We start from the raw sequence: 144,179 nt of genomic DNA, 5'->3' as shown, positions 1-144,179 counted from the left end.
CTACGTGGCGGCGGCGTTACCAATATAAGAACCTAAACTGCCTACTTACATAGCCCCCATGCTCCCCATAGAAAAATTTTACAATTTGTTTTGTGCACTGGGCAATACATATTTGTTAAAATTTTTCATAATCGTAATTACAATAACAAAGAAATCAAATGCACACACTTATTGATACAATGTTGGTCAAAAGCTAAAATTTTCTCACAGTCCATAAAGATAGTCCTGATCATCCATCATAATAGTAATTACAGTTTTTTTTTTTACAAAGTCTCATTAGTAAAAGAAATTGCACACAGAAGTAGTGGATTTCCATGCAGTCTTGAAGAAGTAGTGTTGTCCTTCCAACGGAAAGACAGTGCTGACTCTTGATATGCAGATAGGTAATGGGCCACAACAGAGCAAACCCACCGCAGAGTCAGTCGACGTTTTGAAGAATATTGGTAGGTAGGTCATCACAGAGTAGACCCACTGTAGTCCTGGTAGAGATTGTAGTATTGGTGGGCCACCAGAGGTGCAGACCCACTGCAGTCCTTGTGGAAATAATGGTATTGGTGCGTCATCAAAGGTGTAGACCCACTGTAGTCCTGGTAGAGATGGCCAGCAGCCATCTGCTGCGACTGTTCAGGTGCACAATCACCATCGAAGAGTCTTGCAGAGAAGATAGCAAGTCCATAAACCACCACTTGTGCACGCACAAAGTTTTTGGAATTGTCCTTACAACCAGCAATGCTGTTATCCAGTCCCTTGCTGAATTAGTAACACACGTGCAAACACTAACAGTCCCTGCTTCTCACATATTGTCCACAACCAACAGAAACGTGTGCAGTGAAATGTAACTTACAAGTTACTTAATTTGATGAACTGGTGTCAATTACAATTTTATAACATAAGAATACAATTACAAAGGTACAAAATACATCATTAAAGAACATAACAATACAGATAACATTTATAGTACAGGCTTTACAAAACAATAGAAATAAACATATACATCACTGTTACAGGAATTATAAGTACCTACATAAAAGATCAGAATAACTTTTGAAACATCAACTTCACACATGAGCATTAAAACAAAACAGAATAAATAATGTCTAAACATCTTTACAAAGTAAATAACGTATTATTAATGCAAATTATATTTTAGGATAACAGTATTCCTCATCATAGTGAATGTAGCTGAGTATTAGAAAAATTCTACAACATAAATCGTATCAGATAAACACACAAAGACAGGATGAACACAAATACACAAGAGTACACAAGCATATAGCGGAATAATACAAAAGGAAAGGACAGGGCTTGTTTAACTGCAGTATTTTGCAAACAAAACTTTCTTTACTTCTTGGCAATCTCCCTTCATTCATCATTATTCCCAAAAAGTCCTATCTATACCTGCTTTCTGTATTCTATTCATATTTCTTTCAAAATAATTATTTCTCAGTGTACAATACTCATTTTGGCCCAAATCTTTTTCATATAACTTCTCAATGCATTCTTTCCGTATTGTCCATAGTCAGTTTCTTATATAGACTACCCCCTCTTAAGCTAACTTAAATCTACTGAGCTCAGATGCTAAACTAAGGGATGAGGCAATGCAGCAACACAAAAAAATTAACACAAACATCAATGACAAAAAATTGAAATTGGCAAAGCAATTGCAATATTACAACTAATATAAGGCACTGTGCAGCAAACAAGAAAAATAAATCCATAGTAAAACTGGCTTAACAGCATAATACAAAGTCTAATTCTGTAACATTATGCCTGGCAAACAGCAGCAGCAACTGCAAGAACTTATATCTAAACATGACAAAGCCCAAGCAGAAAAAATATTACAGTAAAAATGGCCATGTTTAATACCTATGTCACATCTTAACACTAGCGGAATGCTTCACGAGAACTTACGCTAGCAGATAAGTTACCAAATCGTAAAAAAATTATTTATGCAATTCCTGTGAAGGGAAATGTCTATTTATGTGCCCTCGTTTTCTTGGAAGTAGATCATAAATTTATAATTAACTGGATCTGTAGGCATAAAATAACTATATTAGTACATCTATTAAATTTTATTTTAACCAATGCTGCAGTGCAGCTAGAAACTAGATATTAAACAAAATGAGTAAATAAATACATAAAGCAAGCCATATGGCATTTCTCTCAACTAGCAAGACAATAGCTATGAAATGTTTCTCATCGTTTCATTAGGCATTTTAGTAAATATCATAAATTAAGAGCTCCACAGTATAATCATATGTTTTCAAGTTTGAGCGTGTCGTATTTGCGATGCTTTCTACAAAGGAATGTCAATAGCGAGGATAATGGGCTCTTTTTTTTTTCTCCACTTAATGGCTTTCTTTTGTCAGACGACTATCCCTCAGCTGGGCGCCCAAAACTCATTATGTCAAGGTCACTTACCTTTCTTACCGAAATATTTACGACAGCAGTTTCCACTACAGTGACAGTTTCATATAAAAATTTCACAGGTCGAGAGTTTGCGTTGCAAATCTGTAGAAACAAAATCCTATAAATATAACAGTGTCCAAAAAAGTTTCGCCGGCATTGTGATACATTCACGCATTTACACACATTTCATAACTCTTAAAGTATGATTCTTGGTTTCCAACAACCTTTTTCACAAACCAGAGTCCCTAACCACTACTCATTATTCCTTACCTTACTACACATATATATATATTCGTCGACACGTCAATCTTGCGACGACACTTCAATATTTCATCATAATAAATACATAGCATAATCAAATTCCTCATATAGCATCAGCTTATTGATCATAAACATACCTCAACAGCATAATACACATCGTCGTTGTAATAATACCATAACACCTCAGTCAACTCTCAAAATCGTCGTAACTTCCTCCAATAATTTCAAAACCTAAAAAAATTCTCTGCTCGTGTCAAAAGTGTCATCTGGCTCAAACGTACTTTAAAAATCGTGATCCCATACCAAATATATCATTCAAAGCTCTCATAATATCACAATGGGTCCGAAAAAATATGAACAGTTCACAAAGTACAGACAAAATACAATTTCGTAAGTGTGAAGTAATCCAACTCTGTAATTGCATAAACATGTGTCACTGACGTATTAAAAAAGTTTGTCTCTCTCAGTTAAATGATCAGATAGCTATGTAATTTGTGTTAGAGAAATATGGTACTGATGTGTAAAGTTGTATAAGCAAATACCATATTAGCTAGGGCTCCTTGTGCTTGCCAAACACATAATACACAAAGTAAGCGTGTACCCCCCTGAGGATGAATGTAATTATACCCTCAGGTGTTACAGATTACAGCAATGGAATGAAATGTATCACAGAAATATCTTTAAAAATAAATGTTTTAAGTACAAAATTAATCACTCAAATACGTGTACTGTAGCGCTAAACTGGGCGTCTTGTTGTAAGATAATCTCTGTGGAAGTGTCGTATTTATCGTCCTCCAAAAGCTAAGTACTGCAGAAGTCAATGTACTTACCTCATGATAAACAAAAGTGAAATGCTTTGCGTATGGATATCTTAGTTATTACGCTTATTGCCATGGTGATGAAAGTACTGTGTTGTAACGTATTGTTGTGCTACGGAAAAGGCAGTCTCATTGTAGCTATACCACAAAAGTTACTACTAAAACATGTTTTACTTTCCAGAAGAATTCAGAAAAACTGTGCAGATATAAAACACATACACCCGAAAAGCAACATTGTATATTGTCACTCATTAGTAGCGTCATGATAAAATCGTGTAGCTGTCACATAAACTAACCACTGTGTCATCTGGTATCTCACTGAAAGTACTTTAAATCCAGAATGTATTTTCAAGTAAACCAAAATGTTGCATTAAAATTTCATTAGCAGTACTGGCAAATGTTCTAAGTATGTGAGCCTTATAATCGTTACGTAATCGTGCAACTAACGAGCAAGAATGCACACACACAATAACACTGTGTCGTCTGTTCACTATAATAATGCTTTCGTAATTTCTGTTTAAATAAGTTCTCTTGGTTCTTGATTGGATATTAAACTTCAAACATTGTTGCATGGTAACAGATCCTAAGTCTGACAAAGCCTACTACAAATGTGAAGTGAAAAGTTTTATGGCAAAGACAAAGTTAAAAAGCAGATTATCTTTCAATAAACGGTTTTACATGTGAAATGTGGTGCAATCCTTTACTCTTCCTAGTATGCAGAGTTTCAACTTTAACGCAATTATTATGTGGTATACGTCAGTAAAGGATACTGGAATTTTTCTCAAGGTTAGCGTCTATGTTACTTTTCCCTGAGCCAGCGGGCGCACGTGGCTGCCTGCGGTGCGAGTCATTGTCTGTTTCTTTGTTGGCGTGCGTCGTTACTCGGATTAGGAGACCTAACTTCTATAAATTCACCTTGCCCAGAGGGCCCAGCCCTGTTTAAATCCCGCCAGTTCTGACGAAATTCAGGTATGTCGTTATGTCGGTAGTTGACATAGTTTCTTGTTTGTCGGTCATGTGGTGGAGAATTTCTCCCGGAATCGTAACTGCGTGGTGGACCGTTGTGTCTGAAGTTATTCTGTCTCCCTTGATAATAATTATTTTGGTTCCCATATTGTCTGTTTCTATGGTTGTCTCTGTCACATTCATTACTATGGAAAAGCGATCTTTCTCTGTAACTATTATTCTGCCGACGGTTGTCATACGGATGGTGTCTGTTTCGGTCACGATTTGTGTTGTGAGAATAGCCTTGTCGCATCCAGTTATTATTTCTGTCATCTCGAAATTTGACGGATATGACCTGTAATGGTTGTGCTCCTGTTTTCGCGTTCCGCGATTGTCAGTGTCAATTTCCAGTTCTTGAAAGAGCCTCTGAAAAGCTTCAATGTCGTCTTTGCAACGTCCTGCCAAAATAATATGTCTCAAATGTTCAGGCAGTTTGATTAAAAAAAATGCGGATGAGTTCTGAGGGACTGTATGGGTTTGACAGGTACTGATTCTTGTGCAACGTGTCTTCAAAATATTTCACAAGACTGGAAAATTCAGATTGTTCGAAATGTTTCATCATTATGATGCTATGTTTTACTCGGTCTTGGGTAGCTTGAGACCAATATGCTGAGAGGAACGCATGATAAAATTCTCCTTCACTGTGGCAATCGTGAATGACCGATCGCATTCTTACAGCTGGTTCATTCTCCAAGTAGCCACACACAAATTCTAACCTGTGCTCCAGTGACCAGTTGGGAGGAAAACAATGAGAGAATTGATGAAGCCATGCTTGTGGATGAATGTCGTTGCCAGAATTCTTAAATGTTTTGAATTTACGTGTAGTATTGAACAGCTTATAGTCAAAATCATCATGTCGGCGAGTCACATGTCGGTCATTGTTACGTCGTGTCAGCGGTTCCATCTCAAAATTCGGTGCACATTGCCAATTTCTTTCATAACTTCCGAAATGCCCTGTGTTATTATTTTGTGGCTGTTCCGTATTTCTATGTCCCTCTTCCCGTATTGGGGCGCGAGTGTCCTCTGAAATACGTAATTCTTGTATTACCTGTGTCAGCTGATCTTGTACTTCCCGGATTTCTCTTTTGTACTGTGTATTGATTTGATTTTGATTTTGTTTGAATTTTCTAATTTGTTCGCACTCTTCTGTGTCATTAAAGACTACCGGTTTTGTGTCATTCAGATTATCATCTACCTTCATAGATAAATTATTTAGCTGATCCGAAAGTTCAACTACTTTCTCTGATAATGAACTAATTTCCTCCATGTGTCTTTCTGAACCAAGTTTCAGAGTGTCCATTTGTGTTGAAATCGCATCTCTGTGTCCTTTAAGTTTTCTTGAGTTTTTACAAGTTGCGTAACCGAATTGGTAGATGCAACTGAGTCAATTTTAGCTTGCAAGGTGTCGTGATTTTCATGAACAATAGTTTGCAGTTCTTTTATGGCTGCTTCGTGATTCTGTAATGCATTTTCATGACGCGAAAAAATAGGTTGAAAATGCTCACTAATTTGTGTTTTTATGTCATTACAGACTTTTTGACATTTCGATTCAATGTTATGTAACTCAGTAGTTAAATCTTCACGTGTTTGTTCAAGTTTATGTTCCACTGAGTCTAACTTTTGAAGCTTTTGTTCCATTGTGTCTTCGGACGCTGATAACCTCGCTGTTGTGCGCCCTAAAACACCAATCATCATCATCATCATCCATTGTGTCTAACTGTTGCTGTGTTTGTCTCTGATTTAGTTCCATTGTGTCTAACGTTTGAAGCTTTTGCTGTGTTTGTCTCTGATTTTGTTCCATTTGTTGCAATAGCTGTAATAATAATGCATTAGTGTCTGGAATCTGTTCCTCTACGCTTTTCGGCAGTGCATTTGCACCGGCAACATTCACATTTTGACAAGCAGAAAATGTGTCTTGACTTATTTGAGAAAACGGTGAGGACGCAAAACCTGAATCTACAGTATTTGTAAAATTGTGTCCTGTCATTTCGGATTCCTGAGGCGAGCTGTTGCCGAGCGATCGATCGATAATGCTCCCCTGTTCACTAATTGTTTCACTGCCTACGCCATTGTTTGCCGCCCGCTCCATTTCCCTATGCACAATTACCAAATTACTATGTTGAACATTAGTTAATTCATTACACGGTGGCGCTAACACACTGCTTTCGTCTTCACTGTCATTTCTCAGTTTACTTTGGAGCCTAGTATTACGTTTTTCACACGCAATTATTGTCACAATATTTCACACGACATCACAGAAAAGCACAATTTGAAGAGCAAAATAAGAAAACACATTAACATAGCACTGAAAATGATATCTAGTTAATTGCAAGCGCAGCTGCGAAATACTTGGTGCAAATTTACATACGTGCCACACCTGTTTTACTGTACAAGAATGAAAGACTGCAACTACAAAGGAGATTCTCTCTACAATTACGCGCTAGCAATAAACAAAATCTACACTAATTACACAAACTACAACAAAAAATCAGAAGATTCCAGTGAGGTATCCTCGTCTAAGGGTCGACATATGAAACGTCCCCTTTGAACATTTATAGATGACTGTGCTTAAACTGACACACAATATTTTTTTAGCGCAACGCAGTCTGACTTTCAGAAATCCCTACAAAGGAATGGCCCTGACTAACATTAACCTGTACCTTTCACAAATCACTTACCTCACAAAAATCTTCGTTAGTCAAGCTACTGCAATACAGCGAGCGCCACTACTGCCAGCTAAATAAAAGATTAAAACTACAGAAGGCACTAACTACTGATAGGCATAGTTAGCAATTGAAAGATGTTAATAGAGAACAAACAATACCTTAACAGTCATAATATATATAGTAGTTCATGACATCCAGTGCTACAAATTTCAAAACTCCGCCATCTCTCTCCCCACATCCACCACTGCTGGCGGCTCACCTCCAACTGCGCAACGCTACGCGCTGTTCACGTCCAGCTGCCCAACACTACAATGGCAGACAACAATGCAAACTAGCCACAGACTGCACACAGCACAGCCAGTGATTTTCATACAGAGAGCGCTACGTGGCGGCGGCGTTACCAATATAAGAACCTAAACAGCCTACTTACAACTGGAATATTTAGTTAATATGAAGACCACCCACCGAAGCAACTCGACGACTACAATTAAGTCGGCCTGTGTAATTTGTAACCAACTCGACGGAACTTGTCCTCCCAACCTCGAGGAAATCCCCGTCACCATGGCCAGAAGATTTTCATTGTACCGGTTAAACTCGCAATAGCGGCTGGCCACGCTCCCTCGCCATGCCGACTTGGCCTCTAGCCGTGCTGCATACACACACAGTCCCAGGTCCCTCCACCTCACACCACGGATACCCGCACACTAGCCACCAGCAGAGAGCGCTCACCGCAATTAAAATCCCTCGCCGCCAAAGATGTGAAGACGACAAATAAGCATCGAAGTCGACTCAAAGATGAAAAGCCAATCGATGGAAACTGGCGCCAGCAATTTACCAGCTCAGAGTTGTTAGTTTGTTTATCTAGCGGAGTAGGCAGGATTCCTAGACACAGGCAGTCAGACTACTTCATGGGCTGCCTATCTAAGTCTCAGTGAATTTGAAGTTACTGACAAACAACACAGCGATGAAGATGCACACACCCAGTCACATGTAAATAGGTTTGTCGTGATGGTGATCTTACTATTTTTCCGTATTCTGTTCGATAACAGGGACTCGGGTCTCCTCAAAGTTGTCGGCCAACTATGGAAATAAAGAGCCGGGTGTTTCAAATACCAACCAAGCGCTATCTCCAACCTCGCACGAGGACTAATAACAGTGCAGGGAGGCCCCTAATCACAGCATGTTCTCCGATTGTTTTGTCGGTAATCCTTGGAAGTGGCGTATCGACTTTCGAGAAGAAAGAGTACGAAACGAGTTTGGAGGAGATTTGGAGATAAGTGTGAGAAACTTGTTGCGTGTCCAATACTTCATTCTGGTGTGTTAGCATTTTCTGCTCGCAGAGGTGTACACTATAAATCTGATCCTTCTCCTTCAGGCACCTTCACACGCCGTATTTAATGTGGTCCATATCCTGCAGCAGTTTTGAGGAATGTGCAGGAGCCATCTGACGAACTGAACATACCGCTGCGATCCTCTGTCATGTATCCCACGGAATATACTTCGTATGGTTGATCTACAACATGTCCCTCACGGACCATCAGCAAACACCGATGATACTTTGTGCACTCCCATAAAAGCGGCGTGGGGTAGATTGCTCAGGAACATACACCAACTGATCAAAACTATCCGGACACAGGTTAGGGGACATTACTATGGGGCTTTATGATGCTTTGAACTCTACTGTGGATATTTTCAGTGAAGTGTCTCAATGTCTGTGCATTAGTGGTACGCCACTCTTTTACTCGAGAGCCAAAACTAGAGAATGTAGTGATGTACTAACTCATCCCAAAGACGTTCAGTTTGGTTCAGGTCGGGACACCGGGCAAGTCAGTCCATTTCAGAATCTTATTGTCTACAGACCATAGATTCTGTTTTATGAGAGTGTTTACTGTCGTGATGATGCTATCATTCATCGTCTCCGAACTGTTTCTTTGCTGTAAGTTGTACTCGACCTTGTAAAATACGTCCATATTATTCCACATTTACAGATTTAGCGTTTCTTAAGTACAATAGGGAACCACATCCTAATCACGAACCACGTACCATAAAACAATCTCCTCCGTACTGCACTGTTGCCAATATACGTCATTGCAGATAACGCTCTCTAGGCAGTCGGCAAGCCTAAACCCTTTCATCGGATAGCGTTATTCAACACTCCAGATAACTCGTTCCCGGTAGTTTACTGCCCAGTGGCTTCGCTCTTTACATCACCTCAAGCGTTCCTTTGCGCTGAGTACCGAAATGGTGGAATGTGTCGGAGCCGCTCTGCCATTGCACTCAATTCTCTTTAATTGCAAGTGCACAGTCATTGCGCTAGCTGGATTGCTGGTAGAATTTTGGAATTCACCAATCACTCGTTCGTCTGATGTCATGCGACTTTCACAACCTTCCTCAGCACTGCTCGGCGCTCCCTGCCCGCCAGTACATGAGGTGTTGCGTGGTATTGTTTTAGCTGTGCTTGTTTCTTCACATTTTCACTTCAGAATCACATTAAAAACTTAAACAGCTTTAGGAGGTACTATATCGTTGTAAGCTGAAGAAGTGAGTTAAAATTTGTGTTGAAGACGGTATTTCACTTGGGTAGTTCGTGCAGCTATGTTGACCATACTGTTGCGGTGGTGTAATGGTCAACATATCTTCCTAGTACGCAAGAAGACCAGTTTCGAGTCCCGGCTGTGGAACGAATTTTAATTCACTTCCCCAGCTTCCAACATTAGATAAATTCGAGACTTAAATGTCTCAGGGAAAATTTAATTTAAGATCTATACGATCACATGTAGTACAGCACTTCCCCATTACGTCCAATGCTCGGGTGCTATTTCAATGTCGGAGAGCCCCGGTAATAGTGACAATATAAGGGGAGATGTGACTCGGAGTTTGTGTTGTGGAGGGTATTTGACTTGGGTAGTTCATCCATCTATGGTGACCATCATGCTGCGCTGGTGTAATGGTCAGCATAACTGCTTAGTAAGTAAGATGACCCGGCACGAGCACAAATTTTAATTCACTGCTTCAGCTTCCAACGTTATCGTAGATAAATTAGAGACTTAAATGTCTCAGGGAAAATTTAATTTAAGAGCTATAGAAGGGTTGAATTGTCCGTAATGGATTTGTCACTCAGGCAACATCCAGTGAACAGTCCATATTCGAAGTTACTGAGCTCTCTTTAACGACCCATTACTCTCTTACTGCTTCTTTATTGAACACAATATTCCCCGCCTTTATCATGGCCTGCCTGTCCCTAGTGATCGCTAGCGGACAGTTCCAGATACTTTTTATATCTGCTCACATATTTATAAGTATGTCTACTCACGGTTGAGTCCATGCCACGATGTTTGCGCCCTGTGATTGTACCACGTGGCTTTCGGGACATACTGAATTCTGACAGGTCATATGCATATCTGTAATGCTGATCATTCTTGCGTGTCTTGTCACTTACCCGTGGTTAAAACATCAAAGAAAAGTTAGTTCTGAAATGGAAGTGTGGGGTTGTAGAGTTACGTAAAAAATTATATGGAAGCCAAAGCTTGGCAGTAGCAAGCAGATTCATATGTATGTTGGGTGCAGTAGCTAAACATAAATTAAAAGATTTGCGCAAGAAATATTAACGTAGTTGCATCAACCTAGTGTACGGACTAATGACTATAGCGTAGTGTGTAGCACGCGGACGATGGAAGATTCGCTGTCACGTATATATGACACGACTTCATACGTTTACTTGTGAAGGCGACAATTTGTAACCTTCAGCCATGAATGTCTGAATTCATTTACAAATTTTGATACGAACACCAAGAGAAACCATAGGGAGACAGTAAATTGTGTTTAAAAATCTAATAATAGGGCTGCAGCTTGAGTTTCAGATAAATAGGCGGCGAAGCAAACAGTCATTGCTCAAATATGTAGTCGCAAACAGCTCACGAAAGCAATGAAAGGAGGTAGACACATTAAAGTCGGTATCAAATTGATTACTGCCGCCAGCATCTGTGCTTGCAATTCATAAAACTGTTTAAAGCTGTTGGCTTAATCCGTGACGCTGGTGGTAAGTGCTGATGATGAATCGGTCACTGATAGTTCCCATATACTGCTCAGCCGGTCTCCGCAGATTGAAATATTCTGTAGTATGTTTGCTAACAGATACTGTTACGGTCGACAGAACTTATTATTAACGCCACCAGATTTTATGTCTTCTATACTTACACCATCTTCTTTAATATCGTGGCAAGTTTGTTCTACTCTTAGACGAATTAGGGTGTGTTTAGATAATGTTTATTTCTCTTGAATCTCCCTTCATTCAGAGTACTACATTCCTCTTCATTCAAAAAGACTTATGTTGTAAATCGTTTCCTATTTTAATCCTCACGTTTCCTATTTTAATCTTCGGATGATTTTTTTCCGTTATTTCCATATGCTTCTGTAAATAAGAAGTACTGCAACTGATTTCTTGAGAACTGATTCCTTGAGAACTGCTGAAAGAGAAATATTTTGTACCATCTCGAAAATGCGTTGACAGTATTAAACGATAAGGAAACCTTCATCAAATACAAGACACATGATTATAAATGTTATCTTTATGAAAGAAAGTACATGAATTAATACAAATGGGTACCAGACGTACACTTTTTAAAGAATTAGTTTGAAAGAACGATATTCATAAAGGGAAAAAGGTTGTTGAAGATCATGAAAACCTTACATATTGCGTCTGCAGAAGTCTGAAGTCTCCAGGACGGTTCGCAGGCAAGAATTTGTTAGTAATTACTGCAACGATGGAGAATGCAGCGCGTGACACTAGTGCGCACGTCCTCACATTAAATGCGCAGCGTCTGTCCTATGCTATGTCGCTGAACTTAACATCAGACAGTATCGTCACTGCAGCCAGGCGCACCAAAACTGAAAATCTAAGGCCTTTCGTGCGGCGGTGGATGCCAGCGCGAAGTAACGGCGGCTTTTCTCGGACCTGAAATCCTCTTTCCACCGTTAGCCAAGACGTAAACTTCCGTCCTACCCTTTGCCCACATAACTTCTGTAAGGCTCTCTAGGAAGGCGACTGACCAGTAGCTTTTGAAGCATTCCTTGAGTGAGCAAGGGGATCAAACATTGGCTTCTTCTGCTGAATTCTGCAGCCTTATTCCGTCTCCGCTGTTGGATGGAAGCCCAGTTCTCCCCAATGACAACCAGTGTGCGATTTTCAGGGGGGGATGGGGGGTTTCCCCCCTTCTGCGTTAGACCATCCCCTCCTCTGGTTTTAGTTTATGCATCCCAACCTGGGATGTTTATTTCCCAAGCACTGGAGTAAAACTTTAGATATAATTTAAATTTGTGAAGCCGAATACTGAAAGTTTTAAATTCAGTCTTATTATTAATACTATTAATATGTTTGCTTATTAATTTTGAAAAAGTGTTATGCAGTAGTTCAGCATTTCAATACATTTAGAACCAAATGACAAGACGACGCACGCCACATTTCCGTAGCATGCCACAGTGTTGCAAGACGTCGCCCCAGCGTAAACGAGGATTTAGAGCCAGGTCTGTATTGTATGGTGGATGATATGTGTTGGGTACGAAACTAAAACCTGAAATCAGATCCAAACGTCGTGGAAAACTGTGAAGAGGTGTCATCCTGCAGCAAGATAACGCTCGCCCACATTCTGCCCGACGCAATAAAGGAGTTGAGATTAGAAGTGCTGGAACATCCACTATACAGTCCAGGCCTGGCTCCAAGCGATTTTCGCATGTTTGGACCCTTAACGGAAGCACTACAGGGAAGAAGATTTGAAAGTGATGAAGACGTCAGTTCTGCGGTGCAAAATAGTTTACAGATGCAACCTAAAAACGTATTTTCTGATGAAATAGAAAAACTCGTAAAACGTCGGGAAAACTGCATTGAAGTCCAGGGAGGTTACGTAGAAAAATAACGCATTTTTCAGTTTTCTATCATCAGAATAAGTACAGCTTTTCACAAATGTGCCCTTACTTTTTGAATTCCCCTCGTATACTTGTATGTAGATGATTTTGTAAATAAACTTTACCTATAATGTACTTTTAAAGATATAACAAGGGATGGTTTTTGTGATAGTGCATACGCGTGAATAGTGAGTTTCGGCATTAACATCTATTTATAAATAACTGTTTAGCCATGGGTAACGCCACGGTCCAAGCAAGTAACATATATAATTATACTAACCCCCTAAGACATCCCCCCCCCCCCCCCCCCCCCCACTGGTAAAAGCACAAATCGCACACTGATGACAACTCCTCGACTCTGTACGGACACTGGCATGGTGCGAAGTTCCTTTCCCTGTGCTAGTTAAATTGAGGGCAGGCTTCACCGATAATCTGAGAAAAGTACTGTAGGCTTCGTACCCGCCTCTGTACCAGAACTCGCTAACGCACGTCTGTGGCGTGGCACTCAATTCTAAGGCAGACGATTCGACTCCCAGTGGCGGAAGAAAGTTTCACCTCCAGTATTTCATTTGCAGAATGAGGAGAGATCCTCGTGTAAAGTCCTTAACCACTGTATCTCACGCCAAAGACCAAAATTAAATTCGAAACATCTCCACAGTGTCTCCTGGAGTGAGGACAAGTGACATTATGGATGGTGATCCGTCCGTCGGGTGGCAACGTTAAGCTAGCCACCCACTTAGCTTTAGAGAGACGTAGGCTTTGTATAAGTATCAGGTTTCATCCTCCACTTCTCTCATCACCACACTAGACTCGCGTCTGTCACAGTCACCTGTACTCAACACACACATAAACTTTACAACTCTCACATCGCGAGGGTCTAACAATACCACCACTTGCAAAGTAGGTTATAAATCAGATTAATAATGTTGCTCACGCACCATATGTTCGCTTTATCGGGCAACAACAAAGTTATTGACTGTGGATGGTATCTTCAGAACGGAAACAATAAAGTCACTGTAAAAAAGACATTAATTTTGGCACTCATCTTGTATGATTCCCACGTAAATTTCATCGAAGTTGTTATGGCTCATCTTGTTGATTCTAGGGTGATTCCACTTTGACTGCTAGAAGGTCCAGATCTGTATTTTAGCAATATTTGAAGACCCAAAAAATGCGTTTTCAGGAAATTCTTAATGATCAAAGAATCCCAGATCAGAGCAATGGTATGGTTGAAATAATTTTTGACTTGGTGTTCATGATCCACATTTTTATTAAACTTCTTGTAAATTCACATATACTACTTCTTAATCGTCACATCATCAAGAAAACAGTTTTGTATCAATCTTCATATATTTAATTTTCACTTTAACCAAACACAAGACTTGACTGTTCTTTTACAAAGCGAAATAACAACTTAACTTCTGAAAAGTGAAACAAAGACTGCTCTGTGCGCATTCGCGCCAAAACGGTTACAAGTAAGTCAAAGATTATGACAGTCTCACAGAAATGAATACACACAAGAACCATATCACAGTAATATATCGATACATCGGAGTATCTATACATTAATAAAACCAAATGTGAATATTGTCACAAAAATATGTCTGTTACTTCCCAGAAAAGTAGTAAGATATTACTGGTATCGAGAAGTGGGGTTGGAGTGCCGTAATGGTCATGTAAAGAACCATTACTAGGGAAAGTGGCCGTTTTATGCAGAACGAGAAAACACTTTTGTATTAGACGTGTTAACCTACCTGTCGCGGTCTCCCAGCCAACGATACCAAGTAAATATTTTTTGTTGAAGCATTTTTGGTGATAGTTTGATAGCTTGACACTCTTGAAGATGGCCTATCGCAACATCCTTTGAGTCATTGCCACCATACGTGTTTTGTTAAAGTTTCATCGGCAAATATAAAAGAAATTTTTCCACACTCATTGTGAAAGCGTTTTATTGTGTGTCTCTCTGATATAACAGCTCTTTTTGACAGGTCATACAGACAAAAAATGATTACAATTTCAGAAACAATGGATGACTTATTCAAGGGGAAGAGCTTCAAAAATTGAGCAACTCAGTAACGCGTTGGTCCAGGCCTCGCCCTTATTGCAGTTATTTGGCTTGTCATAGACTGACAATCTTGCTGGATGTCCTCCTTAGGGATGTCGTGCCAAATTGTGTCCAATTGGTGCGTTAGGTGGACAAAATCCCGAACTGGTTGGAGGATCCTGTTCCAAATACTTCAGACGTTCTCAGTTGAGTAGAGACCTGACCACCTTGCAGCGAAGATAGGGTTTGTCATGCACGAAGCCAAGCAGTAGAAACTCCCGCCGTATGCGGGCGGACATAACCTTGCTGAAAGCTCGTGGTGGCTTGACATGGACAACAAAACGGAGCCTAGAATATCGTTGACGTACCGCTGCGCTGTAAGGATTCCGCGTACGACAACCAAAGGGGAAATGAAATGATACCCTAGACCATCACTAATGGTTGTCAGGCCGTACGGAGGGTGACAGGTTGGTATATCGCAGTACGGTGTCTCCAGACACGTCTTCGCTGGACATCGGGGCTCAGTTCGAAGGGTGACTCATCATTGAAAACAATTCTGACTATTCTCCTGCATTCAGTGAGATTCCAGACCCCAGTGACCAGCGAAAACGCATCTGGAGACACCATAGACGGTAGTGTTCGCGTCGCGAACTTCGGTGCAGAAGGATCCGGGTTCGATTCCTGACACCTCCTTGGACTTTCCTGAAGTAAGTAGATATGGATCGGGGTTCACTCGGCCTCGTTAAGCCCAGTGAGGGTTTGCTTGAATTAAGAAGTTGCGGCATTATCTGGATTCAACTACAGGCAATAATGGCTGGAGGGATAGGTGGAATGCTGATCATATGTCTCACGATTGCCGGCCAGGGTGGCCGAGCGGTTCTAGGCGCTACAGTCTGGAACCGCGCGACCGCTACGGTCGCAGGTTCGAATCCTGCCTGGGGCATGGATGTGTGTGACGTCCTTAGGTTATTTAGGTTTAAGTAGTTCTAAGTTCTAGGGGACTGATGACCTCAGCAGTTAAGTCCCATAGCGCTCAGAGCCACTTTGTCTCACGATTATCGATCGCTCCTCGTACTGCCGTGTAGGCAGCAGTTGGCCAGCGGCCAGTCGGAATCCGTGAGTGGTGTAGTGTGGTGGGTCTCGTCATGTCCTGTAATACCTTCAAAGCAGACCATACGGATACTATCAGTTCTCGCTGAGCCGCTATCGAGAGAAAATTCCATTTTTCCATTTCACTCGAACTCCGTATGTGGCTCTAAGGTGATGCAGAAATAGGCGGCGCTACACCCCCTCAAAGAAAGTTGTGTGTCCTTGTTACGAAGTCCTCGAGACTTATCAAACCTCCGTTACTCCACTCAAACGTCCCACAAACCGTCTAACTTCGAACCAGATACCACCACTATAGCTCTTTCACATCCTAGTACCAACTAGCGACACTAACACGCCCATATACCTGTTGCCATTCAATCAGTGCGTGCACTCGCCAAAAGCAGGACCAATGAGCTAACAACAGTCAAGTTAGCAGCGTAACAATTTCAACGACTGCTCTCACCGATTTCAAATCCATGTGGCAGTGTTGCAGACACCACTTCAACAGCTATAAAAGTTGACCAATTCAAACAAAATTTTAATCTGTTTTTAAGATGTTTGTGTTACAGAGGTTTTGGGAAAACGTTCAGCTAAGTTGTTGTGCTAACTGCCTCCAACTCTCATCCCACCCTCACTATTGTACATTAAAGGGCCAAAGAAACTGGTACACCTGCCTACTATCATGTAGGGTCCCGGCAAGCACGCAGAAGTGCCACAACACGGCGTGACATAGACTGGACTAATGTCTGAAGTCGTGCTTGAGGGAAGTGACACGATGATTCCTGCAGGCTATCCATAAACCCGTAAGAGTACGAGGGAGTGGAGATACGTTCTGCACAGCACATTGCAAGGGAAGTTTGGTGGCCAGCGGAAGTATTTAAAATCAGAACTATGTTCCTGGAGCAACTATGTAGCAATTCTGGATGTGTGGAGTGTCGCATTGCCTCGTTGCAATTGCCCAAGTCCATCGGAATGCGCAATGGTCATGAATGGCTGCAGGTGATCAGACAGGGTTCTTACGTACCTGTCATCTGTCAGAGTCGTATCAAGAAGTATCAGGCGCCCATGCTCAAATTGCGCACGCCCCACACCATTACAGATACTCCATGACCTTGTACAGTCTCCTGCTGACATGCAGGGTCCATGGATTCATAAGGTTGTCTTCATATCCGTACACGTCCATCTGTTCAATACAATTTGGAACGAGACTCGTCCAACCAGGCAATAAGTTTCCACTCATCAAAAGTCCAATGGTGCTGTTGATGGGCAAAGGCGCGGCGTAAAGCTTCGTGCCGTTCAGTCATCAGGCTACACGAGTGGGCCTTCTTCCCCGGAAGCCCATATCGATGATGTTTCGTTGAATGGTTCGCACGCTGACACTTGTTGATGGCCCAGCATGGAAATATGCAGCAATTTTCGGAAGGGTTGCGCTGCTGTCGCGTTCGACGGTTCTGTTCACTCGTCATTGGTCCCGTTATCGCAGGATCTTTTTTCGGCCACACTGATGTCGTTGTTTTTTTATGTCTTACCCGATTCCTGACATTCACGGTACATTCGTGAAATGTTCGTGCGGGGAAATCCCCACTTCATCCCTACCTCAGATGCTGTGTCCCATCGCTCGTGCGCCGACTGTAACACCACGTTCAAGCTCACTTAAATATTGTTAACCTGCCATTGTAACAGGAGTAACCGATCTAACAACTGCGCCATACACTTGTTGTCTTATATAGGCGTTTCCGACCGCATCGCCGTATTCTGCCTGTTTATATTTCTCTGTATTTGAAGACGCATGCCTATACCAATTTCTTTGGCGCTTCAGTGTATTTTGGATGATGGAATTAGCAGTGATACCCTTCAACGCTGAACTGCAGTGGTATTATATGTATGAAACAAATGGTACATTTACAAAGTGGTCAACTCTGTGGAACGTTGCAGTCGTGCAGTTTTAAGAGCGCCTGCTGCTGTGGCATAGCAGTTCTAGGCCCTTCAGTCCAGAACCGCGTTGCTGCTACAGTCGCAGGTTCGAATCCTGCCTCGGGCATGAATGTGTGTGATGTCCTTAGGTTAGTTAGGTTTAAGTAGTTCTAAGTCTAGGGGACTGATGGCATCAGATGTTAAGTCTCGTAGTGCTTAGAGCGATTTTTGAAGTTTTAAGAGCAACCGCACAATGAAATGAATAAATAAGGTGTAACGCGCACCGAGGATCCAGTTGACCTGTTCTGTTTCTCAAACCGACGCTGGACGCTTTGTCTGTTCTACCTGGCTGATAAGAGCAGGTAGTCCAATACTTCACGCGGAAAATAGTTGCCTTCACGACGTAACGATAACAGCCGTAAGCGGTGACAATTTTTCTCGGGTCTGACACAGTTAGAAAGGGTGCCACAGATAAGACTGCCAGGAGACACGTGCCCCGTGTAAACTGGGCTGCCAGTAGTCACAACTTTCTCACGTCAAGTACAGCTCGGCCGTGGCCAGGAGTCGGATTCACGCGAAACTCCGCTATCAGCTGTGACGATGCAGCGGAAAAGTCCGCACTGCCCGTCATGTTGCGAATACGTCATGCGGCTGATAAGATCCTGTCTGCTCCACGAGGTTTGTAGTCGGAACTTAACCCTCTACGTCATTTTTAACGTGGGTAGCGGAAATAGTACGTATAAACTGATGGAACCATACCATTTACAAATTTTGTCTTCATGTAAGTTGGTACTTAATTTTTTTTTATTATGTAAAAATGACGTAACCTAGTTGCTGATAGCAATTCCCCATCAATTTGTGACGCACTGTAGCTTATAATATACATGGAAACCATGTTTATGAAAGTGTGGCTAAATATTAGCAATTACATCTACATCTACATTTATACTCCGCAAGCCACCCAACGGTGTGTGGCGGAGGGCACTTTACGTGCCACTGTCATTATCTCCCTTTCCTGTTCCAGTCGCGTATGGTTCGCCGGAAGAACGACTGTCTGAAAGCCTCTGTGCGCGCTCTAATCTCTCTAATTTTACATTCGTGATCTCCTCGGGAGGTATAAGTAGGGGGAAGCAATATATTCGATACCTCATCCAGAAACGCACCCTCTCGAAACCTGGCGAGCAAGCTACACCGCGATGCAGAGCGCCTCTCTTGCAGAGTCTGCCACTTCAGTTTGTTAAACATGTCCGTAACGCTATCACGGTTACCAAATAACCCTGTGACGAAACGCGCCGCTCTTCTTTGGATCTTCTCTATCTCCTCCGTCAACCCGATCTGGTACGGATCCCACACTGATGAGCAATACTCAAGTATAGGTCGAACGAGTGTTTTGTAAGCCACCTCCTTTGTTGAAGGACTGCATTTTCTAAGGACTCTCCCAACGAATCTCAACCTGGTACCCGCCTTACCAACAATTAATTTTATATGATCATTCCACTTCAAATCGTTCCGTACGCATACTCCCAGATATTTTACAGAAGTAACTGCTACCAGTGTTTGTTCCGCTATCATATAATCATACAATAAAGGGTCCTTCTTTCTATGTATTCGTAATACTTTACATTTCTCTATGTTAAGAGTCAGTTGCCACTCCCTGCACCAAGTGCCTATCCGCTGTAGATCTTCTTGCATTTCGCTACAATGTTCTAATGCTGCAACTTATCTGTATACTACAGCATCATCCGCGAAAAGCCACGTGGAACTTCCGACACTATCTACTAGGTCATTTATATATATTGTGAAAAGCAATGGTCCCATAACACTCCCCTGTAGCACGCCAGAGGTTACTTTAACGTCTGTTGACGTCTCTCCATTGAGAACAACATGCTGTGTTCTGTTTGCTAAAAACTCTTCAATCCAGCCACACAGCTGGTTTGATATTCCGTAGGCTCTTACTTTATCAGGCGACAGTGCGGAACTGTATCGAACGCCTTCCGGAAGTCAAGGAAAATAGCATCTACCTAGGATCCTGTATCTAATATTTTCTCGGTCTCATGAACAAATAAAGCGAGTTGGGTTTCACACGATCGCTGTTTCCGGAATCCATGTTGATTCCTACATAGTAGATTCTGAGTTTCCAAAAACGACATGATACTCGAGCAAAAAACATGTTCTAAAATTCTACAACAGATCGACGTCAGAGATATGGGTCTATAGTTTTGCGCATCTGCTCGACGACCCTTTATGAAGACTGGAACTACCTGTGCTCTTTTCCAATCATTTGGAACCTTCCGTTCCTCTAGAGACTTGCGGTACACGGCACTAACGTTTTTTCTAGTTGAGTTTTAACGTTCCGTAAAATGTCTAGTATGTTGGTAACGTCGTGTTGCTTCTTTCTTAACATAATAAATAACCGCATTAGTGGTCTACAACTTCTACGCTTCATGTCTGCTCAAGTGAAAATGGAAAGAGGCAACAAAAGAAGTACAGAAAGGCGAAAGACAAATTCTCCTTCGGAACTCCAAAGTTGCTCCTCGCGAACTTTTCAGCGGTCCAAGTTTTTCTACCTTAGAAGTCTCCATGAAGACAGAACAAACAAGACCTAATTTCTCTCTCTCTCTCTCTCTCTCTCTCTCTCTCTTTCTTTCTCTTTCCTGCGCATAGCAAACTGAAAAGCTTCCACTATACGCTTGAAAATTTCGGCAAGGAAATTTTCCAAGTTAAACAGTTATCACATCAGACATTTTAAGACGTAAATCTTCGGAAATTTTCTCATGTGCCATGTCGGTCACGGACTTTCTATTACAGAAATTAATTAAAAATTTTTGAAATAATTATAATAACAAACAGAATAAAATGAATAAATTGTAAACATTATTTCATGTCCGACTAAAAAATAAGGACGGCAAAGGCAGAAGATATGCGATGCCAATGAAAATATCAGAGAATAGAATAAATTTTTTCACGTTAACAAGGCATTATTTTATAATTCCCCGCTTCCGCAAGTAGAGGTTCAATCTCTCGGATTTTTGTGCGTCTAAAACCTCAGAGAATTATACCTTAAGATTTCCAACACGATACTATAGTTTCCAGAGTAATGTTTGAAAATTAAAACAGAAAGTTTTAGTAGCTGGTGTCTTTGTGCTAATGAAAGAATATACAACAGGTTAATGCCTTAGATTCACGATTTTTATCTCGTGTGCGACCCAATTTTGTCGGATAGTGTCCATAGTTACGCTACATCAATGCTTAAGGATTGTATATTTTTGTGAAACCTCTCGATGCACTGCAGAGCAAAAACTATTATTGTATAATAGAAACTTAGTTGTTACCAGACCATTACGGAAGGAAAAAGCAACAGTATCACACCAGTATAAAAGGTAATCTACTTCTTGACACGTTGAAGCAGCAACTCTTACCATATAAGTAGAAATTAAGTCACAAATAAGGATAAAAAAATTGCCTGTTTTTCGTTTGTTCCACAGACAGTTTGGAGCTGTTTTAATTTGCACTAAAATTAGAAGTCAATTTAATGTCTTTGATAGTAATGATCAAGGCGAAACATCAGTGGTAGACGTGCCCAAGGCTGTCTTAACCTCTCTGTTTTTCTTTAGATGTCCTACATCAACAGGGAAGACACCTATTCGTAAACAGATATTGTTTCAGTGATAGTTTATCACAGACAAAAAAATCCAACGTAACAAACGATGAGCAAACACCATGTTTTCCTGGCCATACTCATGGAAAAAATGCACTCGCACCTGTTCTGCCACCATAATAACCAAGATTTAACACGAAATAATAAGACATAAAAGGTTTCTAAGTAGAGTACCGCGACATAATGTACAAAACTATACTGGAGAAACCCGCGTTTCGGCCATAGTTACAGTGGCCTGCTCCTGGGTCTGTATCTGTAGATGTTGGTTTCCCCAGTATAGCTTTTTTACATTATGACGCAGTACGACATCTAGAAAACTTTTATGTCTACGCAGTTATGTGAAAATATTTCATTGGGATTTATATCATACTTCTTTATTAGTTTGCTGGAAAGTTTGAAGAGAAAGATTTCCTGCGAATATTACTTATTTGAGGAGTAAGAGTTCAATGGATAATCATCATCATCATCCTTCATCTGACATACACTACTCCAAGTATAACTTCTGTACGCTTTTCCATGCATTGCAGACCTCAACCATATGCTGCATGTTTTCTAATGCGATCTATCCAACCTTAATTATGTCTTCGTGTCTATATTTGCCAGTTTCTTTGAACCAAGTTAAAAACTTCCCATGTCTATCGATCAGCCATCTGGATATGTAGCCTACCGAGCTGTACTTCATTTTATTACAGCCATATTTACGTCTTTCACTCAGTTCTGTTCCCTAAGCCTTTTTTTTGCTTTAGTGTGGTTTCTAGCAATTCCGCCCAAAGTTTTCCACTGCGCGCTCAACAACCCTCAGTTGTTTAATAAGTTCTGTAGTATGATTCTATGTCTCTTTCCGATAAGTGGAAGCTCCTAATACATACTTTTTGTACTCATTCAGTTTGAATCATTATTGAAACGCTCTCATTACTAGTGATTCCATTCGCCACAATTTACACTTCGGAGCAAGGCTTAGGGGAGGCAATGGCAGATACCTAACTAAATAACAAATAAAATAGATTATTGAAAATAAGAAGAACAAATCACCTCATTATTTCTGGGTTTGGTAATAAAACGCTCAAGAATACGTAAGAATTGTTTGTTTAAATCTTAACTAAGTATGATTCATCACTAGTCACTTTAAAATCTCGAGTGTTAATATTTTTTTGACCGAAAATGTAATTAAGTACCATTCTTTGTTTGGGTATTGGGTGATATCTGATCTTTTTCAGGGGTAATCTCAGACAGTTCGCGAACCACTAATCTATGGACCTGTGGTTCAGATGGCATCAGCAATCCATGCCTAAGGTCTCGACTTCAGCGACGTAAGCATTGATTTAGTCCCAAAAGAAGAAAGAGAACTAGGGGGATGTTACGTGCTGATAACATCGTGGCCATAATGCAATCCACATCGTCCCATCCACAATTCTCGAAATGTTTCACCACAAACTTTTCACATTTCCAATTGTGTGTGGAGTCACTGTTCTGACGATCATCACATATGTGGGCGCCTGTATGCAGCCAGTGAGAACGCGTATTAAGTGTCTGAATGCCTGGCAACACTGATGTTCCGATGGCACTCTTTGCAGAGAGAAATGGCCCCGAGGATGAAGTTACTCATCAGTACCCACTATACATAATTGTCGTGTTACCAAACATCATGTGGATGATTTAACATCATATTCCAGGGACACGTCTGTTGACTGTGCCTTAAACATACACCGTCAGAGAAAACAACATTTCCCAGAAGTTGTTTGTTTCTTTTAATGTAGCTGAACAAATCACTTACTAATTCGTACTGCTTTAATCATATAATGTACTTCTCCAGTCCGTTATATTCTCTGCCTGCTCATTACGAAATACACTCCCTAATAAAAGGGGAACTCAGAGGATTTCAATGTGGACCAAGCATTGTATTCCAATTGAGTAACAAATCCATCAGGGATATTATAATCTTTCAAAGCTGCACATGTCGACCGTTGGTGATAAGACTGTGAAGTGAAAACATGAAGGAACAACGACTTTAAGCCAGGTCCAGACAGAGCGCATATACTGAAGGAGAGGGCCCATCGAACATTGCAGAGGGTGGCTGTAGACTTTCGTATGAGTTCAGTGGAAGGAATCAGTCGTAAGTTCCAGAGTGCTTCCAGCAATCCAGCTAGCACAATGTGCGTAGGGATTTAAAAAGAATGGGCACAATGTTCGAACAGCTCCATGTAAACTACGGATTTCAGAAAGTGCTAAGCAATACTTGTGGTGGTGCGAAGAACGACGCCATTGGACAGTGGATGACTGGAAATGAAGTGAGTTATCAGCACGAAAATGTCCGTTGTCATAAAGCAGAATATATGAGGCTATGGTCTGTGGGCAATAACATTCCCACAATGGACTGGCCTGTCTTGAGTCGCATCGTGAAGCTAAGGAACATCTTTGCGATGAGATAAACCGGAATCTCGCTCCAGACACCATTGTTCAACAACCTTGCCTTTTGAGGAACAATGGGCTGCCATTCCTCCACGGACATTGACACCTCACTGAAAGTGTTGTCAGCAGAATTTAAGCCGTCATAAATCCCTTGATGCCTCATAACATGTCCTACCAACCGACCCCTTCTTCTAGTCAAGTTGTGCCACAAGCTCCTCTTCTCCCCAATTCTATTCAATACCTCCTCATTAGTTATGTGATCTACCCATCTAATCTTCAGCATTCTTCTATAGCACCACATTTCGAAAGCTTCTATTCTCTTCTTGTCTAAGCTATTTATCGTCCACGTTTCACTTCCATACATGGCTACACTCCATACAAATACTTTCAGAAACGACTTCCTGACATTTAAAACTATACTCGATGTTAATAAATTTCTCTTCTTCAGAAACGCTTTCCTTGCCATTGCCAGTCTACATTTTATTTCCTCTCTACTTCGACCATCATCAGTTATTTTGCTCCCCAAATAGCAAAATTTCTTTATTACTTTACGTGTCTCATTTTCCAGTTAACATTGTCAAAAGCTTTCTCTAAGTCTACAAATGCTAGAAACGTAGGTTTGCCTTTTCTTAATCTTTCTTCTAAGATAAGTCTTAATGTCAGTATTGCCTCACGTGTTCCAACATTTCTACGGAATCCAAACTGATCTTCCCCGAGGTCGGCTTCTACCAGTTTTTCCATTCGTCTGTAAAGAATTCGCGTTAGTATTTTGCAGCTGTGACTTATTAAACTGATAGTTCGGTAATTTTCACATCTGTCAACACCTGCTTTCTTTGGGATTGGAATTATTATATTCTTCTTGAAGTCTGAGGGTATTTCGCCTGTCTCATACATCGTGCTCACCAGATGGTAGAGTTTTGTCATGACTGGCTCTCCCGAGGCCATCAGTAGTTCAAATGGAATGTTGTCTACTCCCGGGGCCTTGTTTCGACTCAGATCTTTCAGTGCTCTGTCAAACTCTTCACGCAGTATCTTATCTCCCATTTCGTCTTCATCTACATCCTCTTCCATTTCCATAATATTGTCCTCAAGTACATCGCCCTTGTATAAACCCTCTATATACTCCTTCCACCTTTCTGCCGTCCCTTCTTTGCTTAGAACTGGGTTGCCATCTGAGCTCTTGATATTCATACAAGTGGTTCTCTTATCTCCAAAGGTCTCTCTAATTTTCCTGTAGGCAGTATCTATCTTACCCCTAGTGAGACAAGCCTCTACATCCTTACATTTGTCCTCTAGCCACCACTGCTTAGCCATTTTGCACTTCCTGTCGATATCATTTTTGAGACGTCTGTATTCCTTTTTGCCTGCTTCATTTACTGCATTTTTTATTTTCTCCTTTCATCAATTAAATTCAATATTTCTTCTGTTACCCAAGGATTTCTATTAGCCCTCGTCTTTTTACCTACTTGATCCTCTGCTGCCTTCACTACTTCATCCCTCAGAGCTACCCATTCTTCTTCTACTGTATTTCTTTCCCCCATTCCTGTCAATTGTTCCCTTATGCTCTCCCTGAAACTCTCTACAACCTCTGGTTCTTTCAGTTTATCCAGGTCCCATCTCCTTAAATTCCCACCTTTTTGCAGTTTCTTCAGTTTCAGTCTGCAGTTCATAAGCAATAGATTGTGGTCAGAATCCACATCTGCCCCAGGAAATGTCTTACAATTTAAAACCTGGTTCCTAAATCTCTGTCTTACCATTATATAATCTATCTGATACCTACTAGTATCTCCAGGATTCTTCCAGGTATACAACCTTCTTTTATGATTCTTGAACCAAGTGTTGGCTATGATTAAGTTATGCTCTGTGCAAAATTCTACAAGGTGGCTTCCTCTTTCATTCCTTCCCCCCAATCCATATTCACCTACTATGTTTCCTTCTCTCCCTTTTCCTACTGACGAATTCCAGTCACCCATGACTATTAAATTTTCGTCTCCCTTCACTACCTGAATAATTTCTTTTATCTCGTCATACATTTCATCTATTTCTTCATCCTCTGCAGAGGTAGTTGGCATATAAACTTGTACTACTGTAGTAGGCATGGGCTTTGTGTCTATCTTGGCCACAATAATGCGTTCACTATGCTGTTTGTAGTAGCTAACCCGCACTCCTATTTTTTTATTCATTATTAAACCTACTCCTGCATTACCCCTATTTGATTTTGTATTTATAACCCTGTAATCACCTGACCAAAAGTCTTGTTCCTCCTGCCACCGAACTTCACTAATTCCCACTATATCTAACTTCAACCTGTCCATTTCCCTTTTTAAATTTCTAACCTACCTGCCCGATTAAGGGATCTGACATTCCACGCTCCGATCCGTAGAACGCCAGTTTTCTTTCTCCTGATAACGACGTCCTCCTGAGTAGTCCCCGCCCGGAGATCCGAATGGGGGACTATTTTACGTCCGGAATATTTTACCCAAGAGGACGCCATCATCATTTAATCATACAGTAGAGCTGCATGTCCTCGGGAAAAATTACGGCTGTAGTTTCCCCTTGCTTTCAGCCGTTCGCAGTACCAGCACAGCAAGGCCGTTTTGGTTAATGTTACAAGGCCAGATCAGTCAATCATCCAGACTGTTGCCCCTGCAACTACTGAAAAGGCTGCTGCCCCTCTTCAGGAACCACATGTTTGTCTGGCCTCTCAACATATACCCCTCCGTTGTGGTTGCACCTACGGTACGGCCATCTGTAACGCTGAGGCACGCAAGCCTCCCCACCAGCGGCAAGGTCCATGGTTCATGGGCTAGTTGGCATATAAACTTGTATTACTGTAGTAGGCGTGGGCTTCGTGTCTATCTTGGCCACAATAATGCGTTCACTATGCTGTTTGTAGTAGCTTACCCGCACTCCTATTTTTTTATTTATTATTAAACCTACTCCTGCATTACCGCTATTTGATTTTGTATTTACAACCCTTTATTCACCTGACCAGAAGTCTTGTTCCTCCTGCCACCGAACTTCACTAATTCCCACTATATCTAACTTTAACCTATCCATTTCCCTTTTTAAATTTTCTAACCTACCTGCCCGATTAAGGGATCTGACATTCCACGCTCCGATCCGTAGAACGCCAGTTTTCTTTCTCCTGATAAAAAAGTCCTCTTGAGTAGTCCCCGCCCGGAGATGCGAATGGGGGACTATTTTACGTCCGGAATATTTTACCCAAGAGGACGCCATCATCATTTAATCGTACAGTAAAGCTGCATGCCCTCGGGAAAAATTACGGCTGTAGTTTCCCCTTGCTTTCAGCCGTTCGCAGTACCAGAACAGCAAGGCCATTTTGGTTCTAATGGTATTGTGTAGTAAACCTTCTCCTGCAATTTAGTACACGTCCTCAGACTCTATAATCACCTTGAGTTGCGCCAGTAACATTTCGACCTCTAGTGCTGGTTTTTGATGAGGAACAGAGATGGTCAAAGAGTACGCAAAAAATCGTATGTGATACCACTACCGTTCTGAGACGGTTAGGAACAGACGTCTCTTGTGGTACTAAATGTTTGGAAAATTACACTGATAAAGAGAAGTGATGCATCGCAGTTGCAACAGCCAGTTTTTAATAAGGACGAGAAGTGATTTCACGCACTTGTATGTTCAGACAATGCGGAGAAAGCTGCGGTATGTGGGGTTATGGTCAAATAGTGCCAATCATGATCTGATATTGTGCGTCCAAGCTGTGGCAGGTGACTGGTCCTTTGTTCATTGATGATGATATGACGTCCTGAGAGTAAAAAATTCAATTACTGCTCAAGGAGAGATACACAAAACTTCAAAAAACATGTGTAGAACCTTAAAGTACCAGTTCCTTGATCTTCAACAACACGTTTTATTTATTCGCAAATTGGTCTTCGGCTTCTTTGGCCAGCATCACTGCTACAACAGCATGTAACGTGAGCTGGGTTAGGTAGTTATATAAGAGCTACAGAAGTTATTTAATTTTGTGAAGATCATGTAAAATACAGATTTCAGACCAAAGAAAATTATTGTTGGGTATCTACGTCTCTCGTAAATGGATAAATTAGTTGTAACAGTGTAGTAAAAGGAAAAAAAAGAGTTCGTTCATGTACGACTATTCTTGCATACTGTGTCATATGATACGCGATTTCTATTATTCCTATTGCTATTTCTATTATTTGTATTCATCTTTTACACGCCATTCACTGTACGAAAAATGTCTCGTTGTATAAGGTAGTCCTGGTTTTTTTAATTTGGAAATGGTCGACAGTCTTGAGTCTGCATTTGTACTAGCGGTCCCCAGATCCCCTCTTGTTCGTGCAACGTAACTCCCGCTGTTCTGCCTGATCTGTAATTATTTTTCCATTGCACTTACCGATGATCGTATACACGTCACATCGTGCTAAATGTGTGCGAATGGTTTTAGTGCTTAATAATAATGTAGTTTTATCGTTGTTTTAATAATATGCAGGTCTTTACTTCCGTATTCTTCCATTCCTGCAAAATTTGCTTCCCTGTTATCAACATGGGACACTGACCATCACATTTCTATTGCTACAGGTTAGTGCCTGTAGGTGAACGTACGGACGGGTGAAATTTTTCGTATTTTCGTTTTGTATATAACGTTATAAGTCACGTTAGGATACAGCCACTGAGGAAGACGTCAGTATCCCAAATGTAGCAGTGCCCCTTACGTTAAAATATCGGATTCTTGCAATAATGTTAAAATTCCCCGAATCCAAATATGTATTTTATTATATCATTAACAAGGGTGGAATGGTATTTAACAGGGAAGATAGTATCAAATGACCGACACGAAGTGCCTTTTATGGCATAATCTACTTGCAACCACCTAATTTTTCTTTCCCTCGTTAGTGAGTGCCATTACTATGAATTTGAGAGAACTGGATAATTACAACAGTAAAATCGATCTCAGATTAACAATTTATTTTTGTGCGTAATGTATATTTAACGTCAGGTTAGAATTTACAGTGTCGTAACTCCTGCATTACCTATTGTTTTTGCCTCTCACTACCCGTTTTACCTGCTGTTCCTGCAGTCAATTGTCATCTCATTATGACGTCACACTCCAAAAATCTCTTGCAAAGTACATAAAAATTCGTACAGAAAATCAAAATATTATTTTCTTTATTGTTGTTGTTACGATATTCCGCCGTGAACCTGTCAAGAATTTCATTAATACTTCGGAGTCCAAGGGCGTTCCAGGATGGACACACCGGGATATTACAGTAGTCCGAAAGGTTCGCGTGAAAATCCAAAGCAGTCCTCCCCTTCCGTCACCAAAAAATACAATTGAATCCTAGTCTGCAAAAAATATGAACATTGTATTTTAGAATTTACGAAACTGTTGCTTAAGGGACATGAACTTTACAATAATTGCCTAATAAATAAAACTTTGCAATAGAAAGGTGTCTGCCATTCACGACGCATTCAAAATCAACTTCGAGGCAGTTTTAGGCAAGCGAAGAGTCGTAATCGTTTAACCGAACCGACAAACGTCAGTTTTGTGGTCACTACGGATCGTTATCTCGACGCTGCTCTGCGAAACGGTTGTGCGGAACCCGTCTGCAAGAGATTGTGAGTGACGTGGAAAAAAAGGTGACATTTGTTTGTATTCTTGCAATAACTGGGAAATTGCTTCAGTGGACATTGACTAGAGTAGGGTGATGGAGGACACACGTTTAAGAGCCCTGGAGGGTACGTCTTTTATGTACATTGTCAACATGTTAGAAGATGTGGTCAAGTGTACATCGTATACCACTATCGTCGACCTTCATTCACTAATATTACACGGGAAGCTTACGTATAAAGTCGAATCCCTTTTGTGGTAATTTCGTGGGGTGTATACGGGAAGATGTACTAGGCTGTTCCGCTTCCCTTTGAATGTACGCTCTCGGAAATTTAGCTGCAAGCCGCTCCATGAGGCATGACGCCTCTCCTGTCACTGCGATTGATGGAGTGCATCCGTGCAGATCTCACGCTGACTAAACAAACCCATGACGTAATGGTCGATCTCTCTCTCTCTCTCTCTCTCTCTCTCTCTCTCTGGGCCATAAACGCGGCGACACTGACACCATGACAGGTTCCACAGCTTTGGCATATAGTAAGAACTACGTCCGCAAACTATGATGGCCACAATCAAAATATTAAATACTTGACACTTAAAGTAATAAACAGAAGAGTAAAATGGTTTTTAGTTCGTCTGGGAGACTGAATGCCATACTCAGAAGTAAATTCCTAATGAATCTTAAAAGAAAGGTCTACAACTAGTGCATACTCCGTGTAATAACTTATGGAAATGAAACACTGACGTAAAATGTGTGAACGGTACAATAGTTGAAGGATACCCAACGAGCAATAGACAGATGTGCGCTGGTCATAATAAGGAAGGTACACAAAACAAAAAAATTGATAAGACAGAAATTGAGGGCATGATAGTGACTGTTAGGAAACCAAAATTGAGGTGGGCCAGCTATATAACGAAAGGCAGTGATGGGAAATGGACTACAGAGATACTGTCTCGGATTCCTCGTGATAGAAAGAGAAGACACCATGTTGGAAGATGAACTGACAGTTTGAACAGAGTAGCAGGACAAAGACAAGTGCGTAAAACCCAAGATCGCAATGTATGGATATGTCTGAAGGAGACCTATATCCAGGTGTGTTGTGGTGGTGGTGATGATGACGATGATGATGATGATGATTTCATATCTTAAAGAAGAATAAAAAGACCATCTATGGTAGTATGACACATCGAAAGAATGACTGGTTCAATTAACAAAAAAGGCTGCGGTTTTTTAAAACAGTTTATTATTGGTAATGTTCAACATCACTAAAGTCTGTCCAACATTTGTTCCGTGGAAAGACTCAGCGATTGCTTCAAAACACAATATTTGTAACAGAGGTAGCTGGCTGTTTGCGATGATTCAACAAGCCTTCACTACGGACGCGAACCGCGCACAGTATTGCTGCAGGTAAACTACTCGAGACTGCAGCACTCCACACAACAGGTATCGGCTGGGAGCAGCAGTTCTGGGAAGGCGCTCCTACCTGTTGACGTCACGGATATTCTGTGCTGCACTTACTCCGCCTTCCCACTGCACTGCTGAACCAATATACCGTTTGTAACTTCAGGCTTCTGTCGCCTTAATCTTAACCATCTGTAACATACCGTGCGCGAGTCCTATAAGGCAAGTGGCAAGCTGTTTCGGATGGGTGTCGGGTGAAAACAGTGGCCCTCTACAGTTATGCGACCACTCGTGTGACCTCATACGAAATTAGTCAATAGTAATAAAAAGTATCCGGACACCTTACTGAAAATGACTTACAAGTTCGTGGCGCTCTCCATCGGTAATGCTAGAATTAAATATGGTGTTGGCCCACCCTTAGCCTTGATGACAGCTTCCACTCTTCCAGGCATACGTTCAGTCAGATGCTGGAAGGTTTCTTGGGGAACGTCAGCCCATTCTTCAGGGAGTACTGCACGAGGGGAGAGATCGATGTCGGTCGGCGAGGCCTGGCACGAAGTCGGCGTTCCAAAACATTCCAAAGGTGTCCAACAGGATTCAGGTCAGGAATCTGTGCAGGCCAGTCGATTGCAGGGATGTTATTGTCGTGTAACCACTCCACCACAGGGCATGTATTATGAATAGATGCTCGGTCGTGTTGAAAGATGCAATCGCCCCTCCCGAAATGTTTTTCAACAGTGGGAAACAAGAAGGTGCTTAAAACATCAATGTAGGCCTGTGCTGTAATAGTAGCACTCAAAACAACAAGGGGTGCAAGCCCCCTCCATGAAAAACACGACCATACCACAACACCACCGCCTCCGAATTATTCTGTTTGCGCTACACACGCTGGCAAATGATGTTCACTGGGCATTCGCCATAGCCATACTCTGCCATCGGATCGCCACATTCTGTACCGTGATTCGTCACTTCACACAACGTTTTTTCACTGTTCAATTTTCTTACACAAAGCGAGGCGTCGTTTGGCATTTACCGGCGTGATGTGTGGCTTGTGAGCAGCCGCTCGACCATGAAATCCAAGTTTTCTCACCTCCCGCCTAACTGTCATTGTATCTGCAGTCCGTCCTGATGCAGTTTGGACTTCCTGTGTGATGGTCTGGATAGATCTTTGCCTATTCCACATTACGACTATCTTCAACTGTTGGCGGTCTCTTTCAGACAACAGACTAGGTCGTTTGTGCTGTACGTATCCCTTCACGTTTCCACTTCACTATCACATCGGAAACAGTGGACCTAGGGATGTTCAGGAGTGTGGAAATCTCGCCTACAGGCGGATGACACAAGTGACACCCAATCACCTGACCACTTTCGAAGTCCGTGAGTTAGGGGAAGCGCCCCACTTTGCTCTCTCACGATGTCTAATGACTAGCGAGATCGCTGATATGGAGTACCTGGCAGTAGGTGTCACCACAATGCACCTAATATGAAAAACGTATGTTTTTGGGGTGTCCGGATTCTTTGGTCACATAGTGTAAGATAATTTAATGTCCACGTATGCAACAAAAGTAACAGAAGCGTAAAAGGGTACTGTGGGTTGGAAGAAGCAGAAAACCGTACAGCTAGAACATCGACTAATATTGCCTAACTGGGAACAAGCAAGTCCAGGATAACGAAGCCTTTTATATTAGTTTGAAACTGACGTCGTTTCCCTCGCAGATTTACAGTTGTATCTTCAAAATAAATCTAGTAGAAATGAGCTGTAACCCAGAAGAATATGTTCGCCTATTTTAGCGTTTTCCATGACTTTTCTTGACTCTTTGGTGCAACGAGACACGAGTTTTGAACACTGGTGTGTTTTGCCAGCAGAAGGCAGTTCTGTTTCCCAGTCAAAGCTAAAAACATAGTGTCGGTTTTGTAAAACAGTTCCCGTTCAAGTTCATGGGAAGAGGGAGGGAGGGGGGGGGAAGGAGGAGAAAAATAATTTCATTCTTTGGGAAGTATGGTTAAAATATTCCGTACTGTATCTTACACACTGCATTAACGTTCATAATATTAAAAACATAATGTGTCGGCATATTTGTGGGGCATACCATTTACTCATTTACAATTTTTTGTGATGAGTAAAGCAACCAGTCTTCACAAATATGAGTCCACAGAATCCGGCTACCTTCTGAACATTTCAGCCCCTATAATTACGAGGGCGTGCTGAAAAGTACTCTCTCCTAATTTTTTATGTGAAAGCTCTTAAAATTTTTTAAATAAAACAATCGTTATTAACATTCTATACTTTTATTCTTCATAGCTACATATATACAAACCTATGCCGCTAGAGGGCTCCGAATTGTAGCGTGAAACATGGAGGAGCGTAGCGTAATTATGTAGGTGCGTAAGAAACAACGTGCTGTAATCGAGTTTCGAAGTCAGAGTTCGTCCGCACATGGAGCCCCCCCCCCCCCCTCCTTCAGCATGACAATGCTAGATCACACACGAGAGCTGCGACATCTGCAACAATTTGACTCCTTTGGTTCCCAGTCATCGATCGTCCTGACGTGCCCCCATCCTATTTGCGTATTTTTCCACAACTTAAAATAACATCTTTGAGGTCTCAGGTTTGGTTCAGATGGCTCTGAGCACTATGGGACTCAACTTCTGAGGCCATCAGTCCCCTAGAACTTAAAACTACTTAAACCTAACTAACCTAAGGACATCACACACACCCATGCCCGAAGCAGGATTCGAACCTGCGACCGTAGCGGTCGCGCAGTTCCAGACTGTAGCGCCTAGAACCGCTCGGCCACCCCGGCCGGCGGTCGCAGCTTTGATAGTGAAGAAGCCGAACAAGAATACGTGAGGTTGTAGCTCTGTCTACAAAGTCAAACATTCTACAATGATCATATCAACAAACAGGTCTCTCGCTGTGAGAAAATTGATCGTCGCCAGGGTTACTATGTTGAGAAGTAAATGTGTGTATAGGAAGAATAATGATGTAGAATTGTTATACTAGAAAAACCTGAAGAGTTTTCGAGTAAAAACGTGGAAAGCATTACTTTCCAAGACGCTGTATTGTAATAGAACTAGATAATGAAGCCCAGTCTTTGAAATAGTTTCGTCCTTAACGAAACTGAACCGTCGTTGTGCCTGCTGCTCACACGTAGGTAAACGTTTCGTTTTTTTAATTAATCACTATGGTTTTGAATTGAAAGTTACAGAAGAATATTTTTCACGGAACACAGGAAATGTATTCTCAATAGGCGGTAAAAAGGTTCATTCGTAGTAGTATGTATTCCGTAGTTTCAGTGAGAGATTTAGTTAAAAGATTCTCCTTTCATATGAGAAATTGAAATGTACGGGAAGTTTGATGTAGGAGCATAATATGCTCATCTGTCCACTATCACTGAACAATTCGCCATATTGTTTGAATTTATACAAATGTGACAACTTTTACAGATTCCCTTTTTCTATTCGGCCCCGTTGTACCTGTACGCTCCTAGAGATAAATTTACAAATGACCGAAGAAACTAAACTGCATTAGTTCCTTGGATGAGGTCACAGGTTCAGAATTGAGGAAGGATGGGGAAGATATTGCTCGAAAGCATCATAGTTAAGCTTTTACGTCTCTTTTCAATCTACTATACAGTTATGGCTTAGACTAACGCCTCGAATTTTTCTCCTCTCCGTTAATGGTTATTTAAGATCCACCTAGTTACTTCACTGAAGAGCTAAAGGGTGACAGAACACGGAAGGTCCCATTCTGGTAAACGAAAACTCCAATAAGCTGGCGTCAGGTGCTTTCTATATACTGACCAGGTAGTCTCGATATCTTACAAACTACATTGTCAGAGTTGTTACTGGCTGTATAGCAGCTGTTCAAGACATGATTCGTTGTAGCATTTTCAGGGGTTCTACCCTAAACTGGATCTATAAATTTGTTGCCCAGTTCGGTTAAGTCCCATAATTATGCTGTCATCATAATTATGCTGTCTACTTATCTAACCTTTAGCTTTCTTATGTAGCACCGTATTTCTAAAGCTTCTGCTCTGTTCTGAACTGTCTGTTGTCCGCGTTTCGCTTCCATACAAAGCTACATTCCAGGCCAATTACTTCAGAAAAGACTTCCTAACGCTTAAATTTATATTCGATGATAGATCCCTCTTTTTAAGAAATTATTTTTTATAGTCAATCAACATTTTATATTATCTCTTCTTTGGCCACAGTCACTTATTTTTCTGGCCAAATAGCGAAACTCACCTACTATGTTTACTGTCTTCATTCCCACAACATCGCCTGATATAATTCCTCCTCATCACATTACCTTTGTTTTATTTTTGTTAATGTTCATCGCACAATCTTTTTTCAAGACGATATTCATTCCATTCTACCGAGTCCTTTGCCGTCCCCTACAGAATTAAAATGTCACTGGCAAAACCAAGAATTTTTATTTCTTCTCCTAAACTTTAATTTCCTTTCCAAATTTTCTCTGATGTAATTTACTAGCTGCTGAATGTGTAGATTGAACAACACCTGGAGTAGTCTACAATCCTGTCTGACTCCCTTCTCACCAGTGGTTCCCTTTCTTGTCCTTCGACTCATATAACTGGAGCCTTGTTTCTGTATAAATAGTAAATAAAATTCAAAGAATGTATTCCAGTCAACATTGTCAAAAATTTTCATTCATTCTACAAATGCTGTAAACATAGGTCTGCCTCCTAACATACGTTGTAGCATTATTATTGCCTCCAGTGTTCTTACATTTGTCCAAAACCCAGACTGATATTTCCTAAGGTCAGCTTCTACTAATTTCTTCAATCACCTGTAAGTAATTCGTGTTAATAATTTGCAACTGTGCCTTATTAAACTGATTGTTGGGTAATATTCACACCTGTCATAACCTCCTTTCATTGTAGCTGTAATTGCTGCATGCTTCTTAAAGTCTGGGAGTACACTCCTGGAAATTGAAATAATAACACCGTGAATTCATTGTCCCAGGAAGGGGAAACTTTATTGACACATTCCTGGGGTCAGATACATCACATGATCACACTGACAGAACCACAGGCACATAGACACAGGCAACAGAGCATGCACAATGTCGGCACTAGTACAGTGTATATCCACCTTTCGCAGCAATGCAGGCTGCTATTCTCCCATGGAGACGATCGTAGAGATGCTGGATGTAGTCCTGTGGAACGGCTTGCCATGCCATTTCCACCTGGCGCCTCAGTTGGACCAGCGTTCGTGCTGGACGTGCAGACCGCGTGAGACGACGCTTCATCCAGTCCCAAACATGCTCAATGGGGAACAGATCCGGAGATCTTGCTGGCCAGGGTAGTTGACTTACACCTTCTAGAGCACGTTGGGTGGCACGGGATACATGCGGACGTGCATTGTCCTGTTGGAACAGCAAGTTCCCTTGCCGGTCTAGGAATGGTAGAACGATGGGTTCGATGACGGTTTGGATGTACCGTGCACTATTCAGTGTCCCCTCGACGATCACCAGTGGTGTACGGCCAGTGTAGGAGATCGCTCCCCACACCATGATGCCGGGTGTTGGCCCTGTGTGCCTCGGTCGTATGCAGTCCTGATTGTGGCGCTCACCTGCACGGCGCCAAACACGCATACGACCATCATTGGCGCCAAGGCAGAAGCGACTCTCATCGCTGAAGACGACACGTCTCCATTCGTCCCTCCATTCACGCCTGTCGCGACACCAGTGGAGGCGGGCTGCACGATGTTGAGGCGTGAGCGGAAGACGGCCTAACGGTGTGCTTCATGGAGACGGTTGCGAATGGTCCTCGCCGATACCCCAGGAGCAACAGTGTCCCTAATTTGCGGGGAAGTGGCGGTGCGGTCCCCTACGGCACTGCGTAGGATCCTACGGTCTTGGCGTGCATCCGTGCATCGCTGCGGTCTGGTCCCAGGTCGACGGGCACGTGCACCTTCCGCCGACCACTGGCGACCACTGGCGACAACATCGATGTACTGTGGAGACCTCACGCCCCACGTGTTGAGCAATTCGGCGGTACGTCCACCCGGCCTCCCGCATGCCCACTATACGCCCTCGCTCAAAGTCCGTCAACTGCACATACGGTTCACGTCCACGCTGTCGCGGCATGCTACCAGTGTTAAAGACTGCGATGGAGCTCCGTATGCCACGGCAAACTGGCTGACACTGACGGCGGCGGTGCACATAATGCTGCGCAGCTAGCGCCATTCGACGGCCAACACCGCGGTTCCTGGTGTGTCCGCTGTGCCGTGCGTGTGATCATTGCTTGTACAGCCCTCTCGCAGTGTCCGGAGCAAGTATGGTGGGTCTGACACACCGGTGTCAATGTGTTCTTTTTTCCATTTCCAGGAGTGTATTTTGCATGTCTCATAAACCTTTTAGTTTGGTAAACAACTTAGAAACCTAAACCAGCGGGTTTCAGGGCCAAAAGTTGCAAGAAAACAGTCTATCGTGGAGAAAAAGAAGAATAAACTCGAGCATATCTGGATCATATTGAACTGAAGTACATCTGGCAGACTTAAACAGGCGGGACTGACTATACCTTACTTATACAGGATGAGTACTTGGTACAACCAGTATACAGGTCCCATCTGAAGAAATGTATAATACTGGCATAGAAATATATTTGGACACCATCCACCGGCATAAATCCTGAACCTACTGCTTCTCTGATCATTCCATATTAATTACTTTTCCATAGTTATTTTATACACGTTTCACAGTAATTAGAACCGTATCGGAGTTCTGCAATTAAGGACACTGATCTTTCACCAACTGCGACATAATCGCGTGTACAAACAGTGATCCAATACTGTAAAATGCTTTTTTATTCCAGTCTATGATCACAAATTAATTCTTTAGACGATGACCGGTTTGAGTCTGTAATGGCCATTCTCAGATCTTTTTTACACCATGTCCTAAAGTGATACGGCCATAATGGCATCATCAAAACATTATGGCCGTGTAAACATCACACAACTCCCCTGACACAAAAATCCAAAGGCTTTCACATATCTTCCCGTAAGATAATGATGATCATCTGCTTTCACTACAGGGGCACTTTGGTCGTCGAGTTCCTATAGCGTGGAACCATAATCGTTGAGCAGCGCTATGAAGTCAATTTTGCAGAAACTGTGAAAAGCTAGAAACCCGAAACGGCCGGGAATGCTGTCGGATGGAATCATTCTGTTGCACGATAACGTCCGCACTCACACAGTCGATCGGACTAAGGCTACGCTTCAGCTTACAGCCCGGATTTTCATAGTGTGATTTTCATTTCTCTGACGACCTGAAGGAGGTCATGCATGGATGTCGTTTTCAGTTGGACGAGGAAGTCCAACACTGGATGCGGTTGTGGATCCGTCAGCAGCCGACCGCATTCTGCGAAACATGAGTTGATAGTCTCGTCTGCCATGGGGGTAAATGTCTTAAAAGGGTGGGATGAGTACTTTTTAATGAAACCGTTCAATGGTCCCGTTGTGGCGTGTGGTCTGGTTTCCTTTGATTGCCCTCTAAATATATGAAGCGGCGACTAAAGCAATACGTAATTCTTCCAGCTTTTCGGAACAGTATAGGTTTCTTCGTCGCAACGATTTACAGGAGCTTCCTTCTAATTTTAAGACAACCTAGATGGTTTCCTTGCGAAATGTGATTACGTGCGCTACCTTTGTTTGAAAGAAAAAGATTTAAAGCAGTTGTGGCGTCCGTGCTTGAGTATACTTCCACGAAATTGTTCAGAGTTTGCAGAAATTTATTTATTCGTATCGACGCAGCCCTGCTAATCAGCGAGGTAATTGTCGGTTCGAATCCTGGTGGGAGAAGAAAGTTTCGCCAGCAATATGAAGAAGGAAAGAGAAGTAGAAAAGTGATGTAAAGTTCTTCATTGCAGAACTTTGACACAACGTATTTTGTTAATATACAAACTGTATCGTAGTGTCGTATGGAGTGAATACAAGAATTGTTAATATTTTACGCTTTTTAGGTGAATGTATTATTTCCAAGTTTCCTCGTCTTGCAGCCGTATTAACGTCGTCATTTTTTCTCCACGATGTACTTCCCTGCTTCGCCAGATGTGGAGCGCAGATTTCATTGCTCGATGTTGGATTAAAAAGAAACTGTGACCGGGAGACGCTGCGCCACCTCATAGTTATTGTTTCCTGGCGTCGTCAAAGAAGGAAACAGCCTCACAAAAAATTTAAGAGCACTAAAAAGACTGTATGGAACCTTAAAACATCTTATAACTGGGGGGAGAAATGTAATATAACCAGCCCAGACTCTTTAAAGAGTCGCACTCGCACGTGTGTTGGTTTTATTAGTTTAAGGTTATTTACCCGCAGACTGGTAAATGCGTCAAAACCAAAAGTGGTACAGCTAAAACGTGATGATCCCTTCATATCGTCATATCCTTTATTGTATGATTATAAGATAGCGGAACAAACACTGGAAGCAGTTACTTCTGTAAAATATCTGGGAGTATGCGTGCGGAACGATTTGAAGTGGAATGATCATATAAAATTAATTGTTGGCAAGGCGGGTGCCAGTTTGAGATTCATTGGGTGAGTCCTTAGAAAATGTAGTCCATCAACAAAGGAGGTGGCTTACAAAACACTCGTTCGACCTATACTTGAGTATTGCTCATCAGTGTGGGATGCGTACAAGGTCTGGTTGACAGAGGAGATGGAGAAGATCCAAAGAAGAGCCGCGCGTTTCGTCACAGGGTTAGTTGGTAAGCGTGATAGCGTTACGGAGATGTTTAGCAAACTCGAGTGGCAGACTCTGCAAGAGAGGCGCTGTGCATCGCGGTGTAGCTTGCTGTCCAGGTTTCGAGAGGGTGCGTTTCTGGATGAGGTATCGAATATATTGCTTCCCCTACTTATACCTCCCGAGGAGATCACGAATGTAAAATTAGAGAGATTCGAGCGCGCACGGAGGCTTTCCGACAGTCGTTCTTCCCGCGAACCATACGCGACTGGAACAGGAAAGAGAGGTAATGACAGTGGCACGTTAAGTGCCCTCCGCCACACACCGTTGGGTGGCTTGCGGAGTATAAATGTAGATGTAGATTTGTAAGACGTTTCTGGAAAATGGTGCGTACTGTCAAACCGGTTACTGTAGGTTTCATCAAACTGTGTCGCGAACAGAGTTAGTAGTACAGCAGAAATGAATTAAAACATCGTGCCTAGTGCTGAATTCTACTACATGAACAACGAAAACTTAATAAGTGATAAACTTACGTTATCTTCTAGGATGTGTCAGCGAGAAAAGTTTCGAAAAGATTTGAAATTATTTCTCGGTAACCGCTAAGTCCTCTCATCATCAGATACTGGAACAATATAGTCTGAATAATTTGCCCTCTGTGAGTTAACGCTACCTCAAGAAATATACATAATTTTTAACTTTAATATTTCAACATTGCGTTAAATCGTTAGCGTAAGATTATGTCACCTAATGATAAGATTATTATAGTGTTTTAAATTTGATCAATAGTCTTACGGCATACTGAAAATCAAAATTTTGTGGCCACTGGAAGCCTGAGATAGGCAACCTGGAACTGGGACTAGGTGATCGTTTGAGCTGTTGAAGAATAGAAATACCCCTCATCATAAAACGCCTCCGTATGCTCTTATTTATGTATGTATTTAAGTAAATATGTAGGAGTCAAAAAGCGAGGAACAAATTCTGTGCTCAACAACTAGCCAAAACAATTAGAGAACTCGTCGAAAGGTGGAAGGCAAATGTCAGCATTAACAGAACTGTAAAGCCAGAACTTGGGAAATATGTGACTGTCAGTCACCATCAACGGAAAGAATCACTGATGAATTCGTCAGCTCTACAAGCAAACCAGCTAGCACAACGACTATGCGTAGACAGTAAAAGAAATGGGGTAAAGTGGTCGACCAGTTCCACATAAGCCACATATTTCTGTAGCTAGTGCTAAACAACGCTTGATGTAGGTTAAAGAGCGCTGCCACTGAAGAGTGGATGACTGGAAACGAGTGACGAATCACGCTGCACCCTGTGGCAGTCCAATGGAACGGTTTGGGTTTGGCGAATGCCCGGAGACCATTACCTATCATCATGTGTAGTGCCAACAGTGATGTGCGGAGGAGGTGTTTTTACGGTATGGGGTCATTTTTCGTGGTTACATTGTGGCCCTTTAATTGTTCTTCAGGAAATGTTAAATGCGGAAAGTATATGAACACATTTTGCTGCATGGACTACTGCGTACAGCAGAGGAACAGCTGGGAGACTACCGTATCGGCAGGAAAATGCACCCTCAGCGTTTGTGAGGCAACTGTTTGTAGAAATCGTCAATCCTGAAATGGACTTGCCTGCCGAGATTCCCGACCTGAACACCTTTGGGTTGAGTGACAACATTGGCTTCGTTCCAGACCTTGAATGCTTTCGGCACTGGGGACGGATGGGCTGCTATTCCTCCACAGGAATCCAGACAGCTCATCGAAAGTGTCTCCAGCCGAGTTCAAGCCATCACAAAGGCGACAAGTGGACACACCCTATGTTAATGTCAACTCTAAGTATCTGGATAGTTTTGATGAGATACTGTATGTCGCTGGGCAATACTCCCTTTAGACTGTATGTTCAACATAAGACTAAATGTTAGTGAAGGCATCTGTGAAAAGTAGCGGCATAGGTGCACCGCAAGTGTCGGGAAAGTCATCGACTTCGTTGAGTATACCGATAAACAAATACACTTTTTGTATAACTAGGTTTTCATATCTTTGCCTGGGGGAATCCCAAAATCAAGCTTGTGATCACTTCCAGAATATTCTTAATTAGCATGCTCTCTGCCTACTCCCATCTCACTTGAAGAGACTCCGCTTGGTGTCCATAAAGCTCGCTATCATTTCAAAACATCATAACTTCAAAACTATTGGAGACAGAGAATCGTGGTTTGCTGTAAAACGTTTAACAGCTCTCAAAATTCTCTTTTCCTTTGTCTTTTATTGCGTTTTGACTTGGAATGCACAAACACGTGATGAGATCAGGAGGGTCAATGTATCATCTGCTGTGCAGAACCCAGGTCTGTGACTACGGTACGCCGGCCGGAGTAGCCGAGCCGTTCTAGGCGCTACATTCTGGAGCCGCCCGACTGCTACGGTCGCAGGTTCGAATCCTGCCTCGGCCATGGATGTTTGTGATGTCCTTAGGTTAGGTTTAAGTAGTTCTAAGTTCTAGGGGACTGATGACCTCAGAAGTTAAGTCCCATAACGCTCAGAGCCATTTGAACCATTTTTTGTGACAACGGTACTGCGTAATTATCGATGCTAATATTGGAGGGTACCACGGGAAAAACAAGTATGATGAGTTGGTTCAGAAACTTCAAACAGGCCGTGTCAAAGGCCTTCCTGGAAGTGGTTGGTTGGGTGGTTCATTGGTTGATTTGAGGGAGGGGGCGAAGCAGCGTGGTCATCGATCCCATTAGAGGAGGGAAGGACGGGGGAGGAAATCGGCCGTGCCCTTTCAAAGGAACCATCCCGGAATTTGCCTGAAGCGATTTAGGGAAATCAAGGAAAATCTAAATCAGGATGGCCGGACGCGGATTTGAACCGTCGTCCTCCAGAACGCGAGTCCAGTGTGCTAACCACTGCACCACCTCGCTCGATCCCTCGAAGTGGACGTTCTCCTGCGTCTCAAGCAATTGTTGACGGAGTGAAAGCTGCATCTGAACGCAGCATCTTTCAGCGTGATGGTGCACCGCCGCGTCAGAGTTTGAACGTGCAGGGTATGTTGAGTGGCATATTCCCTGACAGGTAGATGGGTCGTGATGTGCCCGATGTCTCGCCGTTACGGTTCTTTTTGTGAGGTTTCGTCAAGGATAGCGTGAACACAACACCAGCAAATCACGTTGCTACAATTCGTGCCTAAATCAGTGAAACAGTGTTAACTGTTGGTGTTGTAATGCTGACCTGGGCATGGGCAGAACTGGAATAGCACCTTGATGTTCTACGAGCGACGAGCAGGGCACATACTGAAATTCTGGCGTAACAAGGAAAAACTAAGAGTTGCTAAACGTGTTAAACAAAACGTGATGCTCGATCTCTAACATTTTGCAAGTTACGATTTTCTGAAATGATTGCGGAACTTTCTAGACACCCTGTACAATGCGTCCGATCTCAAACAGCCCGCTTTACCCTTAACAGTAGAGAATGAAAAGTATGTAAAGGATCACTTGTAAATATACGCAGAAACAAATGCCGAAACCGGAAATCGTTTCCCAAATAAAACTTTTAGATCGTTTGTGCTGTTGGTTAGGTGAAAGGGATGAATGAATCCGTGAGGCAAGCGTTAAATCGTTAAGTTTAGTAACTTTCGCTTGTCCCTACACCTCATCGCTGGTAGCGCAACATTCCGTCAATAACGACACTAGAAGCGGAGATCAGATGGTATAGGGAAGCAGGTGGAATCGATCGTTAGCACAGAGCTGAAATACCGGCATTTGCTTCAGCAATTCATAGAAACGACAGTGAATCTCAACCCAGTGTTCTAAACATTGTGCCATCAAGATATTTATCTTAATAGGATTATACAGTTATTTATTTGTAAATCTTGGAACACAGTGCAAGCCTTTCTTGTTGATAACACTTAGGTGACTTGTGTTTCAGATGTCAAGATCTCATGTAGGTCACTTCTACTTCGCTGATGCGTGCATGCATGGTATAGTGAGCATCGTGCTTTTTGTTCTGGTTGTTGTTGTCGTCATGGTGATGGTGATGCTAATGATGATAGAGGAGAGCATACTCCTATCCAATAGTACCAAGAGGAGCACCGTCCTTGACGATTTTATACAACCACCCTCTCCACAATTACGATGATCCCTGCCCTCAGTACATGAGGTCTTGCTGGTCTCCGTTGAGATCTGTTTCTTTCTTCTCGTTTCCACTGCACAATTACATAAACAATAGGCCACCTGTTCAGCATTAGAAGGGTTGGTATGTCACTACTGGGTTTATTACTAAAGTAGTTTCTAGTGACTAGTCCACATTAGAGGTAACTGAACATTCGTGACCGACCCAGTGTTCTGTTAATGCGTCTCTGCTGACAATACAAAACGCCCCACATCCTTTTATACTCCCGTGACATCTTGTGATTGATTCCACGTAACTTAGAGCTGTCTTGATATTTCTGATCCGATAGTCTACCTACACTGATGATTATTAGCAAGTGATCGCATTTACTCTATGTACAGTTAAAAATACACATCCCTCCCACATAATCCCTGTTGGCTTCCCTCTTCCCTACTGCGTGTTCGCCTGGCGTTTGCTGGAAAAAATAAACAACAATTTGATCTATACCTGTTAGAACTGAAATAGAAGCCGCGCACATTCTGTCACGGTCCGCGCGGCTCCCCCATCGGAGGTTCGAGTCCTCCCTCAGGCATAGGTGTTTAAGTTCGGTTAAGTAGTGTGTAAGCTTGGGGACTGATGACCTTTGCAGCATGTCCAAATGTCCCATAGTATCGTACCACAAAATCCAAAAACAGAAATAGACGGCTCTACAACTCTCCCATTTGACGTACAGAATGAAAAATATTAAAATGACAAAATCGGATATAAGAGTTTTTGACTAAGAGTACGTGAGTTCGAGTAGATAACAGAACTGTGAAGATCCTTCGTCTTCTTATATCACAGGAGATGGACCATTTCAGGTCAGTACAAATCACCTATCCATGAACTCCACATTTTAGGAAGCTCCGGTACCTGAATATAGAAGATGTACGGTTATTGTGTACGATAATCCTTTCACTCGGCATTCACCAAAGAGTTTCCTCATAACCACAGCAAGGAAGTATTTAATGAGCAGAACATTATCATGTTATTTACGTTTAAAAAATAGCATATGATTACTGCAGTTTTTACATTACTTCTGTTACTGAAATGTAATAGTAACCTATTATCCATTATCACCTACTTCCAAACAGCAGCATCTCATTTACATACAGTAAAAAAATTAATCAGGTGTTCACCAGAATGTACCAACTTCAGGCTTTTTGATTGCGAAAGAATCCACCAATTCGAAATTTTCGGCCGTAATACAGCACGTGGCAATGAATATTTGACATTCTTCACTGTGGAATGAATCCTGGGTGATACGAGTAATTGCGAGTTTCCACAGCGGAAACCTGGGCGGCGCGGCGGTTCAACGGCTCGCGCGACTCGTAATAGCGTTTACTTCAGCATACAAGATGACGTCGCTCGGCTTTTGTAAGCGGGCAGGCGCTCATTTGCACTGGAAGTAAATATTGGGATAACTGTTAGAACAACACGTGCAAGGAACCAAGTGCGCAGGTGTAATAACGTGGCGGTGTCCTGGCAAATCGAGAACTCTAATACACAACTCGTTTCTTGAGGAAAATGCTCGTGGTTTATTTCCAAAGACCACAACAAGATAAAATATTCTAAGGGACAAAAAGTTCGTTACTGAGTTACATAGTTACTACCTACAGCGTTACAGGAGGTATTGCACTAACCGACTACGTCACCATGACGCTTGAAGCGTCCGTCATCAACTATACAGTGTGTGTGACATCTTCAACGTCGACGTGATATTGTCTAATAACCGCAGAGAATTTATGGGTATGCCGTTCCAGATAGTTCATGTTGTTATTCAAAGTAATGTCTTGTCGAAAACGAACCCACCAGTGCAGTAAGGTAAGCGACTAAAGAGGCCAATGCAGTTCTTCTCAGCAACACGTGCATTGTAATGTCGTATTTACTCGCCGATACCAGGCAGTGACTTTCAATTAAAATGCCCTCCCTGTACAGGAATTACATGTCTGTGTATGTATGAGTACAGGCTATAATGCACGAACGACGACAAATAGAAGTTTGGGTCTGGCCGTGAATAGTGCACGGACAGCCAAAGCTGCTAAGGCTGCCACTCGCTTAAAGCGGGAAATCCATGTTCGAGCCACGGTCCGGCACAAATTTTCGTTGTCGTCATTCCTGTATGCAGATGATGGGTGTTCGCATTCGCAATTGCGGATACATTTCATGTAAAATAAAATACGTTGGTTGACCAGTGAACAAATGGATCACTAGGGCAGCCAATCTGGTGATGATCATGGATTACCGAATGCAAGGAGGGTGCCGTTATTAGCGACAATTCTACAGTGGGAGATAAGAAACAGCTCAAATGTGACTGCTGAAATACATTTATAATATCTCGTGGAAATGTCATAGTCGTTGACCAAAATGTACATTTCAAATGTCCGTGCAGTAGTGGTTATGTAAAGAAACCAGATCTCTGTCCGGAAGTGGAAATTAGCCCGCTTCGCTCCTGCACTTCATACAAACGGTGGGATACAAGAAGTATTCGTATAAAACACAACATATGGACAGACTTACAAGATGTTGGCAATATGCGGAGCAATAGTACACATCCAAAGTGTTATGAGTTGCATGTAACTCACATTCGTCACTCATAGGTCTGTGTCTACGGCTGGCTTGACGACAATCATCACAGTCAAATAATAGTGTTGAAACTGGTTCACACACACACACACACACACACACACACACGCGAGATACAGCAGCGCAGGAACTGTTACAACGGCTACTATACGATTTTAAAATGCTTCTGATATAGGCGCGCTGCGTCACATCAGTTTCTGCCGGCCGATGTGACCGAGCGGTTCTAGGCGCTTCAGACTGGAATCGCGCGACCGCTACGGTCGCAGGTTCCAATTCTGCCTCGGACATGGATGTGTTTGATGTCCTTAGGTTAGTTAGGTTTAACTAGTTCTAAGTTCTAGGGGACTGATGACCTCTGATGTTAAATCCCATAGTGCTCAGAGCTCTTTGAACCACATCAGTTTTCACGAGAACAACTATTCACCAATGACAAGTCGCCCTACTCGCCTCAGTAACGCTGCATGCTTCACACGCCACCCTGTACTTGCTGTGCCGCACTGTTCATTGCTTGCTGCCCTGCTCCTGTACGCTCTACATTGTTAACACGAATGACGATGTATAGTGTGTGGTGTCACCGCCAGACACCACACTTGCTAGGTGGTAGCTTTAAATCGGCCGCGGTCCATTAGTACACGTCGGACCCGCGTGTCGCCACTGTCAGTAATTGCAGACCGAGCGCCACCACACGGCAGGTCTAGAGAGACGTACTAGCACTCGCCCCAGTTGTACTACGACTTTGCTAGCGACTACACTGACGAAGCCTTTCTCTCATTTGCCGAGAGACAGTTAGAATAGCCTTCAGCTAAGTCCATGGCTACGACCTAGCAAGGCGCCATTAACCATGTCTAGAGAGAGTCTCACTTGTATCATCAAGAATGCTGTATACAAATGATGGAGTAAAGTTAAGTATAACCGCAGCTACGTACTTTTCTTTATAGCATTCAATACGTATCCTGTTCCAGACCTCACGCCAGTCGGCGTGAGTTGACGCGTGCCCTTTCGGTTTCCTCGCCTTGTGTCTAGACTGTCTTGTCTAGACACAACATAGTGTCTGTGTGTTACATACAGAAACACGTTTTTTTCGAGTTACCTGCAGAGAATTTAACTTTCTTCACGACAAATGTATCATCGTTGTACGTTGCGGAACGGATGCGTGGCATCACATTTTGAGAACTCTTCACACATGATGTATAGAACATAGATCAGAAGAAACATTGTGTCTTTCTTTAAACCTATCCCCATAGAACCAATGAAGTTTGCCTCATACGTTCAGAAACAGCCAAGGTACGAAATGTCAGAGTAGTACTAAACAAACTACAGAGAAAGCTCCTGGGACAGAGAATAGACGATGATTACGAGCCGGCCGCGGTGGTCTCGCGGTTAAGGCGCTCAGTCCGGAACCGCGCGACTGCTACGGTCGCAGGTTCGAATCCTGCCTCGGGCATGGATGTGAGTGGTGTCCTTAGGTTAGTTAGGTTTCAGTAGTTCTAAGTTCTAGGGGACTGATGACCTCAGAAGTTAAGTCCCATAGTGCTCAGAGCCATTTTTTTGAACTAGATGAAAAACGACATGAACTTTGACAACACTTCCTAAAGCAGCTTGATTTTCAAAATGTTTCCTGCACAACTGAAAAAACTGAGAGACAAATCCTGACTACTCAGTTACTAATTGAAATATTACCTTGTGACGCACACTCCTCTAATTCGGTACAGGAGTTCCTCGCAGTAGCTGAAAAATTTGTCTGTCACGTTTTATTTACTCGTATATTCTCTTTTAAGTTTTTGGTGTTTCATTAATTCTTTTGTTCATAAATAGCCTAATTAGTGTTCTATAAACTATGTACTGACTCGTCCCTTGACTAAATTGATGTGGCTCGCATGGTCCCACGGAACCTGATAGAAGGATTAATAAGTAAAGAAAATAAATAAATAAATAAAAGGGATCATAATTAAAAACAAATTATTCCAATGTCAGTTCTTAAAAGCTTAGCATAAAATAAATATTCGACAATGAAGAGAGTATATCTGAAAATGTGGTTGGCGAATCACTGCACAGACATGGATGCGCCAGTCGCTCTACAGGACACTAAAATCTCCAGCCTAAGACCTTAGAAAGGAGTCCGGATAAAGTACAAAATTTTAAAACCTTCGCAATACTCGTCTCATTCTGAGGGTATTAAAATGTGGCTTATTTGAGAGGAGAGGGCCCATCTATATAAAACTAATAGAGTTAATTATGTAGAAATAAAAATCTTGTCTCTGAGCGTTTGTACATGTGTCGGACCTAAGCGGAGTTTCTTTGTGCTACCGATGCACACAGTTCGACCTTTTCAGCCACGCCAGGCTAAACGTAGAAAATCAACTAGTGTGCTTGACAGTTTTGCTTCGCGTAGCGTGTTCACAAAAATGAGGAGATACCGAAACTGCGCCATGACGGATACGTCGTGTGCTTGTCGTTTGACTAATGGGGGGATGCGCCCCTGCTCGAATGGGTAAAACCGAATAAAACTGATTTCAAAGGACCGCGATGTGTGTGTTCTACCGTCCATCGAGGCCACTTATTTAAAAAAACGTTACGTCTTTGAAAAACAATGCTAGAAAGGTAATGAAGTTAAAGAGTGCAGGAGTAGAAGTTGCTAAACAACAGTACCATCTAACAGAGAATGATAACCCTAAGACTGAAAACGTATTGAAAGAGGTGGTGTTTGGCAAAAGGCTAAACGTATACTACAAATAAAATACAGGGAAAGTCAGGGGGACAGATACTGTACATGCACTGAGGGGCGATAGTACTGGCGATTCATATGGACATATGCTCTATTCCGAATGGCTTCCGAAATAGGACACGTTTAATGTGCATTGTCATTTACTTTCTGTGCTATTCAGCGTATTATCATTTTTTAAAAAGTACCAAGGTAGTGTAGGGGAATTAGAGGCAAAAAATCTGATGTAGGAGACGTGTGGTCGATGAAGTCGAGAAACAAACTCAAATTTCCCTTCAAAAGCCTTCCTGAGGTACAGCGCAAGTGCGTGGCAGGAGATTTTCAATATTCTATCTCTCTCTTTACGAGAATTATTAGTCGTAGAGGATAAATGAATAGGCTCTCTATGGTAGAAAATGTAATGTAGTTTGTTTTGGAAATGCAGCATGTACTTTCTATGGCTGCGGTTTTCGAGTTGTTCAAGAAAAACGTACAAAGGTGTCATCAAATTTTTTCTATTTCAAAAACAATTCGGGACAGGACAAATGTCCATATGGTGCTTTTTGTTCAGAATCGCCAACACTGTCACCCGTCAAAGCATGTACCTTCGCTCCTGACTCACCCTGTATAAAAACACATGCAGTACTTACAGAGAAATATTCTCCAAAATACAAGTTGCTGTGTTGTTGTTCGTCCTTCCATTATTCCTCATTAGAGTGCAAATATGAAGTTTCAGTGAAGTAATTAAAACACAGTAGAGTGGAACAGTGGTCACCGAGAAACATCATACTACATCATTTCGATTCAGCAGCGTTACAGTAGCCCTATACTAAGAAAAAAGCACAGTGATTACATTACCCATATCTTTACCACGAGAGGTTCCATACCGTTGTGTTTTTATCACTTCATTGAAACGGGACATTTGCATTTGCACATGCATGTCGTGTATTCAAGTATTCAAAAATGTTAACATGCATAAGAAAACCAGTGTACTGTGTGAGAACTGTCTTTCACAATCTAATTTAACAATCCATAAGATCTGTACAATTGATGGTAGCACCCGCAAGCAATTGTTATTCAAATGTTATGATATCTATCGAACTGGGGTGTATATGTGTAATACGTACACAGGGAGCCGCCGTGAACAAACAACGATCACAATATGTTGATAGGCAGCTGTAGGTGGGGTTTCAGGACTCTAAATGCACAGCGTTTTGTGACTGAAGACAAATGTGTCTCCTTCAAAGATTAGCAAAAAGCTTTACCCAAAGCATTTGATGTATACTACCTGACAAAAAAGAGCGATGCACCCACAGTGGGAGGACGACACGAAATGAAACTTCTTGGGTTCGGAGGATTGTGATGTTCCTTCAGTGGTTACAAACTCGAGTCACATGTACAAAAACCTTGACAGTATGAGCCCACTTATCAGTATGGCGTTGCAGCTCTCTGGCCTGGGTGGTAATCAACACGTTGTGTCGTTTCCTGAGGCAAACTGACCGACAACTGTTGTCCTTGATAACCTGAATATTGACACTCGAACGAGTTGACGCCCGAGCTCATCCCACATATGTTGGAAGGGGGCAGATCTGGAGCTCTTGCCGGCCAGGCAGACAGTTCATAGATACAGTGCCATCTGGTGGACGAGCATTGTCCTGTTGAAAAATGGCAGGTCGATGCAGTCGATCGAGAGGTAACACTTCAGCAGGATGCAGAAAGCACTTGACGTCCAGTTTAGCCGTCAGTGTTCCCTCAATCACTACCAGCCACATCCTGAAGCCTTACCTGATGGCTCCTGGCCAAATGGAGGAACACAATGAAGCCCGTTTCGAACTAAGGTGCCGGTAACGACGTCTCACGCGAATACATGTAATTTCCGTGTCCTCAGAGATTACTCAGCATCTGACGCTGTCCGCGCCCGTAATATACCCTGCCAGACCTGGTAACAACACTAAACACGAACAACAGTAATGTATTCTGATTTCCGTTCTACTGCCACAGAGAATTGCAACCCTTTATCATATATGTATTTCCGCTGGTGGCATGTACGAAGTTGCGCCGACATTAAACCACGTCTTCTGGATGCTTCATTTTTTCTCAAGCTATGGACGTACAAGCCAAGGTGTTGCACAACCATCAATACCTCGGTTCTCCTTAGTTCTGAGCTAGGCTAAGTACTTGATAGAGCGTTTTACTCACGCACTACTTTGTAACACGGGCAGCGACAGCCGTTCCATTTCATGGCGAACTGAACTTTAATAAATAAATAAAAGCTGTTAATTGATGCTTTGTTCACACGACCGATGCTACCGTATGACTGAAAAACGTAAACTTCGTTCACATGCCCTGGTGGGTCCATCGTAACAACCGACGGCCATGTCATCCTCTGACAGTGGTGTCATTGGATGCGGTTGGAGGGGTGTAAGGGCGGCACACAGATCTCCCGGCCGTTGCGTTTTCGTGACTTGGAGCCGTTACTTCTCTGTCAAGTAGTTTCTCCGTTGGCCTTAAGAGGTTGAGTGTACCCCGTTCAGTCCTCCGAAAAAGAAAAATTCTCCGGCAACACCGGGTATAGCACCCAGGTCCTCCGCATAACTCTAGATATTCACGCTGGCAGTGCAGCTACGAAGAGGATCCTACCGTACGAATGCGCGAGTGCAGTTGCTACAGAATATGTCCGAGCTGATATTTTTTAGGCTACGTTCGTAGTTTTAAATATTCTAACCATATTATTTACGAAATACTTTTAGTAAGGATGCTAATGACGTTGGCGCTGAGTTTGCTAATGGTACAACCATACCTTACCCCACCTTAAATTTGATTGGTACTTAATAGCAATACAGTACTTCCATCACCAGTCAGTAACAGAATCGTAGATGGCTTTTGCGTGCAGGGCTGTTTTGCCGTTGCCAGCCAGCAACGGCCGGGCCACAGAGCGTAACCAACCAATTTTGTCCGAACCGTTCCGGCAATTTAACACCGTCTCGCTTCGGATTCGAGGCTGCGACGCATGTTCACAGGCACTGCAGAGCTGCTTTTAGAACTGTAAACAATATGTAATTCTTCGTGGTATTGATGGACGCTGAGCAGGACAGGCATCGCGTAAAGATAGCTCTCCTCCTGGGACAATTATTTAGTCTTACGAAGAAAAATCACCGACTTGACGTAGTGTTTTACGGAGAAAAATCTCAAGTACAGCACTTCATCCCACGCCATAATTTTCGTCGTAATTCTCACACTATGAAGTTACGCTCTTCCTAGGGCGCGTTGTCACTCTCTCCACCCCACTGCAGCCGCTTACAAGCCCGTGCGCGAGGTACTGTACAGTGGAGCGAGTAAGAGGTTTATGAAGCATAGTTTTTGCATTGATAACATGCTTTGTTTGTTGTGTCAAAGCGCGCTGTTTCTAACCTGTAGCTAGTGCCAGAGATCCCTTTGCTTTGAACATTTTTATGCAGCTATCCACAAACGCACTGTAAATTAATGAAACGAATTAGTGTGTCTTTAAAGAAGTAGAGTAGCGCTATTTCATTATCAGCATGGCTGTTATGTGCTATTTGCTATGAATATTAAAGCTGACAGTGAAGAGAAGTATATTTTCAGGAACTGGGCTATTAGACATCATTGGCATGATTAAATCGTAAACGAAAATCATTAACTTCATTTCATAATAATTCTTCAGCTCCTTAAGTTTATTCATTCGGATTTGGAGGCATGTATATACACTACTGCCCATTAAAATTGCTACACCACGAAGATGACGTGCTACAGACGCGAAATTTAACCGACTGTAAGAAGATGCTGTCTTATGCAAACGATTAGCTTTTCAGAGCATTCACACAAGGTTGGCGCCGGTGGCAACACCTACAACGTGTTGACATGAGGAAAGTTTCCAACCGATTTCTTATACACAAGCAGCAAGCAGTTGTCCGGCTTTGCCTGGTGAAACGTTGTTGTGATGCCTCGTATAAGGAGGAGAAATGGGTACCATCACGTTTCCGACTTTGATAAAGGTCGGATCGTAGCCTATCGCAATTGCGGTTTATCGTATCACGACATTGCTGCTCGCGTTGGTCGAGATCCAATGACTGTTAGCATAATATGGAATCGGTGGGTTCAAGAGGGTAATACGGAACGCCGTGCTGGATCCCAACGGCCTCGTATCACTAGCAGTCGAGATGACAGGCATCTTATCCGCATGGCTGTAACGGATCGTGCAGCCTCGTCTCGATCCCTGAGTCAACAGATGGGGACGTTTGCAAGACGACAACCATCTGCACGAACAGTTCGACGACGTTTGCAGCAGCATGGACTATCAGCTCGGAGACCATGGCTGCGGCTATCATTGACGCTGCATCACAGACAGGAGCGCCTGCGATGGTGTACTCAACGACGAAGCTGGGTGCACGAATGGCAAAACGTCATTTTTTTTTGGATGAATCCAGGTTCTGTTTACAGCATCATGATGGTCGCATCCGTGTTTGGCGACATCGCGATGAACGCACATTGGAAGCGTGTATTCAACTTCGCCATACTGGTGTATCACCCGGCGTAATGGTATGGGGTGCCATTGGTTACACGTCTCGGTCACCTCTTGTTCGCGTTGACGGCACTTTGAACAGTGGAAGTTACATTTCAGCTGTGTTACGACCCGTGGCTCTACCCTTCATTCGATCCCCGCGAAAACCTACATTTCAGCAGGATAATGCAAGACCGCATGTTGCAGATCCTGTACGGGCCTTTCTGGATACAGAAAATGTTCGACTGCTGCCCTGGTCAGCGCAATCTCCAGATCTCTCACCAATTGAAAACATCTAGTCAATGGTGGCAGTGCAACTGGCTCGTCACAATACGCCAGTCACTACTCTTGATGAACTGTGGTATCGTGTTGAAGCTGCATGGGCGGCTGTACCTGTACACGCAATCCAAGCTCCGTTTGACTCAATTACCAGGCGTATCAAGGCCGTTATTACGGTCAGAGGTGGTTGTTCTGGGTACTGATTTCTTAGGGTCTATGCACCCAAATTGCGTGAAATGTAATCACATGTCAGTTCTAGTATAATATGTTTGTCCAATGGATACCCTTTTATCATCTGCATTTCTCCTTGGTGCAGCAATTTTAATGGCCAGTAGAGTAGCTGCAGAATATCAATATGAGAATATCGTTAAAATGAAACGAAATGTCGTCTGGCGAGGGTCTCCTGGTTGGAACACCGGTAGCCTGGTGGAAGTCTCTTAATTTGGCACAAATTCGGCGATTTGCGTACCGATGACGACGATATGATGATGAGGATGACACAACCCCTAGTCTCCGAGCGGAGAAAATACTCAGTCCCAGACGGGAATTGAACCCTGGTCCCGCTAATGGCATTCTGCCGCACTGACCACTCAGCTGTGGAGGCGGACATATTTGACGTATATTTCTGTGATGATGATACGTGTTTATGCAACTTACTATTATTCGCGTAAAATCACACTTGGTCACGAACGAGATTTCAAAACACCTTCCCTGTCCTCTTCCCTCACCTTCATCATTCTGCGAATAGTATAGGTATGGTTGTCAGTCGGCTATACAGTACATCACGATCGGGCTTTAGGCGCCTGAAATGGGGTGGAGAGAGTGACAAACGAACGATACGCGCGAAAGTTCAAAAGTTGTACTTTCAGATGATCTAACTTCGTACTATCAGAATAATGGCTGAAATTTTCCCGTGTGATCGGTTGCTAGGGCGGATATCCTGCAAGTGATTGCTCTCACTAAAATACGAGTGTTACTTTTTTCAACCTTCGAGTGATCGTGAAATTAAAACCACTTTGAAAATCCGACGTAGGTTTTGCGCAGATGAGTTCTGCAGTACTTCTAGTACGCTCGTCGACAGCGTCACGTGACACTTTTCAGTTCTGAGCGCACAGTGAACACATAAAGATGCTTGGGGTCTCCTGCCAAGTGAGAAGTGACTGCTGAGAGGTTCCGCCAGATTTCACGCAGCCAACATATCCTGTCTCGCGGTTTCTTCTTAATGACAATGCTGGGCTGCGCATTGGAGGGGCAACAACGACGCTCATGCAGGGTTTTCGGTGGAAAGTGTGTTGATCACCATCATACATCCCGGATTTGGCTCCCTCTGATTTTTATGTCTTCGCATTCACATGAGCCGCTGGCTATGAGGATGGAACTTTGGCACAGACAGCGAGCTGCAGATCTGCGTAGGGATTTGGCGGAAAGCACAGCTGGCTTAATTCTATAACGAGGGTACTGGAAGGATGGTACAACGCTACGATAAATGTACACACCTGGAAATGGAAAAAAGAACACATTGACACCGGTGTGTCAGACCCACCATACGTGCTCCGGACACTGCGAGAGGGCTGTACAAGCATATTCACACGCACGGCACAGCGGACACACCAGGAACCGCGGTGTTGGCCGTCGAATGGCGCTAGCTGCGCAGCATTTGTGCACCGCCGCCGTCAGTGTCAGCCAGTTTGCCGTGGCATACGGAGCTCCATCGCAGTCTTTAACACTGGTAGCATGCCGCGACAGCGTGGACGTGAACCGTATGTGCAGTTGACGGACTTTGAGCGAGGGCGTATAGTGGGCATGCCGGAGGCCGGGTGGACGTACCGCCGAATTGCTCAACACGTGGGGCGTGAGGTCTCCACAGTACATCGATGTTGTCGCTAGTGGTCGGCGGAAGGTGCACGTGCCCGTCGACCTGGGACCGGACCGCAGCGACGCACGGATGCACGCCAAGACCGTAGGATCCTACGCAGTGCCGTAGGGGACCGCACCGCCACTTCCCAGCAAATTAGGGACACTGTTGCTCCTGGGGTATCGGCGAGGACCATTCGCAACCGTCTCCATGAAGCTGGGCTACGGTCCTGCACACCGTTAGGCCGTATTCCGCTCACGCCCCAACATCGTGCAGCCCGCCTCCAGTGGTGTCGCGACAGGCGTGAATGGAGGGGCGAATGGAGACGTGTCGTCTTCAGCGATGAGAGTCGCTTCTGCCTTGGTGCCAATGATGGTCGTATGCGTGTTTGGCGCCGTGCAGGTGAGCGCCACAATCAGGACTGCATACGACCGAGGCACACAGGGCCAACACCCGGCATCATGGTGTGGGGAGCGATCTCCTACACTGGCCGTACACCACTGGTCATCGTCGAGGGGACACTGAATAGTGCACGGTACATCCAAACCGTCATCGAACCCATCGTTCTACCATTCCTAGACCGGCAAGGGAACTTGCTGTTCCAACAGGACAATGCACGTCCGAATGTATCCCGTGCCACCCAACATGCTCTAGAAGGTGTAAGTCAACTACCCTGGCCAGCAAGATCTCCGGATCTGTCCCCCATTGAGCATGTTTGGGACTGGATGAAGCGTCGTCTCACGCGGTCTGCACGTCCAGCACGAACGCTGGTCCAACTGAGGCGCCAGGTGGAAATGGCATGGCAAGCCGTTCCACAGGACTACATCCAGCATCTCTACGATCGTCTCCATGGGAGAATAGCAGCCTGCATTGCTGCGAAAGGTGGATATACACTGTACTAGTGCCGACATTGTGCATGCTCTGTTGCCTGTGTCTATGTGCCTGTGGTTCTGTCAGTGTGATCATGTGATGTATCCGACCCCAGGAATGTGTCAATAAAGTTTCCCCTTCCTGGGACAATGAATTCACTGTGTTCTTATTTCAATTTCCAGGAGTGTATAAGTCGGAGGGGCGACTATGTAGAGAAGTGGTTTGGCTGGACGCTGATGTAGCTACATGTGTAAGAAGACTGTTTAGGTTTTTATGTTGGTAACGCCACGTAGCGCTCTGTATGAAAATCACTGACTATGCTGTGTGCAGTCTGTGGCTGGTTGGACTCATTGTTGGAATATTCGCTATTGTAGTGTTGGATAATTGGATGTGAACAGCGCTTAGCGAGGTGAAGTTGGAGGTGAGCGTCCAGCAGTGGTAGATGTGGAGAGAGAGGTACCAGAGTTTTGAGAAAGGACGATCTGGACGTGTGTCCGCCAGAAAAAGGAAATTTGTAAAGATGGATGTCATGAATTGATAGATATACATATGATGACTTTTGAACACTATTAAGGTAAATACATTGTTTGTTCTCTATCAAAACCTTTCATTTCCTAACTATGCCTATCAGTAGTTCGTGCCTTAAGTAGTTAGAATATTTTATTTAGCTGGCAGTATTGGCGGTCGCTGTATTGTAGTAGTTCGATTAACCAAGATTTTTGTGAGCTAAGTGATTCATGAAAGGTATGGGTTATTGTTAGTCACGGCCATTCTTTTGTGGGGATTATTGAAAGTCAGATTGCGTTGCGCTAAAAATATTGTGTGTCAGTTTAGTGATGATCATAATAAGTAAAGAGAGAAATGTCTGAGCACGTTCAGTTCTGCTCAGCTGTTTGAAAATCAAATAACGTAAGAGGTTTATCAGCACAGTAATACATAATTTTCCAGAGGGGACGTTTCACATATTCCAACTAAACATTTTTATTTTCGCTGTGCTTTCCATTTCTCGACCTATGGGAGGGCGAAAGAAAAGCCCTCTTATGGGGTTAAGTTGATGACGTTTTCTTGTTAGGAAGGGATAATACTTACCTGAGCAGAAATCATGATAGAGAAAATTGTAACCTGCCGCGAAACGCATCACGGTCACTGCATCTTTCCTCCATTACATCAGTGAAACATTCAACTGGATGATATACGTACAATCTAGTCATTTCAGTTTTCTGGTCGGAATCCCGTCCTGCCATCAGATTCGTCAGTTATCGTTAGGGAGGACCGTCGGGTGCGCTGTGTGTGCGAATTGTGTAAACTTCGTTCTACATTTCATTTTGTAAGGGGTTTCAAAGAGGTTCATCTGTTTTCCAAGACTATGTCTCCTACATGAAAGAAGAGAGAAACTTGGAATATATTAAGTAGGGCGTAGGACTACAAAGTGTTTTTTTATTTTTATTTTTTTAATTTTTTTTTCAAAAGAACTCTCATTTTACAAGGGTATATCTTTTACTTTCGTGCACCGAGCGGGGTGGCACAATGGTTAGCATACTAGATTTGCATTCGGGACGAAGACGGTTCAAACCCGCTTGCGGCCATCCTGGTTTAGGATTTCCATGATTTATATGAATCGTTTCAGGCAAATGCTCGAGTGGTTTCTTTGGAAGGGCACAGCCGATTTCTTTCCTCCATCTTTCCCTAATCCCAGCTTTCGCTCAATCTCTAATGACCCCGTTGTAGACGGGACGTTAAACACAGATCTCTTCCTCCTCCTCCTCCTCCTCCTCCTCATTTTTATGCACATGCAACTTTGGAGCACTTTTTAAAGTACGTTTAGGATCAATGTTTCTATTTACGTTTCACGAATGTTCAATGTGCTCTCCAAAAGACGCACGACCAACATACAGACTCGTTCCATGCTTTTGACAGCGTATCTGAGGTTGTTACATCCACTGTTGTTGCTTGCGGTATCGCTGTTCAATTTCACCGCAAGCTGTCGGAGCGGGAAAAATAGACGAAGTTTCTACAGACGGAAAAAATACTCGCCGAGAGATCAGGAGCCTGTGGAGGCTAATTCTGTAATGCGAGATCCTTACAATGCCGCATTTTCTACAAAATCACGCCTGACATCTGTAACTGTGTAGGACATGCTGAAACGGAAATCGCAAAACGCCATCTGGGGCTGTGTTACCAGTTGCACTACCTGCTAAGCCTCCTGCTATCTATTAACAAGATTTTCTGTGCTTCTCGTTGTTTATTATTTTGTCCAGGCCCTTTAAAGTCAGTTTATTCGAATGCTGGGGGGGATTAATAATAAGAAATTAGACATATTGTTCGCCGTCTTCTACAAGCTCCTGAAAACCATTTTTGTTGTCAGCCAGAAAGCGACGGAGAACATAATGAACATAGTTTCCAGTCTGCAACTACGTATTCTTCTTCTGTTCCCTGAAATAAATGTTTCTCCTCTCTGTTTGCTCAGCGGGATCAGGAACTATGATTATAAATGAAGGTTTTAACCTCTAACTGACTGATATATCTGACTAACTTTCAGAGGTACAACGTAGGAATATTCCTGATAATAGCCGGCTGGTGTGGCCGAGCGGTTTTAGGCGCTACAGTCTGGAACCGCGCGACCGTTACGGTCGCAGGTTCGAATCCTGCCTCGGGCATGGATGTGTGTGATGTCCTTAGGTTAGTTAGGTTTAAGTAGTTCTAAGTTCTAGGGGACTGATGACCTCAGATGTTAAGTCCCATAGTGCTCAGAGCCATTTGAACCATTTTTTTCCTGATAATAATAATATTAATGTCTATCATAAACAGCACTATGACCAGTTCAGAGGCGAACCCTACGGTAAGTTCCCAATAAATGGCCTTTCGACCCTGACTTCTAATAATCGGACTTAATTGCTCCGTACAAAAATGGAAAATAATCTCACCACTTGCAACGCGGTTTTGTTAACATTATGGACGGCACACAAACAGTTCCTTCCGCGAAATCTAAGCGATGCAGGACGGTGTACAGTCCTCGCGAATTCACTTCCTATTTTTACCGAAAACATGCGTTTAGTTTCAGCCTGGCTGTGATGTCGCTCGAGGCAGCGCGTACGCCGGTGTTTGAGTGGCGCGGATCGTATGATAACTGGGTGCGAAGTGAAGTGAAATCATTGCCTCTCAGGCCGTATTTATATGTGGGCGCAGCGGACGGCCAAAGCTGTCACCTGTTCTATGCCCAAGTAGCACCATCTAAATGGTCACTTTCTCGGACGCATATTACTTTATAACACTGTTGTGTATTAATTTAGAATCTTCGCAGTTTTTTTATGAATGAAGTAGGCTTTAATCACAGAAATAGTTTTAGCCCTTCTTCATTGAAACTTTGCCTTCTAGAATTTTTAGAACGGAACTGTCAGTAGAACATGACCTCTCAAGTACAACTTTAAGAGACCTTGTATTTATTGTTATTTACATCAAAGTCTTGAAACTTGTTACGGCTCTATTATTTATTGGATTTAATAACTTTCTAGCGTTAACGTAACTGATAATCTACTACAAATATGGAGGTTTATGTTACGAAATTTAGTTTTCAGTAAGTTACTCGAAAACCATTAAAGGTATTATTGGTGCCACACAGTAAAAGTTTTTATATCGAATTGAAGCTTTATACGAATTTTTGGCTTTCTAGCTTCATTATTTAGCGCCACTTATTTTTGATGTATCTGGGGAAAGATATTCACCTGATCACTCAGAGATTTGACCATTTAAACAGTGATATAGTGAAGCATATGTTGACAAAGTTTGGAAAAGCTTTTTTAATTTCATTCTTAAATTATGGGCCAATAATTTTATGATAAGAACAGGCGGGTTATGATGTACCGCTAGTAACAGTGAACTGGGATAAGTCCCTGCACACTCTCCGCCTGTGCATCTCTCAAATGATACAGTGCTTGTTTCTCCACACTGGGTTGATCCACTAAAAATGCCACGTGTAATTTCTTTCTGCATACTCAACCAATCTATCCTCCGCCTCTTATAATTCCGACGTCGAAACGACCTGACAAGCTACCTTCCACTTTTTCCAAAAAACATTGGACTGCATTGTTAGTGTTTATTTGTCTCGCGCTGCTGCATTCCAGTCGTTGAAATCGATGGCCGCCTCGCTGTGGATGGGAGTAGAAGCACTCACGTGAGCACGAAAATCAAGCTACTCGCAGTCTGACCTTTGACGATAAACTTCGTACCAAGCCCAGCGCACACCGGTTTATGGCGTAGTTCCTGAAACAGTGAATCGGTGTGCACAGGTTGCAGCTGCTCTAATTGGCTGGTCGTGTTCACCGACGACCCTCACTCTGTACTTCCGTTCCCCACCCTTTATCCCCTCCTCCCCCAATATCTCTCTCTCTCTCTGTCTCTGTCTCTGTCTCTCTCTCTCTCTCTCTCTCTCTCTCTCTCTCTCTCTCTCTCTCTGTCGCTCGCTCGTGGCAACAACACGGAGTGGAGGCATCTGGCGCATCAGGGAGATTCAGGCAGAATAATTGCTGCAACCTGCACGCAGCTCCGCTCGCACCCAGACACATTACACGTCTTGCTGGCCGACTGATTGTAGATAACGCCTCACGAATCACGAAATTCGAAGTCTCTTCTAGGGATTGCTAATACTTTAACCTTAACCGTAACCTCTCACAACCTGTGTCGTAATCTCGTAATCAGTTTTTGATTATCGGAAGAATGTCGACTGCGACACCTAGCAACAAACCGTTTGACCGTAACTAAAATTTGTATCGAGTGCATTCCCCTTTTTTTAAATATACAAAAGACATATTAGTGACAACAACAAACATTGTTTACTATTTGCTGCTAGCGTAAATACGAAATTGTTACGCCGTCGCCAAGCTAGCCCCTGCTCGCCGGCAACACATCTAACTCCACACAGGCCCGAGGTTGTCTACACCCAAGGCGTAAGAAATGCTAAACATCGGCTGTTTTGGAAACAGACATTCTGCATACTACATCCTGCAGAGGGAATTCGAGATGGCCTGCAAAAAGTATTACTACACCAACATGTGATTGGCTGGCCAATACTATTTAAAGGCTAGAATCAGCACCGGACGTCAGTTCACGCTACATACTGACCTCAAGGACGTCTCCACGGAAGACTACGTCTGCGCCATCGGAATAGGACTTGGAATGTGTGTTACCATGGACTCTTGTGGGAAACTTAGAAGTTATCTTTTGTTGCCTCAAGTAGGAAATTCTTACTGTATTTGTGATTGTGACTTTTCGTTGTTATTCAGTCAATTCCATGTAGACTCACGTAAAATAAAAGTTGTGTTGTAAAAACTTTCAAAATATCAGTTAAGTCAGAAATCCTTCTGAAATTCTATTTTAAGGGTCCTGTGACAAATTCATATTTATGCTGATACCAGATTAATTCATCACTCTTACTTTCCTACTATGAATTTAGGATCTACAGCAACCAAAGACCATAATATTAAAATATGTTTTGTGGGGGACCAACTAATTTGACTGATCCAAAAATTGTATCACGAATTAAGAAAGCAGGCTTCTGCGCAATATTAATATTCACTTAAAGAAAAGTAATATTTATTTAGTTGATTCTGGAGTACAAAAGATACCGCAGCAACCGTGACCCAGACGCATCTTGGAAACTTGGGATGAGCTCGTATGAGACCAAACTGTTGAGGTCGTCGGTCCCTAGGCCTATACACTACTTAATCTAACTTAAACTAACTTACGCTAAGGACAACACACCCACACCCATGCTCGAGGGAGGACTCGAACATTCGACGGTGGGAGCCGCCCGAACGGAGGCAAGGCGCTAAAGACCGCGCGGCTATCCCGCACGGTCAGACGCATCGGCTAAGTTAACAATACTAAAATGTCAGTCATAATATTACAACCTCTATAACACTGGAAATACTACAGACTCTCAAAATCTAAGATCAGTTTTGGACTCAGCACGACAGTTCCTTCAAAATGGGATTCTTTACGCAACAATTTTAAGTCGTATTGGATTCCCTACAAAAGTCATCAATTTTATTTTGTTAAGATGGTAGAAAGGTTCGTGTTATCACGTGTGGTCGTACCAAATTAACATGCCTTCAAATAAATCGTAAAGTTCTTTTATAAGAAATAAACTTTTTAAGATTACGTTGAATGAATATCTGATGTGTAGAATGAGTACTGAACTCGAATTGTGTTGCGTATTGTAAGTGCAAGTGGCATGCGTGCTCTGTGTTATTCTCAGCAAAACTTTGCATGGATTGATTGGGCAAAGCAACTCCCAACAGCAATAAAGAAATACAGTCACTGAAAAATACATTCAGCCCCTTAGGCACTGAATCATCTGGCCCTTTTCAAAACTAATAACTTAATTCCCTGTGCATATAACAAATAAATTAAATTGTCTTACATCTAGAGCAGCAACGGTGGAACGCGACATATTGTGGTCTATCATATAAATGATAGCTACAGTCTCAGAGATGTGCAATGCTGGCTGTAATCTTTTGAAGTGCCCATGAAATTGTTTTGGCTGATAAATGGAAACATTTATGAAAATGCAACTTCTCTGAAAAATGTATGACCTGGACAGGGAGGCGGTACTGATTGTGGTGAATTACTAACACTGAGTTTTTTTAGCAAAATCATGTTGCAAATTAAGTTTTTCTTTTCAAAAACATCAGTCAACTGAAGTTACATTACTCACAATTGATTCACAAACAATGAGATTTATACAGCGAGTATTATCTAACCTCACTAATCCAACATAAATGCAAATCATCAAATTACATATAGCTCTGTTAACATATAGCTCTGTTAACATATCCGTAAAGCATTACGAAAAGAAAATATGTAATTAGCCTTTTTTTTCAAAAACAGTTTACGTTCTTTCTACGGTTACTCAAGAATTACAAATTATCAGCTAACTCATCTATACTAACGCGCTGGCAAAATTAAAAATCATAATTATTTAACATCTTTACCTTACTTGCATGAAGACTTCTGCTTCCATGTTCAACAATATAGCCATACCTAAATTAATCTAACACTTTGTGGCTTCACACAGCATACCACAAAAACTGCCCACTCCATCGTCTTTACCCTCACAGACGGCTACATACAACTGAGGGGAAGCGCTCTCTTACTCCAACACTATAACAATCTCAGACCAGAAGCAGTATCTCTTGGTCTGCGGTCATATACAAATGTGCCCCAGTACACTCCTTTCAAAATTTAGCAAGGGGCAGAAACTCTTTTAAATTAATACGAATATAAATTAAAATAGCAATAGTGTCCAGGTTCATACTCTTACGCACTACTTAATCTAACTTAAAGTAACCTCGGCCAATATCGGTTGAAAAAATGCGGAATTTATTGTGGGAGAATGTGGAATATTCCCGCTTCAGCCCGTATGGTGTCATGAAGTTCCGATAGGTGGCGGCACCATACGTAACCCGCTAAACGTTAGAGAATTTTTATTGAGTTTCTTTTGAGGAGGGGCGGGGGGGGGGGGGGGACCAGGACATCGCAGATATACATAGTCGCTTGCAACATGGCTACGGAGACCTGTCAGTGAACAAGAGTTGGGTGAACCATCGCAACAAGGCGGCGCAAACCTGTGCGATCTTCCTCGCGCCGGCCGGGCGCACACACCTCTGACTCCTGCAGTGTTGGCTCGTGCAGAGACACTCATTCGAGGCGATGCGAGCGAACGCCTCCTCCCCCATGAGAATGCAAGGCCTGACACAAGTCTGCGCACCTGAGAGGAGCTGACACAACTACATTGGACTGTTCTTCCTCACCCACGCTACAGTCCGGATATCGCACCTTCCGACTTCCGTCTCTTTGGTCCAATTAAGGATGCACTTCGAGGGAAGCATTAAGAGGATGATTGGGAGCTTACTGATGCAGCAATACATTGGCTCCGACGTCGACCGGCAGAGTGGAACCATCCGACAATACAGGACCTCCCTGTAAGGTGGCGCAAGGCCGTCCCATTTAACGGAGGTAGTGTTGCAAACCAGGGTTTTGTGCTCAGAAGAGTGGGGAATAATATGGTGTATTGGAATCCCGAATAAAAGCAGCTTGCTTTAAGAAAATTGTGTTGATTTACTTACCAAACGCGCCTCGTAATTAAACAAAACTTGACAGCACAGGTGAAGGACCGAATACCTGGAGTCGACTGCACCCATAAAATTCACCATATGGCTTTGATCAAATCAGCAAGTTGGGTTTGTAGTACGATTGAATGTGGGGTTCATACTTCGTTTATGGAGCCCGAGCCTAGGTAACGTCGCAACGTAACTTTGTTATAATCCGACATGTTCAATCCTTCAAAGCTCTTCTATCGTAACAATGACAGAATAAGATGGCGCAATGGTTAATACGCTGAACTAACATTCGGGAAATCGGTGGTTCACTGGCCATTCAGATTTAGGTTTTCCTTCCTTTTTATAAACTGATTATGGCACACGCCTGTACGGCTCTTAGGAAGGAAACATAAACTTTGATAATCAGATGTTTTGCTCCATCCTATAGCACTCCCCACAGTGTTCGCGATAATTTCTCTTGTGTCTTTAGCAAATGGTTCAAATGGCTCTAAGCATTATAGGACTTAACATCTGAGGTCATCAGTCCCCTAGACTTAGAACTACATAAACCTAACTAACCTAAGGACAGCACACACATCCATGCCCGAAGAAGAATTCGAACCTGCGACCACAGCAGCAGCAGCAGCAGCGCGGTTCCGAACTGAAGCAGCTAGAACCGCTCCGCCACATCGGCCGGCTGTGTCCTTAGCATCGCAGCTATTGTCAGTTATCAATAAGTTTACAGGTGTACGCTAATCAGTATTAATTAAAGCTTAAGGATACGGACGAATATTCCGAGTTGCTGCTTGGATGACGAACGCAATTTTATCTTAGCCATGTCGGTATAATAGGCGACGATCTACAAAAGATGATCATCTTCTGACAAAAAAACATGAAAGACAATACTGTGAGCCATATTAGGATTAATTATTAATACTGTACATGAACTGTAATTATGTTCCTAAAAGTGGTAGCGTTCCGAACTGCCTGCTAGTTGAGTAATAACCGTCCCCATTCTCTATCTGACCATTTATACCAGAGCGTACACTATGCACACAGAATTGTTGGACTCTAAAAATTGGAACTCTTGTTAACATATTTCGCTGGCGCATTGTTGATGCAAAATATTACATATGTGTGTAACATGACCAGCCGTAAAATAGTGAAGAAGTCACGCTGTGACTCCTGCAATGTTGGAAAGTGTGGACATTCTCATTCGACAGATCACAATCAAATACCTCGCTGCACTGCTGGACGTATGTTTGGTAGTGCAGCGCGCCGCCACGGGGGAGATCGGACAGGTTCGCGTGACCCTGTTGCGATGAGGAGAGACTCCTCGCCCAACTTTTCACCGTGCTTTTATTTTTACTGCCAATTCTCCGTAGACACTCTGCAAGTGTCTATGAATACCAGCGATGCTCTGGTTTTCCATTAAAAAAAAAAAACAACAAAAAACTCAATGAGCTGCATACTTGGAACGCACCTACGCTACGGACGTCAGTTTGAAGGCTATGTATAGGGCTGCCACGCATCGGAACTTGATGAGACCATAGGGACTGAAGCAGAATATTCCACGATATCCCAAAACAAATTCCGCAATTTTTTCGGCCAAAATTAAACGAGAAAAAAGTGTTGCATTAATTATTAAAACTTCTCTAGTACATAAACAGAATAAAACTAAGTCTGTTTGTGTTCGAGTGAACGGCGTATATTGGGACACTATAGCAAAGGTGTATTTATACGGAGTATCAGGCTCATAGGAAAGACGGGTGGGTGACAAAAGCTAGATATTAAAAAAAGAAAAAAGAAATAAAACGGGCAAGCGCTAGTAGGACGCACGTTCTGAGGGTTGCATATAAACTTAATCAAGCGTATATTTTGGACGAGTGAGTTTGCGAATATCACACTACAAGACAGGAATCGACGTATTTTTCGACTGCTTTGACATAAAAACTTAATTTTGTTACAATACCAAGGTACCGCAGGCCTTTGTATTTGATAGAATTCCCGGCGGGGTTGGGGATTTTCTCTGCCTCGTGATGACTGGGTGTTGTGTGATGTCCTTACGTTAGTTAGGTTTAAGTAGTTCTAAGTTATAGGGGACTGATGACCATAGATGTTAAGTCCCATAGTGCTCAGAGCCATTTGATAGAAATTTCAGTTTTATATCTCTGCTTGTTCCTGAGAAAACAGGGTTCTTAACAGACGGTCATACAAAGGGACAACAAGTTGGTCCTACAAAGGAAACCATTTAAAGAGAAAAGTCGAAATAGGTAGAAAACAGAAGCGGACTAGAAAAACCAGGTAGAGGTAGCAGAATTCAAATACTAAAGAAAGATGGTTACACGATTGCCGCACGAACGCCGGACGCAGTTATATCTATGAGAGAATGCGTCTGGAACGAAGGGAAGTGGAGCTGCCTGATAAAATTAGTTCTAAACTGGGCATGTGTCAAATTGATTTACTGGAAGAATCCTCAAGAATAGTAGTCTACCCACCAATGAGGAAGCATACAGAACTCTTCTTGTGTACAGCTCGCCATGTTGTGACCCGTTCCAATTTAAATTGCTGGAGAAAGTAGGGGGCGATCAAAAGAAGAACAGCGCATTTCGTCACAGATTCGTCTAGTAAAACCACGTTTGCATCGCTCGGACGGTTAGCCAATGACAAGGTCAGATGCCACAACAGGACGTTCTGCATCATGATGTGGTTTACCATAAAATCCGAGTGCGTATGTTCCTAGAAGAGACAAGCAGTATATTGCTTCCTCTTACGTGTATCACTTTAAATGACCATGAAGTTAAAATTAGTGTGTTTCGAGTTCACACGTTGACTTACCAACAACAGTTCTGCTTATGCACCATTAGCGAGTGGTATAGGAACGGGGAAGTGACAGTGGTGCACACAGTACTCTCCGCCAGGCACCATAAGGTGGTTTGTTGTGTTTATTTGCTGATGGAGAGAAGTGACTGTGCAGGCAGACGCACCCCTGATTGGTTACTGAGTGAATGTTAGTATACGCTGCGTGTTCATACAGACTTTATAATGTTCTTGGAATCTCCTCCAACAATTCAGCACTGATTTAGTGGTATGTGCAACTGTGCTACAACAGCTGGACATGAATCGTAAAATTTTAAAGAGAAACGGATCATTTATTAAAAACCAATTTTTAGGGGCCCACGTTGAGTCTGACAACTGGAGTTGTATATCCCACAGAACATTCATTCAGTGAAATTTTTGTGTATGCGTTTGTTTGATGTACCTAAAAATCCTGTAGACCTTATGTTAAGGACGATGAAATGACAACCAACGCCTAGCAAGCAGATATCGAAAATAAAAAAAATGTTTAAATATCAAATTTCCCTCTTCAATGCCGAAATACGACGTCTGACTACTGTGGTAGTTACTGATTTGGAACTATCACCAGTCGTAGGATGACTGTTTAATTTTTGGTCAAAGGTTTGAGTGGAGCAGAAACAAGCCTTCCTATAATTATGCAGTGGGTTTTGTCCAAATTTTCATAGTCAAACGAAGAGGAAAATGGGCAAATGGGGCATCGAATTGATCAGTGGGAGTTTTAATTTTGCTTGATAATAATCAGAGTAGTTAAGAAAAAGAGAAAAACGGAAAATCGAAATACCTAACGAGCAGCTGTTGCTAGCGGTGTAAATGGACTGTCAAAAAGTTCATATTTTCAAGGCCTGTTTATGTTACGCGTAATAGGTTGTGTTGGTGTGATACTCAACAGTCAAAAACGTTTCCTTCGAATCAAGCACTAAATTTAGGATATTTCGCGAACGGAAGACACTAGGAAGGCAAACTGAGGTATCAAAAAGTTCATGCTTTATGAAAATAGCTTGAAAATAAAAAAATGGAAAAAAACGGTCAAATGTTGTGTGAAATTGTTTGGAAGTAAGAAGTAAAACAGACTGGAGAAATATTTGATGGGCCCCTCTAATGATGCTCGAAATAATGTACACCTTATGAGGTGCTGGTTGAGAAACTGAAGTTCAGTGTTAAACTTAGAATCTTCGAATTTCAAAGTGTGCTAGAGGATATAATCTGGCGGATTGTATAGGCCGCGCACTCTACTGTGAATGGCATCTACGTCCTACACATGAAAATTTTTCTATAGAGCATTTTTTAAACACCGGGAAAGTGAACGCGTTTTCTCAGTATGCATTTCATTTTCTGTGTGTGATTTCGAGCAAAAATTAAAAACGACTCAAATATTCTCCAGTCTGTCTTGTTTCTTAATTTAAGACATACAATTTCACAGAGCATTTGAGCTTCTTTTTTTTTCAAAACGTTTTAAATTTTAATTTTAAGAGATATCTACTCCTACCAGTCGTAGCAGAAAGTGAATATCTACTCCACAAAATATACAACAGATGTGACCAAATTTTATTTCCTAAATACAGTATGGTTCAACTTGCAACGAATAAATCAAAGTAAAAAGAGACAGTACAGTGAAGCAATGTTTTTAAACAAAGAGTATATCGGTGATGGCATGATAGCGTGTCGCATTTTCGCAGACAAGCAATACACATTCCATTAACACGCGTGGGCTACAGAACATGTTGATTCCTAGGAAACCGTATGGACAAGCGTTCACATTACAAACGGCTACAGACTGAATATGTGATGCGATTTTCAACTTTTCATCTAGAAGAGATCTAAAAGTCATTCCTACAATTCAGGTTTCAACATTAGGGACGTGGTGGTATCGTTATCTCTCTCTCTCTCTCTCTCTCTCTCTCTCTCTCTCTCTCTCTCTCTCACACACACACACACACACACACACACACACACACACACACACACATACACACGCGCGCGCGCTTTCAAAAATTCTTGCAAGGAGCGGGAGTTTAGTTTGTGTTGGAAGGTAATTTTATTATTTAATAAGTTCTTTTGAAAGGGTACAGTACCGCCCAACATTGAAAATAGGTACAACATACTTCATTATTTTTGTCAGAACAACACATTTTTTTTGTAAAATAACTCAATTTCAATTAATACAGTGAAGCCGGATACCAGTGTGGGAAAGAATGACGATTTATTTATTTAATTGATCACATGTGCACTCCCACAAAGTAAATCCCTACATCCAGTTTGGTGAGATCTGTGAAATGAATGAATGTATGGTCGTCTGCTAACCGCAGATAGTGAATGTGAATATATGATCATCTTTGAGACGACCCTTTGGTGGGACCAAAGAAATGAAACTTACCTGAGCTTTGAGCGCCTGAAATGTGGCTGACCAATACGGTAGCAAGGTGCTCCCCCACTTCAGCAGAGGTGCGAGAGGACCTCGAGAACGGCCATGTTTCAGCACTCTGCCGCTGGATCTTGTGCTGTGATGACCTGTTTTAGTTGTGCTCCGTAATGAGGAAAGAGTGGAAACATGGTATGCATGTGGAATATTTAAGAGTAGTTTGAAATAATAATTTCTCTATTTTAGGAACTTTTGTGGGGAGAATTAAATGTCAGGCAGGTAATATTAATGGGATTGTAGTAATCTTCGGAAGTGACCAACGGTCACAATGAAACCACGTGTAGCAATAAGTAGAAATACTTCTGTGTGCTTAAGTTCAGCTGAATTACTAGCGTGTGCACAATAAGTTGAAATATTTAAGAAATGGCGTGTGCAGGACTTGAAATTAGAGACGAGTACTTCCACGTGGTGAGTACTGTGTGAGTCTCAAACTGTGTATGAGACAAAAGATAAAGAGAAGTTCTCGTCCATGGTATCAGTTGAGGACTCGCGTGTGTGATGAATATGTTCTTAATATTACTTTGCGTGATATGATTCCGTGTGACGCTAGATTCAAACTCTGGGAGAGAAGCAAGGTGAGTCGGCCGTCTATCCAGCAACGCCACTTGGCTTGCATTGCACAGGAAGACGTGCATATATCTCCAGAGTTCATAGTAGGAAAGTAGAATTACGAAGTGGGGCAGTGTCGTGTGAAACTGGAATAAATATTAATTGAAGTGGGAAAGCTGAAAGTGATAATGTTGTGACTATTACCTGTGTAGTATTTCATATTGTAGTTTGGTGTATGTCATGTAATTTGGGTATGTGTGGTTTGCATGGGAGAGTAGCGAGGTAGTTTCAAAAGATTAATGGGTTATGCTTGTTCCTTCTGTACCGCTCGGTCTGTAGGAAAGTTTCGTGATGATGATTGTGAGAGTCGAAGTGTGAGAAATAATAAAAGATCCACCATCCTATCCAGAAAGTGCACTGTAGCGTTAAATAATTACGAGACCATAATATAGAGATTCACCAATGTAAAGCCACGCCCACTCGGCGGAATTTCTCATGTGATTGTTGTAGGTCATAGAATTTGTGTGTTTAGGTTATAGAATTTATCGGAATAAATAAGATAGTGAAAAGAAAAAGATTGGTGGACTTTTCGTTCGAATTGTATGTTGTCATGATGTCCCGAATTTATAATGTGTGCGCTATTCATATTCAGTGCGGTGGCCACGTGTTGATAAAAGCCGTTAAATAAAAGACATAAAGAAAATGTGGTATTGCCAGTGCGTAGTGAACAGTCTGAGTTCTGTAAATCACTGATAGTCAGATGTGCGTTTCCGTTGCGTATTATTCATACAGGAGGATTATTTGTAACTTAATTGTGAGTACGAGAGTTCATGTTACTCGATAAATAAGAATGAATCCTCTCGCTTGGCAGACCACTCATCTTGCAGGCCTGACTGCTTGATGCCACAGTATGAGCAAGGCATGTGGGTGCCTCTCACTTTATACAGGGTGAAAAGTATTTAAACCGACAAATTCTGGGAGGTTGTAGGAGACATCAAATCAAATGTTTTTCCCTAATGTCATTTTTTTCCTTTGAGGATTATTTAAACCGGTGGAGGTCGTATTACGCTCTTCAGTTGTTAGAGGGCGTATTACGCTCTTCAGTTGTAGGCAGCTGCTGTCCAGCAGTGTAGTAGTGCATTGTCTCTATTTACTAATGGAGCGATACACCTGGAGTGATTACACTGATATGGTTGGTGCGTACTACGTAGCGCACCACAACGGACGAGCTGCACAGCGGGTTTATCAACAACAATATCCTAATCGCCGTATCCCGCATAATACGATCTTTGCTGCTGTGTACCAACATCTGCGTCAGACCCGGTCATTCAGCAGATTATCTGGACAGGGACGCCATCGTGTGGTAAGAACGCTGCAATTTGAGGAACCTGTCTTGCAGCATGTGGAGCGGGATCCTTCAATCAGCATTCGTGCAATTGCACGTAACATGGGGACGAATCAGACGAATGTAAGAACAGTCCTTAGAGAGCAATTGTTACATCCATTTCACTTACAGCGTGTCCACAACCTGGAACCAGTTGATTATCCACCCAAAGCACAGTTTTCGCAGTGGTACCTGGAACAGTGTGAAATGCATCCTATATGTCCATCCTCTGTGTTGTTTACTGATGAAGCAACGTTCGGGCGTGATGTAGTCTTCAACATGCACAGTTTGCATGTTTGGAGTAAGGATAACCCACATGCCACAGTTACTAGCGCTCATAAAGTGCGGTTCTTCGTTAATGTGTGGGTCGGTGTTGTTGGGGACTGTTTAATTGGGCCGTATATGCTACCTAGGCCATTAAATGACAGTCACTATTACAATTTTCTTGCCAGACCATTGCCAAAATTGCTGGAAGTCGTCCCGCTCCCTACAAGACAACGCATGTTGTTCCAACATGACGGAGCGCCAGCACATTTTAGTCGTCGTGTGCGTCGATTCCTGGACCGGCGGTTCCCAGAAACGTGGATTGGCAGAGGTGGTCCTGTATCATGGCCTGCTCGATCCTAAGATATGTCCCCTCTGGACATTTTTGTGTGTGGAGAGATGCACAACCTTATTTACGTAACCCCAGTTGCATCAGAAGAGGATCTAATTGCCTAGACAGTAGCAGCAGCAGGGACAATTCAGGATACTCCTGTGGTTTTTGCCCGTGTCAGACAGAACATGATCCGACAGTGTAACCTTTGTCTACGTGTCAATGGAGGCATTTTTGAAAATCTACTCTAACTGAAATTTGGTTGTGTTAATGTGTTGTTTCTTGGTCATAAAGAAATGGAAATATGTTTGTTGGTTTAATTAATTTACCGCCAGAGAGGTCTTCCTCTACCTGTTTAAATACTCCTCATAGGAAAAAATGACATAAGGGAAAAATATTTGTTTTGATGTCCTCTACAACCTCCCAGAGTTTGTCGGTTTAAATACTTTTCACCCTTTATAAATTTGTAGGTGGTCAAAGACTTGAATGAATACGTCACTCCTTTTTGTACCATACTATGGCCGAATGACGGTCATTCCTCTTTCTAGTATTACATTTATGAATGTTACTTTTGTTTTGGAACTGTGACTGACTGTTGACAACAGACTTCGTAAAGAAGTGGAATACATGACTCTTTGTAGTGATTCTAAAGTGGACACGAAATATTGTTCTTATTTCGCCGTTGTGTGCAACAAATACTTTCTTCTACAGTGTCGGTTTGCTGCGGGATATGATGCTATAAGACTTTAGTGCATGAAAATAGGAAAAATGTGTCAACAGTTTATTTTCCTCTCATAAATCTGCAAACGTCGCAGAGCTTAAGCATTACAGAAGATCTGTAACATGTAGCTTCAGTTCAGCTTCTTATATAAACACCTAAGAATCTAGAGTATTCTGTCTCACTTATGGATTTACCCTCATTGATTATTTTTAATAGTGTGATCAGGTCTTGTGTAGCGCTGCATTTCAAGTACTGTTTTTGTCTGCAGCCAGTGACAGTTCATTTGTAGGCAACTAGTTATTAATTTTCAAGATAACTTTATTTATATCTTATGTTTTCCATTAGCATTCATTGTAAGACTTGCGTAGTCAGGAAAAAGAGCTGCTTCTGCTTTTTGGATATTTGATACCAGATCGTTTCCATATAACAACAGCGTCCGAATAGCGACCTCTGTGGTATCCCTCATTCTAAACTTATTGTTTCGTCGAGTATATCTCTGGATTTCTTAAGGCGACACTGTGATACTTCCAATTAGACAGAATGAAAACCAGTTACCAGCAAGATAACTGATAACACAATATGTGAGCTTTTCTTGGAGCACGCTGTAAACTACACAATAAATCCCTTTTTCATTTTAAATTTTGTATAATCTGTTCGTGGTTTGAAAAACAGCATGTTCTGTGGAAGTGAAAATACGTTGTAATTCTTGATTAGATAGTGGATTAGCATACGAATGAAATACTACCTTCACCCTTTCGCTAGTCAATAAAATAGTTTGAAAATTCGTTTACTTTTTAACGAGGTAAAGGCACTTACTTTAAAACAAAGTGGCGTCACCCCGGGGACAGCAGAAATTTTTATTACAGCTATCTTGTTTAAAGTAATGATTAGACTGTAAAACACTCCGGATCAACGTAACAGGTAACTGCCGGCGGATAATTTGGGAAATTGGGAACACTTCTTCCCCGATAATGTAAACTCTGGAAAGTTCTGAGCCGTTTGCGCCAACAGCGGAGCAACTTCAGGGGCAAGTTTACGGAAAGCCTGGCCGCGGGGTGCGCCGGAACACGGAAGCTCGTAAACCGCCGCTGATACGGCATTATGAGCTCTCCGGGGATTCCTCATCAAGGCCTGGCCTGCTATATTCAAAGTTCGACGCTCCCATGCAGGTGAGTTCATTCCGCGACACAGCTTAGCCCAGGGGTGTCTAATCCGTGGTCCGCGGGCTGCATGCTGGCCAAAGCAAATATCAGTGATTCCCAAGTAGTGAGCCTGTATAAAAAAAAATAAATAAATAAATAAATACACCGAATTCCGTTTATCTTAAGTTATGATAAACATAATCCAAAAGATGGGCAGCCATATTTTCTATTTGATGCAAGAATCTGAAAATCGATTTCAGTATTTAAAAAAAAAGTAATGGAAATTTTTGTATCTATGCGATACCTTCTACAAATAACATAGGTACGCTGTCAGAAGATTTTCAAATGACATGCGTAGTGTTGCAGTCTCACATCCAACTATAAGAAAAATTTGATCATTTCTCTTTGTTGCACTTCAACAAATCATGCCCGCCTAGAGACACACATCCCTTGCTGCACAGTACATGCCATCTTTGTTTGGAAGCACGTAGTTTACTAGCAGTTATTTTCATGAGTACAGCACACAAAGAGTAAAAGTAGAACCAAAATATCTGATGAACACCCTGAGAACTGCAACCACTTTGATCGAGCCATCGCTGATACTTGGTTTGAAGGGGTTAAGTGGCGTATTCTTAGTATGAATTATTCTAACTATATCACATTTACTCAAAACCGAGTAATGGTTGTATGGATGCATCCTTTCATATTCATACAGTTACAGTTTGTGTTATACAACCTGCATTGGGCAAGGTTCAGTTTGTTAGCAGCAGGTAATATATATTGTGAAATTACAATGAAATGAATATCCTTAGCTGCATACAGGCGTTGATATAAGTCAACGGGGGCAGTTGAAAATCTGTACCCTGACCGTGACTTGGCAGACGCTGTATCCATCTAAGCCACCGAGGACACAGAGGATAGTGCGACTGCAGGGACTTACCTCTGGCACGCCTCCCGGCAGACCCACATTCGCAACTTATTACATTCGCAATAAGTTGCGAATGTGAGTCTCACGGGAGGCGTGCCAGAGCAATTTCACTATCCTCTGTGCGCCGGCACGGTAGCTCAGTGTGCTCGTTCAGAGGGTTAGCTACCATCTGTAATAAAAAACTGAGAGAACGGATCAACAAAGATCCTGAACGGCTGTCATCGGACGTCCGCCACGAACAAATTCATCGACCAATATAGAGCGAAATGAGATTTAAAAAAAAATGGTTAGAGCGACTGTCATGTAAGCAGAGCAGGAGATACCGGGTTCGAGTCTCGGTCGGGGCACACATTTTCAGCTATCCCCGTTGACTTATATCAACGCCTGTATGCGGCTATGGATATTCATTTCATTGTCATTTAATTCTAACGAGCTGCATGGTCACATGTCCGAAAGAACAGATACCATCTTCACATAAATATATATTGTGTATGAAGTTTTGCTATTTAGGCAACAAAATAACTGATGATGCTCGAATTGTAGAGGATATAAAATGTATACTGGCAATGACAAGAAAAGAGACAAGAAGAGAAACTTGTTATCATCAAATACAATTTGAGTGTCAAGAAATCTTTTCTGAATGTATTGGTATGGAGTGCAGCCATGTATGGAAGTAAAACATTGACGATAAACAGTTTTAGACAAGAAGAAAATACATGCCTTTGAAATGTGGTGACATAGGGGAATACTGAATATTAGATGGGGCGATTACAATTCATGATGTGACGACTAATGATGTTGGTAGGACACATTCTAAGACATCAAGGGATCTCCAGTTCAGTACTGGAGGGAAGCGTGAGCGGGTAAAAATTGTAGAGAGAGACAGAACAGGAAATGAAAATAATAAGCAGATTCAGGATGTGTGTTGAGATGAAGAGGCTTGCACAGAACAGAGTAGCATGGAGAGTTGCATCAAATCAGTCTTTGGACTGAAGACCACATCAACCACCCTGTTTTGTCAGCCAGAGACCAAGAAGCACGCTGGAATTTGTCTAATCAGGTTTAAACCTTCGTGGGCGGGCCGATGTACCAAACCAACGGTCGTTAATTTACCACACTGCTTCCATCCCGATTCCCTATATGGTTCACGTTCCTGTGACATGAACTAGCGGACTTCGTGTTGAGTTGTACGAACCGGTCAACATTTTTAATTCGTCGAATACAACCTCCTCGGTATTGGACCGCCGCTATTCATTGTCAGAGCGACGTGTCTCAGCAAAACATATATAAATCTCCATTGTTCGCGATTGCGTGCGCCGTTGCTAGGCTACAGCCCCCCTCCTTGCAGATCAGCCTCTCAGCTGCCACGGAGGAACATTAGTTAGACCTGGGCTAATGTTCCTCTTCCTTTTCTAGCGCCTGGACCAGGGAGTGAACTAAGTGATCTCGGTGTTAAACAAAGTGCCCGTCTCGGCGGTTATTGCAAGGTTAGCGCGCCGTGGCAGCGGAGACCAGCACTGCGCCCTTGCGTGGCCGTGATGGCGCAGAGCCATGTGGCCGCAGCGGGGACTCTACCACGTCACGCCGCCCAAGGACAAGGTACGTAGCCCAACGTTATTCATCTATTCTACAATTTGCTCTCTTTGTACACATCGTGTGCCGAACTTCAGTACCAGTCCGTACGCAAGGATAGTTGACAACGATAAACAAGATTACGGTAACGCCTCTAGCGGATAATGTTGCAACTACTTTCAATGCGTCGCAGATGTGACGCCTCCAGCGGAAAATGTACCAACTACATTGGATTTCTCATGATATTGTTTTGTAAAATAAGTGAGTAGCTTTGATTTGCAGGGAGACCTTGTCAAGAATTTATCAGGAGGTAGCGGCGGTTCCCTTTCTTTAAAATGAATCTTGAATCTGATTAAAATTTACTCATGATTTGCCGCCAGCTCCAAGCGTTATCTCCTAACCTAGACGTATGTTCCTTTTATAATTTAGCAAGGGTGAATCACCGCAACGACGGACCTAAAATTACAATGTCGTTGATAGATATATGTACAAAGAAGTATAGACTACTCTCATAGGTAGTGACAGATAAACCTTGATACTCTGAAGACAAGGAGAATGTACATTTTTAATTCTCAACAGAACAAACTTAGTAAAGCGATCTCATTCAACAGCTAGTAGAAAATAGTCACTCAGCAAATACTATATAATAAATTTTAATTTTAATGATCAACAGCCTCAGCTGTTCCGTTTACCCAGAATTTACCAAGGTTTCAGTCGGGATAACCCAGCCTTCTTCAGAATAACAGTAACTACCGTTTGTCCATAGTGGAAATAATCAAGCTAAAACTACAAATCCGTAAATTATCATCAGACTGTAAAACTTACCTGAAACTGCCTCGGCCCCACTTCGCAACCGCGATGCGGCAGTCACGAGTGCTGTACTGGAACTGATTGTAGCGTCATGAGGCCCGCCTAGGCGGACACAATTTTCATTTGTTGGCCTCTATGATTTTAACTCCCTGCACTTCCCTCCAATACTAAACTGGTGATGCCTTGATGTATTAGAATGTATCGTATCAACCGATCCCTTCATGCCGGCCGGTGTGGCCGAGCGGTTCTAGGCGCTACAGTCTGGAACCGCGCGACCGCTACGATCACAGGTTCGAATCCTGCCTCGGGCATGGATGTGTGTAATGTCCTTAGGTTAGTTAGGTTTAAGTAGTTCTAAGTTCTATGGGACCGATGACCTCAGAAGTTAAGTCCCATAGTGCTCAGAGCCATTTGAACCATTTGATCCCTTCTTTTAGTTAAGTTATGCCACAAATTTCTTTTCTCGCCAATTCTGTTCTATACCGCCTCATTAGCCAAGTGATATAAAACTTCCTGGCAGGTCAAAACTGTGTGCCTGACCGAGAATCGAACTCGGGACCTCCACCTTTGGGGGGCAAGTGCTCTACCAACTGAGCTACCCAGCACGACTCAGGACTGGGCCTCACAGCTTCAGTTCTGCCAATACCTGGTCTCCTACCTTCCAAACTTCACAGAAGCTCTCCTGCCAACCTTGCAGAACTAGCACTCCTGGAAGAAAGGTTGGTAGAGGACTTGTCGGTGAAAGGCGGAGGTCCCGAGTATGAGTCTCGGTCCGGCACACAATTTTAACCTGCCACGAAGTTCCATATCAGCGCACAGTCTGTTGCAGAGTGAAAATTTCATTCTAGTTACATGATGTACATATCTAAACTACGGCATTTTCCTGTAGCACCAGATTTCAAAATCCTAATTCTGATCTTGTCTAAACTGTTTATCGCCCATAGTTCACATTCATGCTTGGCTGGTCTCCGTACAAATACATTAAGAAAAATCTTAATGTAAACACTTAAATTTGTATTCTATGTTAACAAATTTCTCTTGTTCAGAAACGCTTTTCTAGCTATTGCCAGTCTACATTTTACATCCCCTCTACTTCCGCGATCATCAGTTATTTTGCTGCCCAAATAGAAAAACCAATTTACTACTTTAAGGATCTCGATTACTAATCTAATTACCCTGAGCACATTCGGTTTAATTCGACTACACTCCATTATCCTTGTTTAGCTTTTGTTGATATTCATCTTATATCCTCCTTTCAAAACACTGCCCATCTCGTGCGACTGCTCTTCCAAGTCCTTTGCTGTCTTTAACAGAATTACAATGTCATCGGCAGACCTCAAAGTTTTTATTTTTCCTCTCTGGACTTTAATTCCTACTCAGAGTTTTTCTTTGGTTTCCTTTACTGGATGCTCAATGTACAGATTCTGCCTTCTATGAAAATATTAATAATTACAACACAATGGGCATAATTACAGTTCTTTGCAGTGTAAGTAACGTAAAAGTTTAAAATAAAAGATGGTTTCCAAAGGGACTCGATCCCACGACACTCGAATTACCGCTCTGCACTCTACCCGATGTGCAAATCGCTGCCTGTAAATTACGCTTACATTGGAGCTACCGCTTCTGTCACTTTCGCAGTGTCTACGAAGCCTCCCGACTCGGTTCGCTAGACAAACAATCAACAAGTCGAATGAAGGAGTTCTATTAAAAAAGAAAATTACAATACTTAACTCTGGCAATTACACAGATGTGTCGCAAGCAAAGGGCGACATGCGAAATAATCAATCCCAAGTCTGTGCTACATAGAGAGTACAAGCGAAGTAACTAGACTTCACACTGCTATTGAACTGGCGGCGCTTATGTCCTCTTCACATAGGGCCCGCTGCTGTCGCGTTGTCGTCCTGGAGGGAGGTCCGGTCAGCGAGCGATTTGCTGACTTCCTCTCACAACCTTCTCTTTCCCGTCGTTCCCGACTAACGAGTCGGCGCTTGACTTCACGCCGTAACAACTTTCATTTCCCGTCAAGTACAGCAAACACCATAATTTTGGACAATTTCGACAAAGTCGGTGTTGATGAGTAGGCGAAGTCCCCTTGTTACATGTTTTCATGCGGTGCAGTTTCACGAAGTCTTGCGTCTTCGCTAGAAGATGATGAGTATGACACTTTCAGAATCGCCGTGATATTTTATCACTGGCTCCCTGGAAACCCGAGATCTTTCCATTACCTCTCAAATAGTTGTACGTATCACAGAGTTTCCTACGCTTACAGTCTATCACATACAGTGCAGAAATAAATGCAACTCAGTTAGTGAAACTGACAATTAAACTGTCGCGGCGAGATGCGATGGTCGCCGTAGCGTTTACGTAACTCAGCCAGCGCTAGCTCGTTTCGCGGATTCGCATTGCCTGTAAACGGGAGCTGATGGTTGAGTTGTTCAGGAAAGGTTGAAGGTTTCAGCGATGGACCACGATTCACTTTTAATTAGGTTGTTTCATTAATTGCCAATCGCTAGTTCTTTTGTTGCTGCAGCAAATACACATCGCTTGTGTTTATTTCGCACGGCCCGGTCCAATTTAGTTCCGCACAGGCTCTGGACGCTGCGCAATTAATTTTTGCACAGAGGTCGTTAATTACATCTCTTCCGACGTGTGACGAGCCAGTCGACCGCGAGTCGTAAATCTATACTTGTACAGGGCCGTGTTATATTATTATTCGTCAATGTAACAAAATACATTGCAAGCCACATTGTTCAACAAAATTGGCTTTCATAACACTTTCACACGATTTAACTTGTCACTGTCCAGACAAATGAGCGGCAAATTAAAAGTCAAACGTTATTTTTACCGGCGGAAAATGTTCCCATTGGAGCATAAAACCTGCGAATTGCTCCTGTTTAAAAGAATGACAAATGTAGGGCACCAGCTGCCTCATTCTTCCTTCCTCAGCACCTTGAAAAATTTTCCCCAAGTTTGGCTTGCTTACATATTCGCGCTTGCTTCTTTGTCCAAAAGCTCCCCTAACTGTTAACTTACTGACACCCAGTAGTCCATCGTTATAAGTTTCTCGTACCCATCCACTCCCATATTCTCATTCTCACTCGCTCATTCAGCCCAACTCATTGTCCTTACCTGTTAGTGTTACTCTGACTGTCACTATCTCCTGTCTCTGTCACAGTCACTTTAGTTCTATTTTACTACTACTATCTCTTCTCACTGCCACTGTCTTCTTCTTCCTCCCTCTTACTGCTGCTATTTATTCTCACTGTCACTATCTCTCTCTTCCTCGTTGTCATTGACATAAATTCTGTCTCTCATTATCACTGCTCTCACCCACTTCTACTTCTCCTTCTCCTTCTATTTATTACTCTCCCATTCGCACTGTCTTCTTCACCCTTTACCTTGCACTGTTCTGCAACTATCAGCTAGGTTCCACTACCACTCCCTCGCTTTCTTTCACACAGCAACTGTCCCGTTCACTCTTTCTATACTACAACCCTTGTCCACGACCTCCGGTATTTATTACTTTTCCGTCTCTTTCCCATTACCACTGTCACCTACTCTCTCAGCATAAAAAAGCGCGAATATGTTCGCATTACAAAACCTTGGAAACTTTTGTAAAGGTGCTGAGGAAGGTATAATGTATCAGCTGGTACTTCATTTTCGATCAGTCTTTTAAACAGGAGCATATTCGCATGTAGTAACGCAGAACTATTTCTGTACCTGAGATGAGATTTTATATGCACAAATATTTTACAAGTGCTTCATTACTATTACATGGGGTTACCAGAAGCCTTCTCATGATAAAGGAGACACCTTACTGCATATTTATCGGTACTAAGTCATTTTATAAACAATAGTTTTCCTCACAGTGGATGATACGTGCGTATTTTACGCGCATAAGTAAACTTTGAACCTCTGTATGTCAGAAACGAATAAAGATATCAAGAAAATTTTCAAGGTTGTTAGGAATCATCTTAAGAATATATCGTAAAAATCACAGCCATATGCTGCGGATAGCAGTCTTGAAATCCGCGGATTAGTTTTGGTGCCCATAAATCATGTTTTTGAGCAGCAAGATGAAGATTTTTGGAAACGGGAAGACAGCATTTCTACATAAAAGCCTACATAATATACTGTTACAACTTGAAATAAACGAGGGAGGTGGCGCAGTGGTTAGCACACAGGACTCGCATTCGGGAGGACGACGGTTCAATCCCGCGTCCGGCCATCCTGATTTAGGTTTTCTGTGATTTCTCTAAATCGCTCCAAGTAAATGCCGGGATGGTTCCTTTGAAAGGGCATGGCCAGCTTCCCTGTCCTTCCCTAATCCGATGAGACCGATGACCTCGCTGTTTGGTCTCTTCTCCCAAACAACCCAACCCAAATACTGTCCAACTTGAGCAGTTTTTGTGGTGGGCTTTTTAGATTTCCGCCGCTGACGGCGAAAAAATGGTGAAAAATCTTTTTTTTTTAGGTGTTCTCAGAACCCACTCATGAAATAAATGGTGGCTCCATAAGACCCTCAACGCACACCGCAGACCGCATCTAGTGCAAAAAGAAACAACCGGATTGCTCCGTTTTCTTAACCTGGAGAATGTGTACAATATTCATAATTTGACCTTGTACTGTAGTATAGTTACATTAAGACGATCCTTCTGTTGGTTGTACAAATGGTGCCTAGCCGAAGTGCTATCCGAAGCATTTGACCGAACCTTTCTGTCATCCGTAGAACCCGAGGTATGAGCCCGGGAAAAATCCCGCTTTTATGAGCTGCATTTTGTGATGTATTGGTAGAGAATGGTGCCATAGGCATACCAATTAATGACGAGACACCTATCGCAAATACCGGGTGATCAAAAAGTCAGTATAAATTTGAAAACTGAATAAATCATGGAATAATATAGATAGAGAGGTACAAATTGACAAACATGCTTGGAATGACATGGGGTTTTATTAGAACCTAAAAAATACAAAAGTTAAAAAAATGTCCAACAGATGGCGCTTCATCTGATCAGAATAGCAATAATTAGCATAACAAAGTAAGACAAAGCAAAGATGATGTTCTTTACAGGAAATGCTCAGTATGTTCACCATCATTCCTCAACAATAGCTATAGTCGAGGAATAATGTTGTGAACAGCCTGTAAAGCATGTCCGGAGTTATGGTGAGACATTGGCGTCGGATGTTGTCTTTCAGCATCCCTGGAGATGTCGGTCGATCGCGATACACTTGCGACTTCAGGTAACCCCAAAGCCAATAATCGCACGGACTGAGGTCTGGGGACCTGGGAGGCCAAATATGACGAAAGTGCCGGCTGAGCACACGATCATCACCAAACGACGCGTGCAAGAGATCTTTCACGCGTCTAGCAAATTGGGGTGGAGCGCCATCCTGCATAAACATCGTACGTTCCAGTAGGTGTTTATCAGCCAGGCTGGGGATGATGCAATTCTGTAACATATCGGCGTACCTCTCACCCGTCACGGTAGCAGTTACAAAACCAGAATCACGCATTTCCTCGAAGAAAAAAGGCTCGATAACGGTAGATGTGGTAAATCCAATCCATACCGTGACTTTCTCGTCGTGCAGTGGAGTTTCCACGACAGTTCTAGGATTTTCGGTAGCCCATATTCTGCAGTTGTGGGCGTTAACAGACCATCGGAGCGTGAAATGAGCTTCGTCGGTCCACAACACGTTACTCAACCAATCATCATCTTCGACCATCTTTTGAAACACCCACACCGCAAATGCCCTCCGCTTCACTAAATCGCCAGGCAATAGTTCATGATGCCGATGGATTTTGTACGGATAGCATCGGAGGGTATACCTAAGTACCAACCAAACAGTAGTGTAGGGAATGCCGGTGCGACGTGCGACTTCCCCGTGCATAGACGAACCCGCTACAGTCTCCATTTCTTCTTGAACTGTCCCAGCAGCATTACGCCTTGTAGTCGGTTGGCCCCTACGGGGTCTATCGTCTAAACAACCCGTGGCTTCGAACTTCGAAATCATTCTCGCCACAGCTGCATTTGTCAACGGACCTTTACCCGTTCCAATCCCCTTCCTATGGCGATAGGATCGTAACGCTGAACTAGCACATTCCCCGTTCTGATAATACAGCTTCACTAAAAGCGCCTTTTCAGGTAACGTCAACATGCTGCGACTGTTGGCGCATCTGATTCTCTCTCTCATTACAGCTCCTTTTATACACGATCGTCATGCGCAGTCACTGACGTTTTTATGTCCAGCGCCATCTGTCGGACATTTTGTGAACTTTGTTTTTTTTTTAGTTCTAATAAAACCCCATGTCATTCCAAGCATGTGTGTCAATTTTTACCTCTCTATCTACATTATTCCGTGCTTTATTAAGTTTTCAAATTTATACTGACGTTTTGATCACCCGGTATATCTGCTGCAGTTATAAGTATAATATATTTACTAAAGCAAATCTCTTTACTGTACTGAAATTTTATTTGCTTTTAAATCATCAGTATCGTGGCATTGTTGTAGAAGCAATCGTTTGATAAGATCGTTTCGACAGTGTAGTCGGTATTATTGAACGGATCAATGAATATGAATTACCACTGAGTCTGGGAGTGATAGATTTTGAGAAAGGTTGTGACTCGGTTTCAATGCAATCTGTATTATCAGCCATAGAGACTAAAGCAATTCATTCAACAAATGTTTGTTGACCGAGAAAATTTTACACGGGTGAGCCTAAACATTATGAACTCTGCTGCCCACGAGACTGAATGCCCCGCCGGCGCCCATGAGGAACACGGGCTACGCAGCGAATTTGTGACGTCACACTAGTCGACTTGTCCGCCGTTATTCGCGAACGCTCGCCCCCGTGCAGGGCCCTTAGGAAATCAATTTATAATTGAAAGGGTTTCCATTAAAAGCCTTACCTTTGTCTTGTGCTATCGAGGCCTTGCATGCATTTAAAAGCACAGTCAAGAATTACGAAACTCGTGTGAAGCAGTTACTTCCTCCCCGAAGGAGACGGTCGCTGGCACTCTAAAGACCTACGCTGCCACCTACTGTGACGTACGCGCCGCAGCCTGTCTTTCTCGTGGGCCTCGGCCCCGCTTGGTGACATCGGGTAGACACGTGAAGCGGGGAGGAAATTAAGTAAGCCGAGCAGAGACTAGTGGGAAATGATTTTATGGAACATCGCGGAGCGTACCTTGGACCACTAATAGTCATTTCCTTCCCGTTTCCTGTTTTAGTCCCAGACAGAGGGAACAAAAAACGACTGTCTGTATGCATCGGTACCATTCGTAACTTCTTTCATCTTGTCTTTGCAGTATTACGTCAGATGTACGTTGGCGGCAGGAGAATTGTTCTGCTGTTAGTCGCAAGTACGTATTCTCTAAACTCTCGAAATAGTTCAAATAATTTACGGGTTTGCTGCCGGGTGATGTCGTCGTACACCGCCGATATTTCAGCAGGAGCACACCCTGCCATTCTCAAGGAACATCTGCAAGGAGGAAGCAGTGTGCAAGGGAATTAAATACCTTGGTTTACAGAGGAGAAACAAGGAAGATACCACACACAGAACAAGTAACCGCAAAGTCAACACACAGCCAAAGATAACCAACATCAGAAATATGGATAATGCATATTAATCAACAGGTGAGGTAGTCCTAATTCTGTCCCTCTGTTTTTTGATGAGAGACACAGCCGGATTTCAAGCAGCATTTAGACAAAATACACCATCTCTGTTTATAAGATTGCTTGATAGTTTGACTTCAACAGCTTCCTTAATGACACTATCCCAATAGCTGGACGTGTTGTTGCATTCAATAGGATGACCAGTGTCAAGGCAATGTTCTGCAATAGCAGATTTGCTCGGCTGTTGTAAGCGTGTGTGACGCTTATGTTCAATACCCCGGTCTTCCACAGTCCTGATTGTCTGACAAATACATGACATGCCACAACTGCATAGGATACGACAGACACCAGCCTTACACAAACCAGGATCATCTTTTACGGACGCCAACAGGGCCTTAATCTTAGAAGGTGGACGAAAAACACATTTCACATCACTTTCCTAGAATTATCTGAACATTCAATTCGCCGGGAAAAGTAAAGGTCTCGAAATAGTGTTTCGCGAAAATAGCGTCGTCCTCCTCACAAGGACTCCCATTTGAGTTCACGGAGCATTTCCATAATACGTGTTGACTGAATCTACCAGTAAGAAATCTAGCAGCACACCTGTGAAGTGCTTCTGTTTAGTCTTGTATTCCAACCTGGTGGGGACCCAAACATATGAGCAGTACTCAAGAATGGGTCGGACAAGTATTCTTTGCGCGGTCTCTCTTATAAATGAGCTAGGCTTTCCTAGAAACTGAAGTCGACTATTCACCTGTGCAACTACTGATCTTGTGTGCTCGATCCGTTTCATATCACTTCGCAACGTTACGTCTAGATGCGATGTGGATTACCGATTAGCGTATGAGGCTGACGTGCTGGGTCGTCAGTTTAAACCCCATCACCAGCAAATATTTATTATTTAGTATATATCATTTATAGAAGGTTCTCGATATTAATGTTTGTAATGTTTACATTTTCCGCACTATTCGATGTTTACATAAATAGCAGCGTAGTCTGTCCCTGAGGGTGTCCTCTTGTGTCCATATGTTGGCATCTGTAATAAATGTGATTCATTGACGACCCTGATATCGTATTTGGACTCAGCACATCACTGATACGGTATTCGAACATTACAGGACTGGTTTTTACTTTTCAGAAATTGTCATAATGTTGCAGCCTTCGCCTGCGGACGAGCGTCTTAGAAACGGGGAAGTTAGTCTGCTGTGAAACTTCCTGCCAGATTAAAACTGTGTGCTAGCCCGAGACTCGAACTCGGGACCGTTGCCTTTCGCGGGCAACCATCTGAGCTACCCAAGCACGACTCACACACCGTCCTCACAGCTTTTCTTCTGCCAGTACCTCGTCTCCTAACTTCCAAACTTACGGATGCTCTCCTGCGAACCTTGCAGAACTAGCACTCATGAATGAAAGGATATTGTGGAGATATTGCTTAGCCACAGTCTGGGGGATGTTCCCTGAATGAGATTTTCACTCTGCAGCAGAGTGTGCGCTGGTGTGAAAATTCCTGGCAGATTAAAACTGAGTGCCGTACCTAGACTCGAACTTGTCGGCGAAAGGCAACGGTCCCGAGTTCGAGTCTCGGGCTGGCACACAGTTTTAATCTGCCAGGAAGTTTAATATCGGCGCACACTGCGCTACAGAGTGAAAATCTCATTCTGGATGTTAGTCTGCTGTTTGCGTGCAACTGTCCTGAGCACGTATGGCGAGTGTTTAAGAGGATGGTGAAACGACGACTAGGCGACAAGGTGATGGATGTCGACGATTCATCGTAGAACGTGAAGATCTGTCAGTTGCTCATGGTAAACAGATCCGTCACAGTTGTAAATACTTTACTGACCGAAGTTTTGCACGACAGAAGTCGCTATATACTACCATGGTTTCAGAGTCAGCCCCATCGTCAGGTGTATCTGAAATTCAGCAGTAGCAGAACATCATGTCCGTGGAATCTCCTATTACTGGTAGATTTCAGAAACACTGAAGAAGCTAGTACCCCGTAACCGTGGTAGTCCACATTGACTTTTGTCGTGCAAGCCTTCCATCGATAAAGTATCTTATACAACTATGGCGGATGTGTTTACCATGAGCATATTGCAACTAAATATTTATCTGTTACTTTTGTGGCAGATCTGACAACTCAGTACAATTCTGGCTCGATCACAAGTGTTCCTGAGCACTCCATTCGGTGCATATTGCTCAACATGGGGCTTCACAACAGACGACCCCTACGTCGTCCCATGATGACCCAACGAAATCGCCAATTATGATTTCAACGGACAAGGGCTGATTGCGATTGGATCGTGGATAAACACGATCTCATGCACCATCAACCATCCAGCTGTTGTCAACCGCGCTAGTGGCGGAATGAATTCTCCTGAAACAGGAACTGGTTACTAATCTTGTGGCCAGCATGGGAGCACGTTGCGGAGCTTGTATTGCCGTCCGTGGTGACCGACCACACACTATATTAAACATCAAATTCAGCCTTTGTTATTGCCCAGGATACCACCATAAATCGCGGTGACTTCACTATTGTCTTCGAATTTCTTTCAGTTACCGTTCGTACTATACTGCGGCAACTATTTCTATGTATGGTCCCATTTTCATCGAGCTACGTTACTTTGCAGTGGCGTTATCATGCGAGTGTTACTTTTGTCCTTAATTTTCGGACGCCAGTGTATAATAAGAGTGAAGTAACGTTCAATCAGAGCATAGAAAATAAAAGTGAACAAATTAAAGAGACACCTGTTTTGGTTGTCAAAAGAATAGCAAAACTGGTTAGAGTGTTTTTGGTGAACTAAATACGGATCTCAGAGCCAAGCTTCTTTCTTATCTGAAAAGGAACTCATACTGTCAATGTATAATGCTAAGTTGGATTTACAGTAGTGGGGCGTGGGCCTCTAATGGAAAACCATTACATAACTGAGAGTTGCTCAGCATATAATGTTGTGATACAAGTTGTAAACTAGTTGCCGGTCGCTGTGGCCGAGCCGTTCTAGGTGCTTCAGTCCGGAAACGCGCTGCTGTTACGGTCGCAGGTTCGAATACTGCCTCGGGCATGGCTGTGTGTGATGTCCTTAGGTTAGTTAGGTTTAAGTAGATCTAAGTCTAGGGGACTGATGACTTCAGATATTAAGTCCCATAGCGCTTAGAGCCATTTGAACCATTTTTGTAAACTAGTCATAGAGACAGGAAAACAAGCAGATGTAACAGGGAGCAAACGGGAGAAGAAGATGTAATTATGATCGCAACGATGAAATGAAGATATTCGGGAGACACATCAAGGGGATGGATAACGGTTGAACCGAGAAAACTCTTCGCTCTATTCCATGAAGTAAGAAGAGACCAAGCAGACGTGCTAAAGGAAAGTGAACACGTGACATTAGAAAACACACAGGAGTAATAGCGATGACTGTCCGAATAACTGAACACTGTGATGCCAGGAAAAGTCGAGGTATCTGGTGGGAATGCTGGAGAGAGGGGGTGGGGGGGGGGGAAGGGGTTACTGGTTGATTTTGCACTAATTACTGTAGGTGACGGTTACAACGATTGTTCTGATTTATTTGATGACATCCGTAAATCAGTTTGTCTTCTGCGAATCTTTCCACGTGTGCACATTAAGTCCGACACAACAGTCACGGTTATTCCGTTCACTTTTTCCATTCTTTCCCTGCCTCCACACTCCGTCCCTCTTTCAGTTATTATATCTCAGGTTTTGTCTTATCAACGGAGTCCTTCTTTCAGTCAAGCTGTACCGTAAATCTATTTTTTTTTTTTTTCGAATTCCATTCAATATTTCATCATTGTTATGTGATTCACCCATCTAATCTTCAGCATACTTCTGTAGTACCTCATATCAGAAGCTTCTATTCTTTCCGAACCGTTTATCGTTCACGTTTCAGTTCCAAATAATGCTATATCCTACACAAATACCTTCGGACAAGCTTTCCCAACAATGAAATCTATGTTTGATGTGAACTGTTGAGACAGCAGTCAGAGAGTGCTACCTGTATGGTTCAAATGGCTCTGAGCACTATGGGACTTAACATCTGAGGTCATCTGTCGCCTAGAACTTAGAACTACTTAAACCTAACTAACCTAAGGACATCACACACATCCATGCTCGAGGCAGGATTCGAACCTGCGACCGTAACGGTCGCGCGGTTCCAGACTGAAGCGCCTTTAACCGCGTGGCCACACTAGCCGGCCCTTGCTTGTCAAATTCGCGCCTTTCGCAACCCTCTCCGTAAATAATTTGTTGTTGTTGTTGTTGTTGTTCACGTCTGCCAGCCCAGGTATACAGCATCAAAAAATTTACTTTCTTCTTGTTCATCTTACCAGCTCTTCTTGAAGACACTATCCATTCCAATCGACTGAGGTTCCAAGTCTTTTCCAGTCTCTGACAGAATTTTAAAGTCATCAGCAAACCATAAAGCTTTTATTTCGTGGAAAAAATAACAGGAATTTCCATCTCCTGTGTTTTCAATAGCGTTTTTACCATGCCACTATACATTTAGAAATCAGAGCTGCTTCATTATTGCCGGCTGGGGAGGCCGAGCGGTTCTAGGCGCTACAGTCTGGAACCGCGCGACCGCTACGGTCGCAGGTTCGAATTCTGCCTCGGGCATGGATGTGTGTGATGTTCCTCGGTTAGTTAGGTTCAAGTAGTTTTAAGTTCTAGGGGACTGATGACCTCAGAAGTTAAGTCCCATATGCTCAGGGCCATTTTTTTTGCTTCTTATTAGGACTTCGGGTGTTACATAATAAATTTCATTGTGATGTCAACACGACAGAAACACGTGTTTGTGGGAGTTGTAGCGCATTCTTAATAGAAATTTGAGATTGTGAATTGTGTGTCCTGTGACCATTGACGCCATGTACTGTATTGCACGCAAAGTTTTAGGCTCATTAAATGGAGATTGTTACCCAACTACTGCTGTGTGCGGCCGAGGACTGTCAAGGAGGAAATGCATGACAGTGTTACGTTTCGAGGGACTGCATGAAATCATGCGAAATTGCTCAGCATGCACCGACATTTGTCGGGGGAAGCTATCTTCTAGGCATCTTTAGGCGCTCACTGTGCTCTCAGAACGTGACGCTATCTACGGGCATGTTAGACACACTACACTTCACATCCATCTGTGCAAAGTTTCACCGGATTTTCACTGTGGTTTCCATTTCGCTACCGATCGCTCCATATTTTCCGAATAGCTCTCGCAGTTAATTTTGATAGAAATCTGTTTATATTCTCGCGTTTTTCTGCCCCATTACAATTTCAGTTGTGTTACCAGTTTTACGTTTGCGATCGCTCCACACTTTCCGAATACCTTTCTCAGTTAGTTTTGATTTAAATTTGCATTAAATCCTAGCGTATTTCTGTTCCATTACAATTTAAGGTATGACTCTAGAATATCTCCCACAGATAGGGGTTATTAACGTGGAGAATGTCCTTACTTAATCAACCGCAGCTCAGATGAATAACCTGCACCTTCGAAATGTAGACTGGCACAGTAAAGACGCTATAGCAAACACAGTACGACTTATATTGTAAAGTTTTCCACCTATTTCACTATGGTATAATGAAACTTCTGTTTCTCCTCCCTGAACAGTAAATTTCTCTTCACAAATTTCTGCTACTTTCCCTTTACTGCATAACACAACAGATCCGCAACACCAGTGCTGTTAGAGAGGAATAACAACAGGGTGATACAAATTCCGTCAAAGTTCCATTTCGGAAAGGCTCGAGACGGCACAGTGACCGCCGGGACGCGTGCCCCTGCTCTCCCCTGGCGGCGTACTTAGAGGAATTTCCCAGGCGCCTCGCCTGCCCTTTCGGGCCCTTTGATCCCTCGTTTCGCGGCCGCCGCTCTGCCATCAATATTCATGACGCGCGCCCGGGGCTGACGTTCTTCGGCCACCTCAGTTACAAAGTTTTCGCCCGGTAACGCGAAACCCTGCGGTGTTCTTGCGGAAAATTTTCGCCCATTATGGCCTGTCTCCCTCTTACAAAACACATTGTGTCGCCGTGGCGGTTTCCAACGCGTGTACCATCTACTATGTTTCGGCGGCGAATAGAGGCTAATCGCGGCGAACGTAGTATGAAGAGGTTTCTCTCTATGAATCGCATTCAGTCTTTTTGCATTCAGTGTTTGTATTTCTGTAAAATGCAATTAATTTATTTGTACGTACATACTTTGACGCCGGCCGGCGTGGCCGTGTGGTTCTAGGCGCTTGAGTCTGGAACCGCGTGACCGCTACGGTCACAGGTTCGAATCCTGCCTCGGACATGGATGTGTGTGATGTCCTTAGGTTAGTAAGGTTTAAGTAGTTCCATGTCTAGAGGACTGATGGCCTCCTATGTTCAGTCCCATAGCGCTCAGAGCCATTTGAACCATACTTTGACAGGGCAAAGGAATAAAACGGGAAACGAGTAGTTAGCTTCAAGCGATAGAATAATGACGGCAGCTGAAGATCAAAGAGCCAAAAAGACAAGACCCAGTAGAAATCTTTGTAAAATATACGAGATATTAACTGTAATGATGAAAAGAGAAAACATACGAGAGTTGCGAAGAAAGAAATCCACTGCATTTGCTCTCTAGTGCGTAAACAGTGCTATGAATGCGAAACGTTACGTATGAATTCACTCATTTGCTTTGACCTATGACGTAAGGTGGTGTGGTGTTTGGCGTCATTATGGCGCGGAGTTTGGGTTGGTTGTGTTTGTAGATGTCGTCTTGTTGTGTTTGATGGCGTACTCGCTCCCCCTACCCCCCCCCCCCCCCCACCCCCCTCTCTCTCTCTCTCCTCTCTCTCTCTCTCTCTCTCTCTCTCTCTGTACGCGCGCGCGCGCTCGTGTGTGTGTGTGTGTGTGTGTGTGTGTGTGTGTGTGTGTGTGTGTGGTTTTTTCCTTTTTTTTTGGGTTGGCTAACCAAAATTCGCTGGTGGTAAGTAATTGTTTCTTTGGGTCTATTTTTCTCGAGTTGTAATGTTTTGTGTGTTTATTGTGTATTGAATGTGTTTTAATTTACGTAGGGATGTTTGAGTTCTTAATTTCTGAGGTGTTGTGTTTTCGGTTTTGTTTTTCGTAGTTGTAGGTGTTGGTTTTTTCGTATCAGTAGTTGTAGTTGACCTATATAGGTGTTTTGGTACCGTCAGCTGTGGTCAAGGGAAATATCTGATTCCAATTTCCGTAGTTTCTGCTGTAGGCGTTGGTATTTTGGTATCGTCAGCTGCCGTTGACCTACATAGGTCAAGGGAAGTGTCCAATTCCTGTGAATTTTTTTTTTTCGTCATCCTGTGTGTTTTGGGATGGTCATGTGTTTTTTTTAATGTTATATTTAGCTTGTCCTCTCCCAAAAACCCCCAATTTCCCGCGGTAGTCCCGTTAGTTTGATTGTATTTGTGGAGGGAGATGTTGTTGTCTTATTTATACGTATTTTCGTGTTTGTTGCGTGTGCATGTAGTGATATCATAGGCGCAATATTGGAGACGCTTAGAATAGCCAATTCCGCCGTATTGTTGACGTCATGATCAAAGCAGACGGCCTGAGTGAGCGCGCCAGGTTTCCGTCACTTCCGGTGGATATCGTAGATGCAGGACAATTTCTAAATGGCGTCTGTAGGTCATGTACGCTACAGTCAACATACCGTCATTGAATTACCCACTGTAGAGAAAGAAACTGTGGGGAATACTCACAAACGCTTGTGCAAAGTCTGTGGAGCATCTGATGTCGATAGAAGTACCGTTAGTCGCTGGGCCAAAGGGTGGGGTGATCAGAAGGCGGTTCGGCGGAGTTCCACGATTTGCGGCGGTCGGGGGAGACCATCCACGGCTGTCACACCTGACGTTTTGCAACGAGCTGACGTTGTCATTCGCGAGGACAGACGCATTACGACTCGGCAGTTGGCGCTGCATCTGTCTATCAGCAAAGGAAGTGTGACTGCAATTATCCGCACTCTTGAACATTAAAAAGTGTGTGCAAGATGGATCCCGCGGTGTCTAACGGTGAATCACAAATCGCACAGACAAAACTTGTCTTCATTTGTTGCAACGTTTTGAAGCTCAGGGGGAGGGCTTCTTGTTCCGGATTGTGACAGGCGATGAAACCTGGGTTGACCGTTTTGAGTCCAAAACAGAACAACAGTCGACAGAATGGATTGCCACTCCACACAGAAGAAAAAATTCAAAACAACTGCTTCCGCCGGTAAGGCCATGATCACCGTGTTCTGCGACTGTGAATGTATGATTGTCATTGATGTGATGCCAAGTGGCGGTACCATTAATTCAGAAGCCTATCACAACACGTTAACAAAACTTAAGACGCGTTTCCGGCGACTTCGGCGCCACAGCAACCCAGGAGATGTTTTGCTGCAGCACGATAACGTTAGTCTGAGGACTGCTGAACACATCGCAAAACCGGGTTTGACAGTGCTACCCCATCCACCTCACAGCCCTGACCTAGCCACCTCGGACGTCCACTTGTTTTGGGCATTAAAGCATGCCATTCCGGGAAGACATTTTGAGGACGATGAGGTGGTGATTCACACAGTGAAGTACTGACTTCGCCAGCAGGACAAGGATTGATACCGAAAGGGCATACACCCTCTTGTTTCGCGCTAGAGGAAGGACATAGAGCGGGATGGAGATTACGTGGAAAATAGGGTGTGTAGATAAAACACCATTTTTTCGTGTGCATAATTCTCATTATGTTCAATAAAGAACTGTTGATGAAAAAAATCCGGTGCATTACTTTCTGGGCAACTCTCGTAAAAATGCTGCAAATGAAGCAAAAAGGATTTGACGTCTAGAAAAAGGGATTGATCATCTTTATCACCTGCTCGTCAGGTATTAGGCAGGTATAGCCAGTTACAGTGTCCATCTCTGTTGGGTTTTCTCTCTCTCTCTCTCTCTCTCTCTCTCTCTCTCTCTCTCTTCTCCCATGGCACTTACAATTCCTTGTCTTTAAGGGAAGTCTTTCACTCTCCATTCTTTGTAGATGTTCGTTCCATTTTCTTCTGTAACCTGGAATTTTGTCATCGAGGCTAAAGATTTTCAGTTCTTCTCTGATAAAAAGGGACTGATAGAACGTTAAAAATGGTTAAGCAGGAATGACCAGAGGACAACTGTAAGTATGTAGAAGTATGCATGACTAGCGGAAAGATAAATGTAGCCTACAGGAAAATTAAAGAGAAGAAGCAGCTGTATGAGCATAAAAAACTCATGTGATAAACCAGAACTAATTAAAGAAGGAAAACCTGAATGGTGGGAATAATTTAGAGGTCGACTGTACAAGGGAAATGAAGGTAAAAACAATGTTATAGAAAGGAAGTATGAAGTAGATAAAGAGGAAGGAAAGATACGACGCAGCGATAATAATTTGACAGGGCATTGACAGACGTAGTTTGAAACGAGGGATCTGGAGTAGTCTATAGTCCCCGTCAATCACTGAAATTGGCAAAATGACGTCATAATTCAAGACGTGTGTAATAATTCCATTTCCAAAAAAGGCAGAGGGAGACGGGTGTGAATATTACCGAGCTATTAGTTTAATAAGTCATGGTTGTAAAATACTGACAGGAATTATTTACAGAAGAATGAAGAGGCTAGTAGAAACTGACCACAGGGTAGATCAGTCTGGGTTCCGGAGAAATGTAGGAACATGCGAGGCAGTACTAAGCCTACTACTTGTCTTAGAAGAAAGGTTAATGAAAGGCGTACCTGCGTTTATAGCATTTGTAAATTTAAAGAAATCTTTCGGCAATGTAAATTGGTGTACATTCTTTGGAATTATTAAATGTCTAGGATCAAATACAGGGGGGTAAGATTATCTATATCTTCTACAGAGACCATAGTGCTGTTACCAGAGACGAAGGTTCAAATGGCTCCGAGCACTATGGGACGTAACATCTGAGGTCATCAGTCCCCTAGAACTTAGAACTACTTAAACCTAACTAACCTAAGGACATTACACACATCCATGCCCGAGGCAGGATTCGAACCTGCGACCGTAGTGGTCGCCAGAGACGAAGGACATGAAAGAATAGCAGTAATTGAGAATATAGTAAGATACGTCGCATATATGTACAGTATTTAATAATCACTTTCTGAATATACCAGGTGAACTAAATAGAAACCTAGTCCCAACAGGGAATCATACAGCGTTCGTAGAAACAAATGTTCCGAGACTGTTACCTGAAATACTCCTCCATGATACTGACAAGAGGGAGATTTGAGTTAATAATTAAATCACTAAAGACCAAGAACTCTCATGGATATGTTCGGGTATCTTGCAGAATACTGAAGTATTGTGTATGTATGTTAGCCCAGTACTTAGACGTACCTGTAACTTTTCCTTTAGGAGTGGTCGCTTTCCTGACCGATTAAAGTATTCGGTAGTAAAGCCACTTTATAAAAATGGAGACAGGGATAATGTTGACAATTATAGACCTATTTCTATGCAATCGGTGTTTGCTGAATTTATCGAGAATGTTGTATATCAAGGTTACTGGAGCATTTAAATTCACATAATTTGCTGTCAGATGTACAGTTTGGTTTTAGAAATGGTTTAACAAGTGAAAATGCTATATTCTCTTTTCTCTGTGAGGTTTTGGACGGAGTAAATAAAAGGTTGCTAACGCTTGGTGTTTTCTTTGATTTAACGAAGGCTTTTGACTGTGTTGACCACAAGATATTACTGCAGAAGTTGGACCATTATGGAGTAATGGGAGCAGCTTACAATTGGTTCGCCTCTTACTTTAAGAACAGAAAGCAGAAGGCAATTCTCCGCAATATTGAGAGTGGTAGTGATGTTCAGTCCCAATGGGGCACTGTTAAGTGGGGCGTTCCCCAAGGGTCGGTGCTGGGGACACTGCTGTTTCTTATTTATGTAAATGATATGCCTTCTAGTATTACAGGTGATTCAAAAATATTTCTGTTTGCTGATGACACCAGCTTGGTGTTGAAGGATCTTGTGTGTAATATTGAAACATTATCAAATAATGTAGTTCATGAAATAAGCTCGTGGCTTGTGGAAAATAATTTGATGCTAAATCACAGTAAGACTCACTTTTTACAGTTTCTAACTCACAATTCAACAAGAACTGATATTTTGATCAGACAGAATGGGCATATTATAAGCGAGACGGAACAGTTCGCTCCTAGGCGTTCGGATAGATAGTAAGCTGTTGTGCAAAACCCATGTTCAGGATCTTGTTCAGAAACTAAATGCTGCTTTATTTACCATTAGAACAGTATCTGAAATAAGTGACAGATCAACACGAAAAGTAGTCTACTTCGCATATTTTCATTCGCTTATGTCGTATGGTATTATTTTTTGGGGTAATTCTTCTGATTCAAAAAGGATATTTTTGGTTCAAAAACGGGCTGTTCGAGGTATATGTGGTGTAAGTTCGAGAACCTCTTGTCGACCCCTATTCAATACTCTGGGAATTCTGACACTGCCCTCACAGTATATATTTTCTGTAATGTCGTTTGTTGTTAGCAATATTAGCTTATTCTCAAGAGTTAGCAGCTTTCACTCAGTTAATAGTAGGCAGAAATCAAATCTGCGTGTGGAATGCACTTCCTTGACTCTTATGAAGAAAGGAATGCACTATTCTGCTGCATCCATTTTCAATAAGCTACCACAAGAATTCAAAAATCTTAGCAGTAGCCCAAACGCTATTAAGTCTAAACTGAAGAGTTTCCTCATGGCACACTCCTTCTATTCTGTCGATGAGCTCCTGGAAGAGCTGAAAAATTAAGCAAATTCCAGTGTTACATTGTTGATTTTCTTTATTTAAACTTACGAATTGTCGCCTGAATACGTTTCTTGTATTTCATTTTATCTGTTTCTACTATCGTGTTATAATTTCGTGTGTTGACTCGTACCATGACCATGGACTCTTCTCCTTAATTTGGTTCCACGGAACAATAAATAAATATATAAAAATAAATAAAAAATATTCTTGCAGCATATCCTAGATGTCATTCAAACTATACACTGAACAACTGTGAAGCGAAACAAAACAGAAATTTGAAAATGGAATTAAACGTTTGCTACTGACTTTTGCCAATGACATTGTAATTCTGGCGTAGACGGCAAAGGACTTGAAAGAGCAATTGAACGGAATGGATAGTGTCTCGAAAAGAGACTGTAAGATGAACATCAACAAAAATGAAATAAGGATAGTGGAATGTAGTCCAGTCATATCAGATGATGCGGAGGAACTCTGATTAGGAAGTGACACACTTAAAGTAGTACATCAATTTTCGTATTTTGCCAGCAAAATAACTGACGACAACCGAAGGGGAGAGGGGGTAGAGACTGGCAATAGCAAGAAAATCATTTCTGACAGAGAAGAGAAATTTGTCAACATTCGACATGAATTTAAGTGTTTAGAAGTCTTTTCTGACTTCTACATCAATATGGCTACTCTGAAAATGGTATTTAAGTTCCTGGAAGAGGGTTCTTCGAACCACCTTGAGACTAGTTCTCTACCGTTCGTCTCTTTAAGAGCGGGTGGGGAAGAATGAATACTTAAATATCTCTGAACAAGCTCTGATATACTTTGTTATGATGATCAGTTCACCCTATGTAGGATGGCGACAGAAAAATATTTCCGTATTCAGAGGAGAACTTTTGGTGATTGAAGTTTCATGAAAAGATGTCACAACGAAAAAAGCATTTTTTTATGTTTGCCATGCCAACTTGCTTATCTCAACAGTGACACTTTCTCCCCTATTACGCTACAAGAAAAAATGACCTACCCTTTGTTTTATATTATCACGAAATAGGGGAGTGTGTGTCACTGAAATGATACAGGATTTGGGATGGACATCATTGAAACAAAGCCGTTTCTCGTTGCGGAGGAATCTTCTCACGAAATTCCAATCACCAACTTTCTCTGCCGAATGCGAAAAATATGCGACCTACATAGGGAGAAACGATCACCATGATAAAATAAGGGAAACCAGATGTCGTACGGAAAGATATAGGTGTTCGCTCTTTCCACGCGCTATACGAGTTGGAATAATATAGAATTGTGAAGGTGGTTCGATGAACCCTCTACCAGGCGTTTAAATGTTATTTACAGAGCGTCCATGTAGATGTAGATGAGACCCTTCTTTCTATTTTTTTGGTGTCCTCCCTCAATTCTATCTTGTAAGGACCGCATAAAGCACAACAGTACCCTAGCAGAGTCATCTACAAAGACTCTAAGGGGGCTGCTCAGAAGGTCTCCTAAATCTTTTATGTAGATTAGGAACAGCAGAGGGCCTATAACTCTTCCTTGTTTTGATCGATGATTTTTCGTCGATTATTACATACTGTGACCTTTCTGAATGGGGGTCACGAATCCAGTCGTGCAACTGAGACGATACTCCATAGGCACGCGATTTGATTAGAAGTCTCCTGTGACTAACGGTGTCAAAAGCCTTCTGGAAATCTGGATATATGGAATAAATTTGAGATCCCCCTGTCGATAGCACTTCTTGCTTCTTGCGAATAAAGAGCTAGTTTTGTTTTACAAGAACGATATTTTTCAGAAGCCGTGGTGACTGTGTGTCAACATTACCTTCCAGGTAATTCATGATGTTCGAAGACAGCGTATGTTCCAGAATCGGACTGCAAAGCAATGTTAGTAAATGAGTCTGTAAGTCGGAGGATTACTGTTTTCTTACTTGAGTACTCGTGAGACCTATGCAACTTTCCAGTTTTTTGGCAGGCGTCTTTCGTCGAGCGAGCGGCTGTTTATGATTGCTAACTATGAGACTATTGTACCAACGTAGTCTGAAAGAAACCTAACTGTTGTCCTACTTGGAAAGAATGACTTGGCTTTATTAAGTGATCTGAGCTGCTTCGGTACAACGAGAATATGTACTTCTAAGTTACTCATTTTGGCAATTGTTCTCGATTCGAACTCTGCTATATTTACTTTGTCTTCCTTGTTAAAGCTGTCTATAGAGAATCAAGCCCTGTACGAAAACGGAGCGTGAACGGTAGACAGTTCAAACATGCAGAGAATTGATGTTTAGGAAATGTGATGCTACAGAAGATCGCTAAAGTAGAGATGGGTAGATCGGATGACTGTTGACGAAATATATTAGATTATGAAGAAAAATAATTTATGGTACAACTCTACCAAATTAAGGAAAACATTGATAGGACGCCTCGTAAGTCGTAAGAGAATGATCTTTTGGTAATAGAGGGACAGAGGTATGAAAGGACTAGTAACCATGTAGTCCTTCTGAAATCATCATTTCATCATAGTTGTAAAATGTAAACTTTCGCGGCCATAGGTGTCACTCTTCTTCAAATATTTCGCGCTCTTATGCAGTGGTCGGATGGATTCACAGTTTCGTCCACATCTGCAGAGGACATCTTCAATGGGGTTTGTAGCATTTTCGAAGGTTTGATGCACACTATGTCTCTACTGACTTCCGTTTCCGTTTGCTCACGTTTCGAAAACTCGAGCGCAGCTGGTCGCTTCTGATTGCTGTTACTCGCCGTCACTATATCCCATGGTAGAAGACAGGTACACTCCTCCTTCAGCACCGAAATCCAGATATCATTCAGTTTTGCATCCTTCTTCCCGCTAAAATCACAGGCTGTGTAGTAATCTCTATCGCTTGTTTTTATAGCTTATCATAGTATCCGCTTGTGGCTGCCAGTGCTGAGTTTTATCAAATCGAATCCGGTAGTCTGCTGGCTGCGAAGTATGTTCCACAACAGATGTTCTAGATGTTTCTCCCCTTCTACAGTTGCCCTTGTCTTGTTCGAGGCACATTTCGACCGTTCTTTTAGTGGTACCAAGGTACACGTCGTCATAACTACACGCTATCCCCTAAATTCCTGCTTTTTCCAGGAATTTGCGAGCATCCCTCGTCTACTTTAGGCGTTCCTGTCACTTTAGGGTTAGTTTGTAGATGACAGTGATATTCTGTTTGTTTCCCGACAGTCAGTAACGTCTTTATTAAACGGCAGGATGCTTTGAATTTCGGAGACACCTTTACATCGCTATGATCATCTTGTAGCTGTCTTAACGCTCTTTTTACCTCAGCAGACGATGCCCGTTCTTCAGCTATACGTTAGTGAGACACACTTATTCCATGTCGAGCAGTTGCAATTCAAATATCTCATCCCAGCAAGAACAGTGACAGAACTCAAAAATGCAACACTTGAGAAAAATCAACTTGAAAAAAAGCTATAAAACTTATACTGAAATAGTACAAGCTTTCTTTAAATTTGAAATAGGCATTTTAGGTAGTAAATTCCATTATATTCTATACAACAGTAATATGGACATGTAGTTCTGTCCTCATCGTTTGAAGTGTTATCAGATAATTATTAATTAGTTTTTAGAGTTCGACACTTTCCTTGCGTTTCAAAAAAGTTTGTCTCTGCTATGATCCCTCTTGTACCACTTTTGCCTCTTTTCCACTCCATTTCTTTTTTTCTTTTTTAACGTACTGTAATTAACGACTTTCGAACCTCCATCAGGCATAATTAGTACTTAACAGAGAACAAAAAACGAAAAATGAGTTGAAATTGCTTTATTACAAAAATATACAATGTGAAATCATTATTTATGAAAATTATAACAATTTAGTAAGGAATATCAATTATGTACAATTTAAGGAACAGTTTACGAAAAGCGATACTACATGCACTTTCTTAGTAACAGAAGTTGCCATTATTTCCTTGTACGCTGCAACACAAGAAATTTCGCAATATTCACAACAGGTGTTGTTGTTGTTGTCTTCAGTCCTGAGACTGGTTTGATGCAGCTCTCCATGCTACTCTATCCTGTGCAAGCTTCTTCATCTCCCAGTACCTACTGCAACCTACATCCTTCTGAATCTGCTTAGTGTATTCATCTCTTGGTCTCCCCCTACGATTTTTACCATCCACGCTGCCTTCCAATACTAAATTGATGATCCCTTGATGCCTCAGAACATGTCCTACCAACCGATCCCTTCTTCTGGTCAAGTTGTGCCACAAACTTCTCTTCTCCCCAATTCTATTCAATACTTCCTCATTAGTTATGTGATCTACCCATCTAATCATCAGCATTCTTCTGTAGCACCACATTTCAAAAGCTTCTATTCTCTTCTTGTCCATACTACTTATCGTCCATGTTTCACTTCCATACATGGCTACACTCCATACAAATACTTTCAGAAACGACTTCCTGACACTTAAATCTATACTCGATGTTAACAAATTTCTCTTCTTCAGAAACGCTTTCCTTGCCATTGCCAGTCTACATTTTATATCCTCTCTACTTCGACCATCATCAGTTATTTTGCTCCCCAAATAGCAAAATTCCTTTACTACTTTAAGTGTCTCATTTCCTAATCTAATACCCTCAGCATCACCCGACTTAATTCGACTACATTCCATTATCCTCATTTTGCTTTTGTTGATGTTCATCTTATATCCTCCATTCAAGACACCATCCATTCCGTTCAACTGCTCTTCCAAGTCCTTTGCTGTCTCTGACAGAATTACAATGTCATAGGCGAACCTCAAAGTTTTTATTTCTTCTCCATGGATTTTAATACCTACTCCAAATTTTTCTTTTGTTTCCTTTACTGCTTGCTCAATATACAGATTGAATAACATTGGGGAGAGGCTACAATCCTGTCTCACTCCCTTCCCAACCGCTGCTTCCCTCTCATGCCCCTCGACTCTTATAACTGCCATCTGGTTTCTGTACAAATTGTAAATAGCCTTTCGCTCCCTGTATTTTAGCCCTGCCACCTGCCACCTGCCACCTGCCACAACAGGTGTAATCTTCAAAACAGTGTCTGTATGTCCGAAGGACATTGTAATCTGAGATAAGGAAGCTATTTAAGTACAGACATTGTAATAATCAATGACACTGATATTTACATTCAACTTAACTTATACATGAGAAGTATCACAACTCGGGATGTGCTACTCTTCTTTAACGGCCCATCCTCTCTTGCCGGTAGCGACGCTGAAGCGACACTTTTCTTACCGTGGCGAATCACGAAGTAGCCTACAGCAAAACTGACAACTCCCCTGATGTGGACAAATTACAAGATAGAGATATGGCGTTTTCCATTCACGTTGGGGAACCTCACGCCATAAATTAAAAATTAAGTACAAATAAATAAAAATATAAATAAATAATAAAATAAAAATAAAAAAATAAATATTAATTAAAAATAGCAATTTTTTTACTTGTGGCACTTTCCTTGTCGGGGTTCGATACGTACCTCGCTGTATCCGCTAACGTTTACATAACACCTCCTTTTGTCGTAGGAGGTGACGCAAATCAAGGTGCAGGTAACTTACCGGGTGTGTGGGTTATCCGTACAGCGTGCAGTCCAAGATACCATCGTCTTGCTTGAAGACTTGCGCATCAAGGAAATTTAATTTGTTGTCTACCACTTGCTACATGCGATACTGGTGATGGAGAAGACTTGCAGTCTTCCACCAAGGGATGACAATAATAGCCGACGACTGCAACCAACAATGGCCCACTGCGTTCGACTTTTCAAAATATGTAACATTTTGCCTCTGTGCAGGAGCAGTGAGAAATAGAATTTTACTTCAGTCGTTAGTGAACCGGGATGTGCTTGGGACCTTCAGAAAAGCTACAGCCTCCTTTGAAGACGTCCTTCGTAGATCGCAACGGTACGTTCGGTTTGGACAATAATTTTATGCTATCGCGGTATAATAACCCGGAATCCATACATATTATTGTGTGTGCGTGTGTGCGCGCGTGTTTTCAACCAGTTTTGTTGGAACTTGGTACGCATATACGTTCGTCTGGCCACAATCGCCCTGAGGGTTAAGAACCACCACTCTATCAAAGGGGTAGAGGCGGGGGAGAAAAAGAAGAATAGCCCCGATGCGTGAATTCCCAGACTTCATTCATCCAGTATTTGAGAATAACAGCATTTAGCGACTTGGAACAAACTACAGGCATCAGTTCAAACCTTTACGAAATGTTTTCTCACGGACATCCCCTGCAAAATGATGAAAGGGAAAACGCTTATCGCTTACCACTTTTCCATTGTTCATTCAGTAACACTACATGACGTTATAATTTATTACTTCTTTACTACTCATTCCATTCGCAACACATTTTGCAAACAGTATTCACGTATGCCGTTGAATGAACCTACAAAATTACGTCATTGTTCGACACACAGTTCAGGAGATATCACGCCATAAACATTATGAACAAGACCAGACAATGCATGGTACGGGTGTGGCCGTAAAGCTATAAATAAATACCTGTGCAACGTTGGGTTTCTCCGCTACTGTTTTAATAACTGTCCAAAAATGGCTCTGAGCACTATGGGACTTAATAAGTGTAGCTTCATCTTTATCGTCATTAGAGTGAAACTGAAGATGGACTGAGACTAGAGTATAGTAAAAAATAAGGGAAACAAGAATGGAATTTTTCTTGAACTGATTTGCGAGGATAAATTTTAGACCGAGAGACTTCGTCTCAACCTGTGAACCTACGGAGAACGTTCGTCAGTTTAGTCCTGCTATTTGTTGAAGCCGAACCACCGTCCTTATGAGTGATGCGAGCGGTCACCGCCTCAGAAGGTCATTTTGGCAGTGGCCTTACTCGGTCGCAAGCGCGCGCCCCTGACAAATGACCGCAGAAGTAGCCGTGACCAGTGGACCGAACTCTAGCCGCTGGGAGGGCTGGCGTACCATTAATCATCCGCCTAGCAGCAGCCGCCCGCTTAAACTGCAGCCACGCGTACCGCTGCAGTCGGTTGCACAGAGTATCGCTCATGGCCAGCGTCCAGCTGCCAGCACTTAAACCAGTAGAACAGGGTCGACGTCAATAACGCTGTTACCGGAGATTCTGGGAATTTCAGCTGGCTCTGCATTACATACAAGTATCGGTTAATTTGACGTGATCACACTGTGTGTGTTGCCAGGGCCTTACGGAAACGATCCTGCACCAATGGCGGGACTGTCAACGTTGTGCCCTGCTACCCACTGGAAAATACATTTCTGCGATTTTTCCTACGCAGATGTAGCAAATTTTTTAAATTTTGTTGGCAGCTTTAGAAGAAATGAATCATTATTGAAAACGAACTATACTGCGCACAACAAATGATATGTATCGTTGCAGTAAATAAATTACAAAATGAATCATTGTTTAAAGAAGTTGAAAGACAAAAAAATCTAAATCTTACTGTTTATGACTACTGTACAATGATTTTATGGCGATATATACTAAACAACAGATTTTATTTCTTGCTCGTAAGTCAGCGATTATGTATCAACTATTAATTAGAAAGGTATAATCTTATGGTAAAGATTTATCACAGTATGACAGGTATTACATTAAAAACCGTGTATATACTGGGTGATTCAGCTGCCCCATACCGTTGCCGATTTATGGAGCCCGCAATATCATATCTGGCCTTCATGAACCAAGCACAAAATTTTCATACTCTTTCGCTCGCTACGCGCAAACTACTAATCCAACAGAAAAATGAACGGCAAATTTCTATAGGAAATTTAATGTAGTTAAATTTTGGTCTGGGATATGTCTTAATTAAAGACCATAATTTTCTAATTTTTCTAGAAAAACTTACAAAAGTGATCTCCAAACGCACCCTCACTTCCGCACTCAGCCCCAACCGCTCACGATTTCTAGTATGTTGTGCTGGCCGCTGTGACCGAGCGGTTCTAGTGCGCTTCAGTCCGGAATGCGCGACTGCTACGGTCGCAGGCTCGAATCCTACTTCGAGAATGGATGTTTGTGATGTCCTTAGGTTAGTTAGGTTTAAGCAGTTCTAAGTTCTAGGGGACTGATGACCTCAGATGTTTAGTCCCATAGTGCTCAGAGCCATTTGAACCATTTTTTTTTTCTAGTATGTTGTTGATGGCACACACTACCACCACTGTGCACAAACTTGCGACTCAACGAATTTTTTCCCACATTCGACCATTCTCCGTCTTTATTGATTGGCCTTATTACGCCACGGGCTTAGTCGAGGATTTACAAATTGTATAACTATCGTTTGTGTAAATCTTACCCAACAGTTTTATGAATTTTAACATCATAAAATAAACAATTACATCGTTTTATTCGACAGGCGTTCTGGCTAAGACACTAATCTTCTTGTAAAAGTTACGTTTGGATCGAATTTTCAACGTACTAAGTTTTAGCGTAACGTTTACAAGAAGCCCTTTTTCTTTCATTAAGCTCACAGTCACGTTTAAGTTAATAATGTTAACGAAGTAGCTTGTAACCTCCCGCAAGATTTTTAAAAATACGAGGGCAGTTCAATAAGTAATGCAACACATTTTTTTCTCGACTAATTTTGGTTGAAAAAACCGTAAATTTCTTGTGGAATATTTTCAAACATTCCCGCTTCGTCTCGTATAGTTTCATTGACTTCCGACAGGTGGCAGCGCTGTACGGAGCTGTTAAAATGGCGTCTGTAACGGATGTGCGTTGCAAACAACGGGCAGTGATAGAGTTTCTTTTGGCGGAAAACCAGGGCATCTCAGATATTCATAGGCGCTTGCAGAATGTCTACGGTGATCTGGCAGTGGACAAAAGCACGGTGAGTCGTTGAGAAAAGCGTGTGTCATCATCGCCGCAAGGTCAAGCAAGACTGTCTGATCTCCCGCATGCGGGCCGGCCGTGCACAGCTGTGACTCCTGCAATGGCGGAGCGTGCGAACACACTCGTTCGAGATGATCGACGGATCACCATCAAACAACTCAGTGCTCAACTTGACATCTCTGTTGGTAGTGCTGTCACAATTGTTCACCAGTTGGGATATTCAAAGGTTTGTTCCCGCTGGGTCCCTCGTTGTCTAACCGAACACCATAAAGAGCAAAGGAGAACCATCTGTGCGGAATTGCTTGCTCGTCATGTGGCTGAGGGTGACAATTTCTTGTCAAAGTTTGTTACAGGCGATGAAACATGGGTTCATCACTTCGAACCTGAAACAAAACGGCAATCAATGGAGTGGCGCCACACCCACTCCCCTACCAAGAAAAAGTTTAAAGTCATACCCTCAGCCAGTAAAGTCATGGTTACAGTCTTCTGGGACGCTGAAGGGGTTATTCTGTTCGATGTCCTTCCCCATGGTCAAACGATCAACTCTGAAGTGTATTGTGCTACTCTTCAGAAATTGAAGAAACGACTTCAGCGTGTTCGCAGGCACAAAAATCTGAACGAACTTCTCCTTCTTCATGACAACGCAAGACCTCACACAAGTCTTCGCACTCGAGAGGAGCTCACAAAACTTCAGTGGACTGTTCTTCCTCATGCACCCTACAGCCCCGATCTCGCACCGTCGAATTTCCATATGTTTGGCCCAATGAAGGACGCAATCCGTGGGAGGCACTACGCGGATGATGAAGAAGTTATTGATGCAGTACGACGTTGGCTCCGACATCGACCAGTGGAATGGTACCGTGCAGGCATACAGGCCCTCATTTCAAGGTGGCGTAAGGCTGTAGCATTGAATGGAGATTACGTTGAAAAATAGTGTTGTGTAGCTAAAAGATTGGGGAATAACCTGGTGTATTTCAATGCTGAATAAAACAACCCCTGTTTCAGAAAAAAAAATGTGTTGCATTACTTATTGAACTGCCCTCGTATTAACTGAATAACAAATGAGCCAGTATGTTAACTCCCCACAAAATTAACGTTAAGAAATGAAGATTCCTCATTAAACCCACAATAATGTTAATTAAATAATGAGGCATCAATTGAATGTAACATCTCAACAGAAATAGTTAAACCTGACAAATTTTATAGGTACAGCAGCGCTGGCCTACGGCCCTGCGAAATAATTAAACCTGATAAATTCTTACTTCAGTAAAACGCCATCTGCTCTTATTTTTGGCATAACTTCGTGCAATGCTGGCGTATATTAATTCTGATTCTTGGAGGAAATGCATAGGAAATATTCTTTGAATTGAAATGAATCTTTTTCTTTAAAAGGGTGGAAAGATTCTTTAAATTGAAATGATTGCTTTTCTTTAAAAGATTTACTTTATAAAAAAATATTATTGGGGCAATTCTTGAACAAATTAATTACAATTAACATATGTTATTAGCTGAGCGCAATGCTGCTTCATTACCTTCGATAACAATATACCTCGTCCTGAATCGTGACCAGAGATGGAGGGAAAGCACGCCGCCGACCCATGTCGACGCCCGCTCAGTACAACCGTCCACTCACTACAACTACTGCCGACAGAGTGCCACTTGCAACTTCTCTTGCCGACTCGCAACACGCTACTACTGTACTCACTACTATCGTCTCCCGTGCTCTACTACTACTGTTGTCTCGCACGGTCAAGCGCAGACTAGCAACGATAAATAACTCTCTGGTCAGAGACTCTGTCATGCCTCGCCATCGCTGGTAATGAATACATATGAAACGTACGCGTTTCAAGCTTACTATACTTGTGGCATAATAGCCCGATCAATAGAGACCAAAAATGGTGGAATAGTTCCTGTAGTCAGTGGTAGGAGGGAGTGTCACGAACGACATACTAGAAATCCTGGCTGGTGAGGGATGAGTATGGGGTGCAGGTGCGTTTGAAGGTCCCTTTTGTACATTCCTCATGAATAATTCTAAGACCAATAATTCTAAAACCGTGGCCGCCAGCGAAATATCTTCGCGATTTCGGTCAAGAATTTGATTATGTGTTGAACTTCTCTGTGACGGTGTTTTGGCATCTTACAGAACAGAGGCGAATTATTATTCTTGTTACAAAAGAATATGAGTGCAGAAGTCCCGATGACATCAAGGACACTGGTGGCGCAGCAATAGCTCATTTTCGCGAAAGTCGAGGAGTGGAATCGATAGCAGCCATACAGAAGCAACGGTGCCTGTGAGTTTAGAGAACTGCAGAAATTTCATACCAGGATGCCTGGCCAGGATTTTGAATCCTATTCTTTTACCAGGAGTTCTTGCTTCATCACCCTTCGTTTGTGACTGTGCGGAGGTCAAGCTTTGGTATGGTAGTGTCCTCAAACGTGAATGCATTTTAAAATGTGGGGTTTAACATTTCGTCGTTCTGTTTGTTGCCTGTAGCTTGAACACGAGACTAATCCACGTGATTTTAAAACGAGGCTTGGATGCATTAGTAGACTTTACATTTGAGAGACTGCCTCACGATTTTCGTACAGATCTTCCAACAGGATTAGACTGCGTAAATTATTGTAGGCTTCACGTAAAGTCTTACTTACGAACACGCTTATTAAGTCTTTTCTGTCAGTGTCTCTACATCCTGCCTTGGAGCAAGAACCCAACAATTTGCTTTTTCTGTCCTCTTCAGATGACGGCATTAAACCTTGGCGAATCTTTGCCATATTTTATTATTTTCATTGTTGTACATTGTACTGTCACACCCTCAAGGTATGGTAATAAAACGCATTCTTTGGCTTAAAGAAAGTGAAGCACTTGAAGCTAAAAATTAATTTAGAAGTTTCGGTAATTAATTAGGGTGCAGATTTGTATATCCATCTTATGTGTGATTCGAGGGCGGTGAATAGATGATAAATATATAATGAGGACGCATAAGTATAGAGATACTTTTTCCCAATTTTTTGCTAGCCGATAACTGTTTGAATTACGAAGTTACTGCTTATCACCAAGACGGCAATTTCAGCAAAAAACAAGTCTTTACACGAACTTCAACGATTTCACACGCTGGAATACATCTGTACGGTATAGTTGACCATTAGAAGTCGCCAGTATCTAGCAGTTAGTTACAGAGTGGTCCTTCAAAAGCTGTTACAAAAGAGACGCATGGGCCATAAAAATTAATCAACTTCGGTCTATCCTCTGTTTTCTTTGCTAGGAAAGACTTTAAATAGCACCCAAGATCAGCAATGCGTGTCACTTTGTGGACCTCCGTGAAGAAGTCAACACGCGCATTCACAGTATGCACAGTCAGTCTCCGAGCCACATCGACAAAGACCATGTTGTATCAAAGTCACTGCGAACAGAAGTCACAGAAGTTTACGGAAGGCCTGTTGGTTTTCAGCGAGGGAACCGTCCAGGTTCTTATTAGTCGCGACAGATGGATTAAGATATCGGATGGGTACAATTAAACTGATGGTGTTGCGAGTGCTGCAGTGCAGGCTTATATATCGCAGGACGTTAAAACGTCGTAGGTGCCTTCATTAATCGGTGCGCTCGCGGAGTGGCATAAAAAAATAGTAGTTCCACTTTCTGCTACCAGGTGAAAATATGGTACTGTAATCCGTCAGAATGTGAAATGTTTCGTGTTTTGACATCATTACGCTGTTTGTCACTTGGCGATGCATTTTGATTTCTTTTATGAGGTAACTGTTGGTGTAAAGGTTTAAAAAGACTCAAAATTTTCGTACGAATCGCACTGGCTATTGAGAAGGAAGACCGTGCGTTACTGGTAAAGGTATTTTATCAGTACATCAGCAATAGCGTCGCTGAATTGCTGGAATATCGCCGTCAGAAATAGCTGCGAGAAAGGCCCCATGTCAGTAAATGGTCTTAAGCATATATCAAGAAATTGGAAGAAACATGTGATTTAGATGGTGCAGCAGGGAGAGGGAGGCGGTCCATTCCCTTGGTAGTTGCTGATGAAATTGCAGCAGATATAGCCGACCGTGCAGTAAATTCCACAAATTCTGCAGCCAGTGATCTAGCTGCGTCATGGGAATTGTCTCCCTCCCTGGTCAACAGACCAATAGGTTTTGCAAACGCATTTTACTGTGGTATCTCTACAAGATTCAGAGAGTGTACCAAATGAAGTCCCAAGATAGGCTGCCATGCCGTAACATTGCTCTTCGTGTATTGGCACTAGAGATGGGTCGTTCGCGGACTATAAGGTCCAAAGGAACTGTTCACCAAGATGAATGGAACGAGCAAGGAACGAATTCTAAAGAACGGTAGTTCATAGTTCACTTCGGTCGCGACTTTCTACTTATAGTTCTCAGGAACGGGAAACGGCCGGTCTCGTTCACTTAACGGTATGTCGGCCGGTCTCGTTCCAGCCTCTGTCCCTTTTCCGTCGGTCTCGGTCTCGCTCGGCCGGACTCATCCTTCTTCGCGATGCCGCTCGTCGCAATTCCACTGCCGACTGCTCGTAGTTAGTTCAGTAATGAGTCGTTGTTCGTTTCGTATAGTGCGCACGCCCATTCTAGATCTGTTTCAAACCTTTTTTGAACTCTGAACTTCTAGTTCTTTTCGTATTCTATTCAGCGTCCACGATCGGCAATTAAAATGTGTTTTATAATTACGTAAATTATATAAAAATTACGTGGAACGTAATACATACATCTTTTCAGGCAACAAAACGGCACATCAGGTTAGTTCACTATTTCGATAAACAACGGAAGAAATACTTGTAGAAAAACAAAATTTGTTTGTTACAACATATGGAAACGAAGTCGGCACCGCACACACGAATGGCCATTTTCTGTCTGTTTTGATCCAAGTTAAGAGGGCATGTTCGTTGTTATGGAAGGCAGACCGACTTACAACCGAATGAAGCCCGCGCTGCATAATCGAGTGTCTGGTGTCACATTTTGTAAAGAGAATATGATAACTTATTCAATATTATTTCAGTGGTACAGGGTGGCGCACGAAAAATCGGCCCCAATTACTACACTAATCACTGTCGCCCACCAATAGTCATCTATTGTTTCGAAGTTGTTGTTTGCATTAGCTAATTTGCTATTCTTTACCTGCCTAATTAATACATGTTTATCTGTTCTGCTCGTAGCGGTCAACAAATCGTGCGTAATTGATGATAAGTCTGTACTCGGGGCCGGTTTCTCGTGCGCCACCTTACATTATTTCACTGCGATCAGCCACATAACGCTACTGTTGGGTGAACGAGAGGTTTTGGAGGATGATGAAATTCAAAAGTGTGTGAGAATTCCGTTAAGAAAAAAAAAACTGTGCACTCCAGGGGGAGGCAAGTGCCCCCCTCTTGGCGCCTTCCATCTTCTGTCACCTATGCTACTAATTTTCGATTTCTCATGAGAACCATATACCAAGCACAAACGAACGGTGAACGAGTAAAAATGAACGGTTCCCAAGAAAGAGCGATCACCAGTGAACTAGTTCCCAAAGATGAGAGTTTGCCCATCTCTAAATGGCATGCATGGAAATGGATGACACACCGACGAGTCAATGAGAGTGGTACACGTGCCTAATATCGTTTAGGGCCCCCGGTTGCACGTGGAAGTGCCGCCACATGACATGGCATGGACTCGACTAATGTATGAAGTAGTACTGGAAGGCACTGACACCAAAAACCTTGCAGGGCTGTCTATAAATCCTTAAGAGTACGAGGCGGTGGAGATCTCTTTGGAACAGCACGTTGCAAGGCATCCCAGATATGCTAAATAGTGTTCATGTCAGGTGAGTTTGGTGGCTAGTAGAAGTGTTCAAACTCAGAAGAGTGTTCTTGGAGTCCGTCGGAATGCACAATGGACATGAATGGATGCAGATGATCAGACAGGACGCTTACGTACGTGTCACCCGTCAGGGTCGTATGTAGACGTATCAGGCGTCTCATATCACTCCAACTGCCCACGCCCCACGCCATTACAAAGCATCCACCAGCTTGAACACTTCCCTCCTGACGTGCAAAGTCGATGGATTCATAAGGTTGTCTCCATACCCGTAAACGTCCATCCGCTCGATAGAATTTGAAACGAGACGATGCTTTCATCAAGTGTACACGAGTGGGCCTTCGGCTCCGAAATCCCTTATCGATTATATTTGGTTGAAATGTTCGCACGCTGACACTTGCTGATGGCCCAGCATTGACATCTGCAGTAATATGCTGAAGGGTTGCACTTCTGTCACGTTGAACGATTCTCTTCAGTCGTCGTTGGTCTCGTTCTTGCCGGACCTTTTCCGGCCGCAGCGATACCGGAGATTTTATGTTTTACCGGATTCCTGATATAAGGTACACTCGAGAAATGGTGGTGCGGAAAAATTCCCACTTCATCGCTACCTCGGAGATGCTGTGTCCCATCGCTCGGGCGCCGACTATAACACGACGTTCAAACTCACTTACATCTTGATAACCTGCCATTGTAGCAGCAGTAACCGATCTAACGACTGCGCCAGATACTTGTTGTCTTATATAGGCCGACCGCAGCGACGTGCAAGCCTATACCAATATCTTTGGCGCTTCAGTGTGTGTGGCCAAGGAATTTTCTTCGGACGAACGAAGCACATTTTATTCTGTACGGTACAGTGAAGGCACAGAACTGTCGCGTATGGTGTTCTACTTGCTACATGGTGTGCAGGATCAACCAGTGCACTACCCACATCGCATTCGGGAGGACAACGGTTCAATCCCGCGTCCGGCCATCCTGATTTAGATTTTCCGTGATATCCCTAAATCGCTCCTGGCAAATGCCGGGATGGTTCCTTTGAAAGGGCACGTCCGACTTCCTTCCCCGTCCTTCCCTACTCCGATGAGACCGATGACCTCGCTGTTTGGTCTCTTCCCCCAAACAACCGAACCCAACCCAACCCACTACGCACATGTGAGTGTGTGGTGTGGTTTCACAAGCTCCTTCATCCTTGTTCCGTTTTTCTACGATGAGATAACACCTCGCGTGCCTCTGAAGTGTACAGCTACATCTGCACGTAACAAGAACCTCATTGTGCAACACTTGATTCTAATTTTGCAGAAACGCAGCCTATGTCAGCGCTACTGTTTTCATGCAGTATGGGACGACGCCGCAGGCGGCTTGCCAGGCGGAAGATTTGTATCACCTCTAGGCAATTTCAAGATGGGCGGCCATCCAGATAGCACAATCTAAATCCGTGTGGTTGGGAGGATATCTGAGAGATCGTGTCTGTCAGGGATGTATCCGTATTCTTCCTGATCTGAAGGATAGCGTATGCCTAATATCGCTCTCATTACGCCAGATACGCTGCGATCAACTGTCGATCTTCCCCTGTTACGGATGCAGCTTGTTCGTGATTCTGGACCTCACATTGAAAACATGTTGTGACCTGTCACCATATTCCAATAAACGTGCCAGAACCACCTTTAGCATCTGTTTGATCGTTCCTCCCCTCTTACTGCACCTACCCCACATTTTGATTGCTTACACTGCCATTTTTTTGCATGGTGGTAGGAAGGTGAAATTTTTTTTTTTTTTTCAGGATACTCTGCAAGCGCAACGATTAATGAACATACCCACAATGTTTCAACGTCCTGCGATGTGTACAGCCCGCACAATAGCAGTCGAAAAAAAACGTCGCCCCCAGGATTACGACTAGTAGGATGTAAGATTGCAATTGAGCCATAAAGTTGTCAATGCTTTCGCTCATCTGACTCTAAATACTGTACTGTCGTCTTATCATACCTTCACAGAATTTTCCTTCCGCTAATCTTAATGTTCTCATGTATTTCAATAACTAGTTTGTGTCACTTTCCTCTGTTGACCGTGGATTGACTGCCGGTCCAATAACGTGCAAAATATTTACTGGGTAAAACATGCTTTGCCACCATTTTCTGTGATGTCGCGTAACCGATTAAGTGAACTTTATGTATCTTTAATTGAGGGCGTTAGGCAATGCATCTGTTTATCTAAGCTAGACTGCAGTTCCTTTTAAAGTAGCGTTTAAATCTGACACACTGTCTTTAATTTCTGGTACTTGCTTGATCGTAAACACAGTGATTGAACGAGAGGCCAAAGTTAATTGCGACTATAATCACGATGGGTACAGAAAGCTGTAAGGCACATGCCTGTTTTAAAAATTTCATACGCCACCGAGAACTCAGCCGTTACAATATTTAAGTAAAAACGTAGCATTTAGTGTCTTATAGTTTTAACCACTGCATTAATCAGATTCGAATTAAATGTACACCTTTCACCATGAAGTGGGACCGTAGTAACTTTGTCAATTCTACGTCACATACACACCTTCGCTTTTTTTTACGACTCTCTTACTTTTTCTTTACCACCAACCCTGTAACAGCAACAAGATCGCTTAAATCTATTCACGTTGGTGACCATTTCTGTTTTGGCGCAACCACAACCGCCAGCACGAAGATGAAGAACGGAAGACCAGAGAAGGCGGTGAGGAAACGTCGGCCAATAGCCCAGTGAAAAGCACTGCACCACGATAGGAGCGCCCCCTGCAAGAAGTGAATATAAGCGCCGCTCCTGCCAGACTCGGCCGCTCAGGTCGGCCCAGTATCCGGACATTAGGGCTCAGATCGGCCCAGTATCCGGACATTAGGGCTCAGAGCTGCTCCATGTACGGACATATACGGACATTAGGGCTCAGAGCGGCTCCATATACGGACATTAGGGCTCAGAGCGGCTCCATATACGGACATTAGGGCTCAGAGCGGCTCCATATACGGACATTAGGGCTCAGAGCGGCTCCATATACGGACATTAGGGCTCAGAGCGGCTCCATATACGGACATTAGGGCTCAGAGCGGCTCCATATACGGACATTAGGGCTCAGAGCGGCTCCATATACGGACATTAGGGCTCTGATCGGATCATTATCCGGACATTTGGGCTCTGATCGGATCAGTATCTGGACATTTGGGCTCTGATCGGATCAGTATCCGGACATTTGGGCTCTGATCGGATCAGTATCCGGACATTTGGGCTCTGATCGGATCAGTATCCGGACATTTGGGCTCTGATCGGATCAGTATCCGGACATTTGGGCTCTGATCGGATCAGTATCCGGACATTTGGGCTCTGATCGGATCAGTATCCGGACATTTGGGCTCTGATCGGATCAGTATCCGGACATTTGGGCTCTGATCGGATCAGTATCCGGACATTTGGGCTCTGATCGGATCAGTATCCGGACATTTGGGCTCTGATCGGATCAGTATCTGGACATTAGGGCTCAGATCGGCTCAATATACGGATACTAGCGAACAGACTTGTTGAACCTTGTGTACAGCCAAGAATATTGCTGTACGCATGTCGCCCATCGCTAGCGACTACTCCTTGTACATTTCCAAGTTAAGTACTGCTACATCTGCTTTCTGGAAAAAAAGTACTAATGTTATTTGCTTGAATTGTTGTATAGCATTCCGCAGCATCCGTTGGGCACCCAATAAGCAATGGTTTGTAGCCAGGAAGTATAAAATACTACTTGTACATATTATCATTTACAGAATTATCGAGGTAGTTTTTAAACTTCCAAGACAGGAAGAAGGAAAGATTGAGTTGAAGGTCCCGTCGACATCGAGGTCATTAGAGACGGAGAACAAGCTCTAATTGTGCAAGGGATGACGTAGGAAACCGACCGAGCCCTTTCAAAGAAACCATCCTTGAAAACTTCCACTCACACATGGCATATGTTACAGGCAAGTAGGTCAGAATATTTAATGCGCGTAGATCGCACGTACCCCTTTCTCCTTGGCATTTAGCTACTAAATTCTGCAGCCATTAACTATAATTCAATGATCGTTTTCCAACTCCAGCTTCCCTGGTGTGGTGTATCCTTGTTCGCCATCTCGTTCTGTCTTCATACAGCTTCTGTTCCAGAACAACTTCCCATTTGTGTCTTTTATCTTCGCAATCTGATCTTACAGTCTATCCAGCTTCTTCGTGGTCTTCTCCGTGGTCTTTATCCTACGAGGTTCAGGATGAAGGACTTCGTGGCAGGTCATTCGTTGTTCATTCTCATCCTGCGCCCATACAACTGAAGCCTGCGTTTCTTTACAACAGTCATAAGAATCTCAATATCAGCTGCTTTTCTATTCACCTCATTCCTGATCTTGTCCTTTCTAGTTGTTTGATTCATAGTTCTCGCCGGCCGCGGTGGCCGTGCGGTTCTGGCGCTGCAGTCCGGAACCACGAGGCTGCTACGGTCGCAGGTTCGAATCCTGCCTCGGGCATGGGTGTGTGTGATGTCCTTAGGTTAGTTAGGTTTAAGTAGTTCTAAGTTCTAGGGGACTTACGACCTAAGATGTTGAGTCCCATAGTGCTCAGAGCCATTTGAACCATAGTTCTCATGACTCTCATGTTCCCCGAGTTCTGCTGAGGTCTTTGTTGAGTACGATACATGTTTCTAAACGAAATAAATGTAGTACGTGTTCGCTTTTGCTTTTCGTGGCATTTTATAGTCCCAGAGAAGATTTGACTGTAAAAATTGGAGGTTTTCTGTGTTCTGCTGAGTACTTCTTGATTAACGGTCTTTCGAGATCATGTTTCATAGGTGCTTGAAAAGGGAAACAGATTCTACTTTGACTCCTAGAAATATATTTGAGGTTTTAATTGAATCAGCTGAGAGTTCTTGGTGAAACATTGTAATTAACTAAACAAACACCGTTTTTTGACTTGTTTCACAAATTTTATTGCTGTTACTGCACAACAAAGGTTTCGATTATGTTACTTTCATGTTAAGTTTTCCGTTTTCAAGGGGTAAAAACACTTAAAGCCAAAAGATCAACTACTTTCTATTTTTATTGTAAGCGGAGAATGAATTGTTAAGATATAAGTTTTCTTCTTATGTGATGTCGCAGGTTCGTTGTGGCTCTTCCCTTTTTTAATCTTTTAAAGCACTTGTAACATTGTAGTTAATTGATACCGCACTTCGTGAAACACTTTGGCTAGGAATGGTGCCACTGTGTAGTGCAACTGATGTCCGACAGCAACAAGAACGTACCGTACAGAACCGGCGGAGCATGTTTTGGGCATTACATCTACATTTATACTCTTCAGACCGCTGTAAGGTGCATGGCAGAGGGTACGTCACATTGTACCAGTTACTAGGGTTTCTTCCTGTTTCATTCACGTAAGGAGCGCGGGAAGAATGATGGTTTGTGCGCCTCTGTGCGTGCAGTAATTATTCTAATTTTATCCTCACGATCACTATGTGAACGATACGTAGGGGATTGTAATATATTCCTAGAGTCACCATTTAAAGCCGGTTCTTGAAACTTTGTTAATATACTTTCTCGGTATAGTTTAGTTTATCTTCAAGAGTCTTCCAGTTCAGTTCCTTCAGTATCTCTGTGACTTTCTCCCACATATTAAACAAACCTGTGACGATTCGTGCTGTCCTTCTCTGTATACGTTCAGTATCCCCTGTTAATCGTATCTGGTACAGTTCCCACTCTCTACAGCAATATTCTAGAACCAGTCGCACAAGTAATTTGTAAGCAATTTGATTTGTTCACTGATTTCACTTCCCCAGTATTCTACCAATAAACAGAAGTCTGCCACCTGCCTTACCACGACTGTGCCTATGTAATCAATCCATTTCATATCCCTACAGTGTGCTACACCCAGGTATTTATGTGAGTTGGCCGTTTCCAACAGTTACTCATTGACATTATAGTCATAGGAAACTATGTTTTCTTCGTTTCGTGAAATGCATATACGTTACATATACACTGCATGTACATACATAGCATCTAAAAGGCCATGGCACGTGGTAACAGGTACATTGTCTCAGCAGTGCTGTACCAACTATTATTCCATGTGTTTGTTGCTCGTCTCTGGTGGTATTGTTATTAAAATATCACTGACTTCTCTTTCCTTTATCCATATTTCAAAGCAATGGAAATTTCACGATTACAAATTATTCCTTTGTAGAAAAAGTTTCTAAACCAAAAATTTTAGCTCGCTTATTCACATTTCTTTTTTTACCGGTAAAAGATAAAGAAATGGTAAAAGATAAAGAACACCTTTTATGACCGAGACCAAACAAATATCGAAAAGTCCCGGTGACTCAGGACTAAAATACCATTATCGGTTTTAACAGGTCGGTTTTTCTCATCCCTACTCTGCACCCCATACTGTCGATAAATTAAAATTTCAGTATTATACAACCTTTTTACACTTGGTAATCGCAAGAACGTTTTATCCCAGGTTGAAATTGGCACACTTCAGGAGTGGTAAATGACATTGAAGTATATGGTCTGTCCGCAGCTCGTGGTCGTGCGGTAGCGTTCTCGCTTCCCGCGCCCGGGTTCCCGGGTTCGATTCCCGGCGGGGTCAGGGATTTTCTCTGCCTCGTGATGACTGGGTGTTGTGTGATGTGCTAAGTTCTAGGGGACTGATGACCTCAGATGTTATGTCCCATAGTGCTCAGAGCCATTTGAACCAACAAGGGGAGGCCACGACGTTTGGAACGCGGATTTGGCTCTGAGCACTATGGGACTTAACATCTGAGGTCATCAGTCCCCTAGAACTTAGAACTACTTAAACCTAACTAACCTAAGGACAGCACACAACACCCAGTCATCACGAGGCAGAGAAAATCCCTGACCCCGCCGGGAATCGGACCCGGGAACCCGGGCGTGGGAAGTGACAACGCTACCGCACGACCACGAGATGCGTACAACTTATCTGTGGCATGTGAAATGCCACGCGTGGAACTTTGCTGTAACCACTGGATGCGACGAAACAGTTTCCAGCAAATGCACATAAAAGTAACGGCTTTTATTTCGCCTGTGTCAGAGACAGAGGTATACATGCAATAACGCTGTTTCCGAGCCAGCGAATGCCATTTTGGCGGGCTTACCAAGTTACGGCAGTCCAGGCGGCTGCGATCAAACGCGGCCGCCGGCTCCATTAGCCGTGATCACGGCCAAATAACGCAACCCGTGCCCCGCTCTCTGCGTTATTGAATTACCGGCGCACAAACACGACGACAAACAACGGCGCGTTTGGCACTCTTGCTCCACATTTTCGCACTCAGAACGCGAAATGAAACTCGCCGAAACAATTTCACGTAAATTGTCGGGGGCGCCATCTGTAAGCAGGAGGAACTCCACTCCACAACGCGAAAGCACAAAGTTTGGGCTGTAATTGGTATGGAAATTTGGACGAGGCCCGAATTAAATTCCACGAACATCCTCGGCGAGAACTCCGTCCGTCTTCCAGAAAATATTTCCTTAAGGCTATTCATCGTGATGTCATCGCAGAAAATTCTGAGAACTAAAGGGTGGAGCCGTCAGTCGGATAACGACTATGACAGTCGAAATTTTACTTCCACAGCAAGTAATGAATGAGCTAAACGTAACATTTAAGTCATTTGCGTAGTTCAGGTACTCGAATTGTTTAAAATATATCGTGTATCATAATTAGTGGTTACAAAACACCACTTACTTTACGGCGAAGTACTGGTCCAGTAAGGACAAACGTATTTCAGATATAAAATCTTGAAACGAATCTGCGTTGGTAACTGATTTGAGTTCTGAATTAAAAAGTAAGATCCTTGACCATTCCCCACCACAACGCACAGCTATCTCTGGTATGCAACAATTTACGCATAATTTGGCCCCTGCGCACAACGGAAACACCATACATTGAAATAACACAGTGTGTTCCTGATCATGTTTGTTAAATAAGGGTCGCCTAATCGTGAGAGAAATTATAGGAAGTAGGGTTCATAGACGGAGATAATTTCACAATTGCCAAATATTTATTCACATTCCAAAAGCAACATGGAATCTCATTGCAATGTTTCTCTTAACAACAAAAAGCATAAAGCTGACATGAAATAGTAAGATAATTAGAGTGAGATAATAAAAGTCATGGGACAGCGATATGCACACGTACAGGCGGCAGTAGCATTTGCGGATACGAGGTATAAAGTGCACTGCATTGGTGGGGCTGTCCTATGTACTCACAGGAGATTCATGTGAAAACGTTTCCGACGTCATTATTGCAGTATGACGGGCATTAACAGACTTGGACGCGGAATGGTATTTGGTGCTAGACGCATGGAACACTACATTTCCGAAGTCGTTATGGAATTCAGGACTTGGACAGTCATAGCGTCAATAGTCTGCCAAGAATACCAAATTCCAGACATTTACTCTCACCACGGGCAACACAATGGCTTCACTTAACGACCGAGAGCAGCGGTGTAGAAGTGTCAGTGCTAACAGACAAACAATACTGCGTGACATAACCGCAGAAATCACTGTAGGACGTAGGACGAACGTATCCGTTAGGTCAATGCGGCGAAATTTGACATTAATGGACTACGGCAACAGATGAACGGCGCGAGTGCCTCTGCCAACAGCACATCGCCTCTCCTGGGCTCGTGACCGTATCAGTTGGAGACTAGGCGACTGGAAAACCATGGCCTGGTCGGATGAGTCCCGATTCCAGTTGGTAAGAGCTGATGTACAATTAGTGTGTGGCGCAGACCCCACGAAGCCATGGATACCAATAGTCAGTCAACAAGGCACTATGAAAGCTGGTGGTGTGGGCTGTGTTTAGATGGATTGGTCTGACTCCTCTGGTCTATTTGAACCGATAATTCACTGCAAATTATTATGTTCGCCTACCTGTAGACCATTTCATGTACTTCAACTTCTACAAGGATACTCTGCAAATCACACTGAAGCGCCTCACAGGGGTTTCATCGTACCACCTTCACAATTCTCTATTATTCCAATCTCGTACAGCGCGCGGAAAGAACGAACATCTACATATTTCCGTTCGAGCTCTGATTTCCCTTATTTGATCGTGGTGATCGTTTCTCCCTATGTAGGTCGGTGTCAACAAAATATATCCGCATTCCGAGGAGAAAGTAGGTGATTGGAATTTCGCGAGAAGATTCCATCGCAACGAAAAAAGCCTTTCATTTAATGATGTCCATGTTCCCAAACAGGGGTAGAATTTGTATGGATGATAATGCGCCATGTTATGGGCCACAGCCGTTTATGACTGGTTTGAAGAACGTTCTGGATAGTTTGAGCGAATGATTTGACCATCCAGATCGCTCGACATGAATCCCGTTGCGGGCATTCTAAAATAATATAAAATGAATGACGTGCCCCTCCACTACGTACCCTCAGGCTCAACGTTGAAATATTAATAGTTTTGGCTGGTTTCGTTGTCTAGGGGCTGGGATACGTAGCTGCCGAAATACAAGCCAAATACTGCTGAGTCTACAGTATACAATATGAATATACACATGAATCGAATGGTCAAAGGTTTCTATCACTCAGCAATTGCGAATTTTGAACGTAACATAGAAGTTTACAAATGAAAAATTGCAATTAATTAAAATCTGCAGGTACTAGACTTCAAATGATGAGTACGACAGTAGAAGTACTTTTGAGAATGCGGTATATTTCTGCAAAACACTTATCGGTGTCGATGGTCCAGCAAATAAATAAAATGTAAGTTCAATAACAGGGAAACAATAGATTCCTACAGCACGTAATTAGTTATGAACAACAACACAGTTCGCGAGATATTCACTTCTAAACGCACACTACATCTTCACTGTAGAAGCCACGGAAATCTCACAAGTGCACAAGTCTGCACTCCAAAGTATTTCTATCTGCTGCGACCACTCGCAAACCGCTCCACTGTCTCCAAGTCTTTCCGTCGACTCCGGCGTCCAGCGCTTCCCGTGTCCTGTGTCGTACTGTCCAGAACTGCCAGTGTCCTCTCCGGAAACGATGCTCCTCCCCAACCTCCATACGTCTCTTAGTAACGAGCGCTGTGGTTGGCTAGACCGCTCGCTCCATGTCTTCAATCCAACGTGCACTCACAACATATTGAAACAGATACGAAATACTCGATTTACATTTAAATGACTTGGAATTAAATAAATATTCCTACGGCTGGACCATAAACAGGCACTAACAAACATTATTTAATACATAAATAATTAAATAAACATTTATCAAATGGTTCAAATGGGTCTGAGCACTATGGGACTTAACTTCTGAGGTCATCAGTCCCTTAGAACTACTTAAACCGAACTAACCTAAGGACATCACACACATCCATGCCCGAGGTAGGTTTCGAACCTGCGACCGTAGCAGTCTCGTGGTTCTGGACTGAAGCGCCTAGAACCGGTCGGCCACCACGGCCATCTACATTTTTCAGCATTGTGTACAGCGTACAGTACAGGAACAGTTCCTAGGCGATTATTGTTTGTATCAGCATTACAGTGCACCCTATCACTAAGCAGTATCAGTGAGGGCAATGATTCGTGGACAGTAACATTCCTGAAATGGACGTTTCTGCCAGTGCCCCTACCATAACCCAACGGAACACATTTAGGATGAGTTAGAAAGTCGAATTCGCTCCAGTCCCCAGCGTCCAACCTCACAACCTTCCCAGGGCCCCTGAGGAAGAATGGGCTGCCATTATTCTTCAGACATCCAAACACCTCATTGAATGTGTCCTCGCCGGCGGCGGTGGTCTAGCGGTTCTGGCGCTGCAGTCCGGAACCACGGGACTGCTACGGTCGCAGGTTCGAATCCTGCCTCGGGCATGGGTGTGTGTGATGTCCTTAGGTTAGTTAGGTTTAAGTAGTTCTAAGTTCTAGGGGACTTATGACCTAAGATGTTGAGTCCCATAGTGCTCAGAGCCATTTGAACCATTTTTTTGAATGTGTCCCCAACAGAACTCAAGGTGTCATAACGGCGAACGGCTCACACACACCATATTAATGTCCACTAGCTGGTGTCCAGGTACTTTTGATTACATCGTGTATGCCAAATAATAATACCTAAACTAAGACAACGATCGTATATAAGGAAATTAAAACGGATAAGGTAATGGAAAATGTGAATTCATTAGGAACAGCGTTACTAGGAACTGATTCCTCGCTCAGTATTACCGCTACAGAGACCAGATATGTATTTAACTGGACGGATCGTGAAGTAACTGAATAACAACGATCCGAAACTGTGTAACGTTCTCTCCTTAATAGAGGGCTTCCGATTAGATTTCCTGTTTAATTTTCCGTCGAGGCGGGGTATCAAAAGGAGACAGATGTGTCTTGGTATAATGAGAAACTTTTTTTGCTTTTATTCCGCTGTATGAAGGTTGCATTGCAGATAACGAAGCATTTCGTAAGAGTCTGCCGTCTGCTTTGTAAGTGTGCTTGGACTCTGCCGGCCACTGCGGTTCTCGAGATGACACGAAGCAAATACTGGCAAGTGTTCTCTCTCTGAGCGCCCGTTGCTTAATTTAGTCTTTGTCTTCTTCCGCATGGAACAAAAAGTTATTCTTTTGTTCTGAGTGTCGTAAAAGAAGTTGTATTTTGATTGATGTAACTATATCCTCAGTCTCTCAATGATTGACTAATATGGTTTCATCACAAACGAACTTTTTCAGTTTATAGTAGTTCCAACAAAGTGCTCTGAATATGAAACTTAATGAAAGGGGTATTATAACTTGGTCTGCAAAAGAGTGACCAACTGAAAAACATACCAACTGTAATATAAAACGGGTCTTTAATGTCCACTAAATGATAGAGCACGGAAAAAAACTTCCTCATTAACAGAAAACGAATGCAGTTACGAAGATAAATAGGGAAAGGTTCAGTTACACATTCCGTCTTCAGTCAGGGAATCAGAGATGATGTTCATGCTTGCTTGAAGAAAGAAAAAGGTGGGGACGGCATAGGTGATTGAAGGAACAATAATGGGTTCCTCCATATTGCTGGCCAGGCTCTGAATTCTTGTCGTTGTGAATTCTTGTCCAGCGCATTAATACCTACGGCACATTAGTCTGTAGCTATCTACAAAAGTCCTGTTTCTGGAAAAGTTACAACTACTCACTTACCAATATTTCTAAGTTCCCAGCATGTTTCTGCTCTCTCTAAAGGCAAGAGACTAACGAACTTCCAAATTTTGCAAGAATTATGTCAACAAATTTACCCCATTACAGGTTTTTCTCGTTTCCAAGATAAAACTGTAGCACTATTTAAAGTTTAGTGGAGAACATTGCGGAGCGTATAAAAATTACCAGAGGTATTTCATAAATGTCGCATCCTGCTTCCTGTCAAATATCAAACACAAGAATGCAGAATGTATACGTCAGTACTGGATGTCATATTGTCATATTACAGCTTCGAAAAGAGATGTGTGTTGCGGGGAAACTTTTTGAAAAAGTTTTGGCAGCGCATCTTCAAAATGTGTCAAGAAAGATACATACATCCCGCGTAGTGACCGCGATGCTGAAACGAGCCGAGCTCGTGTCCATGAAGAATGGTACGAACAATCTCTGTTCCCGCGTTATTAAATGAGTTCTCGGTGTGGATATCTGCTGAAAACAGATACAGTAAGTAATTGTCGTATTTATGTAAGCTCCATGGATTTTGCGAAAAGCAGGTATCAGTACACACAAAGAAGAGTGTACGTGAAAGGACTCTGCTGGATTCCTTTCATGTTAATTTCTTGAATCTGTTGTCATTTACGGCATGAATTCCTCTTCTAAATTTACTGTGGCGTTTCTGACTATCTGGGAGGAGACTGAGTAGTGGAACGTGTTACTTTTACACATAAACAAGAACGATCTGTCACACTACTACACTTTAAAACACAGTTTATATGTAATTCATGTCACACAGTCTCATACGGAACCTACATCCGCTTTCTTTTATATACTGGATATGATAAGATACTTTCATCCCCCTTCCCTTCTGTGTGAGAGGATGAATGAGCAAATGTATTTCTAGTTGCATGCTTGAGGGTAGCAGACAAGCCTGTCTGCTAGAGAACAGTAGGACCAACGTCGGAACAGGTAGCTACGCTTTCTAAAAGCAGAGAGGTTTCTATTCTTAGTATGGTCTTGTCCGTCCCTTGTCATGTTGGCAGAGGAAGCTGCCCCTCTGGCCACTTCCGTTTGCATTTGTGAGCCACCCTCAGGAAGGGACCAGGGCAGTCTGTCCGTGGCGAGCGTCTGAAGTGGTAAGATCTCCGGCTAAGCGCGTGTCTGCTAAGTCCGTAGGACAATGGACTTCTTAAGTTCAGCCTAACTGAAAATTTAATCACCTTTATTTCAGGATTAGCTCTAAAATATCTAATGTTATCTTAAATTGCAACGCAGTGTAATTCGAGTGTGAAGTTCAGAATATATTCCGGTAGTTGCTTTGTCACTACTTTGTGAGTAAAGTGGAACCATGTGTTGATCAGTAACTCTAAGTAGCATCATCAATTTTCAATGCGAATGTGCATGAGATTATAACGTCTCGTCTTGACAATATTTTTCAATATAGCAACTTTTCTTTATGTTCAACCCACGTGGGGTGTACTTTGTGAGACCAGTACCACGTGCTTATAAAATTGTTTGACCCATCAGGTTAATAGTAAGACGATAGTAACCAGTTCGAGGTTTTTTTTCTTTTGTAAATTGCTTTTCGATCTAATTTATTTTAATTATCAAAATTATTGTGGAGTTACACGCTTTGTGTAAACAAAGTTGACCACGTGAAGCATGTGGTGTAATCATCAAAGTAGCCCTCAGCTATTCTTTTCGGGAAGATTTCACAGAAAGTTAGTATGAATTTAGTATACCAGTGTGTGGTAATTACATGACGGACAGGATTGCGCTACGAACGTAACTTCTTTGGGTGAAAATTGAATCGGTTGGTTGTGGTTAATTTCCTCTTGCATATGTTTCAACGTTCTTCGTGTGTTATTTTATGAATGCAGTGTTGTATGCAGTCTCCCAATCTTGGCTCCATATTTGATGTGTTCCGTAAGATTACAAACTCACATTTTCACAGTCCTAAATAAGGCACCAGCTTAGTTATGACTCACGTTTAATATGCTGAAATTTCAATGATCAATGTTAAAATAAATTTCCAAATATAAACTGATTTATTTCTTTTTATTTAAATTCTCTTTTTTATGTATATATCACCGGTTGTCGTATGACTATTAAAAGATTATAATTAATGTTAGTCGGGTCAGGGATTTGGTAAGCTAGACTGGATACCTGGTGAAACAGTTGCTCAGTAATGCACGGTTAACTTCCCCAGACAGCTCACAGCTTTTAAACCGCTTTTATTGTCTATCAGCACCACTTGCAGAACAAACTAAAGCAACAACGCTACATACGTTTGTTTGTTTTATTGTCTGTAATTCACATAAATCTATAGTTTTATACCGATCGTGATGAAATTTTGCTCACATTACCTTCAAGACGGGCAACGGCATTGCCGCAGTGGATACACCGGTTCCCATCAGATGACCGAAGTTAAGCGCTCTCGGACGTGGCCGGCTCTTGGATGGGTACCCATCCGGGCCGCTATTCGCTGTTGCCACTTTTCGAGGTGCACTCAGCCTCGTGATGCCAATTGAGGAGCTACTCGACCGAATGGTAGCGGCTCGGGTCAAAGAAAACCATCGTAACGATCGCGAGAGCGGTGTGCTGACCACACGCTCCCCCTATCCGCATCCTCGGACTAGGTTGACACGGCGGTCGGTGATACCGATGCGCCACTTGTGGCCTGATGACAGAGTGCTTTTACCTTCAAGACAAAAGGAAGATCATCGCCTAGATACGTTTTCCTAATCTGACTTGAAACGTGTATGTATGTAATATATAAAGGGGAAAGGTTGTTGCCAAAAATCTCTAAAATGTTCTTGGCCGGTTTACTTAATATTTCTACACTATCTCCTAGTGAACATTTGGGCGGGCATAGCCTATATGTTTTTAATATACACAATATATGTAAATGTATATGTAAAAAATGTAAAGGAGAAACATTACAGAGAACACGAAAAGTACTTCAGCGATTTATTTAAAGTTCTTGTTGGCAGATTTACATCAAATTTACACATTCAGATGAAACAATGAAGAAAATTAATGAAAAATTAAGTACCTAAGAATCAAAATAAATCGCATTAAACTTACTCTAATTCTTGTTGCGAGAATAGATTACAGGGGCAGTTCCCGTTTTGGAGATGGCACCATCAAACGTTACTATATCGTATGAGAAGTTACAGAACAATGTTTGCAAACCGTTATTTATTAATTAGTTACCTTTGTTACATATGACATATACCCTAGAAGACATTTTAGTCAGTGTTTCACAGATACTTCCATTATTAAAATCCATTGTGCCATACAAACGCTGAAGCAGGTCGTGGATGTAGTACTAACAAAAGTCACTAGATCACAGGCCAAGGAAAAGATCGAACAGAACCCGTGATTTTCCGAACTGTGACGTAAACTATTCTTACCGTTCCAGTCGTCCTCAAGCACAGTCCTACTCGAAACAGTTTAAGTGGGCTGAAACAAAAGACAAATTCTCCAAAAATACAATGAGAAACTAATCTGAAATTGTAACAATAGATGGCGCAACTAATCACATTTATATACATGTGAAGACGTATTCACTGGTCGCTATGAGTATTAACAATGCGTTAGGCCACTCAAGCAACGCAGGACACTTCAGCTATTAAGCTGTTAGTGATTAATTGTCATATTTAGGTAAACTCCGGATGGACTTAATGCTGTTGTCTGGTATTTTAATTTTATTATTGTAAAATTATACCTATTGCCTATGAAAACCACACATTGCATGTTGTACCACCATACAGTTTAACTTGCAATATTTGTAGTTATAAAGCCTCTGTCTCATTTTATATGTATATAGTCTGAAAAACAAAGGCAACTGGTTCCGCACTGGCGCCACTTCTGAGACACACTTGCACTTCTCTAAACACCCTGTTTAGCCACAGGTTGTGTTGCAGCTGACACTGAATCATTCTAAGTTTTGGCGAGTAATATATTTATCTTTCAGTTCCATACTTATGTAGACTGATAATATATACCTAACTCCTCACATTATCAGATTACTTTACAGACGTGGGGTTGGGACTAGCCGAACTGTCGAATTTAATAAAAGTATATATGCACTATATTACAAAAACTCTGCATCATAACTGTAGGGGTGATAGATGGCGTCATGGGGAACAGTACTTCATAGGTACAAAATGCAAGCTGACGCTTCCCAGAGACCCTAGCCGTCTGTTTATTGAACTTGCCCGGCCAGGGATGACGAGAATTCACTGAACCTGCAGGGTCCACTAACCGAGCGTACTACATACTACCCATCCCAGCATATTGACAGAGTGGTTTTCAACATTAAAACTTTAAGAATAATTGTTTTTACGTAGAGAAACGTACTTCAGAAGCGAAGGAGAAACTTAAATTTGTTCGGCCTGCCTCCTTTCACCAAAAGCTGATCACTGGATGGTAGGCAACACATATTGCATACGCTTATCTCAGAATGCCTACGTCCACTTGCCTCTCAGAGGCATAATCGTGACAAACATTTCGTCCCTATCTAAAGTTGTTCCTCATGATGTAGTCTATCACCCTTAGATATTTGATGCAAAGTCTTTCAGACACGCTTTGTGTAATAAGATTTCCTCCCACATACTTTCTGAAAATGTGACAGGAAGGGAAGAAAATGACACGCCTTACATCATATACTGCTGGTTTACAGAGTACAGAGATAGGTAAATTTTTCAGAAATATAGTCTAAAACATAACAAACTGCGACCCACCACGAAGGAATTGTCTGACTGGGACAAGAATCGGCAAATTGGATGTACACATACAGACGAACAAATGATTACAATTTCAGAAAAATTTAATCGTCTATTCAAGAGAAAGAGCTCCAGAAACTGGGCAAGTCAATAACGCGTTGGTCCATCTCTGGCCGTTATGCAAGTAGTTTTGAAGTCCTCCTGAGGAATACTGGCGCGTTAAATCGCCAAAATACCGAGGTGATTGGAGATCCCTACCCATAATGGCCCAAAAGTTCTCAGTTGGGGAGAGATCTGGCGACCTTGCTGGCTGAAGTGATATTTGGCAAGCAAGAAGGCAAGCGGTAGAAACTCTCGCCATGTCCGGACGGCCGGTCGTTATCTTGCTGAAATCTAAGTCCAGGATGGCTTTCCATGAAGGTCACCGAAACGGGTTGTAGAATATCGGTCCACGTACCACTGTGCTACAAGGGTGCCGCGACGGATGACAACCAGAGGGGTCCTGCTATGAAAAGAGATGGCTCTCCAGGCCATCACTCATGGTTACGGGGTCGTATGGCGGGTGACAGCCAGTTTGCTATCCCACAGCTGTCCGGGGAGTCTCCAGACACGTCTTCGCTGGCTATCGGAAGCTATTCGAAGCGTAAATCGCCACTGAAGACAATACTACTCCAGTCATTGAGGTTCCAGACCGAAGACGTGTCTCACGACGCAACAGTCAGCAGTGACATACAAACCTTGCTGGCACCTGCCGTGCGACCCGACATCAACGAGTGATGGTCTGGGGTGCCATAAAACAGCAGGACGCCTTTCATTGTTGTCCGAGGCGCACTTACAGCAAGCGGTATCTTGGCGATATTCTACGCCCTGCTTTGCTGCCCTTCATGGCAAGCCATCTTGGGTTTACATTTCAGTAAGACAATGGCCGCCCGCACGCGGGGTGTGTTTCTACCGTTTGTCTTCCTGCTTGCTAAACTTTACCTCGGCCACTAAGGTCGCCAGATCCTTCACGAGTTGAAAACGTTTGGAGCATTATGGGCAGGGCCCTCCAACCAGCTCGGGATGTCGACGATGTAACGCGGCAGTTGGACAGAATTTGGGACGGTATCCCTCAAGAGGTGATCCAACAACTCTGTCACCAATGCTAAATCGAATAACTGCTTGCATAAGAGCCAGAGGTGGACCATCGCACTACTGTCTTGCTCAATTTGTCAAGCTCTTTCTTTTGAATAAATCTTCAACTTCTTCTGAAATGATAAACATTGTTTGTCTGTACATGAACATCAAATCTAGCGATTTCTCACACATTCGAATAATTCCTTCGTGGTGCGTGATTCTTTCGTGTGTGTGTTTGGTTTAAATCATTCTGCAAACTTTCGACAGTCTACATTTGATAATCGAAAGACTTGAAACCAGTTTTATTTGCTCCATCTTCAGTCCGTTACTTCCAGCAAAACTATCTTTGGAGCAAAGAAGTCTCCTTTCACTTGTTAACATAGTTTTGGAGTGCCCTGCGCTGGGTAAGACTGGAAACGTGCTCTTCTATCGTGAACAAGTGCCCCGCGGTACAAATAGTCACGATGCAACCTGCACAACATATGCTGCGACGGCAGCGGAAATTGGCGCTCATTCCCAGCGCCATTAGCGACCGCTGCGAGACCGCGGGTGGCTTCCCGGGTGACAGTTCAGCAGTGAAAGCGTGGGCTGCTCGGCTCCTGCAGACTACGCCGTCGATGAGCGAGGCTGCCGCCGTGCATTTGCGGAATTGCAAGTCAAATGCTCTTGTTTGCGCATAACAGGTGTACAGTGTGAGAAAAACCATCCACTGCAATTACTCTGACGGAACGAGGAGCTTTAGTTCTCTCTCTCTCTCTCTCTCTCTCAATCTCTCTCTCTCTCTCTCTCTCTCTCTCTCTCTCTCTCTCTCTCTCTCTGTCCCCCCCCTCTCCCTCTCCCTCTCCATGTATGTATGTATGTATGTATGTGTGTGTGTGGGGGGGGGGGGGGGGGCGCAAGTTCTAATACGCATGGAGAACGTCAACCTCCTTGCCAGCTTCTGTGACCGAGCGGTTCTAGGCGCTTCAGTCCGGAACCGCGCTGCTGCTACGGTCGCAGGTTCGAAACCTGCCTCGGGCATGGATGTGTGTGATGTCCTTAAGTTAGTTAGGTTTAAGTAGTTCTAAGTTCTATGGGACTGATGACCGTAGAAGTTAAGTTCCGTATTGCTTAGAGCCATTTGAACCATCTTCAACCTCCTTAATGCTTTTTTTATTGAAATAAACAGATTCGCATGCACATCAGCCATCACATTTTTTTAAATAAGAATTGCTGTTGCTAAAGGAATAAATGAAAATATACTGCTGTCCGTTAAAATTACAACACCAGGAAGAACAGTAGTTCAGGAAATTTTACTAACACACGATAGTAGTTGCAAGGTTGGCTTATTAAATTTGTGGATAACTTTCCATATTTTTGGGCCGCAGTAACATAATAATGTTGGAACGATATTTACACCTTTTGACTGAGTTTATGTTACATCAAAAAGTCGTGGAATGAAAATGGGTCATAAATTTAGTGTTATTCACGAACTGCCATTAGAAGAAGACCTGCCTACAGCAGATCCATTTTACACTAAGGCAGTTGAGAGTGGTCAGTATTACTTATGGACACTGACCAGCAGCCAAGTCCAAGCATTTCACTAACAGTTCCTGACAATTAATTCAGGCTAAATGATGATAACCGTAAAGTTCAGAAATAGAGAACCATGTACGGAAGCCGAAATCTGAAATAACTCCCGGAAAAATAAAAATGTTCGTTACTTCCTTTCCGCAGTAATCATCTCATGAAAGTGCAGAGTAAAAGTCAGTTTACTAGCTTAATTTATTATCTTATTTTTTCACACATTACCTAACGCTACCCATTCACTGTGGCATCTGTCTCTATCTAATTATCTCTCGTCCTGTTTTTGAGTTTTCTTTTTCATTTTCTGTCAGTTAGGCGGTCATAAATCTTGCTGTAATTGTGTCGTTAAAGTGAAATATGTTGTCCCGGAGGAGCAGCTTCCAGGGCAAACAAAGAGCGTAATTAAACTGCTGAGGTGGATGAGGTGTCCTGTTTCTCAGATGGTTCCCCTCTAGCAGCCGACACTGGTCTCCCCCCGTTTTCTGATTAACGTTCCGCTTTAAGAGATTTCTTGTTTGTTCGCCGGATCCGTTGTCGCCCTCGTTGTTCTTTGCCGCTCCATCTTTTATGACTAAATTATTGCCAGTAAATTATCCGGTGGAGAGCTCTTCTTTCATTACGTTCTATAACTGCCTGCAAGGCCGCTCTGCTCTGATTACAGGCATCCGATCCCTTTTTCAGATAACAGTGCACGCTAAATAATCAAATTTCGATAATCTGACTTAAAAATTACTGACTCTCCACTTACGTTTCCGTGCCTATTTTGAGCTCGTCTAACGATGCATACGCGATATATTGTCGACGAAAATTTGTGATGGAGGGTGAGTCAGTTGGCCAACTTGGTTGCAAATACACTGCCAAAAAAAAAAAGTTATGCACCCTTTTAAACGTTTCTTATTCACTCAGTATGGAGTACATGAAATGATTACATTTACAGATCATTACCACAAGCGATTCTGAAGTACCAGGTATCGACCCTTGCTGAAAGACCCGTATCAACACGTGGTGGAACCTCCACGGCCGGCTCTGCAGACGCTGACTGGCGACGAGTAGATCGTACAGACGGCGAATGCTGTCCTGGGATACTTTATGCCACACGCGCATGTCCTGTCCACGTAGTTCTATAAGAGTTGTTGGTGGACGAGTCGTACGAATATCTTCTCGTCTCATCATACCCACACGTGCTCGGTTGGAGACAAGGCCGGAGATAGTTCTGGCCAGATAAGTTGAAAGTCGCGAGCTCTATGTTCTTATCCCGTGTTTTCTACTGAAAATCTCGTGCTTGTACTCTTGTTAACTTTACTATTACAGAGATCGCCTAAACTTTATTTTTTTTTAATTGGTCCTGTGCGCAACAGATAACTTACTTGGGTTTTCTGCTGCCATTGATTGATCTTCTGCATTCCATTATTTAAGAAAAACATAAAAAAACCTGTTATTCATGCCGAGTGCAAGGCATGTTCTGTATGGCGGCTCCTGCTGTTGCTGCGGCTGCTGCTGCTTACTACAACTACATATAATTCAAGCGAAAGGGTTTGGTCAGATCTAAAATCGATAAATGATAAGCCAAAGAAGTAATTCCTTTTTTCAAAAACTATATTCTGAAAGCGATTCTTTCTCATTCAATTAACAAAACGCTAGAAGCTCTTTGAACAATCGCTTCGTATGTAAATCTGCCTCCAGTGGCATTAAAGCAATGTTACACAAATTAATCAAACTCTTGAGACAGACTGAAATACTTCTCAATTAAATGCATAGTGAAACAATTCCCTGACAATTACAAAAGAAATCTATGACAAAAATCAATACTTAATCTGTTAGCCTAACAATGGTTTCCCTTAAGAATTCAACTCCTATCATTATCAAAATTACCGTCTGCTGCTACGCTCATACACAAACCCTTTTCTTTAAATTAATAAGCGCGCTGCAAATTATAAAAAATATCAACTCAATACCAAATCCTGTGTCGCTGCTGGCGGACACGGCAGCTCGGCGACGACTCCTCGCCCAACACACGTGCGCACCACAGCAGGCGGGCTCCTACACTGGCTTCCAAACTGCCACTAACTAATCCGTGCGCTGCGAAGCGCGACAACAATATCTTAGATTCCAGAGCTTGTGTATGCGCGCTGTAGCCAACCTTTAAACCCTAAGAGAGTATTGCCAACTCTCAAAGTTGCTTGGGTGTAACAACATTCTGCATGTACCGAGCACTGGCTAGCGTGCCCCCCCCAGAATCACCTAAAGTGAACGAGAGCTGTAGCTTACCGCACCGCAGACCATAAGGCGTCGGGCGGGGCCAGTGTGTCTTGGACGAATGCACCCTACCAGACAGCGCTCACCAGGTCTACGTCCTTCACTTGCATGCAGGTGGAATCTGCTGTCATCGCTGAAGACCACGGCACGCCATCCCATCTTCCAAGTGATCTGCTAAAGCCGTCAGCACACGGACCGTGCTGTCGAACGTTAACGTTGAGCGTGCCAAGTTCAACGTGCTGCTGAACGCTCAGGAACGATGCGACTCGTGCATACGGCACGTGGGCCCCAACGTGGTATCCGCGATCGCAACGCACTCCAGCGACAGTTGAGGGATGTTTCTAGTTCGTAAATCACACTGATTACTCAACGGGCGCGCGTAAAATTCCCACTCTATTAAAATGAACATTTCGTCCACGAAAAGGAAAGTACCATGTCCAATCAATAAGGACACAGGCTTACAAAAGTTCCATTACAAACAGTGCGTTACAAATTTGGAATAATTCCCCGCATAAGATAAACATTATTTCATCATTCCCACATTTTAGTAAAACACCAAGGTTTGACTTGATGACTGTTCCTACCCAGTAACAAAATCTTCGCAACATGTCAATTACGAAGCGTAAAAGAAGAAGGGGCAAAATATCTTTATACAAGTAGCGCAAGATGTCCTTTAGATTACGCCAATCGAACAGTAACCCCTCAAAAAAAGGTGAACTTGTACATACATAACATCAAATATTATAGTCTATAGTTTTATTAAACTAATAATAAAGTGTCAGAACATAATAAAAATGCGAATGTTAGAAAAAAAATTGGCTCTGTCAGGACGCGAACCACCGCCCCAACAAAACAACTCGTTATAGAACAGTGACGCTATTTATTACGCTAAACCAATATTGCACCTTTTCGATCTAATCATAGTATCTTACCGTTTACTAAAAACCTTAATTGTAGATACGTTACTAACTGAAATTTAACTATAACAAATTGTACCAAGAACAATGCGTTTTGGGTGGATCTTCAGTGTGTCGCTGCCTTCAAATAGCCTACTCTCATTATACGCAAGTTACAATAATTCTTTTGCCACGAATATGTTGTTTCTCATTATTTTATTGGAGCGAATCACACTGTTAACAACGGGTTTTGCAGTGATTCTCAATTTGTTGGTGCTCGATACGGCATATGTACATATAGGCTTGAAATGACTTGAAATGAATGCCAATATGGCGCTTCACAACTCTGTACTGAAGGGAGACAGCGTGCTTGTGACGTAGGTGGCGTTGTGCCATCTCATTGGTCAACGCTCAGACGCACGCTGAGAATATCTGGCATGTCAGATATTGCTCTGCACGTTCGGAAACACTCCCGAGCCTACTATTCCGTGCTGTGACGTCAGAAACTCTGCACGCTCAACGTTCGGATGCACGGTCCGGGTGCCGACGGCTTAACGGCACTGCTCGAGCCGATTCTGTAGCGTGAGTGGAAGTCGGGCTAGAGGTGTGCGTGCCCGTAGTCCCATTGCTAACAAACCGGTTCAGAACAGTTCGCGTTGACACGTCTTGGCTCACAAGCTCTCTTATCTGTGCTGTGGTAGCTGCACGATCTGCCGCTGCTGGCGGGCGCCTGTGCTGCGTTAACGTCCAGGTTCTTGTCTACGGGTGTAAGAATGTTCACGTGACCACTGATACCAGCAACTTTGCACACATCACGCGGCACGTCCATCTTGTGTGGCAACTGTCGGAAAGGATCATCCTGCCGCTCGGAAGGCCATATAGTCATCCCTTTCAAACTCGCTCAGTTGGCTGTAGAGAGCACGATTGCGTCTCCATGGCATGCTTGCCTGCTTGCTTCACACGTCTGCACCACAAATTGCCTTACGGCTGTGAGCACTCCCTATTAAAGGGTACACACGAATGGCGCTTTGGTAGCTATTCTACTATGCTATCTGTTGACGGACGACGTTGAAACCATCTGTTATGTTACTCCCCCCCCCCACGCGACATGTGGTGTCATCAAATCAAAATCAACGTCGCCTTTCCAGATACACTATAATTTTAATTAATATTGTGTTTATATGGTTGCTGGTGAGGAGGAAAGTTAGTTATTAGAATTTTATTAATGATCTCATTCATAAGCAGCCATATCACAATCATCACCGTTGCTCAAGAAAGTTATAATTAAGCTTTACTTGTTTAATCAGAATCGGACTATGACTCTCCTCGTCCGCAGTCTCGATGATTCGAAGCGATCTGCAATCCTGTGTAAATAAAATGTCTTGGTTTTCGTGCGTTGCGTAGTCAGTAGTGAAACCTCAGATCAAGCGGAAAGTTTGCATTGAGAGAGTTTAATTATCCTATGAAATAATGGAGCTCTTGGATCTAATAATTGCAGGTTCGTTTCCAATTCATCGAAAGTTCCCTTCTGATTACCAACGAAACGACACCTCCGTGCAAATTTCCAATTAGAGAATACATATACACTCCTGGAAATTGAAATAAGAACACCGTGAATTCATTGTCCCAGGAAGGGGAAACTTTATTGACACATTCCTGGGGTCAGATACATCACATGATCACACTGACAGAACCACAGGCACATAGACACAGGCAACAGAGCATGCACAATGTCGGCACTAGTACAGTGTAGATCCACCTTTCGCAGCAATGCAGGCTGATATTCTCCCATGGAGACGATCGTAGAGATGCTGGATGTAGTCCTGTGGAACGGCTTGCCATGCCATTTCCACCTGGCGCCTCAGTTGGACCAGCGTTCGTGCTGGACGTGCAGACCGCGTGAGACGACGCTTCATCCAGTCCCAAACATGCTCAATGGGGGACAGATCCGGAGATCTTGCTGGCCAGGGTAGTTGACTTACACCTTCTAGAGCACGTTGGGTGGCACGGGATACATGCGGACGTGCATTGTCCTGTTGGAACATCAAGTTCCCTTGCCGGTATAGGAATGGTAGAACGATGGGTTCGATGACGGTTTGGATGTACCGTGCACTATTCAGTGTCCCCTCGACGATCACCAGTGGTGTACGGCCAGTGTAGGAGATCGCTCCCCACACCATGATGCCGGGTGTTGGCCCTGTGTGCCTCGGTCGTATGCAGTCCTGATTGTGGAGCTCACCTGCACGGCGCCAAACACGCATACGACCATCATTGGCACCAAGGCAAAAGCGACTCTCATCGCTGAAGACGACACGTCTCCATTCGTCCCTCCATTCACGCCTGTCGCGACACCACTGGAGGCGGACTGCACGATGTTGGGGCGTGAGCGGAAGACGGCCTAACGGTGTGCGGGACCGTAGCCCAGCTTCATGGAGACTGTTGCGAATGGTCCTCGCCGATACCCCAGGAGCAACAGTGTCCCTAATTTGCTGGGAAGTGGCGGTGCGGTCCCCTACGGCACTGCGTAGGATCCTACGGTCTTGGCGTGCATCCGTGCGTCGCTGCGGTCCTGTCCCAGGTCGACGGGCACGTGCACCATCCGCCGACCACTGGCGACAACATCGATGTACTGTGGAGACCTCACGCCCCACGTGTTGAGCAATTCGGCGGTACGTCCACCCGGCCTCCCGCATGCCCACTATACGCCCTCGCTCAAAGTCCGTCAACTGCACATACGGTTCACGTCCACGCTGTCGCGGCATGCTACCAGTGTTAAAGACTGCGATGGAGCTCCGTATGCCACGGCAAACTGGCTGACACTGACGGCGGCGGTGCACAAATGCTGCGCAGCTAGTGCCATTCGACGGCCAACACCGCGGTTCCTGGTGTGTCCGCTGTGCCGTGCGTGTGATCATTGCTTGTACAGCCCTCTCGCAGTGTCCGGAGCAAGTATGGTGGGTCTGACACACCGGTGTCAATGTGTTCTTTTTTCCATTTCCAGGAGTGTATAATGAAATTCCTTACACGCCTTTGATGTAAATGCTCAGTATATATTTTCTCGAGTAGCATACAATATATTTTCAATCTCTTTCTTCCAGTAATGTCGATAGCAAAATTACAATTATTCAATGCGGCTATTCGGCACGGAGAAGATCCTAGAAGTCCTCTCAACACACCAGAGAGAATATTACAAAGAGTAATTATGCGCTCATGGAATAGTAATAGTACTGTACTACTTTACGCATCGATTCGGCGAGTATATAGATGGTCAAGTAGGAAACGTATTTCACTCATAGACTTGTGCAGGGATAATTAGTAGAATATAAAGAGATATTACAAATCTAATTAATTTTTTCGGAAGGGTATTTTCGGAACCGCTGGCCATATCAAAACATTGTTTTGGCAGGAGATTATGAAAAAAGTGGTCAATATATTGCTATGTAGTCAATGTCTACACCGTTTCTATATACCCTCCCTGATAGGCATGCGTGTTACAGCACCTATTCCGGGACGGCGAGATACGTTGGCCCCTGATGGAATCCGCCCGGCGGTTTAACGAAGAGGGTCGGTTTGTTAGCCAGTCTAGATGTGGTTTTAGGTATTTTGTCACATCCTACTAGGCAAATGCCGAGCCGGTACCAAAGTTCTGCCTCAGTTACGCGATTAGCAAACGTTAAGGGAGCTTTCGCCCACTTTCACGTGAATAACAAACAGTTGCAGGTACACATATTCCGTCCAGATGGTTATCAGGGTAGCAACAAGGTCATGTCGCCACCCCTTTAACTAACCACGCCAAATCCATTAATAACTATCTCGATCCTGCACCGATGCGAGACAAAAACACAAGAAAAAGGAGGAATCTTCAAGGTTTATACCTGCATTGGTTTTAAAAAAATCTATAGTTCTCGGATAACGGATCCACGTAGACCCTCTGTTATTAACGGCATTCAGGGGAATACTCCAAGTGCCACTGAAAAGAGTGTGACTGAGGGAACCTGCTCACACTTTTGTATTGCCTGTGCTGTACTGTTACAACAATTGCAGCTTGCTTTTCTGTCGAAGTGCTTGGTTTTGTTCCAGTAGATAAGAACTACAAACACCAGAGCAGTACTCTAGACTAAATCGTACTAGCGTCTTGTACGCAGTTTCATGAACAAATATCCTGGTTACGAAAGAATTCTCTCAAAAAATTTGAAGTTTACCATTTGTCTACCTCGCAAAAGATTTCAAGCGTTCTGCCCGTTTCATGTCACTTATAATGTTGTTTCCAAATACTCAAACTTAAGGACCTTTAGATTTATCAACAGTGTTGTAGTGTATTATCGCATTCTTTCTTACTTACACGAACTGTCCGTTAAGACCCTTGTTACAATGCATAGTGAAAGGTTTGTAAAACAAACAAAGTTCACGTATCAAATTTGAAAAGACGTGGCACCGACGATAAACTGGATGTATATGTACCCTACTTATGTTACTTGTTCCTATACTTCTCGTTATAACCCACTATCTTGCTGATACATAATGCATAACACTAGCAGAGCCCGGCAGGTGTTGCAGTGTCTCTTGTTCTTACAAAGCATCCGCATATTTATTTATTTAGTATATTTCAAACATATTTCTACACATGTTTCATCCGTATCTCAAGAAAATTTTGCCCTGCAGTTTCATCTGAATTATCTGGAAAATTGTAATTTTACCTGTAACTGACTGTCATTTTGAGGAAAAGGATTGTAGTTGGCTGCTGTCTGATCCTCCGCTGTTCCACACCATGTGACTTCAGAGAAGACAAATTTATCTGTGGTGTTGAGCCATGTGTCATCATCTTTGACGCAGAAACATGATGTGGTTGATGCACTGGATGACGTAAATGAGAGGCAAAAGGTGCTTCATGTCTTTAAACTATTCCAAGTCAATTAATTGCATGGAAGAAATATCAACAGATCGTTTCAGTATATGTATCTATATGCTTAATATTCTCAGTGTTTCTCCCCCCAAATCCCCCCCCTCCCCCCGCGCTACTAGCAGTGGTAGGGGTGCCATATTTCAACAACACCTTTATGCAAATAATGAGTCATGTATCTACGAAACTTAGTCTGAAACTGCTCCAGGCGTTCTTGAGCTACTTTTCTAATGTCAGGCCTTTTCATCACAAGTACTCAGCCATACGGGTGCTAGGGGCCTCTTACTGCCACAGTAATTTTTTTCCAGTCAATAAGAGAAGTGTCTGCCAATTTTGATAGATGTGCATGCAGGCATTATAGCGATATGCTGAAATGTCACTGTTTTTGCACACTGCTCCTCCCCCGCTCCTCCTTGCCCTCCCCTATCCCCAGCTCTGATGGCAGGTACATTGCAGTTCCTGTTGGAAGTAAACTTTTGAATGATTCTTCAAAAGGTTGCATTTTTCTATTAGTTTTATGTGTTTCATACTTGAATTTGTTCTTCTGTGTATATGAGAGCTGAAGGTTATTTGTACTTGCATGGGGTGTACGGTGCCTAATGGGGAAGCACGGAAAGTAACAGCGGCTACAGTTTCGGAAGCGATGTTAAAGACCAAGACAATTCCATGACCCTTGTAGTAATCATTTAGAAATGTGTTAGGGTGAAGGACGAAGTGCTGCTGTGTTGGAATACTGCTGATCTCGTCTCAGTACAGCCATTTTAAAAGTGTATGTTGAGACAGATACAAGCCGAGGGAATGAAGAGTCACGGAAATTGTTCTTTTACGTTTATTCGTTACGCTGTCAGAAAACGGGCTTCTGAAGAATTCTATATCCGCTAAGGGAGGAGGCGGAATTTTCTTCAGAGATGCCACAGGAGAGATCGCTTCCTCCTCAGGACCTATAGGAGTTCCTATTGTGCCTCGAACGTCTCTCACAAACTCCTTTGGAAATCTATAATACGATGTGAAGTGTGAACGGCTCGTATTCAGCGCAAGTCATTGGAAATTATTCATCTAAATTAAATGTGCCAAATAATGTAATTTCTCACAAATGAAAAGGACAGATTGAAATTTTTTCTTACGCCTTATTTAATTTTAGTCAAAAACTGGAATCTGCGGCTTGAAGAACCAAAACAGTGAATATAAACGCAATAAAAACGTTCGAAAAATGAAGAGTCAGACAGACCAGTTGAAACAAAACAGGAGTGTACAGCACAGACAATATGCGGGAAGCGAGGAAGCGAAGTTTTATGCACAGTTCTCAGGATAAGCACCTACTTACAGTCATTGTTGCTGCGTCACCTGAAGAGCCATTCTCCAGCAAATTAACCTTTTATCCAGCCGTTACCTCGCTGCATTGTGTCGAACGAGAGCATTGTCACCAAGTGTAGGTACCCCGTCGACCTATACCGGGAGATTAATAACTACAGTTTCTGGTTCAATGTCAGTTACTGTCTGTGGAGCACAATAGAGTCTCTACAGAACGGACGTTCAAAACACAGTATGCAGAAGAATTCACCCGCTCATACTAAATTGCTTTCATCGACGAAAGATGAACGTGGTCATTGAAGCCAGATATGCTTCCACAGCGTAAATTTTGTAAACTTCCTGCTACGTTTTGAAAGTGGGTTACTCATAAAAGCAAGTCGGAAATATGCTTTGAACTGAAAAAGCTCACTCATATACAGTGTTTAGACCCATGAATTTAACTTGTAGCATAATGTGACAGCAAAATTTGTAGTATATGACGTAGACGGCAGTGTGTTACTTTGCAGAGCGATTTATAATGAGCATATCAAAGGATAATGTATTTACGTGAACCCTATCGGTCATAACGAAAATCTGACTTTGCATGTAAACCCCGTGATGTGTATGAACATATGTACCCACACTTGTATCATAGCTCACAAATACAATAAGTCAACGAAAAAAAATCTAACAATTCAGAAAATGAAATGACAAACTCCGTGCGGTGCATGGAAATCTCCTCAGAAAGCCACAGAAGAGGATCTCTCTATATGGAAGACATGCCTTAAAGTCATGAAACCTTTATTACAATTCTCAACTGCAAACCTCGCAACGTGAACCAAGAAAATAAATGCGCTTAAACTAAATGATTTCTGCGAATGGGTAACAAACACGTATCTGTTTTCTGCAGAATCTCGAACAGTCCCATTTAGAATGTAATAAGTTTTGTCGGGACGGAAAATCCACTCTCTGCAAATCAGGACGGTTTTTGTGATCATAGCTCGAGCGAAGCTCAGCTTGCTTTTTCTCGTATGATATGCTGCGAACCGTGGATGAAAGGCAAGAGGTATATTTCATATTCCTAGATTTCGGGAAACCGTTTCACACAACGCCTCACTGCAGACTTTCTTTAAAAGTCCGAGCTTGCGGAATATGTTCCTAGATACTGGAGCGGCTCGAAGACTTCTTACGTAATAGAAACTAGTATGTTGACCTCGCCGGTGGGTGTCCATCAAGAGTGTCGGATAGACCGTCAGTGTCACAGCACCTCGCGTTCCTGCTGCTAAGATGGCGAGTGCACCATTCGTTTGCTGTATATTTTTACGAGCTTCAAACGGGATCGATTTATTTATTTACAGATACCTGTGTAGTTACTAGATTATTTTTGTGATTTATTGCGTGTTCGAGTACCTACTAGGTACAAGTTTTATTTTAATAACAGGGTAGCATACCGTGCCGCCGTTGCTATCGACCCGTATATCGACCCTCGGATCGTACAGGCTTTTGTTAGTTTTGGTTAGTGGGCGGTGTCGTTTAGACCGTTAGAGAGAGAGAGAGCACTTCGAATTCCTGCTGCTAATGAGCCGAGTACACCGTTCGTTTGTTGTATATTTTTACGAGCTTCAAACGGGAGCGACTGCAGTAATGGATAGGAACCATGATTGTTGTGTATAGATGCGAGCTGGGTTGGCGACCCTTTGCTCACAGCTCCAGGCTGCGTTGGCTCCCGCCACACAGCTTGAGGCTGCTGCCACGGGGCATCACTGTGGAGGGTCAGACGCGGGGATGTGAGAGACGTCGAGCACGTCCCACGTGTCCCCCGTTTGGTCCACTGCCTTGGCCGACCTGCGTACTGCCCGCACTGAGGTTGACCCCTCACCCTTGTTCGAGTGGGAGATCATTCCAAAGTCTGGCAGGCAGCGCAAAACTTTCTGAAGGGCCGATCGTAGGGCCTCCCCAGTTCTTTTGACGAACAGGTTCCGGGAGTTATCTGTGGCTGAAAATGTCACTGAGCCGGAGGCAGTCGTCCACCCTGTTCCAGAGGAAGCTTCTCGGCCTGCAAGGTCTGGGCGTTCACAGAGGGTGGGTTTGCTGGTAGTTGGTAGCTCCAACGTTAGGCGCGTAATGGGGCCCCTTAGGGACACGGCTGCCAGGGAGGGAAGGAAGCCAGTGTACACTCCGTGCGCTTACCGGGGGGAATCATTCCGGCTGTTGAAAGGCTGCTTCCAGGTGCCATGAAGAGTACAGTGTGCAGCCCACTGCAGGTGGTGACTCATGTCAGTACCAATGACGTATGTCGCTTTGGATCCTAGGAGATTCTCTCTGGTTTTGGGCAGCTAACGGAAATGGTAAAGACTGCCACTCTTGCTTGCGAGATTAAGGCGGAGCTCACCATCTGCAGCATCGTTGATATAACCGACTGTGTTCCTTTGGTGCAGAGCCGAGTGGAGGGTCTGAACCAGAGGCTCAGGCGGTTCTCTGACCGTGTGGGATGCAGATTCCTTCACTTGCGCCATCGGGTGGTGGGTTTCCGGGTTCCTCTTGATAGGTGAGGAGTCCACTACACACAGGAAGCGGCTACACGGGTAGCGGGGGCTGTGTGGAAGGGAATGGGCGGTATTTTAGGTCAGAGGGCCTCAGGAAACCACAGAAAGGGCGTCCGTCTAAAAGGGGGTAGGTAAAACACAGTGAGTTAGTTGTAGAAACGATTGGTATTGTAGTTTCAAATTTTCCTTGCTGTGTTGGGAAAGAACCAGAGCTCCAATCCCTAATAAAAAGCACTGAAGCCCAAATAGTTATAGGTACGGAAAGTTGGGCTAAAGCAGGAAATAAGCTCATCAGAATTTTTTTCTAACGCTCTAACAGTGTTCAGAAAGGATAGATTAAATACAATTGGTGGTGGAGTATTTATTGCTGTCAAAAATAGTTTGCCTTGTAGTGAAATTGAAGTAGATAGTTCCTGCGAAATAGTGTAGGAAGAGGTTATACTTGACAATCGGACTAAACTATTAATTGGGTCGTTTTACCGGCCCCCCGCCTCAGAAGATATAGTTGCTGAACGTTCAAAGGAAACTTGAGTCTCATTTCAATTAGATACCCTACTCATACAATTATAGTTGGTGTTGACTTTAATCTACCCTCCATATGCTGGAAAAATAAGTTTAAAGACGGCGGGGGGTATAAAACGTCATCCGAAATTGTACTGAATGCTTTCTCAGGAAATTATTTTGAACAGTTACTTCATGAGTCCACTCGAAGCGTAAATGGTTTCGAAAGCATACTTGACCTCTTAACAACAAATAATCCTGGACAAATAGTGAATATCGTGACGAATACAGGTATTAGCGACCACAAAGCAGTAGCCGCTA

Source organism: Schistocerca cancellata, chromosome 3, assembly GCF_023864275.1.
Source record: "Schistocerca cancellata isolate TAMUIC-IGC-003103 chromosome 3, iqSchCanc2.1, whole genome shotgun sequence".
Taxonomy (NCBI): Eukaryota; Metazoa; Arthropoda; class Insecta; order Orthoptera; family Acrididae; genus Schistocerca; species Schistocerca cancellata.
This window is presented reverse-complemented; position numbering follows the sequence as displayed.